Below are 140,986 nucleotides of genomic sequence, written 5' to 3' on the forward strand. Positions count from 1 at the left end.
CACCCCCATACACTGACGGCTCCCCCCACCCTTTCACAGGCCAGCAGCGCACCCCAGCCGCCCACCAGTACAAACCAGTGCTGCTGCCCCCCCTTACTGGGCTCCTACAGCACCTTAACGCCCCTTCCCTTGGGACACTAAGCGCCCCCCCAACAAGCCCCAGGACCCCATCCCAAACCCGATGCCCCCTCCCCAGCCCTGGCAGTGCCCAGCCCCTCACGCCCCCCACCCCAGGGGGCTGCCATCTTCTCCCCCCCCCGCTCCTTGTAGGGCGCCCCTCCCCTCAATTCTCGCCCCCCCCCCGGCTTTCCAACGTCCCTCAGTGTTCCCTCGGTGTCCACCTGGGCCTGTGATCCCCTCACTCGCCCCCCCAGAGCCCCGCTGCCCCCGGACCTCCCCCGGTTTCCCCAGGGCCCACCCCCCCCCCCCCCAAGGCCGGGCCGCGCCGCCCCTCACCTGCCCCCCCCCCCCCCCCACGGCCGCATCCCGTCGCCACGGCAACCGCTCCCCTCCAATCACGAGCGGAGGAGGGGAGGCTGAGCGCTCCGCGTTCCTCTACCTAGCAACCCAGCCCGGCGCTCTCTGATTGGCTCCCTCGCCTCGGCGGGGAGAAGGGAGGCGGGGCGGGGCGCGGCGGGGCGTGACGCCGCCCGGGGAGGGGCGGGGCCGGCGCTGCGGCGGGGGCGGGGGGAGGGGGCGCGGCCGGTGCCTCGCGCCGCCACCTGAGGGGGGAAGGAGCGGGGCGGCGGCGGCGGGAGCCGCGCTGAGGTAACGGCGGCGCTGGGGGCACGGAGGGGGGACAACGCGGGTCGGGTCCCCTCGGCGGTGCCCCTTCTGCCCCTTTGCGGCTCAGACGGGGGCAGGGACACCGGCTCCTGGAGGCGGCGTTGGAGGGGGGGGCGTCCTGTAAGGGGGGGGGTCCCTCATGTCCCCTCAAATCCCCTCATGATCCCCTTGGTGTTCTCTCATATCCCCTCAATTTCTCCTCGTATCCCCTCCTTTCCCCTCGTAAGCGTCCCCTCCCGCCGCCGCGGTGCCCGCTGCCCCCTCCCCGTTTTCCCCCTGCTGAGGGGGGTTCGGGGGGGGCGATGCCTGGCAGCGCCCTGAGGAGGAGGAGGAGGAGGATGAAGGAAGGTGGGGGGGGGCTGATGCTGGTCGTGCCTCTTTCCCTCCGCTCTCCCCCTTTCTTCTCCTCACGGCTGGCTCCCCCCCTGCTCCCGTCATGGAGAGGGTCTGGGGGGGGGGGCCTGAGGGGGGGTCCTGAGCGGTCTGGGGAGGGGCCTGGGGGGGATTCTGGGGGATGTGGAGGGGTCCTGAGGGGCCGGGGGGGTCCTGAGTGGTCTTGGGGGGATTCTGGGAGGGGGTTGGGGGGTGCCAGCCCCGTCCCTTTGCTGTATGGTGAAGCTGGGAGGCCAGGAGCTGTGTGCGCCCTTCCCTTCCCTTCCCTTCCCTTCCCTTCCCTTCCCTTCCCTTCCCTTCCCTTCCCTTCCCTTCCCTTCCCTTCCCTTCCCTTCCCTTCCCTTCCCTTCCCTTCGCTTCCCTTCCCTTCCCTTCCCTTCCCTTCCCCATGCAGCAGGACCCCTGGAGGATGCTGAGCCCAGTGTGAGCACATTGAGGGTCCAGGGGTAAATGGGGGGGGGGATGACTCGGGCATCCCCTGCCCGTTGCAAGGGGAGATCCCCTCCAGCTCCCTGAGCTCACCACGGGCTCAGATGGAGAGAGATGCTAGAGCTGTCCCTCTGGACGCACGGGCTCTCCAACAGGATCTCACGGAATGGCCGAGGTTGGAAGGGAGCTCTGGAGATCGTCTGGTCCAAACCCCTGCCAGCAGGGTCACCCCGAGCGTGTTACACAGGGTGGCACCAGGCAGGCTTCGGATATCTCCGGAGGAGACTCCGCAGCCTGAAGGAGGGCGAGCGGAGGAGCTGCTGTCCGTTTTTTTCCCCCCTCTGCCCTTGCAGCACAGCGGGGAGCAGCGTGAGCGTTGCGGGGCCGCTGCCGTGTGCCCTCCTTTCTCCCCGGAGCAGAGGACGTGGGGGTTACGCTGGGGTTCTCCCTTAGCCCGTAGCACAAGGGGAGTCCAGCGCTGGAGTTTCTTTCCCACTGACTAATTAAAATGGAGCGAGGAGAATAATGTATTCTCCTTTTGTGCCTCGGTGTGGGTGGGAAGGGGTTGGGGGAGCACTGCCGATGCGCGAGTTCCTTTTCTTCCCGCTCAGAGCTGGGTGGGGAACGACGAAGGTGACATTCTCCCCTCGTCCTCCCACTCGGACAGGGGGAGGCTGGTTTGTTGTGTTGCCTCCTGCCTCCGGGAGAGGTAACCCTGAATACATACAGCCACAGCCTCCTGCTAACAAATGTGTTGTTTTTTTTTTTTCCTCATTGCTCCCTTCCTACTGTAGTAGTAACTTAGAAATGTCTTTAAAAATGAAAATACTCCTGGGGTTCAACCTTTTCCTTTCATGATTTTCCATTCTTTATAATAATCTTCTCTGCATGTCTTAATTTATCCTTTGCAGCAGGCGTTGGATGGGCCTGTCTGATTATAAATAACGTATAAATGCATAACCACACTAACAAACTAGTTGCTTCCTACCCCTTTTGCCCGCAGTTTTTTTGCGGTGCCTTGGGGTGGATGGGGAGGCATCCCCTCCTCCTCTTTTATCCCCAGTGTCACCGAAAGTGTTGGGTTTTGTTTTTATGTACATATAAAAATAACCACAAAATTTCATATGTAGAGGCTTAACAAAGAGTACACAGAACTGGATCTGTGGTAAGAAGCTATCTTGACACTGAAGATTGCTTATTACAGCATTCGTCTGTCTACACCAATTAATAGGTCATCTATATGCTGGTTTGCGAAACTGCCGTCTCCTTTCGCAATGGTACGGTCGTGTTTTTTTTCTGAATTTCACCCAGATTTGTTTCTTTTTTTCCCATGAAAAGGCGCTGGATGACTGGGCTGCATAATTTGACGTTCTTTGTAGCTCCACTAAACTTTCTCTTCGTTTTCTTTACGGTGCTATATGGTGATAGGATCCCGAGCATAAAATGGAAAAATCCTGAATGGATGCGATGAATTTTTTTAAATTTTTTATGCAGTTAAAACTTTTCATGTCTTATTAAGTCTGAATGTATGCGTGCTTTTTTTTTTTTTCTTCAGTTTGAGGTTATGGGGATGGAAAAGGATGGGTGGATTTGTTTGGAGTCGGAATGTCATTAATCCGATGATTTGTGTGAAGTGTTCTTGGAGTTTTTCCCAAGGCTCTAGATCCTGACCCGGGTTTGCCCAGGGTCTGTGCTTCACACTTGGGCACGAGACCCGGTGGGAGTTCATTTTAGGTTGCTTCTGGACCTCTCTTAGGAAGCGTTAGCTACTGGTTGCTGCTGGAACAGCTTCTGAATTATAGGAACCGTGCTAAAAAGGCGATTGCTAATCCATGCTGCAAGCTCGCTTCTCTCAAGTAGTTTAATGGAGTCTTCCTGAGTTGGTGGCTGAAGTCTTAAAAAAATAATAAATAAATTAGAAGCAGGGATTTGGAGATGAGAACAAACTGTAAAGGTTTCTTTTCCCGACTCGGGGAACCGCTGTTAAAACCAAAGGGCTAGATTCGCGGGGGGTTAGGCAGCTCTTACAAAACGAGGTAGGATTTGGGTTTGTCTGACTGTAATTTGGGATTTTCTCATCAGGTGAGAATATGCAGAAACCTTCAGGATTAGGTAATGCCGCCTGGAAGGTGGAGCAGCTCATGCGGGTTTTGTTGGTTTTTTAGTTCTTTCTCTGAAAGAGGTACCAGGTTCTTGAAAAATAAGCCTGAGAAATTGCTTCCTTAGGCCAGAAGGACATAGATTATCAAGGCCATATGACTTTGAAATTGGGTGAAAATGAGGTGCGGTTAGATGTAGCACATCTTGACTATTTTGGCTGAGTTTGGTCTTTTAAATTCAGCGCGTTGACTGCTCTTCGCAGCCATGCTTCCTTGCTTCAGTATACGAGCAAGAGGCTTTGATTTGGTCTGTGTTGGCAGGTTCTACCTGAAGTTTAGACAGTTCCCTTTTCTGCTTTTTTTTTTTTGTCACTTTAGATGTCCTAGGTTTGGAACAACTTTATTCTTTGTGTTCTTTATGTACTTCAGTGCAGCTTCAGACATGGATTCCCCATCAGGAGCTACGAGAGAGGAGGCAGCCTGTGGAAGCAGGCTGTCAGAGATCCTAATTTCATGTGGTTGCGCTTAACATTTTGGTCTTTTTCCTGCTTGCCTGTTTGTTTTTACCAGCCTGTCTAGAGCAGCTACAGCCAAAACCATTGCTTCACATGATCTTAAAGAGAAGTGTGGAGTTGTTTAGGTTGGAAGGAACCTCTCAGGATTATCTAGTCCAACCCGCAAGGTGTATGAGGGTTTAGAGGTATACGGCGTTTAATTTTTTTTGACCATAAGATGGGCCTGTGTACACAAAAATACGCCTATAAAACTGTTGTGGTCAGCTGATAGCAGCAGAAGGCTGCCAGTTAATTCAAACTTAGTGATAGGTGTGACATAGTTAAGGAGAAAGGGGAAAACTTTTTCCCTCTCTGACTCGTAGAATTCAGTTCCCTTCCTGCATGTCGAAGAAAACCCGTTAATCTCTCGAGGTTAATGGAAGTCTGTTCAAATTTGTGATCGCCTCCTCTGGGGAATACTGATGGAGTACTTGGGGTTGTCTGGTTCGAGCAGTATTTCTCGTTTTCTGTTACCTTTCATTGCAAGCCATAATTGTTTTAAAAGCACTTGGCCAGAGACCGAAACGTGCAAACTCACTGCTGTAAAGCAAAATTGCCTTAACAAAAGGGCTTCCTTGTGGTCTTAAGGCTCTGTCAGCTTTTTCAACGCTTTAGCCACCAGTTGCAGTCTCTGTTCTGCAGCTGGGTGCAGTGTGCTGAGGTCCTGTTCTTCTCCAGCACCTTAGCACCAAGAAAACGCGGAGCCAGGCTGGGCAACGAGCGCTGTTTAGATCCTCTCTGTAGGCAAAATGGAGCCAGCAGGACCACGAGAGGTAGCACCCATATATTTTCCATCTTTTGGTGTGTGTGGAAAGCTCAGAGCAGGCTGTCCCCTGGCTTATCCGGAGCTCCTGGGATGGTTTCAGGAGCGCAAGGTGTGAAGTGAAAGGTGCAAGTGAAACGGGTGAGAGACGACCCAACGAGTTGCTTCCATATGGGCTAAAACTGCATATTTGGCCGCAGCTAGCCGAACCACGAGCGCAGCTGGTCGGGCAGAGCAGCTCCCTGCAGTCCTGCAAGCTGGGACTTGCGGGTTGGTGGTGGCGACTGTTTTGTTTTTGTTTGGTAATTATTCAGCAGAAGTTCTGTGGCCCTGCACCGAAAGATGCTATCGCTGGGAATGCACCGGCGGAGGGGCTGAGTCATAAACAGCTTGGTTTCAGCGTGGCCGACGACTTGTACTGCTCACACGGTGCAATGTAAAGCGTGGGGTTTTCCTAAAAGATATTTTCCTCGTTGTAAACACGTTTTTTTCCCCCCTTTTCAGGTAGAGTTTTACAGCACGCTGCTATTTTTTTTTCCCCCACCAGAAAAACTCTAAAACAAGGATTAAAAATTGCCAAGGGACCTTGTAGTCTTCTGCGTGAGAATTTGAAGCGATTTGCCTGACAGGCTGTTTACAGCTGAAATATTTTAATCAATGACAGGACTTGTAACATGTGCTGTTTGTTGTGTTTTCTTTTCGTCTTAGGGGACCTGACGAAAGAAGAATGTAACCTGGCTGCTGTTCTGTCAGGATGGGGTCAATCGTGTGGGAATGTGGTTAAACGTCTTAATTCCTTGACGTAATACGTGGTGTATAAGGCCGTGAAAAGGAAAGGCAAGATGCCTCGCTCAGTTGCATCGTCTTTGGGACCGAGCTAACAATGTTGTGCACAAAGAGAGTTCCGGTTTCGAAGAGCCTTAAACAAGGACTGCAAATACTGCTGTTGGAGTGAAATCGGGAGGCACAAGAAGAGTCGAAAAAGCTTTCTGACTGGGCTCAGTAACTGGCCCCATCCGCGGTGTGGAAGGATGGCTGGTAGCTGGATGCTCTGTTACCTCTGGCTTTTGGATGCCTTGGTGGGGCGCTCGAGAGGGCACAGTTTGTTTTCCTGCGAGCCCATCATCCTGCGGATGTGCCAGGATCTGCCTTACAACACCACCTTTATGCCTAATCTCCTGAATCATTATGACCAGCAAACAGCGGCGTTGGCGATGGAGGTAGGGCTACAGGCTTTTCATCACTTTGTATGGTTTGGGCCTTTAATCGCCAAATAGTTTTTAACAGAAGATAATAAGTTATCTATATTAGAAATAAAAATGAAAAAATCAGTATATTTAAGTATATAAAAAAGAAACAAGCACCACTTGGAAAAGATGTATTGTAATGCATACTAAAATATTCTATGACTACAAAATGAGCCTTTTTGGGTATAACTGAATGAAACACTCTGGATGTGTTTGTGTGTTAGTCTGTTACTTGAAATATTTAGACAGATCGAGAATGTATATTTGGAATGGTCTGGCGCTGAACTGAATGCCAGGAAAAGCATACTGAACAATGAAGAGAAGGCTTCCAGTTCTGAAGGCTGTGTTCTTTGGTGGTTTTGTAGCGTTTGGCTTTTTCATACTCCTTTAAAATTTGGTGTGGAGAAAATGAGAACAATGGGAGGTACCACGAAAATAATAGGATATTAAAATATTCTAAATATCATATCTAAATATCTAAATATTCTAAAAATCATTTCTGCTGGTGCTTGTCTAACCTATCTTTGGAGAACTCTCCTGATGGGGCTTCAGCCACATACTTGGTCTTTTCCTCTACAGTCTGGTTTATAGAAGACCTATGTTCACTGCAGTCAGTTCTCCGTCCTGTTGCATGTCCCGCCAATGGGGTTTATTGCTGGGTGTTCTGTGGTATGCCTAAAACTGGGGGAGAAATACAGAATATTGGGCACGTCTCACTTCCAGCCTGTTCCAATAGTTCCGTGAGAGATCTGTGCAAAACAAGCTTGTTTGTATTTTTGAAGTGCTGAGGAGTCCTTGCCGGTAGATACGCTGTGCTGAACAGAGAGAGAAGAAAGAGTAGTCGCGTTTTCATCTTTGAATGCTTTTCCTGACAATACCGAAACTTAATTTAATTGCTGCTGTTAAATAACATAAAGCCTCGGCTTTATATAATCTTTCCATGGAAGGGTTGTGAACCAGACTTAACAAGCTTTTTACTGCAAGAAGAAAATAGAGAATCTTCCATTTGCTTTGTCTGAAAGAACTATGGGCTTGCATTTCAGCTATTCATTTGGATGTGGCTAAGGATTCCAGTTGTACCAGGTACGTAGCAACAGGAGCAAAGGTGATTTTAGAAACGATGCAGGTAAATTCTGAGCGAGGACCTTTGAAAATCCTACCTGTAAGGAGGAAAATGGAGCCGAAGCAAGATTAATATGATAAAAATGTGAACAGCAAGTTGTGTGACGAAGTATTTATTGCCTCCTTGAGAAGTGGAACTTAGGATATTGAAGGAATCGGTGGAAACCCAGTGGGTTGAAGAGGTCTGGGATTTGCTCGCAGAGGTGCGGTGATGGTGAGTTTCTGTTGGTGAGGGTGGTAGGAGCAGGTGGTTAGCAGTGTGATGAGAGCCTCTTGATACTGTTGTGAATAACTTAAAGCTAAAGCCAAACCAGAATGAAGTATTATAGAGATCTTGGTTATATTTATGAGCCGCACTAAGCCATAAAATTCTGGAGGACAGTCAAAATAATAAATATTTTATGTGTTGGGGGGAATAATGCTCATCACATCAGTCGGGGTTAGCTTATTTTCTTGGACTTGTGATGGTTTGTCCTATTAAAATCTAACCTGGAAGCTTGACAAAGCAGTACGAAAGCGAAGAGGCAAATCAGACACTGGGAGTAATTAAGGAAAAGAATAAAGGCCAGCTGTTGTGGAGTTCTGCAGTGCCATGGTTCCCAAATAGCTGGAGCGCTGGGAAGTTCTGGGCTATCTCAACGACCGCGTTTGGACTGAAAGAGGTCCAGAGAAGAGGAGAATGGTGGCTTAGGGAACGTGTCTCCTGTGAGCAATGTTGGACTGTGGTGAGATGCTTTAGCCTGATTTTAAAGGAGAAGAAAACAGCTGCTGCCATCGTTAGTGGCAGGCAGAGCTTTGTGGGGGTTTACAGAGCTCTGTCTCCTCCAGCGCAGGAGCCAGGCTCCGTCAGACGAAGCTGCTGGAAGCTAAGTCAAACCAAAGATCCTTCAGGTGGTTGCAGAAGAGCTGTGAAACTCTTGAAGAATATTGTGGACGTAAAAGGTTGTGGGGACTGGACCAGAATTTGGCAGGGAATGCCAATGGTGGTGGCTAGGTAGAAAACCACATGTAATACTGACTTCCCCCTTCACTGAAAATCAAGAAGTGGTTATTCTCTAACTTGTTGTAAACCAGTTTCCTGCTCGTTTCATTCAGTACCCTTTTGTTCCAGTATTCTGCAGTTAACCCCCCTGCTGCACGTGTGATTTTGGAAACCTCAGTTTTACCCCCCGGGGCGCTTTTCCTCTCCAACTTGAATTCTTCCAGCTGTTTGGGCTTTCTTCTTGCAGCTCAGCTGCTTCCTTCCAGGCTCACTTCAGCTGCCCTTTTCCAGCTCGGTCCTTGCCGAGGCGCGGGGATGGGAATGGCACACTGCTCCACATGTGGGCACGCGAGGGATTTCCCCAGGAATAATGTCGTGCTCATTGCTGCAAATAACGTGCTGGTGATGGCCAACATTGTGTTGTGTTGTCTTTTCTTCTGGCTTTTGTTGCATGTTAAACGACTGATTTCAGAGAACTGTCAAAATATCCCGTTCACTTTCCCTAATAGCCTCTTTATGGCCGTTGTTGGAAGCAGAGCAGCAGGCTGTACAGACCCGCAGGCCGAGCAAGAAGAACTGCTGCAATTGTTCTTATCTTCATAAAATAGCTTTCTGTAGGGCGAGGGTATCAGTGGAGACGCAAATGTTACTGCTCTGCTCATCTTCACAGGGTGAATGAGCTGCGTGAAACGCCGTGGCTGCAGCTGGGGCAGCAGCTCAGTGCCAAAGCCACACTTAAACTTGGCGTGGGTGCGCTGGGGATACTTATAGCTCTCCCTTTGCCCATATGATTAGCGTGTAGGTTGTTTTTTCGTGCCTGGGGTGGGCTAGGGCTACGTCTGAGTGCCCCATGGGAAACAGGAGGGCTGGGCGAGGAAGCACGGCTGTCCTCGGGTGGCAGACACACAGACGCCCACACCGCCACTGGGCGATTTGCAGGGGTTGCTCAGGAAGAAGGATGGAAAGCTCCGGCTTTGCGTAAGTACACTTTGGCTTCTGTTAGCCTAGGCTGCCCCTTAAGTCCGTATTTAGCGGGAAGGAAGCTGATTTTTAGTTTTTGGCTTCTTAGATGTTACTTAATGTTCCAGTCGTATGGTTGGAGCGCTCGGAGCTGAATCGAGTCTATTCGAGCTGGCATTGTGATGCTGGCTGGCAAACAGCTCTCACTTCCGAGCCTCCTCTAACTGCTGGGAGCATGAAAGAACAAGGCAGCAGGACCCGTGTGATTCATCTTGTGTATTTATGAGGGGGGTTGCGCTTCTCGGCTTTTCAGGAGTGCTTTTCCACAGCAATTTCCAATAAAAACCGTCAGAGGAGTTCAGCTCATACTCTAGATTTCTTTCTTCTGGCTGTGAGAGTATACTGTGATGCCATTCTTGCTGTTTTGGTGACTACCAAATCAGCAGATAAATTAGAAGAAAATAGTCTAATTTTAGCTTTCAGTGCTAATGGGTGCTTTAAAATAACTCTCTTAAATTTTGTTTTAGTATTTAGGGTGTTAGTTTCTAGTGTTCCGTCAGTTGCTTTTTATAAGCTGAATTTGTAAGGGCTTCCACGACAAGAAAGAGTGAATGTGAAGTAGAAAAGAGAATTCCTGCAGCTGCTGTCTTGCCATCGGTACATTCATTGTACTTTTCTTCCCCTGCCATTGATTGCCTCACTGGAGGAACAGCTGAAACCTTACTCAGAATCATAGAATATAGGATAGAATCATAGAACCACAGAATCATTAAGGTTGGAAAAGGCTTCCAGGATCACCTGGTCCAACCACCCCCCTACCACCACCGTCACCCACTGCACCATGTCCCCAGGCACCACGTCCAACCTCTCCTTAAACACCCCCAGGGACGGAGACGCCACCACCTCCCTGGGCAACCCGTCCCAACGCCTGACTGCTCTTCCTGAGCAGAAATGTCTCCTCATTTCCAACCTAAACTTACCGATACTTCTCAAAAACTCCCCAAATCATCAAGTTGCCTTTTAAAGTCTTTATGCTAATCCAATTCCTCAATAATTATAAGAAAAGTGAATGAGTCATGCCATCGGTGTTTTGTTGCGTTCCAGCAATATTGGTACAAGATATCCCGATTAATCCCCGGAAAATAGCGTGTTACCCATTACTCCCTCTTATTACATGCTGGTTCATACCACGACCAGCTGCTGTGCCTTCCCTTACTCCTCACAAAGTCCAGGCCTTAACCTTGCTGCCGTGCTACACCCCCAAAGCCCGGCGAGCCTGGAGCGAGGGCTTTCTGCGCCCAGAGGCCCGCAGCACCCCGCTGTCTCAGAAGGGGACCAGCCGCCCTCCATCCTCCGATAACATCTGCTTGCCTCCTCTCCAGCCCAGATGGGAGCTGCTCCACGCCCGCTCCTTCTTTCTAAAGGAGCTGCTGGATGAGGCAGACCAGCGCCCCGCTCGCTACAGGGGCCAGGGCCGTGAGATGGTGCTCGCAGAGGCTTCACGGCGCCGGGAGCTGTCCTGCCCTGCAGTTCTGCACAGCTTGGCCGCCGCAGGGTTCCCCGTGCTTCGCGCTGCCTCAGGGTGTTCTCCAAATGATCCGTGATCTGTAAGCGGGTGGTTTCTTAGGGGGACCGTCTAATGGGGTCTGTCTGCTGTGCTGTGGGACTTCAGGTTCAGGGCGACAGTCTGATCTTAGAGTTCAGTACTAGTCGGTAATTTAAAACAAAATTTATGACAATTATTTTAGTATTTAGGGTGCTGGTCTTTACTGTTTTACTTCTGGTGCTCGTTTTTTATTGTTTTGTCAGCTGCTTCCGTTGTGTTACGCAGATCGCGTGCTGGACAAGGCCGTGGCAGCAGGGAAGTTAAATTAGCCCCGTTCCCCTGAGGAATCCCATCTTGCTTACTCACCCCTTGGATTATTATTGCTGTAACATGGAGAACTCTCTTCCCTCCCTTTTCCACTTAATGTTCATTTGGCCTTGAGGGATTTGCAGTGATTTTGGCTGCTGTAAGACAAGTTTTGTAATCAAATATATATATATTTTTTTATCAGAGAGCATGTAAATGTTGGTAGCTTGGAGATTGAGAGCACGTTATCAAAGCATTTCTTCCTGATGAAGAAAAGTGGTTTAACGTGATGATTGCCAGCCTCTTTGCAGTTCAGTACACCACCAGCACTTCCTTCTCCCCACCATGACATTTGTGGGACCTCCCAAATGAGACGAGGGATCAGGGGACAGGAAGCAGACAGAGATGAGGCCTGAATGGGTCCCTCTGGGTGCGTGCAGAAGCTTTCCCTTTGGGATCAAACCGGAGGTGAAACGCTCCAGAAAAGCGACGATACATTCACCGTGCGGACAGAGGAGGTAACGTGCTGCTGCTTGCTGCTGGCTCGCAACTTCCATTCCCCTTTTGCATATCAAAGCGGAGCAGTAGTGGGATAACTTCGGGGTGCACCATTTTAGGGTTGGCTGGTCTGTAGGTGGGAGATGCAAGGGGGGGAATGGCAAAGTAACGTTACCCACAGCTGGTTTTTCTGCGGTATGAGGGGGGCGGTCAGAAGGGCAGAGCAGCAACGCTGATCTGCTCCTCCTATGTCACTGCGGCAGGGTTCAGCAGCGTGGTTGTTGAGCTTTGAATATTTAGAAGCAAAGTCAGTGAATAGTTGATGGGTTTATCACGGAACAGACAACTACAGAAGTGAAGACACCTGATTGTTCATCCCCTTTTCCAGGCGTAGTGGTTTCTTGCTGTACGAATTCTTGCAGGTGATGTTATTGACCTGCTGCAGAACAGAGTACCTGCTACAACATTTGCATGCCCTTGCTGGCTGCATTTCTGATTTATTTTTTATGTGATGTGTGTGCATATATATCATAAACATTTTTATGATACATATGTATATCATTTTAAAAGATATTTTGTTTATATATATATATATATAAAAAAAAACACAGTTTTTTGTGGCAGTATATTTTCTTCTTCTTCTCTCCGTGGTGATCTTTGGAGTCTTAAAACTAGTTTATTTTTTTCTCTTCGAAGTGAAAAAGCATACCCAGACACGGCATCGACAGAAGATGTGGCTATCTTTGTTCTCACCCTGCTACCCTGCTCTTAGCACCTGGGGTAGGTGCTTTTGCTGGTACGTCAAGTTTCAAGTGGCTCCTGGCAGTGTTTCTCAAATAGCTTTTCCATCAGGCATATTACTACAGAATTGAGATACCAGGGTTTGGACTCACAGAAGCACAGAATTGAAGGGGTTGGAAGGGATCTCGAAAGACCATCGGGTCCAGCCCCCCTGCCAAAGCAGGTTCCCTAGAGCAGGCTGCCCAGGCAGGCGTCCAGACAGGCCTTGAATATCTCCAGAGAAGGAGACCCCACAACCTCCCTGGGCAGCCTGTCCCAGCGCTTCGTCACCCTCACCGGGAAGAAGTTCTTTTGCGTGTTGGTGCAGAACTGCCTGGGCTCCATTTTGTGGCCATTGCCCCTTGTCCTGTCCCCACAGAGCACTGAAAAGAGGTTGGCCAAATCCCTCTGTCTCCCACACTTAAGATATTTGTAAACATTGATGAGATCCCCTCTCAGTCTTCTCTTCTCCAGGCTGAACAGCCCCAGGTCTCTCAGCCTTTCCTCACAGGGGAGCTGCTCCAGGCCCCGTATCATCTTTGTGGCCCTCTGCTGGACTCTTTCCAGGAGATCCCTGTCTTTTTTGTACCCCAGAACTGGACACAGTACCTCCAGGTGAGGCCTGACCAGGGCAGAGCAGAGGGAGAGGATCACCTCCCTTGACCCGCTGGCCACGCTCCTTTTAATGCACGCCAGGATCCCGTTGGCCCTCTTGGCCACGAGGGCACACTGCTGGCTCATGGCCAACCTGTCGTCCACCAGGACCCCCAGGTCCTTCTCCTCAGAGCTCCTCTCCAGCAGGTCGTCCCCCAGCCTGTACTGCTACGTGCGGTTGTTCCTTCCCAGGCGGGCTCGGAGCAGACTACTCTCTCAGTCCTTGTTTTCTATAAGGACCAGGGAGAATGGTGCCGAATTCACTGATGTCGGCTCACGTGGTGAGGTTCCCACCTGCCCTGCGGTTAGTGCTGCCCCACTTCTCCTATTTCGGAGTGATTTCTTTTGAGACGTGGGAATTGACTTTATTTCCCGCTGAGCAGCAAGGGTGGGGAGAGTGTAGGGCGGTAGATCCTTAACTTCTTCCCCCCTAAATTCCATCTTTGTCCCTCAGTTTCTTTTGCCTTGCCCATGCTCTCTCCCCTTGTAAATCTCAGCAGTTTTCCTGGGCTCTTCGTATTCCTCAGTCCTGCATCCAAAACTTGTAGAAGCGTAAGAACGTAAAGCTGGTGGAAAAGTAGGTTTTAATTAGTTGGTGTTGTGTAAGCACCCTAATCTTAGACTTTAATTTGCAGCGAGGATTAATCTTCTCTTCAGTGTGTAAGATTATGGTGCCACAGAACAATGGAGCTGTACGTGATCATAAGAAAGCAAGCTGTGCGCCAGCTGATTAAAGCCTGCTCCTTCCTTTACTTTAGGCTTTCCTATCCCTACTCCAGATTTTTATCTTCGAAATCGCCATGTAAGTGTTTTAAATTATTTTATTGTTAAACCCAAATGTTGGTCTCAAAGCTGGCACTACAAAGGTGACTGCAGAGCGCAGGCAGAGCTAACGTTGCTGATAAAGTAGTGCTTAGAAGTTCTTGCTTTAGGAAATCTGAGGTTTGTCTGTTTGAAACCCATCCGTTTATGGCTTCGGTTTTGACCTGTAAAGGGCACGAGCATTGTGTGAAGGTGGTAGAAATCCCCAGTGGGCGAGACCTAGTTGGGAAGAACTAGAGCTGTTATGTTCCCAAGATGATGTACACAAAAAGTAGTACGCTCTGGCAGTTTGGCTCACAAAAGGAGGCTTCTGAGGAAGGCGGCTTTCACCTGAGGACCGTCAGTCCTTTTCGTCTCACACTAAGCTCCAGTGAACTTCCAGATAATCTGAATGAAGTGTTCAGCGAAGACGGAAGTGTTCAGTATCTTCAGACAGCAAGAGGAGCCACAAGCGAGAGAAGCTGAGGCACGGGCTGTGCCTATTTGCCTACTTGGAGGTTGCTAGAGGCTTAAATAAGGAAAAAAAAAGGGCTAGAGGCTCGTCTTGGGCTAGAAACCTTTGGAAGTCTTAAAGAAGTCCGAGTAGCACCCAGGAGGAGTTGCGTGCTTTGTTTTTCGGTGAGAGATGGAGTTTTAGGTGGCTGCCGTGTGGTGTGTTTGGGAGCGCGTTGCAGCTCTGACAGCTCCGAAATCCCGACTGAGGAAGGAGCGTGTTTGTGGATGCAGGGGTACCCAGATTGGGAACAGCAAACCAAAGGCATCGGGGAGCTTTCAGGTCCCCCAGCAGACCTAGAGCTTACTCAAGCATGTGGTCTGTCCTCGGACAACAACCAAAGGGGCTATAAACCACAACGTGCGTTTGAACACGAGCGGTCCCAGCGAGGAACCCCTGATCTTTTTCCCTCCAGGGGCCATATCCTTGCACCAGATAAAGGAATTTTAGTGTGGAGCAGCAGGAAAGACTGGAGTACCGAAGAGCACTTCTTTTAACCTAAGAGTTAAAACTTTTGTGTAGCTCATCAGTGCTCAAAGAGCAGAGCTGGCTGCAGGTGTTAGCAACCTGTTTGCTCTTCCCTTTGCCTGGCTACAGGCTTTCTCCGGAGAATAACTTCAGCAGTAGTGTTCCCTCATCTTTTATGTGCGCTAATGAGGACACAATGCCCCACGAATAGTTTCAAAATGCAGGCTAATAGTGAGAAAATGAAGAGTAGGTTTTTTCTGTTAAACCGCTGAACTCCTGCTTGCGCGTTGAAGATGAACTCTGTCACCGTGTTCCCGTTTTCTTAAAGGAAAGGAATTTTGAAGGATTGTTGGACTGGAGCTATGGAAATGAAGTTCAGCCTTAATAGTTCAGTGCGAGGGTTTTGAGTTTAAAGTGAACGATCTACATCTTAATCAACATTATTCACAGTGGGCTTGTTTTCAGGGTCATGCAGGCAGATGGCTCTGCGTTGGGGCTAATTCTGTAGCAGCTGGTGGAGGCTTAAAGAGGAGTTATTAGGAAAGGTGGGACACATTAATTTATTTTGCATAGTTAGATGATGATGTGCTTTGGTCAATTGTAGCTTTACAAGTGCAAGTATAAACTCTGAGGCAAGAGAATGTGGTGCCAGAGCATTGAGGGAATATCGGTCTTAATATTTACCTCCTCCCACAAGAGTAGTAACTCATTCCCATCTTTTTTTCTCTACCTTAATTAAAATCATCTTGTTCCACTGGGGCAGCTGCTGTGGGACGAGAGCCATGTTTGTGTGCTGTGGGTAGGGTTTGGAGCATCCCCCAGCAGCGAATCACCGCTTCCTCATAGCCCATCTCCCTACCGAGACCTTTCTCTCCCCCCGTTACGTTCTCCCGAGGTTATTTAGGTGTTTCAAGCCCAACTTGTTCGCTGATATACCAGCTTGAAAGCTCTTTAGTTTTCTGTCCTTTTGACTTAGCGTTCTTCCCGAGCGTGTTTCTCCCCGCGAGAAGTTGGCAGTGATGTAAATGACTGTGGACTTGTTTAAAGCCGTGAGGCTTGGCTAGCGTGGACTTCTCATTTTGCTGGCCACTTGGAAGTGGTGTTTCTTTCCTCGTTTTCTCTAGTGTGCGGTGATGCTTCCAATTACAGGATGGCTGGGTTCAAAAATAAAGCCACAGCAGGCCGACAGGGCGAGACTAAGTATAAAATAACTTAAACACCAAAGAGAAGTTGTCATAAATTTTACAGTTTGTCTTGCTGCTGTGGCTGCATTTTCCTCATTTGTTTTGGGAGAGATTTATAGGGAGTTTAAGAGAAAGTTAGGATGCCTTCCCTGGATTTGAATAATTTTTCTATCAGTGGGATGTTCCTGGGTGGCTGCAAAGCTGTTGTGTTCTGTGGCGTGAGAAGGATTTATCAAAGCAGGTTTTTAAAATTCAAAGCATAAATCTGCTTAAATTCACGAGTGTGCCAGCACCCGTGCTTCGTCCCATCCTGCAGATTTGTCGGTCGCCTTCCTCAACTTGTATGGCCCTTAAATTTCTTCAGCAGTCAGTGGCAAAGGAGTTAGCACGAGTCAAAGATGTTTCATCAGGAGCTGGCTGCCGCTGGGTTTTTCCTTTCCAACAGCCCACCCGCTGGTTTTGTGCCCTGCCTTTTTGTGCTGCAGATGCAGCGAGCAGGACCACGCTTTTCCTTTCAGTCTCACGTAGGGTTTTATAGACCGGCCTCATCCCTCATCCTCCTGTTGTCTCTTTTAGGGGGCACAAGAACAAAAGTGTGCCCGCCCTGTATTTTTATGTAGTGTGTGAGCATCGCGCCATGTTACTGTGGATAACCCCGCTCTTGCAGTAACCTCAAGGCCTGGGCTCGCTCCTCCACATCTCACAAGCCTTGCTGAAGACTGGTTACACGTGTGAAGCTCCTGGTTGATATCCGTGAAGCCGTGCTGCTCCCAGCTGTCCGGGAGGCCTCCGAGGGTGCCATCAGAGCCCGCTGACATCGCAGGGAGGATTCAGCATCTTTCCAGGAGAAGCACGAAACACTTGCGCTGCGTTTGAGAATCTGCTGATTTGAAGCAACGATGTCGGCTTAACGTCCAAGCGGTAGTGGAATTGTTTTCATCCGTGAGGCTTCGTTTCTCTTGGCTCTGAAACGGCCGCGTCTCGCCCCGGGTGGCCGCGGTCCCGTCGCCTCCGGTCCCCCCGGCCCCGCTCTGCGCGGGGCTCAGCAGCCAGGGGTTGCCCTGGTAACGGGGCAGGAAATTTGAAAAGAGAGGAGCTGAGAGCAGCGGCACAAAGGCTTGGCTGCTTGGAATTTGAACGAGGAAGGAAGGCTGCTCGTAGCTCAGCTGCACGCTGGAAATCCAAAATGTAGCTTTTAGGAGTTGCTGTCAATTGTGGGCTTGTTTGCGTTCCTCGATTTACGGAACAGAAGTTGTCGTGTTTGTGGCAGCGAGAAGCATCTTTAACTTGATGATCCCTGTGGGTCTCTCCCGACTCAGATGCTCTGTGATTCTGTGATTAAAATCCAGAAAGATAATTCTGACCAACCATTCACCCAGCTGTCTTCCCCTCTCCTGGCCCAAATCCATCATTCATATTTGAATGTGTTCTCTGAAAATGTCTTTGAATGTGCACTTCTTTGAATATGCAGTAAATCGATCGTACTGTCCTTTATCTGATGCCTCTGAATCCTTTTTTTTTTTTTTGTGAAGGAGAGAACAAACATGCAGCTCAGAATCCTTAGACCCCTTAGTGGAGCTCCTGCTGACGGGCATTCCTCGGGTCGCTCCTGGCACTGTTTTAGCACCGGTGTCTGACCCTGGCAGGTGCGGTGCGGAGACGTAACTGCAGGGCAGACTGAGACTGAAGCTTGGGCTTCCATTTCAGGCGTGATGCTTATTGTCAATAACAAAGAAGTGTCGAGAAAACAGCGTCACACAATAGTTAAGTGCCTTTGTGATGTTTTATCAGCATACGTGATTTATTATTGAACGAATCCATTTATACCAAACTTTAATTAAAGAACAATGACGTTCCTTTGTCTTCAGATTTTCCACGCTGGCTTTTCAAATGAACAAGTCCGTGGTCCTTAGAGGGAAATATATTTCCTCTACAAGAGGTAAAAACTCGCTTAAATGACTGGGTTTGAAAATTTGTCTTCCAACTGCACTTCTACAAAATCTGGCAACTAAAATGCTGAAAAATCTCGCTCTGAAGAGTATCACAGAATCACAGACGTTTTCCTTAGTTTTATTTGAAATCACAGGCAAATTATTCTTGTTGCTCAGAGTAACCTCAATTAAGCGGCATCACAAAAAGCCAACATAATGCTTCAGATCCATCAGTTACTTTTTTCCCTGACACAACAGGAGGCAGTTGCTTTTGTCTGCAAGGAGAGAGCTTCCAGGCTGCTAAAGCTCGGGCTTCGTTGCCCCCCCCTGCTCAGGTCTAGTTGTTAGGAGCCAGGGTCGTGGAGGGGACTCGAAAGGGGCGCTGAATTGAAGCCAGGGCTGTAAAAGATCTGCAGCTCCTACAGGGACAGCGGGTTCCTCTGACATAACCTGTGGCGCCCACCAGAGAGGAGTCAGCGTGGTGGATCTGAGGACACAATTCTGATCTGCGTCGTGTTGGTCCTCATCCGTGAGGCTGGAGGTCGCAGGAGGTAAGCGTGAGTGAAATCAGCAAAGGGCTACTGAGCAGAACTCATCATGAAACACTAACAAACACGTGCGTGCACTCCTATCCCCTGTCCTGCTCCTTGTGAGGCTGAAGAGACAAAGGGATCTGGGATCCCGGCTGTGCTCTGCGGGCTTCCTGGGGTCCTGCAGAGCAGGAGCACCCTCTGACAGGTCTCAAGGCAGCAGCCAGGTGAGCAGCGCTCACACCATGCTCTGCCTGCTCAGAGCCCTGTGCCTCGTCTTCATGTGATGCAATTTTCCTTCCCTTTAAATACAGACGGTTATAAAAGGGATTTTGCAGTGTCAGGCAATTATTCAAACAGGCAATCAATGTGAAAACACGCTTAGCCCCTCTTGTCTCTTGCATCAGCCTTGATTGCTTGCATCTCCCAGCAATTTAAAGCAGTCTTTCCCAGTTATCTGACCTTCTCTTCTATAGTTTGATCCCACTTACTCTGTTCTGCATATATTCCCTAGCTACAAACATCCCTGCAGTAGATTTTGTGCAGAACCTGACACGTTGAGTAAATTTACAGTGCTTGTGAGCATAGTTCTCCGTTTGAGATGCTTTTTGAAGATGTACTGCTGCACCAATAGATACTTGCTGATATTTGCTCCTCTTTATTCTGTCTTTCACTGGGTAAGAATTTGGGTGTACTCCCCGTGTTGGGGGCTCACCAAGTAGCCAGGCAATCCTTTTTTCTTCTAGTTCCCATCCAGCTGTGTCCCCTCTCTCCACCCACTGCCTTGTTAATCTTATTACTGTGTTATGTCTTGTCCTGCTTGGCCAGAGCGTTTCAAAGACACGCAGCGTACGCCGTGGGAGCAGTCCTTCCCAAAGCTGATGGTGGTACAGAGAACTAGGCACAACGGTACGGAGAAACTTCTGCACCTTTGAGGGCAAAATATTGCTTAATCTATTTTGAGAGAAGCAAGCGTGCTTTTAGGGTGCCGCAGAAACAAATAAGCAGAGGCACTGTGGGAATTCTGTCAAATATTTATCTTGTGAATTATTAACCAAAGAAAAATCAACTTGGGGAGCCTGGTTTGGTTCTTAATTTGACAGTTTTGTCCGGGCTTTCCGAATTGGGCCCTCCGATGCCTGTGCAGCAGATAGCAGCTTGCTGGCCAGCCCAAGTTTGCACAACTGCAGGTTTTTCCAATTCCCTTTCCCTGTCCTCCCCTGTAGGGCTCATTTGTGACCTCATTAACTTAGCGCTGAATGGGAGGGGTAGAGTCCCCCTATGAATCTCAAATTTTAATTTGCAGCTGCTATGCTCCGACATGTTTTTAAAAAGCAGTTAATTATTAAAATTAAAGTCACCAACTAATTATCTTCAAGCTTCTATTTGGACCAGAAATCGATTTTCATTTAATACGTTGGAGTAAATTGAGGGTTTCTCAGGCTGTTTCTACTCTTTATTACTGTCTGCTTAAGTAAAAGGCCCATTTAGTGCCCTCTTACTCCTCCCTAATTATGTGCAAGGTTGGGGTGGACAGTCTCTTTAAAAAGTTTAAAAATAATAATTAAAAAAATCCTAATAAATGGATTCAGTGCTTGATCAGAACATACAGAGTCACAGGGGTGATAATGACATACAGACTTGCTGTAGGCTTGCTGTAGCCTCGCTTGGAACACGCACGCTTGCTGCAGTGATGATAACGAAAGAAAAATGTGTTTTCAGACACCAAGACCTTCCAGAAATGCCACCCAGGTTTCCCAGTGTTCGAGTCCAGTTGCACAGATAGCACCCAAGAAGAATTTTGTGTGGAATACTAACGTGTAGAAAGCTGATCCAGACGTTCAGCTCGCTCGGTCACCTCCAGCTGTTGGCGTTGTACTCGTGGCCGTGCAGCCAGCGGCGCAGGAGAGCTGCACATAGAGCCCCTGGCAGGCACTGGGCAATGCACTGCTGTCACTGTTGGGGTTTTCTTTTTTTTAAAATTAAGTATTCAAGTAAATGCATCAGATTTCCTAAATAAAATCTAGATTTTATCTAGGTCATCATCCAATATCTCCCCAATTAATGCATGTGAAGACTACCACCTACTACAGCTTTACTTCTCTCCTGTTAAGAAACTGGCTGAAGTTATCACCAACACAGGTATGATCCCCGGAGAATCCTCCCAATCAAAGTACTGTGAACGTGTCGTTGGGGCACGAGAGAGGGATGGATGGTCATAAGATGAGGCAGAAGGAGCCGCCGAGCTGACGTGGAGGCAGCCCAGCCTGCTTCGGGCTGGATCCCGTTGTGATAAATGCAGGCAGGGCTGCGGAGCGTGACCCCGCCGCCGTGAGAACCGCCCCGCGCTGTTTGTGCGCGCGAAGCAGCCTGCTGGGCTTTAGAAGTAACGGCAGGGCAGAGCAGCCCCTGCCCTACACCGATAGCCTGGCCTTTCTGCAAATTAAGTGTGAGGAGAAGAAAAGCATTGCCGAGCTAGCAGACAGTACGTTTTAAATATTACTGTCTGAAATACCCTTAATTTTGAGGCCCAGAGATGTAAATGCCTGCTCTCCAACTGTTGATGTGTCTCCGTGTGCATGTATTTTTGCTGGTATGTAGATATAACAGATGGCTTGTAATGTTAGATTGAGACACAGCTGTTAAAATATTAGCATACATACAGATAGGTTTTGTTTGCTGTGCAGGATAGTTCTTACAGCATTAATCCAGCAGATTATGTTCTTATTTCGGTTTGCATCCTATTATTTATACGTAGCTGGATTGGATTGGTGTCATGCTCTGTTTCTTTCCAAGTTATATACCAAAAAACCCTCACGTTTCCATTTTTAAAGAGGCTTTCTTGTATTACCCGAGTGTTTTTTGACTTTCAATTTGGACAATAAATACTGGGCAGAGCCAAGAAGAGTTCCCACCATGGGCAGCCAAATGCATATGGAAATAAATCCCTTTGGCATCGCTAGTTGTGATGGGAACATGTTTGTTTGTTTTCCCGTAATAGTACATTGCAAATCGGTGAATAGTCTTAGTGGATATTGCAAGGTATTGGAAGAAGTATTTAGGTTAGATGTATTGTGAACCTTTATAGGAGTAAAGTTTAGTCATTTAACCTGTGATGGGATGCCGATCGCACGTGGGCAGGCAAGGCGTGAGAGGTTTGGAACGGCAATTCCTGCTTTCGTGTATGAAACCGGGTGTTTTGGCGGGTAGGGGGATTTTGTGGGAGGATGTTCACAGCAGCCTGGCGACCAGGGGAGTAGCAGATAACTTCCTGAATTCATCTGGTGTGTTTTTCCCCGTAGCCTCCTGCCTGAAGGCTGTGCTCCTGGGTTTTAACGGTGTCAGCACGCGCTCTCAGCCATAGCGAGAAGTCTTTGTCTTCTGTCTCATGGAGCTAATGATCTAAAACTCGGGGCTTTGCCTTAAACACATCCTTGTAACATCTTCTGTGTCCAGCTGGCTGCAGGGCACTTGAACTCTGTTACAGATGGCTACGAACACGCTGCGTGTCTTGAGCACCACAGCTCAGGGTGTGATGTTAACTGGCTGTAAGGTCAGCGTAGCTGTGCCCTGCTCTTCCTCCAGTAACGTCTCCATTTTTCACCTCCTGCATTGCTACTGGAGTTTCCCAAGCTCACTGTAAGGTTATTAAGGTGCTAAAGCAGCAAAAAACTGCCCTTAGAAAGCATGAATTGATCAACCCGAAATATATTGTAGAAAGTGCTGAGACTAGGGGAAGAATATTTAGACGCCAACACTCACAGGTCTCCTCATTGAGGACCTTATCCCGACTTTTCACACTACTGCTGGTCCAAGGGCAGCACGTGGGGCTTTGAGGTGAGTTTCATGGCCAGTTCATACCAATCTTAAACCCGGGGCAGCGCGAAGGAGGCTGGTGGCAGGGGAAAGGGCAGGGCTCGATTAACTTGGGCTTGCTGTGAAGCTGCACCCTGAGGCGCCCGAGGTGACAACTCGAATTTGTCCTCGTTTCACAGCCATGTAGGAGAGCGGTGATGGCAACTCCACAGTGCACGGTCACTTCTAGGGGAGTCGGCACGCCGTGGATTCCCCTCAGTAGTTTGTCAAGAAGCACTTCAGCCTGCGTGTTGGAATTAGGAAAACAGAAGTCTTCTCCCATTCACATCCCAGTGGAAAACATGCTAAGCTTCCTGGGGCTTGCATTGGCTTGAAATGTTGAGTTCTGAGATGTTGTGTTAGCTGTGTAAGAAACCACGGCTAGCAGAATCACACATGAAGTAGTAAAAAAACATCAAGCCTTTGAGAAAAGGAAGAACTTCTCTTGAATTAAGGAGTATTCAGCGCTGGTTACATTGTGTTTTAAAAGTCCAGCTTGCCGAATTTTATTCTGCAGGGTCTGTGGGGTTTGTCGTGTGGCAGACACTGTCGTTCTGGCAGTAAAAACAAAAAGGTGAAGCTACTCCGACTGGGTTTTTGAAGCTTGGCTATGCCTTTACTGTATCTCTTCTCGCGTTCCCTATTTTTAGAAATTCCCTTTTTATAATTTCTGAAGGACTTGATCTTGCTACCAAATCCATTGTGCGCTTTCGAGCTAGTGTCAAGTCTTCTAACAGATCTCGATACCAAATGTTTTCCCTCCTTCACTCAGCAAGATAAATTTTTGAGCACCGTGCCAACAGCGCGTTTTTATCCTCTTCACTCCTGTTACTCTTCAAGGAGACAGACCTCCCTGGAGCTGGCAGGAGGAGTCGCTGAGTCCCTGACATGCAGATCAGTCTGCAGTGGCAGAGATGAGAGAGAGAGAAGGTTGTTATCGCTAACACTCCACTTCTCATAATGGATATCCTTCTCCTTCCCACAGCGACAACAGCACTCGGAGCGTTTTTCGGCAAGCATCAAAGCATCGATCGCGCTCAGCTTGTACTTGGAAGGTTGTCTTTGCAACCACAGGATACAGAAATGTGTTATTTAAATTGAAATTATGGGTCTGTCAGGACTTAGAGCTCCTGCCGAATAGTCTCTTGCTTGTCTAGGCAAGTGTGCTTAACAGTATCTTGTCTTAATGGTGCCTAAAGCACTGGCCAAAGGGCTGTGTATTTATTTCTCTGTAATACTTTGGATTTCTCCCAAGCCCAGCACAGCAGGCATATGGAGAGGAAGGAGGAAGTCCGAGCAGTCTCAGCTGTCTTATAAAAACTAACACTTCTTGCAAATGGAAATTGTTTCCAGGGCCACCCATCTGCATTCGTCAGCTCCTAAACAGAAAGATCACATTTAGGAAAAGTGCAGCTTGGCAGATGGATGCCATCTTTCCAGTGTCTTCCAAAGGAACTTCAGAATTTAAAATGAAGCAGGAGACCTCTTTAAAAAACGAGAACAGATTGCCTTTTAGTCATGTAGACAGAGATTGATGTCATTTTTTGCCCTTTAACTACTTTCATCTACATCTTTTTTTTCCTGTAGCTGAGAAGCTAACCTCAGCTGTCTGTTTACAGACCAGGAAGCTTAGGGTGGTTTGCGTCATTGCTGCCCTCTCACAAGTAAGCCGGGTGAAATAATTGGACTTAGGTTTTGAAGTGAATAACGGGGTGATTGGTTTAGTCTATAACACGAGAAAAATATAATCTACAAGCATACTCATTGCTTGGCATTTTTATTGTTGGAATGACTCGATAGCTTATTTAATATGGGCATTTATTTTTAGTACTAAATTAAAACCGTCTTTTTTTTTACTTCCCAGTAACTGAAGTAATACCAAGTCAGTATAATCCTCATCGCAACCAGAGTTTTTCCAGCTCCCATCAAAGTACGTGAGGTGGGATATCAGGGGCTGTGGGTGAGGTGGTTCGTGACGGTTCACACAGAAAATACGAGAATATCCTTCATCCGTGCTGAACAGTGGCCAGAATTGTGACCCCGTTCTCCTTTTCATACCTGCATCGCTCTGTAAAGCTTAAAATAAAAAGTGCACTGAGTTTCTCCAGACAAGGAAGTTGATGGTGAGGTACGCTTTGAATGTACACGACGCTAAGTGTTCTACCCAAACTTTGTCTTGGCACTGTGCGTTAAAAGTAGGCTTTGGCAAATAAATGAGCCTGCTGCCCTTTGAACATATGATCTGTGGAATAAAGCTGCCCTTCCATAATTCCTTCAAGGTGAGCAGGCGTGGATTGTTTCTAAAAGAAATGAAGGGACTCTTACACACCTGGCTGCTCGTTTCAGGACCTTTCTGCATCCGTTTCTCACGTGGCAGCGTGGTGCTCTCTAGCTCAAGGCTAACCCGAGTGACAGCAGCTTTGTCACATCCTGCTGCGGCTTTCTGAAGAAGTCAGTGCCCAGCTCACTGCTCTTTCCTCCCTCCCATTTTTTAGGAAACACCACTTGGGTTAGGTCAGGACTCTGAAGTCCAGCCTCAGCAGCAGTTGAAGTGCTCCAGCAGCTGCTCAGCTCCTGGCACTGGCTTGCAACAAGTCACTGCTAGCATCCCTTCGCTGTGGGGTACAGGCTCCAGGACATCTGGTGAGATTCAGAGGAGCAGGCAGAGGTCGGAGCCATCAGAGAACAAACTGCCACTGCCCCAGGTAAACCAGTTATGCCCAAAACAGTCTCTGGAGAGCATTCACACGAGCTGCTCTGCTCTCAGAGCCCTTCAGTCGAATGAGAAGTGTGGATATCAAAGGGGAGGCAGGACCACGTTTGGGCTAGCCAGCGGTTGTCCAAAGAGTTAAATCCAGCTGGGGAGGCAGCCTGGGAAGCACTGCTGCCCGTGCCCTTTGAGATGCAATTCCAAGTTGTGTTCCAATGAATAGCAAGCTAAATTCAAACCCAGGGCAAGGCAGACAGAAGGAGCGGGGTGGATCCGGACAGAAGGAGCAGAGCGGATGCTATCCTGTGGCTGGCCTGAGACAGGATTTGCCCTGAGGCAGTTGCTGCCACCGGAGAATTGCAACAGCAATTGATAGTCAGAGCATCGCTCTTTTCCCGTGAGCCCGAGGGGAGGAAGCTTCCCTCCTTCCTTCTGTGAGTTTGTGAGGATGCTTCCCGGCTAGGTTTGTGTGAAGAGAAAGGAATACATAACCGAACAGGGTCGAGAAGGATCACCAAAATCTTGTTGTTTAAATTCTGCAGTTATGTCACTTCCCAAATAACAAGCCAGCTCAATGACTACTGCTGTACAAAATAAAGGGTGGAATGGTTTGTTATCTCGGTAATAACAGTTCCACACTGTCATTATAGCTAGAGTTACTGTTCTTGCTTTGTAATTGGCAGTGAGAATTTGCTATATATACAGGAGGAAGAACCTGCACGGATCTCTGTGGCTTTCCTTTCTCCTTCATCCCCTCCAGAAAACCAAAAGAACAAAGGCAAGCAGGCAATTTCTGCTCGCTGGCAGAAGACAGCCATTCAACCGTTGCCCAGGCTTTGTCTTTTCAGCAGACAGGAACTGTAGGGACAGAAGGACCCGGGGCCACGCTGCTGGGAGTGGGGAGATTTCTGAAAGGACCTATGCAAATGAATAAGAAGATTCTGGGGAAAAGGGGAAGAAGAGACTGATACGGTTGCATTGCAGGGTGGAGAGCTCAGAGAAAAGCAGCGATACGTTACCTGATACACAACACCTGCGTGGCAGGGCAGGGGAGGGATGCGAGGGGACTTATTCAGCCTGAAAGAAGTCAGGCTCGTAAGGCAGTTGCTGTCACTGGCCTTGAGGGAATTTGGATGGTCATAAAGATTTTTCTCAGAGGCAGAAGGACCAGGGGGCATACAACTTCAGATACATCACTCCGTTAGGTGATCTGGCTTATTTTAAGTACCTTCAGGAGCAACACAGGTGTTTATTTCTTCTTAAACATTTTTCTCTTCACTTTCATGGATCTCCCAGGACTTGGCCTGAGTCGTTGAAATTTGTTTGACTGTTGTGTCTCCTCTTGTCCTTGTTCTTTTCCCTTTTCCTCTGCATGTCGAGTTGTTCAACAGGCAGTCTTCAAAAGCACAACCCCCTCGAACAGAGAGCCTTTTGTTAGGAGCCAAAGTGGAGCTGGGGCTGAATGGGCTAAATGTCATCATTTGCGCTGCTTCCCTGGGCAAGATCGTAAAAAACTCTCAATCTCCCTGACTTCATTTTTAATAGTGAAAAACATGATCTGTAGATGGAAGTGACTTTTCATTTTAGGAGCTGCAAAGGAGGAGTAAGATAATTTTAGAGTTAGGCTGCTTACAGGCACGGTGCTGCTGTTACTGGTTGAAAAAAGCTTCTCTTCCTCAGTCTCACAAGGAGCGGTTGTCTAATTTTCTCATTTTCTGTTGTCCGGTGTAGCCTCTCCATGATTTTAAAATAAATGGACTTGATATAATTCATAAGAGAGTTTTTGTCTGCCTGCAGTTGCTATTTCAGGAGACAGAACGGTGTGAGAGAGGCCTGGAGCTGCTGAGAAGCAGAACAGCCAGCACTAGTGGAGCAGTCCTATTAAATTATTCCTATTTAAGTAGATTTCTTCTGTGTAGTTTGGGGTGAGTATGTCTGTACTCTCTTTTGAGGAGTACGCCAAGACCATACTCAAAAACAGACTTGCTCTTTGCAGGGATAAAGAACCTTAAGTGCAGCTAACGTGCCCTCTGGGGCACAAGGGACTTTGCCAGTGAAGATTCAATTACACCACTGTTACCTCAGATGTTCCGGCATCTTCATCCCAGCCCCAGCTGCCATGCCAGAAGGGGGTGAGTTTCTGCAGACCCTATGTCTGAGAGCGTTGTCCCAACACTTCTTGAGCTCCGGCAGCTCCGTGCCGTGACCGCTGCCCAGGGCAGCCTGTCCCAGTGCCCGACCACTCCTGGGTGCAGAACCTTTCCCTCACACCCAGCCTGACCCTCCCCTGTCCCAGCTCCATGCCGTTCCCTTGGGTCCTGGCGCTGTCCAGTAGACGGTGTCCAGAGACAGCATCGAAAGCTTTATTGAAATCCACAAAGATTACATCGACTGGCTTCCTTTGGTCAACCAGCTGGGTGATCTTGTAGAAGGAAATCAATTTTGTTAGGCGTGACCTTCCCCTAGTGAACCCATGTTGGCTCTGACCAATAACTGTGTTGTCCTTTAGGTGTTTTTCAATAACTCCCAGAATAATCTTCTCCATAATTTTATCAGGTACTAAAGTGAGCCTGACAGGCCTGTAATTGCCAGGATCTTCTTCCTTGCCCTTCTTGAATATTGGGACCACATTTGCCAGCTTCCAGTCAACGGGGACCTCTCCGGATTCCCAAGACCATTGAAAAATAATTGAGAGAGGTCCCGCGATGACACCAGCCAGCTCTCTGGGATGAATCCCATCAGGTCCCATGTATACATCCAGGTGGAGCAGCAAATCCCGCACAAGTTTGGGGCTGACTGGCCATTATGGCAGCCACCAGCCCAGAGCAGGGTGCAAGGAAGCGCTGGTGCCTTTGTGCTCCCTTGAGCCTGCCTCCCTGCTTTGTCCTTGCCCTGCGGTGGCTGTGTGCTGGAGCTGGCTTTGCCCCGCTTTCCGATGTGCACACCTTGAGGTAAGCTGGCACCTTCCTAAAGGAGGGAGCTTTGTGCAAACCAAACGCATCCTTAGTGAGGGTGAGCAGGAGAAGAGAAATTTCGGAAACATCTTCATGGAAAAGAGGAGTGCGGTGGAGCATTCAGCAGGACGACTTGCAATTTAAGGGTGGGTACGTGCGAGACTGCAGCAGCAGGAGGCAGGCCTTTGGGGGAACAAGCATTAGCCACTAGCTTACTTTTATAAAGAACTTACTTCGTTTTCTTATTTCCTAGGTCCTTTGAAAAGAAGGGAAGTTAAACCCTCCCCAAAATAAAAGCGGAGTTTTCTTTTTCATTTTCCATTTGCAGCAAATAAAGGATGACATTATTTTATGTCTTTGCCAGTCGCGTCAGGTGTCAAAACTATCCAGAAGCAATTTCATGGATCCTTGTTTCCAAACGCTAGGCTTATCTGTGTTATAGGCGATAACTTTAAAAATAAAAGCGTGCACGTCTGAAGTAAATATTTAGTCGAGTAGAAAGTTTTCCGTGGGTAACAATGAGCTTGTAAATGTAAATACTTTCCAACTGCTGGTTCCTTTTTCCTCCTCGATAGCTGCAGAGGTTTATACTGCCCCTCAGGTAAGCTATTGCCAAATAGTTACGGCTCTGTTGTTATGTGACGGCATTTCCAGAAATGTGCAGCACTGGGGAGAATTCAATCGGCTTGGTAAATACTAGTTATATTTTAAAACTTCAACAAAATCCCAACGTGGTTGTGTCTTGTATTCCCAAAATGAACCTCTTGCAAGGGCCATCTTAAGGAGGAGATAAGAAAGAACTGATATTTGAAGATTTGCCTTGCTATTTTTGGTAATTCTCACTTATATAGTCACAGAAGATGACCTCTTTCTTGGTGGTGGTCTGTTCTGCCCTGTAGTTTGGGAAAAGGAAACGTTGAATTGGTTTAAAATACTTTCCAGGAAACTGCTGCTAAAAATGTAATCTTTCTAGCTCTCGAAACAGCCTACTCTTCAGCTTCAGCAAGATTTAGGTTTTTCTATATATAGCGGGTCCATTTCTGCTTCTGCTGCTGCAGCAGACTGAAGATTAGATTTCTTGCTAATCTTGCCAGGCTGTGGAGAGGGGACTGGTTTCAATATAATGGGCTTGTTAGAAAAATGTATCTGGAAGAGAGTTCGTGTTAGCTTACCCTGCAGTATTGCCTTGACCAAGCAACTGTCAGCTTTTCCCTTCAAGCTTTATTTGAAATACAAGCCAAGGAAAAGAAGGGGCTTGCGAGAGGGCCACTGCTGGTTCTGCACTTTGGAGGTAGCAGAGTCATTGAACATTCATATAGTGCTTTGTTTCGTTCTAGTTTTTGTTTTAATCTTGTAAGTATGTATTTTGCTATTCTGTAGTTACTCTTAACAGAATGTAATTGATCTTAGGTTGATATCTAAAGATACGGTGAGGCTTTGGGCAGTGGTCAGTGGTAGGAATTACATATTGACTCCTGAAGAGCTGTAGGGCCATAAGAACAAAATGAATCCATGCTGGATAATAAGAAGATAACATGGATTATCAGCGTACACCAGTTTTCATGAAGTTACAAGTCTCTGTTCTATTTCTTTCCTTATTTCTCACCTTCAAAAATGTTTAAGAACAGCTACACGTTGGCTATTCGTGGTCGATTTTCCCTCAGAGTTTCCAAGTGCTTCTATCGCCATACCACCGTGACTTAAACCTGTTACAAGGCAACGAGTAGCACAAGACACCGGTTCTTTGTTTTCATTAATTTCCTTCAAGCTTTCATTTCACAGCACTTTCTGTTGGTTAGGCAGGAACAGGCATACCTGCTGTAACTTCGCTCTGCTTACAGCCCTGAGCTGGAAGCGAGGAAGTTTTGGGTCTGTGAGCCTGTGTGACTGTGGGTAGCGCGTATGGTGGGACTGTTTTCTATCTGCAGATAAACGGTGAGGACAGAACTGAGATTTTAACAGATTGGTCTCTTTGGTTGGACAAGATGCTGCGGGAAGAACGTAATGGAAAATGTCCCGTGTTTGTGTTTTGTCGAAACAATCAGAATGAAGAACCCAGCCCTGCTGAAAATATTTAAGAAATAGAGACAGGATTTATGGTTACTGTGTAGGGATCTGAAAATCGTATTTGAAAAAATCACAGTATGTTTTATTTCCATACTGTGAAGGAGTCTTACATTTTCTGATACTCCTCAGATTGTGGTCTGGTCAATTGAATGTGTTTTTTTTTTTTCATATTATCCCACTAAATAAGCACTTAGCGATTCATGACGTCCGTCATTTAAACAAGCAATGCAAAGAAGTTCATACGACATTTATTGGAGAGTGCGAGTCTGAGCCTGAATCCTCAAAGGTGTTTAGCTGTCTAATTCCCATCGATTTTGATGCAAATTGAGTACATAAATGTCCCTTGTGAGTCTTTGTCATTGTCCCCAGGCTTCTTACTTGCCTGCCTTCCTAAAATGCGTAAGTGCTGTATTACGATGATCGGTTCTTCCAGCAGGAAAAGTTCAGAAAAAGAAGGTTATGGTTGTGAAAGCCCTAACACCTCATTAGTCAAATTACAGCTTCCTGCTGAAATGTTCTACAAAGCTGCCGTTTGAAGCTTTTGAATTCTCCCTTTTCTTTTCCAGCCATTTCATCCGATGGTGAATTTGGAATGCTCCAGAGATTTTCGACCATTTCTGTGTGCCCTCTACGCTCCCGTGTGCATGGAGTACGGCCGTGTCACTCTGCCATGTCGCAGGCTCTGTCAAAGAGCATACAGCGAGTGCTCCAAACTCATGGAGATGTTTGGGGTCTCTTGGCCTGAGGATATGGAGTGTACCAGGTGAGCAAACCTGTCTTGTTTCTTTCGGAATCCCGGAGCAGTATTTCAGATCATAAAACATCCCAGATCATACTAAAACAGACAGCTGAAATGTGTTCCATTACAAGTGCCCTTATTTTCCCTTCCGTTTGTGTCACAGCTCGTTTCCTGGGGAGGAAGCTGAATTCATGTTTCTATCATCTGCCCAAGAGATGAGTTGAAAATTTCTGTAGGCAATTACTGTAAAATGTTATGTTAAAATGTTAATGCATATTGAATGAATGAATTTACCAATCTAGTTTTCCTCTTCTTTGTCATATATGCAGACCTGACTTTATTTGCTGTACCAAAGTAGAACAGATGATACTGCTCTAAATTCCTCTGAGAGTTATACAAAGTTACACGTGCTGGAGATTAATAGCCCCTTTTTCTGAAGGGGAAGCCGGCTGGTTTTGCAGAGCGTATAAAATCTCTGTTTTCAGAGATTCTACCTCTCGTTGAGCATGTATGGAAAGACATTTTCAGCTTTAAGTTACACAAATTCAGGCAAGTGGTCATGGCACCGAGCCTGCCTCAGTTCAAGAAGCATTTGGGCAACACTCTCAGACGTGTGGTTTGATTTTTGGGTGGTCCTGTGCGGAGCCAAGAGTTGGACTCAGTGATCCTGTGGGTCCCTTCCAGCTCAGGATGTTCTATAATTCTGTGATCCTTGTGAGTCCCTTCCAACTCAGGATATTCTTTGATTCTGTGAGATAACTTTATAACAAAGCATTCAGTGATGTTCTGATCTATTTGAAACACAATATACATGTAAATGAAAGCAATGTCTTCCTGCTTTTTTTTCCTAATAAGTGACTGTAACAGCTAATAAAGTACAGGAACACGATCAGGAAGAAATAGTTTCTCACAGTTGGATAGGAGAAAATGAAAAACAATCAAAAACTTATTTTAGCAAAAGAGTAAAGTCAGAGGATGCTTCCAGGTGCTGATAATCTGGGTCAAAGATTGCTCTTAGTCTGTGCTCCAAATAGGTGCCTGGGTCCTTCAGGTCCTCCTACGTACGGCCCACACCAGTAGTGAAATTTCAAACCCACAGATAAAGCTACCAAAGCTTTGCTGTGTTACTGTTAGAGTGACAGAAAATGAACTGCAGCAGAGGAACCTGCACGCTTAGCTTACGCTGTGCTTGCTGAGGAGATAACATCTGGCAGAGGGGGGAACCGGGCAGCTAGGTGTGGAATCCTTCCAGTCTCTCCTGGACTGCATCTCCAGCTGGCCTTAACCTGCCATCAGTTTGACCTAACTGCAGGAGTATCTTCATCATAATTTCATTTATTAATGACAGTAGCAGTGCTAGGCTGCATTTTTGGTCTAACTCGCTCACTGTCCTGTCTGATAGCTAGTGCAGTAGCGTAGGGAAATGGTTTAAAATGATAAAGTCATTCTTCCTTAGTCACATCAGTTTACACTAAACCTAAATTTAGAGACTTCCTGAGATGGATTTTGTATCCTCACCTTTATGCTTAAGGCTCCAGTAGGCACCTTGCCCATTTATTTCTCTATTTTTAAACCTATTGTACAGTTTCACCATCCACTGAAGTCTGGGAAAATAAGTTCTAGACTTTGTTTATATATAATGTGGTATTTCACTCATTACCCGTTATTTGGATTAATATTGTTTTCTCTCCAGTCCATGTGTCTAAAATCAGACAAATAAATGATGTTACTGGGCTTTGCAGAGTGTATTTCTTGTAAATAATTCTTTTCTTACTTTCTAGATTCCCGGATTGTGATGAGCCATATCCTCGCCTTGTTGACCTCAATTTAGGTGGGGAGCCCACAGAAGAGGCCCCAATGGCAGTGCAGAGGGATTATGGCTTTTGGTGTCCTCGAGAGTTGAAAATCGACCCTGATCTGGGTTACTCTTTCCTGAGGGTACGGGACTGTTCCCCTCCTTGCCCAAATATGTACTTTCGTCGTGAAGAGCTCTCCTTTGCTCGCTACTTCATCGGAGTGATCTCCATCGTCTGCCTTTCTGCTACCTTGTTTACTTTTTTAACTTTTCTGATCGATGTCACAAGATTTCGCTATCCAGAAAGACCGATAATATTTTATGCTGTCTGTTACATGATGGTGTCGTTAATTTTCTTCATTGGCTTTCTGCTTGAAGACCGAGTAGCGTGTAACGCATCGAGTCCTGCCCAGTACAAGGCTTCCACAGTGACCCAGGGCTCTCACAACAAAGCTTGTACCATGCTTTTCATGGTACTCTATTTCTTTACCATGGCTGGCAGTGTTTGGTGGGTCATTCTTACCATCACGTGGTTCTTGGCAGCCGTGCCAAAATGGGGCAGCGAAGCGATCGAGAAGAAAGCGTTGCTCTTCCACGCCAGTGCCTGGGGCATTCCAGGAACTCTAACCATCATCCTCTTAGCAATGAATAAAATTGAAGGTGACAATATTAGCGGCGTATGTTTTGTTGGCCTCTATGATGTGGATGCATTAAGATACTTTGTACTTGCACCCCTCTGCCTCTATGTTGTTGTCGGAGTTTCCCTTCTGCTAGCTGGCATTATCTCTCTCAATCGGGTTCGCATTGAAATCCCATTAGAAAAAGAGAACCAGGACAAGCTAGTGAAGTTCATGATCCGGATTGGCGTGTTCAGTGTTCTGTACCTCGTGCCACTGTTGGTTGTAATTGGCTGCTATTTCTATGAGCAGGCTTATCGAGGTGTGTGGGAGACGACGTGGATTCAAGAACGCTGCAGGGAATATCACATCCCGTGTCCCTACCAGGTGAGGAAATCAATATGACATGTTGAGGAGTGCAAAAACTGGATGTTGAGGGGTTATGCTAAGCCTTAATTGTCATCCCTAACTCAAAGTGCTGCTGTTCCTGCAAGGGAAGTTTCTTACCATTCTCAAGGTATTTGGATAATGTGTTGGGCCTTCTGGAAGACTAAGTATTGTTGGGAAATTGGAGGTTTGCATCAGCTGCGTGGTGCTTCTTTTTATAGCTAATAGCTTTGGAGTTTCTGGTCCATATGGAACCTACACAGGATATAAGACGCTATTTTAAACCGACTTCAAGAACACATCTTAATGAGTTTATTTTTGGCCTTTAGATATGTGATAGAAGTTCTGCTCTGAAGGAGTTTGGCATTTAAGCTCAGTTGTTGTCAGCCTCCTTACTGCTTTTTCGAGTGCTTGTTCTCCTGTAATGGTTTTGTTGCCTCGATCAGCCTACGGGTTCTGTGCTCATTTTAAAGCAATCTATGAATGTGTCAGAAACATAAAATCTTACTTGAAATGTCTGCTGAAGAAAACCAGAGGTTACAGCTCATCAGTGCTGTTGGTAAAGAAAATTACACGTACCTACTCTGTGTTTAACTGAGTTGTCACAGAACAGCAGACGGTAAGAGCGTTAGATACCAAACTGTCCCCAGTTTACGTCACTGTTACGCTGGTGCAGTTGCAAAGAAAGTATTTGTGTAAGTATCAATTCCTTGAATCCTGCTTGCCTTTTTTGAGCCAAAGTAGCGAATTGGTTTTGGAATGGTATTTCTTAAATGCTGTCAAATAAGATGCAGAAAATAACTTAATTTCAAGAGGATTGTACGGCAACCATTTATTACATAGCTGCACAAGCATTTAAAAAAAAAAGTATTTTTGCTCTAAAGCAGTTAAAACACCAGCTGGGTCATCAAAGCTCGCATTTTAATGCAATAAAATATCACTTAAGGTTTGGCTTAGTTTATGTAGCTTGATAATAATCCTTTTATTACCTTTAACCCTTTTTATTGTTTTCTCTGTTAAATTTTATTAGGCTGTGACTCTTCCATCCAATGTGTGAGCATTTTTATGGCAGGAAATATCTGTCAGTGGGTGTGTTCAGTTTCATTTGCTTGATTGACTCTTCATTGCTGCAGTTCTTAATATGTTAAATTGATTGATGTCTAAAAAGAGGGAAAGAGAGGGACAGAGTTTTCTCAGTTAATTCCAAATACCCACCCATATACCAGTCTAAAATGCATATTGCTTTCTCAGAACGTAGAACAAAGAGTATTTTAAACATTGAAACCTCTGCTGTCTGAGGACCAAAATCCTGGCTGGTGGAATAATGAAAACATGTAGTAAAATGCTACCCAAGTCTCTAGAAAACCGTTAACATAATGGCTCAGCAGGAGTCAAAAGAACAATAATGGTTTCATTCACGTCAAATTGGGTTGAAGGACCTGTAGAGCTGAGGGAGTGTTAGAAGGATTTTTCTTCTAACCCATCCAATTTTTTTTTGTGAGCTAAACGTGCTTCCCCAATTACACTACCCAGACTTATAATTAAAACAAATTTCCAAAGCAGTGGGGAAAAATCATTTTATGCTTAGTTCGTGCAAGTAAAATAAATTACTAAATGAGGGGAAAATTTAAAGCTTCCTAGAGAGTATCACTTGCTTGCAAAATAACACCATATTTTTTTTAAGCCTTGATGGTATTTAATTTTAAATATTTGAATTTTGGGTCCTGACATTAGAATATCAGCTTCTTCCATATTAGAAGAAGAAAAAAAACCCTAAATTGAGAGTAGCAGTTGATTTCACAGTGGGCGTATGTTTTATGTGCATGGCTTAGATGGAGTTGTGGTAGTTGGAATCCGCTGCTTGCATTGGCACACGTTTTCCAACACCTGGAACTAAATATTCCCCAAAATGGAGGAAGCGAAAAGATAGTTTTATGCTTTGACCTTGATTTCTGGCAGCCTGGATGCTTCCTGGGTTGACCTGGCCACGTATCACGGTGTCGGATCTGGGAGGCATCTGCCCTGTGAAATGTTTTGTTCTTCTGTCTAGCCTTACAGGATTAGATTCGTGCCATTCCTGCTGTTTCCGTTAATCTGACCAGTGTAAAGCTCGCCCATATAAATAAATCTTTATTTTTTTCCCCACAAAGACAGGAAATCGATATTCCCTCTCTTGGAGGAAGAGGTGCAGGGCAAACGGGAGCTGGTGTTACCCTGCCGTGCCCCTCCAAGGTGCTGGGGAAGACAAGGAAGGATGCGGAGGGTTTGTAAAAGCAAGCAGCAGCTCTCTCCCCATGAGCACACCCCAGTCCTCACATTTCTCTAGCATTTGCAGGTCAGGTAGGAGCTTGAATCTGCAGCCTGGGCAGCAAGTGCAGGTAAAAAAAAAAAGGCAGCTGTTGTCCCTCTCGTACCTGGCCTGTGAGGCTCAGGTGAGCTCCAAGATGACCCATCAGAAATCGAGCAGAGCGAATATTGTTTCCTCGAGTCTCCTTTAGCAAGGAAAAGCCAACTAGTACATTGAGGGGTTGGGTTTATTTACAGTACATTCAGTGTATCTAAGGATTAAGAAATTTAGTCGCACTTTGCCCACTGCAGGGTATATGCACCGTTTTTATGTCTAACGACTTAAACAGGTTTGGGAGAGCGAAGAACTCAGGGAGCCGAGTTTTGTGTCAGCCTGGGCAAATTCCTTAAATGAGTTTAAAATATCAAGGTTTCTGTGTTAGATCATCCATCTTTCAGTATGAATAACGGCAAATTGAGTAAGTAGTTACCAGAAATATTCATTTGTATGGCTTCTGATGCTAGGACTATTCAGAGTAATTGCAGTGATGTGCTCTGGTTGCAGTCAGTGTTACTCCTCTGTGAATTACCTGCTCACAGCAGCCTAAAAATGTCGTAGCCCGTCCCCTTCCAATCTCACCAAGGTCAGTACTTACATTTTCTTGAGGGGGAGGCAGTGCCTTTGTAATCTACTTTCAGCACAGTAATATTCAAGTGAAAGCTGACTTTTTTGTTGATATCCCACTTTTCACTCAGTGCCTTAAAAAAGAAATTCACGCTTGGCCTCAAAAAATGGATTTCTGTTTTTGCGGAATAAGAGTTTGTAGAACGTAAAATAAAATTAATTTTCACTAGCTATAGAACCTAGTACCCCCATCATAAACACGCAGCATTGTAGCTGGGCTGTGTGCCTTAAAATTCTGACCTGATCTCTCATATATTATTTTTTTCGTGAGTGTACAGTACAATTTGGTATTGAGATAACGTGCAGAAATCAGGGAAAAAAGCACGGAAGCATGACACAACCCAGTAACGAAATAATCCCGTCTAGTCATCTGTTTTGCTGCGATTACGTGCTTTTCTGCTGTTCCTGCTGCTTCTCTTTGTAACAGAGGTGGTTCTGCCGATGCCGTCATTCAGCCCCAGAGTCGAGCGCTGGATTTCCGTAACGTTGGGCTCGAGGTGATGTTCTGCGTGCTCCTAATGCAACGCAGAGTCAAGCTTTAAGCCTTTGTTATCACTAAGAAAATGTCCAACGTGACTATTTTTCATCATCTTGTCTTTGATAATTTTGACCATTCTTAGCAGGTTGTAGCTGTTGCCTTGGCTTTTTCATCTGAATCCTGACCCAAAGGTTAGCTGTTGGTTTTTCTTTCCTTTGTTACACTGCAATTTCCACTTTGTGGAGCGTGCTGTCTCGGTACCAAATTCGGGTGCTGGGCTGGGATGTGATTTTGGCCAGTCCCTTCGCAGAATTGCAGAATCCATTGGGTTGAAGAGGCTCTGGACGTCACCTCTTCCAACCCTGCTGCTCAGGCAGGGTCAACCCAGGACTGTGCCCAGTCGGGGTCTGAATTCCTGTTGATATAAAAGCTGGAAGTTCACCTTTGCATCAGAAATCTGTTCTCAGATATATCTGAGATAAGGTAAAAGGATTAAAAAAGGCTGAGGTGCATACAGGCACCGTTACATACGCTTGATCTCCAGGCACAGCAGCGTTTTGTTCTGTACAAGGAGACCGGCAGAGGTTTGTTCCTCTGGGCAATGACAAAGGCGATCAAACTGGGACACAACGACCTGCCCCAATCCATGGAAATACGTCTCTAAACTGAGATAAATTTGGCTACAAAAAAAAAGTGAAATAGCGACGTAAGGCTGTCTCCAAGGATGGTTGTAATGTACATTCCTCCTATGAAAAGTAGGAGTTCACGTGGTCGATACGGCCTGGCTCTCTTGGAGTGGCAGTTAATGGATGTTAAAAGCTTTTACCTCTTTTATTACTCGCATAATTGAACTGCCTAAGGTAGTTTAGGCCTGAAAAGGTTAATTGGACTGATCCGCAAAATCAGGTTTCAAGCAAAATAAAGAAGGTCTTGAGTTAAGGTACGTTTCTGTTCAATCCGAGTGTAAACAGACTCTCCGGAGCTTTCGCAAATGCCTCAGGGCTGGGCTAGGCACTGCGCTGGTGGGAAAGACGTCTCATTTAGATATTACAGAGAAGAAAGAAAGAAGATATTTCAAAGACATTCGCTACCCTACTGCGAGTCCTTGAGAAATGGAACAGGAATTATCTTTGCTTGTGACGTGATATGCATAACTTGCCCACCCATGGGGGCAAAAAGTTTCGTTGGGGTGAAACACCTTAGTGCTAACTAAGAGTAAACGTCGTGCTGCCTGCTTATCTTGTCGGTGGTATTTAGAAGTTTAGAAGATTGGAAGGAGATGTGGGTAGCACGTAGGATTTACTGTAGACGGGGAAGACCTGATAGCAGGATAAGTTCAGTTTTGTGTTGTAAACTCACTTTCTTTTTTTTATTTTTCATTAGGAGCTCGGTTCTGTGCTGGGTGCTGAATGTCCAGTCATTGTTGCAGTATATTCTGGGTAGATTCCTAAGCCCGGAACCAGAAGGAAAAGTAGTGACAAGAGAGCATGTAGAGATGGAAGGCTCTGAAATGCAGATATCCAGCTGTGGAGTCGGTTTCCGACAGACTTAACCTGTGAACAGCACTGGGCACGTGCACAACGTCTGCCCCGCTTTGTCATCTGTTTCGTTAGCTTTTGGGCTTGGCCTCATATAAAGCAGTGGAATTTCAGAAGAAAAATAATGGGGACCTGTCATTGATCCCCATGTATCTAATTTCAGATGTCTCCATCTGAGCCAGTCATCCTCGCTTCCTTTTCTACCTGAGGCAGAGGAATGGGCACTTTTGGAGTGATTCGTTGGATATTCAGATGAATTGTACCCTGCCTTAATTTATTGCTTGGTTGAAGAGGTCACATTTGCTCTTATTTAAATATATTTATGTTAGGAGTTTTGCTGGAAAATTCTAGGGCTATTTTTGGGGGCAGGGAGAGGAGAGGTTGGGATTTTGCTTTTTTTGTGTGTGTCCCTCCCTTTCCCTGGTTACTGTGCCTATCTCTACAAGCCTTTTCTATTTTCCTTGTGGTCTTAGCTTTAAAAAATTAAAACCTCCTTGATTTTTTTTTAGGGAGTTAACTAGTAAGAGCGATGCTTTAAGAAGATGTAATGCTGAATGTCATTTCTATCAGCAACAGAAACAGACGGTCAGTCCGGGCTCTTTTTTCCTCTCTGCTTTATCTGTTGCACTCAGAGACAAGGCTCCAGTCTCGCCATGCAGCGATGTCAAATGGGCTGCTCCCGACCATGGGAGTTCTCACCCACTCACTTGTGTTCATTGCTGGTGTCAGAGAGAAAAGAGAGGATTAATTGTGGTTACCTAAGATACCAGCAGCTTAAAAGGAAGGAATGTTTTCTTAATAGTGCCTCTTGTCTGTCAGTGGCAGTTATATGTATCTAGTACAGGCACAAAGGAAAACAAAGCTTGCTAATATATTTCTGTTAATGTTTAAGTTGAACCACGTTACAGATTATTTTAATGCATTGACAGTTAATATCAGAGAAATTGATTTTAATATTAGCATTAATCCCAGCTTCTGATGCTTTTAGGTTCAAGGATTTGTTGACTCCTTTTCCCATTTTCAAAAATGTTTTGATCTAATCAATTTTATTTTTTTTACTGTAAATTTTCGAGGTCATTTTAGACGTGTGGACATTAACACTTCAGATAAGTATCTCTCCATTTCAGCCTCTTGGATCACTGGCAATTAGAAATGGCTTTATCTGCTTGTTTTGCATCCTTCTCTAAAGGTTGCCCGCGTAACGGGGGTGGGGGAAACGCTTCCAAGTGAGCTTAATTTCCTCTTGGCGTGGGCTCGTCCTTCCTTTCCTTTCCGCCTGGTGCCCTGAACAAACACCGCAGGAACGTTACTGAAACCGGAGACTGCGCATAGCTTCTTGCAGAACCCTTTCAACACGGGGAAGCTTTCTTATGAACGGGTGCCAACTGTGAAGCGACCCCGGTGGTAAAGTACTGGTAGGCTGCGAGCCAGGTGTATGTATGGGAGCGTTTAGTCATCTGCTTTGCAGTTCCTTCCCTCCGCTCAGCCTTGCAGCTCGTGGTGCTGTCTTTGAAAGAAATTGCACAGCAGCAAAAGAGACCCAGAGATGTGCTGCTGAACTTTCCGGTCAGGTTTTGCAGCCTGTACTTGTATTTGGTTTTTATACGCGCAGAATAATCTTTTTTTTTTTCTTCCCCCAAAAAAATCTTGATAGGAATTTGAATTTACAGAAAGGATTTAAAATTTTGCAATGGCAAAGTTGACTCGCATGCACTTAAGAAATGCTCTTGTAGCAGCCTGTCTTTTCCCATGGCTGCCCTGCGAGTGAAGTGTAACCCCTGTTGACACAGGCTTTATTTTCATGCACAAATGCTTTAGAACAATTGCACACGCGGACCAAAGAGAAGAAAAGATGGGGCTTGCAAACATCTTGCCAAAAACAGTGACAAGAAGTAATTGTTGAGACGCAGAGCCTGCTTTTTGGGGTGCAAATTGCGTTGGGATGGAGTTTCCCCATTTTTCTTTGCAGCAATACGCTGCATTTTCTGGGTTTTGCAATTTTCTTCCCTAATCGGGGGTTTTACCGTGATCTTTTTAAATACAAAACGTCTCAGCTGTTTTACCATCTGCGTTACAGTGGGTCTTCAGAAACATGCGGGGGAGTGCTCTGAGCTGGATAAAGAAAAGAGGCTTTGTTGAGAAATGTCTTAGCACCATTTGTGTGTGGCACAGGCATAAAGAGAATATATTTGGAGATGTCTATAAACCTAGACTTCTCCTCCTCCCTCTTTTTTCATTAGTTATTGTTTAGAATTCCTCTTAGAAGAGGTAATGGATTTGCTTAAATCTGCCCTAAGGAGTTGCTTCTTGCTTGTTGAATGTAATTATTCTGTCCTCCAAAAAAAAAAAAAAGCGAGGTAAAAACATATTTTCCATATTGCTGTTTACTCAGAAGAGACTGAGCAAATCCGAATTACGAACTCAACTTCTTTCAAAAACAAAAGTAATGTCAGCTCAGCAAAAGAATAGTAATCACAGGATTACATCGTTTTCTAGGAGTGAGTCAGTTAATTTCTCCTGTTTTACAGACCTAGGAAAAAGAATATATTCCAGCTAATTTCTTAGCTTTATTTTTAGGCTTAGTAAAGCAGTGCGCGCTCCTTGCACATAGAGGACTGATAAATCCTGCAGAGGATGCAGTGTATTCTCTTATCTCACCTTGGCATGCATATGATTTCCAGTCAATTAACATACTGAGTGAAAGCAATCATTTCATTCACGTGAGTCATTTCTTTTTTTTTTTTTTAATTGGGTTGGCTGAATTAGAGACAAAGAAGCGTTGACTTCTCAGCCATTATCTTCAGACTGGCTGAGCTGGCCATGTCCCTGCTTGACTCCTCAAGGTCACCTTTTTTTTTTTTTTGTAGATTTTGTTTTTATTCGCTATTTTGCTGAAGGCTGCTTGCCCAAGGAGGTCAGATCTTGCTGCTTTTGAGTTTTCAATTTCACTCAAATTTCTTTATAATAAACATGTTATACGTCTATAGCAGCTTTTAATTCTGATTATTAGGGGAGCGCTCTTTTTCCACTGATGGTTTTCACAGCTATTAATAAGGCAGCAAAGCCATGAAGTCAGGAGCTCTGTTTTCTCTGGTTTTGAGGCACCAGTCGTTGGTAACAGAATTTAATGTTGCAGTACATGCATTAGCCACCTCAACAAAGATTTAGCTAAAAAATTAAAGGAAATCGCATATAATTTGTGTTGAAAATTCTAAAGAATGATGCGTTCAGTGATGATTATGACTCCCATCACTGGGTTTTGGAGTCGCGCTGAGATCTTGGACAGTGCTGTTGAAATAGCTGTAGACAAGCTTGCAGACAGATCTTTAGTTTGGCGTTGACTGTACATTTTGCCAAAATCTCAGCGAATCTAAGTGAGTTTCAGTCAGGTGGCTTTTGTTGCGCTCTCTGTAGCATCCCTTCACTACTGCAGGGCTCATCCTGCCAGCCCAGAGGCACGAGATTGTGCACCTCTGTGCGCTTAGTCCTGTCCCCATTTGGGTTTCCATCATCTCATTATTTGTTTTCAAAGAATTTCTAAAACTTCAGTCCTCGAAGGTGCTCACATTGCAATATCGTTGGTCCCAGGGCTAGCAGCTCTGACGGTTGTGCCACTAACAATAGTTTTTCTTCTGAAAGCTTCAGCTTTTCCGGAAGATGTAACTCCAGCCACCAACTCCATAGTGCCACGGGATTACGTGCGCAGCCAGCTCAGTTCCACCGTCAGGGTTGTTGAGAGGTTTGCTCAATGGTTTGGTGTAATCCAGTTCAGAATACTACCTGTAAGTAGAAAGATATTTAATAGAAAATAGAAAAATATTTATTCTCTCCATTTTTTTTCTAAGCCTGAAATCTTACTAGGACTGTACTTAAAAACAACAGATCTATTTTCATGGTGGAATGCAATTAGGTATGTAAATTAAGTTCACCTATAGGATTTGTCCAGATTTCTTGCCATGCTCTCTCTGTGCCTTGATCTTGTGACACACCCACTTGGCTTAGCCGTGGCGGGGCTAAATAGCGTGAAAATGCAGAGAAAAGGAAAAAGGCACTCGCACGTTTCAAGTTTGAGTTTTAAATTATTCATGTGAACAAACGGTGCTCCCCAGCATCATCCTTCTCCAATTACTGCTTCTCTGAATCGCTCTGATTCCCAGAAAAGTAAATGCAGCCAGAGGGTATGGTACCCAGTATCTCTTCCCAACATCTCTGAAGGCTTGCTTTCCACACCAGCTGAGCCTGCTCAAGAATCAGCTGCGGCTTCAAAATACAATTGAAGAACATAAGAATACTTTTTTTGTATAATCTTCTTATATAAATAAGACTATATTTGGGTTTCCTAAAAAAAACGTTTTATTCACATTTGCCATTCATGTTTTATATTCTTAGTAATACGGATTTTTACTTGTTTATGTATTATTTCCTTATTAATATGAAATTTATGAATTTAGTATATATTAATTTATGAAATTGGTATATATTAAGTCATGAAATTAGTATATATTATCTTTAACGTTGAGTTATGTTAAAATTACTGTGTTCTAAAAATGCCAAGACCAGGGCCATTTCACAACGTTTTCACCATAAGAGAGTTGAAGTACGAACCCCAAACTGGAAAGTGCCCAGACTGATAAGCAATATCAAAACTTAGGACGTGTGTCATCTGCCAGGAGCAGAACGCTCCCGAAACCAGTGGCAGGGCTCTGAGCAGACTGTGCTGCGGCTCCTGGTTGAAATTCGGGATTTGTCTCTCTAAAAATGCGTTATTGTATGTGTTTAACGGCTCAACTTGGATATCTGAAAGGCTTGCGTCTCTAATCCTGAAGCAGCTATTTTGGGAGAGAACTAAGAGGGGGTTTGTGTAGAAGGAGAGGTTGGACGTGGTGCTTGGGGACATGGTTAGTGGGTGACATTGGTGGTAGGGCGATGGTTGGACCAGATGAGCTTGGAGGGCTTTTCCAACCTTAATGATTCTGTGAAATAGGGCATTATGAGCTCTTTGTGTTGCACCTGAGAGTAGCTGAGGCTGGAAGGAGCTGCGGGTCTGTCGTGCCAAGCGCCCTGCTCATGTAAATGATCGTTAATATTCCATTCACACTATAATTTGGAAAAGACCTCCAGACTAACACACGCAGAGTTTCTGGCTGTGGAGAAAAAGGGAAATATTTTATAAAACCACGTGCGCTAAAAAAACTATTTGTTTCTGCTCCCCCAAACTTCTGTGCTTGTGCTTGAAGCTGTGGTTTGGCTAGTGTTTGTATCTTTGCAAAATTACACTAATCTGTTGCTTCTGGTTTCATCTGCAGCAATTTCACAGCGCAGCAATTACTCACTCAGCACCAGCATTGGAACAAATCGCGCCTCGTGTGCAGCGAGTTTCTTCCGGCACGGCATTATGTGGCTGACTGCATTGTGTTGGCTCCAAAAAGGCTGTAAAAAGAAAACAAGAAAATAAATGAAAAGTAATGAAAGGGTGCCAGAAAGACGGCTCTGTTAGAGCTTGTTTTGGAGGAGGAGGGTGCAAGAGTGTACGTAGCCGTGCAAAAGAAGGGATGCAGTTAGGGTTTTAGAAACCCAGATGGACAACGAAAAGAGCTACTGAGGTCAAATGGCAGTGCTGGCAGGGTGATACCGTGGTTGTGAATTAAATTTAATTGGAAAGGAGAGAATTAGGTGAGAAATTGGAGGCGGGGAGGAGCTCACAACTTCAGGATGGAGGTGGGTTACAGAATGGCTCGTGTGTCACTGCTGCCTGCTGGAGCTCAGGGCTTGGCCTGACCAAGGATCTTCCTTTCAGCCCGTCTTAATGCCAAGTGTCTCTGCTCAGGCAGGGGGATTTGGGAGTGGGGATGGGTTCCAAGCTTGGCTGTAGTTAAGGTTGCTGAATTTTGTCTTGCAAGAATTGAATAAGTTTAAGAAAGAGTCTATAATGCCAAAGATTTGAATCCAAATATCTTGTCAGCAGCTGTGTTGACAGAAATCAGGTTTTCTGGTTCATTAGGTTTCTGGTTTGTTCTGTTTTCCTGACTCACTGTTTAATTCTAAATTAAGTGCTAATATCTGAAGTGAGAATGCTGTTTGTTTTTCTGAATGGCAACGGTGAGCTTCCAGCCTCTCTGGCCACGGGACAAATTTGCCAAATGCAGACAAACCACCGCAGTGAGCCCTCGGTATCCCCGATCTGAGAGGTTTCCCAGTAATTTGGGTAGGCATCTCCTTCATCTTGCCTTAATCTTCAAGCTGTACGGAGCAGAGTGTGGTGGGTGCCAGTAAACCAGCATTTGCTGGTAAATCATTGTTTCAGCTCAAAATGCGTTGCCCCGTTTTAGCCCATGTCAACCACAACCTCTGTCTTCACATCGCTTTTTGGTGAACACCGAGATTTAAGAAAAAGATATTTGTTTCATCCTATGCGTTAGACACCTTTGGGTGAGTCGTGCCTCGACTCGAAGGGATACCTTGTCATTTTAATCCCTGCCTTAGCCACAGGTCTGCAAGGGGGAAAAAAAAAGGGTTCCTTGGAGGTGTTACATCAGCTACAGCTCCCAGGGTGCTCGGGAAAGGGTCTGAAATGACCCAGCGTGAGGAACACGCCCGGGAACTGCGACATGATTCTTTTATTCCAGTGGCAAGAGGAATAAAATGAATAATGAATTGTGCCGGGTGGGGAATTGTTGGATTGTTCTTCTCTCTGCAGAGCATGTCCAACTTCAGCTCATCCAACCACAGGAGAAGGAGAGAAGGGACAATTCTCTCATGGTGGTACACTCAAGTAGCCTTACTTTTCTGACCCTTAATGCCTGCCTTTAGTGCTAAGAAACTTGTGATAGCGGTTCCTCGCAAGGGTAAAAAGCAGAAGGCAGGTGCTTGGGCAATCTCTCTAATTACGAACCATAGCTAGCACTTAAAAAATTAGTTGCTGTGATTGAATGCTGTCTTCCGCTTCAAGATAAAGCCACAAACAACAAGACGTTCCTGATAGCGTTGCTGAGATTCAGCTTTCCCCAGATGGACGGGGTGCTCTCCCAGAAGCTGTTTCCTGGAGCCGCAGAACCAGCGTGTCCTGAGGTTGTTGTAAGACAGCAGCAAGACCTTCGCCGAGGTTGTAGCCTCCTGCATTCAAGTGAAATCCTTCTAAAATGCATTGCATTTTAGCTGTACAGTAGAGACAGTCTTCATAAGGATGCATTTTTGGGGCACTTAGATTGAATTCTTGAAAAAAAAGTGTTTTAGACGAGTTCAGCACGCTGATATGGATCTGCAGTGCCCGAGCTAACACCTAACTTCTGTGGTGAATAAATTCCCTCCAGAACAGCCGATAGCCCATTACGATGGTAATTTTGCAGCTTTTATTACAGTGCCTTATTTATTTATTTACTTTTAGCTTGCGTGAGGTTTCCGAGCTGTTACTGGCCCCACTCCTGTACAGGCTGATCGCTTTGCTTTCATTTCCACTCTGGTTGTACAGCCACTCGGTAGTTATTAAGTAATTCTGGAGAAGAGTTTGTAATGCTTTTTCGTAATTGTTCTAACCGTTTAATTGTTTTATTGTGAGCCAGTGGGCAAAGTAGATGGATGGCGCTTTCATGCCTCTGCAGCTGAGGAAAGCACGGTTGGGAGCAAGAAACAAGGGGCAGCAGTTTTCTCGTGTGATAGCAGCGACCTCGGAAATTCAGCACTCCAGGCCCTGAATGTTCATGTTTATTCTGCTCGGAATAGTCTAGATGCCATCTGAGCCATGTGGCTTTTGGTATTTAGAGCCGGAAAAGTTTCCTTTTGTTTCTTTCGGATGCAGGGATGTCTCCTGATCCTGGTGTGACTGCTTCACCCCGACTTGCACCATTCTGAAGCTGCTGAAGGATGTGCTGGCTTCCTCAGTAGCTCTTAAACGAGGGATAAATCAGCTTAGCCATTACTGTTTTACAGTTGCTTTTAGTTTCTCAATTCTCCTGCTTGTGTTGCCTTGCAGCCAGAATGGTTGCATGGATCCTCGTTTGCTTGTTGGGTAAAACAGGAGAGTTGCAAGATTTTAATAAACTGGGAAAATAGTTTTAGTTTGCAGAGAAAAATGCCGCTGCATTTTGCTGGGAAATGAGCAGCGTCAGTGTAATATTCTGAATTTCAAAGCAATGACAGTGATGGAAATGGTTATGAAAGCGAGACTGCTGGATCACGTTCCCTTTGGTCTTTCCCCCCACTTCTCCTATTCTCAACAAAAGGACGGGTTAATTTGAATTTCATTGCTTTTTATCCTTAGGGAAATATCGAATGATTGGTCTTATTGTGGAACCGTGCCCCAAAGGAGGGGGACAGGTGTTGGGTTTGTGCTTTCACTTCACATGTGCAGCAAGCTCATTAATTTGTGATTTCATACATTGCAGTGGGAAGAGGCCACTGGGCTCTGCCACTAAAAAGCAACCGTGATTGATCGTTCAGGGGCAGGAGGGGAAAATATTCAGAAATTAGTTATATAAGCATCTTAAACGAACAGTGCGCCTACAAAGCGGCATTGTTTTTCCCCGGAGGAATGCTGAAATTGATGTTTTTAACCTCCTTTCCGAACACCTGCTACTGGGAGCTTCGGCGGGGAAACAAAGCGTTGACACCGAGGTCTCGTGCGCACCGAGGGCAGCGCGCCGGCTCGCCGCGGGAGCGGGTCACGGAGCCTCACTATCGCCTGGGCGATCTCCGTACCTGGCAGAACTCGTTGGCTGCTCTTCGCTGGGCGAAACAGCGGTACCCGTGCTGCTTGCGGGACGTGTCTCAACACAGCAACCCCTCTTGCATCTGCATCTCACCGCCTGTTTTTTTTTCCTGTTAGCTGAAAGCCTTTGGAGACCTAGAGCTGCACAGCAAGGCAGGTTCAGCTTAGATCCCTACAATCCCGCGTTCACACGGGAACCCACGTGAAGCTTGTTGAGATTTTGTCATCGTGCCTGTGCAGCGGCTGCAGGCTCCGTGTGCAGGCTGCCACTGAAGGACGACGCCAGCCGAATCTTGCTGGCTCTGCCAAACACCGAGTTGCCTTGCTGGAGTGCGTGAGCCCCTCCTGTGAATGCAGGAGGGCGATCAGGTTCGAGGGAGGATGGAGCAGCACCACCAGAGTCATCTGTCCTCTTGGAGAGGTTCTCATCTCAAAAGCCATGGCCACTGGCTGCCACTGCTGTGATATCCCAAGGGAAGGCGGCTCCCAATGTCGAGCGTGCCTGCAGGGCAGGCCCTAACCTAGAAAGAAGGGTATTAGCACAGCTCCGTAAGGTCCAGAGGAGAGCTGTGTCTCTAGATTTGAGCCAGCTGAACCACAACAAGGTGTTCTGGAGGCCTCCTGAACGTGGTGAAGAGGAGAGCTCAGCTCAAAAGCGATCAACGCTGCCTACAATGCCAAGCGGCCAGCAACAGTGCCAAGTGGGAAACCGAAGAAACGACTGAATTAAAATCACTTGGTAGACCTTCAGTTGTTTCTGCTGATAACATGTTGTAGGCCTATCCAGTAGTATCACTTTGAGGTTTCTTCCTCTTTGGCTGCATCTGCAGCGGAGCTCAATCTGTAAATATTGAAGGGATCGCTTTTCTGAAGTGATTCATGCTTCTCCGTCTGTGCCAAAAAAAGTAGTATTTGAGAGCTGCTACACGGAGCAGTGTTTGTAGCTCAAATAGTCGCCCTCTATTTTTAGATGCACGGTGGAACCTTTTATTAGCTTTTCGCAACTTGGATTGCTTACAGAACAAGGCTGAGAGTTGAAGTTGATGCTTGTGCAGATCTGATTTTGAGGGAAATGAGTGTAATGCGTAATCTGTGGTTGACACTGAGCTCCTAAAATTAGGCAGCTAAGGTGAGCTGGATGGTGCTGCAGTTGCAAAGGGTATTTTGTGAGCAAGTACCCCCTTAGATACCTGCTTCAGAAGCTGAATAACTAAATCCCCTTCCACTGGGGAAGGGTGTGAGGATGTTCCCCGTCTCTGCCTGAAGGGTGGAGGGAAGTAGCATGTTACCATACGGAAATGACTGCAGTACATCAGCATCTTGTAACCCAAAAATGTAACAAAGGACACCTTCAACTCACCTTACTAAAATATTCTTAAATCTCTTCTTGATGCTTACAGCTGCAGTAAGTACATAGCATGCACTTAACAAAGCAGAGCCGAACGGCGACAGGCTGCCTTTGCTGGGCTGGTCAGCGTAGATATCCAGAGGGTAACTCTAGGTGTCTTTATTTGGGAAATATTTTGTGTACGAGTTCAGAATAACTATGCAGCAATTGTTTTTGAAGGAGTACCTTTAAACGTCGTGGACGTCCAGCTGGGTGTTTGGGAGGGTAAAATCAAGTTTCGCCAGGGAAGTTTCAAATAAGCTGTATGTTCACATTTTAATTCTCAAAAGCCGTGTTTCAGTTTCTTTCTCTCTGTTTAATTACACCAATAGTTTAGCTTTCAGGGATGTTTTTGGAATGAAGTTTGATGTTTGTAGCAAACAGTATCAGTGGTGTAGTTTTCGCCCATCTCATAGTTGTTCTCATAAAAGGACTCCCACATTTTCATTCACAACCTCTTACTAGAGAGAGATTTTCTCTGAGAATACAATTTTAAAAGAAAAACTTCTTATTCTTGCCATTTCTCAATTCCCAAACTATATATTCCACTAGACTCCAGCGTTGGTACTTTCAAAATTTCAACCCTTTTCCATTCTTAAGTTGAAATACTTCTAGAAGAAAGAACAACAAATATATAGTTTCTTTATATGTTTCCTAATTTCCTCACTCCTAAGGAGGCATATAAACCCAAGTAGTGCTTAAAGAAGTGTGCGTGTATTTAAGCTCAAAGACATTTGCTTATATCCTGATTTTTTTTTGAAATGCAGATTGAAAGTTCATTAAGTGCCGTATAGGCACCGTAGACCTGGGTGTCTCAGTTAATTTTCTTCATTTCACCCCAAATTTGGGTGACTTCTCTCTAGCCTCAAATTTGCCAAAGGATTTCTTCAGAGAATTGCCCAAGGTGAACTAACAGAAAGGTGAACTGGAGAAAAGGAGAACGTTATCATCTCTGCAGACAGGGAAGGGTCGTCGTCTGCAGCCCCTAGGACTGCACGACATATTATATATTCCCTTTATCATTTTTCTCCAAGAAGATAAAGAGAAACTGAGGATCTTGCCCAGTTTTCACTGTCGTCTTCGCACACGTAGAAGTTGTATGGCTTGTAAGGGAGGGCGAGACGTTTGGTGGTGCTGGAATTGCTGCCGCTGGTGCCTTGGCTCCGTGGTCCCAGGGACTTGGATGCTCTCAGCAGTCGTGCGGATTGCAAGAGGCAAGCTGAGCTTTGGAAGCTGAGCACATATGAAAAACGATTTTAAATTATAAGTGCTGCTGAAACAGTCTCAGCATTATACTCGCCGTCGGCTGGGATTTACTATAAATAAATACCCGTATTTCTACAACTCTCAGTGCTGTGGTTGGGCAGTAAAGCAGAGCAAGTTAGCAGATGCTTTTGGAGAATGTTCTGACCAAAGGAGTGGGTGAAGTTTGGATGTTCCAGGTCATATTATAATCTCATGTATCAGGAATATATGTAACCGTGTCAAAGTTGGTAATATTTGCATTGTAAGTTGTATTTTTGACTCTTCCCAGATAGCCATGCAGCACAGCAAAAGTGGGGATCCCCTGGGTTTCAGCGGGTGAACACGAGGGAGATCAGTGCAGTTTCTCTGCTGTTCAAAGCCGTGCAAACTGTTCTGTGTTTAATGAAAGAAAACGACAGTGTTTGGGGCTTGGAATGACATCAGGACTTCTTGGAAAGGGGCTCGGAGGCTTTGGGTTTAAGCACCTGATACTTACAGTTTTATATTCCTGGAGTAGTACTTTCAGCTTTGGTTTTTCCGATGTTAATAGCTGTAAATGTCTCATAATCCGCAGGTAGAGGTTGTTTAAAGCAGGTGCAGTCACTTCAGTTCTAATGATTTCTGAGTCTAATATGTGCCCCTACGTGAATTGCTGGCTTGGTGCAAAGAAGCTCATGGTCGAGAAACGTGCGCAGTGATGTTTAATAACGTGTTTTGCCAGAGAGCAGGATGTGCTTCCCTGCACCTGAAGGTATTTGTTGTATTTCTTTATTTCTGTTTTTGCCTGGAATTATTTGTAACACCCAGCACAAATATACCAGGCCAGAAGTTTTGACATCAATTGATTTAATACAATATTTTTGTGGGAATAATATATTTTACTTAGTGAAGTAGGGGCTTGTGCTATCTTCAGTATGAGCAGTACCGCACATCACAGCGCCTGATGGCTCTGGCACAATGCAGTCAGACTCCATCAAGAAATACAAATGCCCTTTCAGAGCACTGAGCAACTCTGAGTTTTAGTGCTAGAACTGCAATTTTATTCTTAATGCAAGAATTACAATTAAATTCACCTCAGGCAGGCAGGTATTTACGCTGGGGATGGCTTGGCCCAGCAGACAAGCATTATATGTAAATAAAAAAATTTACCTGAGCATTACCTAGATTAAGAAGTGATGGATTGCACCATTTATTCCACTTAACGCCACATTTGCACATTATGAAACGAGATAATAAGGTTAATTTTTGAGAGCTTAATTTTGGTGGGTAGTTTTATATTGGGTAATTGTTAATATCTTTTTCTTGGGTGAAACCTCACAGAACGACTACAAAACCACCTAGAAAACTCGTTTTGCACGGTTAAATGGACACAAGCACAGAAAGGTCTGTAGGTTGGCCAAAGATCTACAACTTCAGCATTTTTCCTGGGGTGTAGATTGCTGGAAAATGGATGGAGCAGTGCTGAGGAAGGAATTGACGTGGGGAGGGCCTTGATCCCACTTCACGCAAAGATGAGCTTGGTGAAATACCGTATAATAATGCTCGTGATGCTTCTAAATTAAATTTTGCACCTATTATGAAAGATTGGCATCTAGTTTCTGAAGACCAATATTGATGGTCCTGAATTCTGGTCGTGTTCTGTTCTGCCACGGTTGTGCTGTGTGATTTTGGGTAAGGCACTTAAATTCTCATCTACAATGGTGATGTTAGTCAAAAATGTGTAGTAACACAATGCGTTAGAGCAACGATTGCTGTATTTTTGCTGGCCCATTTTGCTGGCTGAGCAGTGAGGTGCTCTTGTGGTTGGAAACCCGTCACGCTCCAGTCTGCTTCTGGTAAACCATCCTGACACAGCGACTATCTAATAAGTTCAGACTTTCAGTTTGAGGGGGAAAAAAAAAGGTGATGGTATCGTTTTAGGAGCTTGTAGATGTGTTTCTACATCAAATATAGGCTCATAGGATCAGGGGGAAGCTCTGGCTGTCGCCATTAACCCCAACATCTTTTGTTAACTACTAACACTCACCCTAAAAAGAAGCCAGGCCCCACAGTTCCTGCTCAGAAGCCATTCCAAAATCCTGCTCCTGTACAGCTAGCATTTCTCCGAGGTTAATGCAGCTGTATTTATTTCCTACTGCTTTCCATTTCGTTGTTTCATGCTCTGCAGCAATAATTTTTCTCTCACCTTTGAGCCTTCATAGGCTCAACGTTGTTGCCAGACAGGCTGCCTGTCCCCTGATATCCTGCTGACCTATCCATGTATCTCCTTGGCTTTCAAGAAAGATGAACTCGAACTGAGTTTCCAGAAGCACACGAAGTATTTCAGTCTCACTCGTACCTTAAGGAGTGATGTTCTGGCTTGGAACAGCTTGTTTGGAATTGTTTTCCGTTTCAAGCAGGCCAGAACCTACCCAAATCGCTCATTTCTATCATCTGCGCCAGCATCAGTCTCAAAGCTGTTGCTTCAGGTACCTCTTGCTGCAAAGAAACCTGGTTTTGTGAGTGTCTCCCCATGATTAAACAGCCCCAGACCTTCCTGCCATACTAACCCTTGAGCCATCTGGGTACCTTACTTATCCTCTTATGTGCCTTCTGCGTTTCTGTTGCGATCAGAAGAATTTATGTGAAGAGCAGTTGAATTTCCACTCATTAAACATCTTTCCCAGCCAACGTTACGCATCGTAAAACCATTCTAGTGGGAACCTTGCGCTACCACCCATTTCTTCAGGCTCCTGCTCGCTGCGGGCAGTCGTGTTGCCCTGCCTGGCTGCTGCCTGTGCTGAGACTTTTGGCTGAAGCCTCGTCTAGGTTTTCTGGTCAGCACTCCCTCAGATGTGGCAAAAAGCAGGGAACCTCCTGCTAGGCCCCAAATCACTCAACAGCCAGCAGGCGTTTGAGCTCTAGAGGACCTTCCATGGGGAAAGTGTAAGTAAGTGTCCCGCAGAGGCTTACAAAGGGCTAAATTACACCAAAATAAGCCGTTAGTTCCTTCTACAGCCTTCTTTTAAGAAGACCGTGGTGTGTTTCAGGCATGCACTTTAGGTCTTCAAAATTTGTCCTTGAAGTCATTTTGGGGTTGGGTTGTTGACTCAAAAGAGTGCCTCGATGCCTGTTTGGATTAAAACGACTTACAGCCTTCCTAGAAAGAACGTCTTTGGATTTTTTCTTTCCCTTTTCCAAACAACTCATTTTTTAGATGGCTATTTGCAAAAATCTTCATCATGAGCTTTTTCAGGTTCAGTTGGTGCCGTCAAATAAAGGGGAGAGGCCGGAGGTTTGCCGGGTCAGTAGGAATCGTGCAGGAGTACTTTGCTGATGCCTCGAGTTCCCAAGGGGGGGAAGGCGAGGGTAAAACCCTCCGTTGAACGGTGAGGAATAAAGGGCCAGTGTTGAACATCCCATGAAGCCTTTCAGTGGGACTCTTTCCCAACAGCATACGTAGCACCTGGTTTTATATAGGTTAATTCTGTCAAAGAAACGAGTCTTTATATCTTGCAGACTAGAAAATATTTCACAAGTTATTCAGGGCGCAGACAAAAGACCAGAAGTACAAATAAAGGCCAAGACCTCCCAGCAGCTGAGTCTTTTGTTTCACTCCACAGTGGGCTGTACATCACGTTCGGTCATGCTCTCTAGGGCCACGAAACAAAGGAACCCTGTTGATGTTTACTTTGGCTCAAGGCAGAGACAGTTATTTTAAATGAGTTAATAAACGCAGTAGCGAACTATGATGGTCTGTGTAATGTTCTTTTCTCTCCTTTTCTCTCTGTAGGTCACTCAGATGAGTCGTCCAGATCTGATTCTCTTTCTCATGAAATATCTCATGGCTTTGGTAGTTGGGATACCCTCTGTCTTCTGGGTTGGAAGCAAAAAGACCTGTTTTGAGTGGGCTAGCTTCTTCCACGGACGCAGGAAAAAAGAGTGAGTATTGATATCTAATAGATAAACCAGCTGAGAATGGGCAAATAAACTCCTCTTCCCTCATTGTCCTGACGTAGTATTTTGATCAATCTTTTATGGAGGCAAGGACAGGAGCAGATAGGGTCAGCTTTCTTGGAAATCTGTCGTTATTTACAGCGGAGCAAGGAAGGACAGGACAAGAAACAGCTCCAAAAAAAACCTGAAGAACTGTCACACGTTTTGCCATGATTATTTTTTAGTCCCAGAAACCAATTTACATTGTTCTCTCTGTTTTCAAAGTATTTTTTAATGAGAGTTAGGTTTTGGTTAAATGTTACAGCTGCTCTGCCTTATGCTGAGGGGTGCAATTGAAAGTTTTCATTTGTGAAGGTACCTATCTGGCCAACTGAATCAGACCTTTAAATTGAAAGTAAACCTAAGTTATTTTCACCATGGTTGCAGTTAAAAGTAATTGTCTCTGCTTTTAATCTTCCCGTGTGCATTAGATGTTAGTGCCAAAGCAGTTTGATAAAATTACAGTGAGAATGTGTTATAGCTTCCTGAAGGCTGAAATTAACGTAGACTGAGGTATGGCATAAATTTAGGGACAATCCATTTGGTTACGTAATAGCTGTGAATAGCTATTCTCGTAATGGTAAATATTGTCTTGTAAGCAGCTGTTTCAAACGAGATCCACACGCAGAGCAAGCCTTCAAGTGGTGCAGGATCTGCTCCGTGACTTTGACTTGTCCATCCGTAGCAGAACTGGCCTTGCGCTGAGGTTAAAGGAAAAATACCTCCTGTAGAGTTGGAGCAGAGTTGTATTTATTCAGAAGATAACCCAGTAAGATATGCACGGGTTTAACAACAATTTAATAGGATTTTAAGACGTGTACATACATTTAGGTGAGGTTTACGTGGAGGTGACATACTCGTTTGGTGGACAGAGGACAGGAATAGAGTTAGCAAAGGCAGAGGAGGCTGTTTTAGAGCGCGGTCTTACCTTGGACCTGCAAGAAAATGAGGAGGAGAAGCGGGGCAGATGGAGGAAACTGGACGTGAAAGAGTAATATAGAGAACGCGGGATGAGAGGAAGAAACATCCCCATAAAAAAAAGAGGACTGCAGGTGTGGTAGCACCTCCTTCCACCACGCCGTGGTAGAGCAGCCGAGCACGTGTCCCTCCGCCACCCCTTCGCAGCAGGGGATTTCACAGCCGAGGGCTGTGGGACTGTAACCGCTGAGCCACGGGCTGCCAGCCAGTTGCTCCTGCCTTGTTATATATGTCGTGCTACATAGCTTGTATTCCAGCTGGTGTTCTCTTCCCGCTGCTGGTTTCAGTCCAGATGTAAAATGCTCACCCGAGGGAGGAAGCCGCTCCTCCTGTTCCTTGAGAGGCAGGTCCCCGGGGAATCGGAGCGTGCTGAGCGTCAGCGCTGTCCCGAGGAGATTCTTGTGACAGTTACGTGCGGGCTAAGGCCATAAGCAAACACCCCGCAATTACTCTGCGTGTCTAGGCTGGAGGATCAGATACAGGGAGTATGAAGGAGACAAGAACATGAACTTCAGTGAAATAGCCAAGTGCAGGGGCGCTTCGAAATTAGGTAAATAGAGCCATTATAATGTAAATAAGCGGTCTGACTTGCCAAGCTGTAAGATTTGACTTGTTCTGCTTGTAAAATGCTTCTAGTGCTGTTGCTGTGATCATTTTCATGCCTCTTATTGCAGCAATTAACATTAACTATTCAAATTGCACGTCTCGTACAGAGTTGTAAATGAGAGTCGTCAAGTGCTGCAAGAGCCGGATTTTGCTCAGTCTCTTCTGAGAGACCCAAATACCCCCATCATCCGCAAGTCCCGAGGCACTTCCACCCAGGGCACCTCCACCCACGCCTCCTCCACCCAGCTGGCGATGATGGACGACCAAAGGAGCAAAGCGGGCAGCGTCCACAGCAAAGTGAGCAGCTACCACGGCAGCCTGCACCGCTCGCGTGATGGCCGGTGCGTTTCCTTCTCTTTAAAGTCTTGTGGAAAGTTGGGCGAGCCCCTGCGAGCCGGGAGGTTGGCCACTGTGTTGCTAGAACTGGAAGTTCTGCTGGTGTTTACGGTCTCCGATCGCATCTCCTCTCCTTTTTAGCGTCTAGGTTAACAGATAGATCACCGTGGCGTTTTCGGAGTCTGTGTCAGTGCCAGTGAATTGTGCAGCCTGTGTTCAGCGATCTGTGCTGCACCAAGTGCATGGGAAAACAGAGCTGTCCCACCGTCAGTTTGGCACTTTTGTGTTTGGCTGCGTGTAAATGGCTTCGGTTTCTGCGAATAGTCATAGCCCTGCTGAAATAAACAGTACTAAGAGTTACCCACTCTAACTCGAGTAGCGAAGCGTTATAACACCATTTATCATCAAGTATTTACTCACCTAATTATCAATACTCCGCACAGCGCTGTGGCAAGAACCGAGCTGCACGAGGAGCTGGAACAACTTGCCTGAGGCTGTATGAGCTAAGCGATGGAGCAGGGAAACCTTTCTTCATAAAAGCCGAGGGTTCGTGTGCGTGCGCACGCATCGAGATTTATTTACATTCTCTCGTGCCTGCAGTGCTGCTAACAATTGTCCTCTGTTTTTCCAAATCAGGTACACTCCCTGCAGCTACAGAGGCGTAGAAGAAAGACTACCTCACGGCAGCATGTCACGACTGACTGATCATTCCAGGCACAGCAGTTCCCACCGGCTGAACGAGCAGTCGCGTCACAGCAGCATCAGGGACCTCAGCAGCAACCCAATGACACACATCACGCACGGCACCAGCATGAACCGCGTCATCGAAGAGGACGGGACCAGCGCTTGATCGGCTTTTCTGGGGAAGGAGGGCTCGCCGGGGCTGTACAGCTCGCAGTCCGTTCCTCGGCGGCGCGATAACGCTCAGTGGTACCGTGCCCCTCAGCGGGTGCTGATCTTTGCATCAGGAAGCCGAAACGGGCTTCTCCGATTTGAAGCCAGAGTTGTTGTAGTTGCGTCAGAGCTAGAGTGTTCAGCGAGTCTTGAATTACCGAGTAAAAAGCTGGTTGCCTCGTTTGAGCCTACCTGTAGGTAATTATTTATTTGATAACTATTTACCCAGCATACACCATTGCTGAATTCCTTATTCTTTGTTTAAAGAAAAACCTTCCCCTCCCTCCGATGCGTCTGCGTGTCAGTAGGTGTCACCCTTGAAATCTCCCTGACAGGGCCACGGCGAGAGCGTTCCTGGTGGGCGTAAGGAAGCTCTTGAATGCTGAAGGGATTCCTCCACGCAGCTCTTCGGTCCCTGGCCAGATAACAAACTGATCCGTGTTCTCATCGAGCCCAGGGGGAGGGCCCCGTATTAAACACTGTATAAAGGACACACAGCAGGCAGTTTTAAGTGGTTAACACTGGAAATGCGACAAAGGAATGAGCGCTTTGCAGAAGGAAATGAAACTGTGCCGAGGATCACCGGCTCCTCCCGGAGCTGCTTAGGCTCAGTTGTTGGGGTGGGGGTGGAGGGCGGGGGGAGGCAAGAGGCAGGGAAGAGTGATTTTTGTATAACTTGTATTGTCCTTGCTTTTTTACAAAATACTATTTAAATTTTCTACTTGTTTACAATTTATGTAGGAAAAGATGGATTTTAAAACCAGTTATCTAGATACTATTCAGCCAGTTATTTTTAGATGGATGTACAGAAGCTGAGATTGCCTGTTCCTATCTATTTAAAGAGAGACTAGAAAAGCTGGGATTGTCACCCGAACTGGGACGCGCGCAGCCCGTTCCTTACAAGCAGAACAAATCCTGTTTACAAATCCCGCAGTCCAGGTGAGGAGGGCTGGGGCCGAAACGGCCGCGAGGAGTTCGGTCAGGGACGGCTGCCCACCTTCCTTGCGCCACCCCGGCTGTTTCCTGGGGGTTGCTTTGCACCGAGCAGGGGGTTGGACACGGGGGACACAAATCGAGGCAGGAGCAGAGCCGGAGAGCCCTCTGCATCGCTGTCTCAAGGGGAAGACAGGTATCCACCACAACCTGCTGGCTCCTTCGAGCTCGCATTCACGATCAACCTCCGCTCTAGGTTATTTCCTTTTCATTCCCTCCTGTAGATTCACAGCAGAGAATTCGGTTTGGGCTTTCTTGGTGTGTAAATAGTTCGCTGGGGTCCAAGTCTTCACTGACACCGCAGGCAGAAGTCGAGGCATGGTTCGGGTGGCGCAGCGACCTCCTGAAGCATCTGCTGTAAGATTCGTGCAGCGCGAGGAAACGCTGACTGCGATTAAACCTACCTCAGTAATTACTGCAGATCATTGCTGGGAAGTGAATACCTGTTTTTTCATTGCCCTTACATAATTCCCTCTTTGACCTGCTTGAGGCGTGTTGAAAAGCCTTTGCACATGCCTAGATGGCACAACCTCGAGGGCAGAAATAGGGCAACAACCGCGATGCTGCGCACTTCAGAGGCTTTTTTGAGCGGCAGAAACTGAGCTGCGCTACAATTAGGCACGTTAATTGTAGCTGATGACACAACAGCAAAGCACGTAACCATGCAGCCTTTGAAATCAAAGGTTGCTCGGGGAGCCGTGGTGTCTTTTAGAGAGGTATTTACTGTAAATCATCTTTCTTGCTTCCACCAGGCTTTTGTTCCAAAGGAGAAGCGCAAACCAAAAGCAGCAACAAAAAAACAAAGCTCAGCGAGGGCTCTGCACCCTCGGGGGCGCTGCGCATCCCGGGCTTTGTGCTTGCCCCCAGCTCCCTGCCTGCTTGGGGAGCTGCCGCGGGGATCGTGCGCAGGGATCGCGCCCAGGTACGCCCGGTCACCTCCTCCAGGGCACGTGGGCATGCGAGCACTTTCCAGTGAGGTTTGCTGAAAACACGACAGTTCCCTGCAAGGCACAAAGGTGAACACCTCCCCTTCTGTTTCGCTCCCAAAATTCAGCTTCTACTGAGTGACGTACTGCTTCAAAGGGATGATAGTTTTAGGAATCTGAATCCGCAAAAGACGCCGGATTACAGGAGTTTTTTGTAAACGCTGCCACTGAACTAACGGAGGTCAAGTGGTTGCGTTGATCTTCCTGGCTAAACTTCCAGTACTGTGTTTTGGTAATGGGAGCCCGGCTTTGACGTGCTTAGAGTCAGGAGGGGAATGATGGAGGTCTGAAATACATCCTCCCAGAAATTTGCTAATTTGTGAGGTTGAATCCCCGCATTGTTCCAGGTGGGTGTGTTTAAGCTGTTCCTTGCTCGTACATCCCCCGCGTGAGCACAGAGCACTCCCACCACCCAGGGAGCTGATTAAAACGGAAAACTCAGTTCTGGGTGCATTTTTTTGCTATCCCTACCCCTGTAATCCCAACCCCTCTCTTTTATCTTCCAACCCTGAATCAGCGCGCTGCTCTGTGCTCCTGCACGGCATTCCTCCTCCCCGGGACTCAAAGCCCTTCACAAAAGCCTGTTTCAGGGGTGAGATTGCCCCGGCAGGGCTCGGGCTCCCAGATCTCACATCTGGGGGCTCGGGAGCCTCTCCGAGTGTGACTGCAGCCCAGGTGCTGTCTCTGCCCGCTGTACCTGGGCACGTTTTTGGGGTGCTTTCAGCACCCGCTGCTAGCGGGTGAGAAGCTCGGCCCAGACGCCTGCCTTCTGGGACTGGTACCAGTGTTTAAATCCCCCCCGCAGCCGAAAGCGGCTCCCCGAGCTGCAGCGTCGGCTGCCCCACGTACCTGTAACTGAGCACGTGTGCGGCGGGTCGAACAGCCGTGCTTTGTCCCTCCCTAGCAGATGCATGCTGCGGCCGGTGCACGAGAATACCGCTTTGCGCGATCGTGCTGCCAAAGCTTCCAGCAAAACCCACGGCTTCTTATTCCCAGGGAACCGAATCTTCGTTTTCTTCCCCGTTGCAAACCGTGCGCCCTTGCCCTGGCGAGGCGAGTGCCAAGAGCTCTCCGCTGGACAGCACCGTGGGCTTTGCTCGGGGTCAGCACTGCCCAGGGGCACAGGAGAGGGCTCAGAAATTGCAGGCATTGCCCCCCTCCCGCGACAGCAGAGTCCCCGAGGCCGTGATGCTCGCTCTGTCCTAACCCCTTTGTGGCTCCCGCCAGCCACCAAACCCCGCGAAGCGATGCTGTGGTCGCTGCACGGAAAAGGCTGGCTCCGCAGCACGGCATCCGCCTCCCTGCTGGCTTGGTAGCGCTCATCTTCTGCAAAGCCTCAAAGCCCAGCGGCAGCAAAAAGCCACGTTTTTATGTGAATTTGTTCCTCTGCTCGATTGCCTTGCGTTTTCTTGGCGCATAGAGCCCAGTTTAGCTGCAGAAGCTTTTCGCTGTCGGCCGTACGAAGCGCGTTCGATGCCTGCCAGATGTGGGCTGTGCGCCTGCGCCGCGGCTGGGAGCGGGGCATCCAGCACCGCTGCCAAATCGTCCCAGCGAGGAGGGGAAGGCAGCTTCTGCCACCGAAACCCCTTGGGGTCTGCAGGAGGAGCCTGGCGAGGAGCTTGGAGCGGGTCTGGGGGCTGAGGACCCCAACGAGCGAGCAAACGGGGCTGCGGAGCGGCGCGTCCCTGCGCGGGGGGCACGGCGGTTCAGCCCGAACGACCGAATGTAGACCTGAATGTGAAATTTCACTCCTACGCCGATGCACGCGTTTTGTAACAGATCGGGATTTATTCTCGTGAGCGGTGGGATGTTGCACGCGGATTTTTGCCTCGCGTCAACCGCCGGAGGGGCCACGTGCCGAGGGAAGGCGGCGCGTGCGACGGCGCTGCCGTCTCCGCGGGTGGCTGCTCTGGCACGTGTACGTGCCGTGACTTCGTTTCTGGGTGAGAAGAGGAAGCGTTCGTGTTCGTGAGACCCGTGCGTAGAGGGCACCCGACGTGAGCCGGTTCGACGCGCGCTCAGCTCCCGGTAGGCTTTGTTTACAGTAGTCCAGTGTCGGTTTCGTAACGTTTAATTTTTAGCACTTTACCTGTGAGTGTACAAACTGGTTACGTCGTAGTGGGTGTACGATTTTAATTTTAGCCCTTTGAAAGTTTTTAATAAAACCATGTAAAAATCCTAGTCTCGTCGTGAAAGCTCTCTGATACGTCAGACTACGTCCCCCTTAAAAGCCCCATTTCGGAGGCAGCTGTGGCGAAGGCAGCGTGAGGTTTGTGTTAGATTTCACTCCAGCAAGCAGCGCTCTGAATAAGAAACACCTCCTAGCCCTAATGTGCCTGTAGGATCTGTAGTCGCGGGTGCCGGGCGTCCTTCCACCATGAAGCAGGATCCGTCTCTGGTTTGTTTTACCCTCGCCGAGCAGCTGAGAGCTCCAAAACCAGCCCTGTGTGGGCAGCGAGCTAAGGAACAGCTCCAGGGCTGGGAGAGAACGGGGCTGTTCGGGGCTTTGGGCTTTCTTTTTTGGGGTTCGGTGCTGTGCTGTCTCTTGGTTTGTTCACAGCAAGGGCGATGGTTTCCCTCCGGGCTCCTGATCGTGGACCCGAATCCCTTCCTGCCAGGTCAGAAAGGCGTCGCGTGCCCTGGCTTTGGTGAGGAGCTGCTGGATGAGACCCAAACACGTCCCAGGAACCCACACAGGTCGCTGCTGCTTCCTCCCCTGTTAGGGACCAACCTGGCCTTTCTGCTGCAGGTTGCTTCTGTAAAACAAATCTTCATTCTTGGAGGAAAAGTAAAACCCAGGAGGAGTCCAGCTTCGCTTTTGGGTCTAGGGGAGGTGGGAAGATCCGCTCTGCTGCTTCCGGGCAGCATCTGAGGAAACATTTTTAGCGCTCGGCTTCAACTACTGACTTTATTTCTTGGTGTTTTGTCTTGGAACGCACAAAACATCCTTTTGTTTTCTTCCTGCGGGCTGTTAAATCCTCCTTGTTCGGTGCAGGCACATCCTGCGCTGCTGCTCCTGTGTGCTGGCCCAGCGATGGAGCGGAGGGCTCCCAGGCTTTGCAAAGCGTGCTGAAAAATCCCTCAAGGCCCTGAATTGCAACATAATCCAGCTACAAATCCCACCTGGAACCCGTCAGGAGCAACGAGCCCCGACATACCTCCGCTGCGCTCCTGCCATGCCTTCAAAGCCCGCTGCTCTCCCCCGTTTCAGCCCTGCGATCAGATAAGGCTCTGCCTCTGCCAAAAGACGCAAAACATCTGCTTGGCTGCAGAAAAATGGGATTAAATGAAAGCTAACTTTGCTCCTAATTTATTTTCTGGGTTTTTTTTTGGAAAGGCAGCCGCTCCTGCGCCAGTTCTCCCTTGCACAGGGTTTTGGGGCTTTCCCTGTGCTCCCCCAGGGGAGCCAAGCCCCTGGGGACAGCGGGATGTCGCCGGCCCCTCGGAGAGGCCACAAAACCCGGTGCTGGCCAAGTATTTGGGGCACATCCGAGCCGCGATGCCGGCTTTATGCCTTCCCAACCGCCCAAATTAAACCTTCCCAAACACCCGCCAGCCCAGGCTGCCCCCAGCCCCACCCAGCCTGGCCTTGGGCACTGCCGGGGATGGGACATCAAAATCCCAGAGAGAGAGATCCCAGTTAGAGCATCCCAGGAGAGAGACGCACGGGTGGCTTTCATGGGACTGTCTCCATTTCCCCCTGCTGCAGCAGCAGCAGCGAACCGAAGTCCCTACGGCTGATCAGGTCGGTCAGATTGCTCAGCACAGCGAGGGGATGCAGCGGGGACAGCGTGGGAGTGGACCCAGCAGCAGCTCCAGGCATCGCTGAGCCCCTCTCCTCGCCCTCCGCTCCTTCCCTGAACAGAGCCCCCGAAAATCACGGAGCGATTTTTTTCCCCAAGCGTGAACCCTCCTTAAGGGCCTTTCCTCCCTCCTGGGGCAGCACGGGGCTGGGGGGGGCTCTTAAAAGAGTTCTTAGAGCAAGCTGGGTGCGGGCGCATCCCAAAGGAGACGAGCTGCGGGCAATTACGAGGCCTCAGCCCGCAGGTGCTGAGCCACGGCGGCGCATCCGGGCAGCGTGCGCGGGGGCTTGGGGACCCCCATGGGGTTGGGGGGTCCCAGGGGAAGCCCAATCATCCCCCCCCCCCCCAAAAAAAAAAAGCACCATCCGCGGAGGCCCGGCGGGATTTCCGATGCAATAGTGCCACCCCGTGTGCCGTGCGAGCCGCGGGCTGCAGCCACGAGTGGCACCGGTGGCCCCAGTGGCCTTGGCGAGGGCGCGGGTGGGCGACACGGGGACCCCAACGCAGCGGGGCGGTGGCACCGGGGGGCCCGAAGTCCCCGGGGGGGGCGATGCGGCCATCGGGGGGGCGGCAGCAGAGGGGCAGGGGGTGACGGGGGCGTCCCCGTGGCATTCCCAAGCCCGTGGCCGCAGTGCCCGTGGCCTGCTCCGGCTGCCCGAAACGTCCGGGGGCTGCAGGGACGCCGCTAAAAGCAGAGAAACACCGAAAATGCAGAAACTGCATCAAATTCGGGACGTTTTCGGGCGGGAGGGTGTTTGGGGTGGGAGTAATTCCCCGTTTTTCTGCTCTTCCCTGGCTTGCCGGTGGCCGGCAAGCGGCTCCTGGACCACGCGGTCGCCTCCGCTGCTTTGTGTCCTGCTCTGGAGGGGTCAGTCCTGTGCTAAGACAGTGCAGGGGAAGTTAATTCCTCTTCCCGTTCTCCTAGACTCTTTTAAATACATAAATAATAATATTTTCTAAATTTTGGGTGCGTGCTTAAAGCCTAGCAGCCAGCTGCTGACCCAGCCCTCCAAACCGTGCACGTACTAGAAGGACTAGACAAGGAACCTTCCCTGAAATGGCCCCATTTAATAAATTTAATGAATTCCCAATAAATCGGCAATATGGGAAGCATCAGTGAAACCGAGAGATCTGCGCGGGCTGCGTAGCTGGGAATTCAGAGTCACTGTCCCTCGCGAAGGCAAGGCAGGGGTCGTGGGATTCGCTTCCTGCAGCCTGCTCCTGGGGAAAGATTTGAAATGTTTCTGGACCCTGCTACCACCTAACGCAGGTGCGAGCCCCCGGCAGAGGGGAAAACACTCACTGTGCGTTTCTGGAGGGGATGTGGGGGGAAAACGGCGATGCCACCCGCGAACCGAAGGGCCGCTTCTTCCAGGGGGGAGCGTGTGGGGCCCTTCGGGTCCGGTCGGGCGTCACGACGCACTCACCGGGCCGCTCCGGGGATTCAGGGGAAGGCGAGGAGCAGCCAACGCCGCACTGCAAGCCCGTGAACGCTCCCGAGTAACGGGGGGAGGATGGGTTTGGCACAAGGCAGCCACCAGGCCTGCGACGTGGTCACCGTCCTCTGCTCGGGGCAAGAGGCCGATCCCGCAGGAGCCACCGCTGTCGGCACTGACGAGCTGATTAAAATCGAAGGGGAGAGGTTGAAATCGAAGGGGAGAGGTTGAAATCGAAGGGGAGAGGTTGAAATCGAAGGGGAGAGGTTGAAATCGAAGGGAAAAGACTAAAATTGAAGGGGAGAGGTTAAAATCGAAGGGGAGAGGTTAAAATCGAAGGGAAAAGACTAAAATCGAAGGGGAGAGGTTAAAATCGAAGGGGAGAGGTTAAAATCGAAGGGGAGAGGTTAAAATCGAAGGGGAGAGGTTAAAATCGAAGGGAAAAGACTAAAATCAAAGGGAAAAGACTAAAATCGAAGGGAAAAGACTAAAATCGAAGGGAAAAGACTAAAATCGAAGGGAAAAGACTAAAATCGAAGGGAAAAGGTTAAAATCGAAGGGAAAAGGTTAAAATCGAAGGGAAAAGGTTAAAATCGAAGGGAAAAGGTTAAAATCGAAGGGAAAAGGTTAAAATCGAAGGGAAAAGGTTAAAATCGAAGGGAAAAGGTTAAACTCCCTGCCGGGTCCCCGGGAGCTGCCCCAGCGGCACGTGGCGGAGCGCAGCGGCTCCTCGCGGGCTTGGCTTCACCTATTATTTCACCCCCTTTCTCTTAGATTATGTCTCCCCAGCTGCATTAATTGCCCCCAGCTGCACTAATTGCCCCCCAGCTGCACTAATCACCTCTCCCCAGCTGCATTAGTCACCCTCCCAGCTGCACTAATTACCCCAGCTGCACTAATTGCCCCCAGCTGCACTAATTACCCCCCCAGCTGCACTAATTGCCCCCCAGCTGCTCTAATTTTCCCCCGTCACGTTAATTACCCACCCAGCTGTACTAATTGCCCTCAGCTGCACTAATTACACTGGCTGCACGAACTCACCCAGCTGCATTAATTGCCCCCAGATGCACCAATTCCCCTCCCCAGCTGCATTAATTACCCTCCAGCAGCATTAATTGCCCCCAGTTGCATTAATCACCCCCTCCAGCTGCATTATTTGCCCCACAGCTGCATTAATTACCCACCCCAGCTGCTCTAATTACCCCCAGTTGCATTAATTGCCCACCCCAGCTGCATTAATTACCTCTAGCTGCTCTAATTATCCCCCAGCTGCATTACTTAACCCAGCTGCATTAATTACCCACCCCAGCTGCATTAATCTCACCCCAGCTGTATTAATTGCCCCCAGCTACATCAATTCCCCAGATGTTTTAATTACCCACCCCAACTGCATTAATTGCCCCAGCTGCATTAATTACCCAGCTACACTACTTACCCCAATTGCATTAATTACCTCCCAGCTGCCCTAGTTACCCCAGAGCTGCATTAATTACCGTTAGATGCACTAGTTACCCCCAGCTGCACTAATTACCCTCCAGCTGCACTAAGTACCCCTCCCAGCTGCATTAATTACTTCCAGCTTCACTAATTACCCCCTCAGGTGCATTAGTTGCCCCCCCCGGCTGCACTAATTACCCCCCAGTTTCACTAATTACCCCCAGCTTCACTAAGTACCCCTTCCAGCTTCATTAATTACCTTCACCTTCACTAATTACCCCTCTCAGCTGCATTAGTTGCCCCCCAGCTGCATTAATTACCCCCCTACCAGCTTCATTAATTACCCTCAGCTTCACTAAGTACCCCTCTCATTTGCATTAACTGGCCCCCCCGGCTGCACTAATTACCCCCAGCTTCACTAACTACCCCTCCCAGCTGCATTAATTACCTCCAGCTTCACTAATTACCCCTTTCAGCTGCACCAGTTGCCCCCCGGCTGCCCCAATTACCCCCCAGCCTCACTAATTACCCCTCCTAGCTGCACTAATTACCCCCAGCTTCACTAATTACCCCTCCCAGCTGCATTAATTGCCCCCAGCTTCACGAAGTACCCCTCTCAGCTGCATTAATTGCCCCCGGGCTGCACTAATTACCTCTCAGCCTCACTGATTACCCCTCCTAGCTCCACTAATTACCCCCCCAGCTTCACGAATTACCCCTCCCAGTTGCACTAAATACCCCCCAACTGCACTAATCACCCCCCAGCTTTACTAATTGCCCCTCCCAGCTGCACCAATTACCCCCCAGCACCACTAATTACCCCCCGAGCACTAATTTCCGCCCCCGCCGCCATTTTGTCGTTCAGCCACCAGAGGGCGCTCGCGGCGCGGCCTCGCCGCCGCCGTCCCACAATGCAGCGGGACGGCCGCGGCTCCGCGCGCCTCCTGCGCTCGGCTGGGCTCGGAACCGCTCGGCTGGGCTCGGAACCGCTCGGCTGGGTTCGGAAGCGCTCGGCTGGGCTCGGCTCCGCTCGGAACCGCTCGGCTGGGTTCGGCTCCGCTCGGCGGGCCGCGGCCGCGGGGTGAGCGCGGAGCCCCGCGCAGCCCCCGCCCGCCCCAGGTAAGCGCGGCCCCGGCCCCGCTTTTATTTCTTTTTTTTTTTTTCTGAATCTTGTTGCGTCTATTTATTTATTTACCAATTTAGTTTTTAATTTGACCTTTTACTTTAATTCTTTTTTCCGCTTCTTGCGTGCTATTTGTTTGTTTACTCTACTTTCCCCACCTCACCTTTTTTGCCCGATTTTATTTATTTCACTGCATTTATCGGCAGTTCGCCTTCCTTAGTGTACTGCAGTTATTTCACCCCACTTCTCTTACCTTATTTCACCCATTTCCTCCTCCTTTATCTATTTCGCCCTCCTTTCTCTTACTTTATTTCACCCAATTTCTCTTGCTTTAATTATTTCACCCCATTTCTGTTGCCTTATTTCACCCAGCTTCTCTTACTTCATTTATTTCACCTCCTTTCTCTTACTTTATTTCACTCAATTTCTCTTTATTTCACCCGTTTTCTCTTACTTTGTCTATTTCACCCTCTTTTTCTTACCTGATTTCACCCCCCTTTCTCTTCCTTTATTCATTTCACCCCCTTTCTCTTCCTTTAATTATTTCACCCCCTTTCTCTTACCTTATTTCACCCATTTTCCTTTTCCTTTATCTATTTCACCCCCTTTATTTTACTTTATTTATTTGTTTCACCCCATTTCTCTTACTTCATCTATTTCACCCCCTTTCTCTTACCTTATTTCATCCCGTTTCTCTTCCTTTCTCTATTTCACCCCATTTCTCATGCTTTATTATCGGTCTCCCCCCACCCATCCCTTGGACATTTCCCCCTCCGTCCCCATCCCATCCCCGTCGATTTGGGTGCTCGCAGCCCCCCGCGGGGCGAGGGCTGGCGGCTGCTGCTCCTGGGATGGTTTTGGGTCAAAAACAAGCAAAGTTGGGGTTAACTCGTGCCTGGAGGTCCTGCTGCGTGTAGGCGTAGCAGTCGGGGTGAATGTTGCTGTGAATTTGGTGATTTGGGGAAAATCGGTTGCTTCTAAAGGGCTTCAGAGCCCCCTGTGAGCATCCCCCGGAGCGGAGGCTCGTGCCTCTGTGGGCTCCCCCAGGGTGAGGCTCCTCAGGAGCCCGTGGGTGCCCATTGCGGTGTTCCTGGTGTCTCACCGTGGTCTTGTTTTGCTTCCTCCTCACCCCAGGACGTCAGTCGGGAGGGTTTGGGGAGGCAGGAGGATTTGGGGAAGTGGGGAGGACCTGGCCTCCCCGGTACGGCCTCGCTCTGGTCTCTGCACCCGGTGCCCTTGCGCTGCCTCCCCGGGGCTGCTCAGGACTCGCCACCTCTCTCACGTTGCGCTTTGGGTTGGTTTCTTGTCTGAAAATCAGAGATTTGGATGACCCCCCCCTCTAAGGAAACATTTCTGTGCCAGGGACTCCGCAGCAGGGGGGCTGGAGGATGCTGTCCGTGGGGGAAGGCGGTGGAAGGCGTGCCCCTGGGAAGGGCGCCCATAAAAACACAAAAACCCTGAGATATTTTTCTCCCTGTCACCATCCCCACTTCTGTAGACCCGGGACCAGGAATTCCTGGGAATTCGGGCTGGAGGCACCGGTGCCATCGTTTGTAGGGTGCTGGAATGGTCCTGGTGGGTGGCAGAGAGCTGGGATACTGAGGGAAGTGGGGTTTCAGTGGGGAAAAACCAAAAACGCTGTGTCCTGCCCCAATGCGTGCTTCCAGGGGACGCAAGGGGGCACGAGGCCCCTGACCCCATCGTGATGGGACCTGCGGCTTCTGCACGCAGCGGTGCCAGCGCACAGCCCCTGGCTGAGGCTTTAAAGCGGCGTAATTCCTTAAGTGCAATCCAGTGTCCTCTCTGACACGTTTTTGGGTTCTTCGTGCCGGTCTGCGTGCTTTGGGGAAGGGGGAAGCGTCGTCATCCCTGCAGAAAAGTTTGACGTTTAGCAGCAGATGAAGGCGTTGCTCTGTTTTAGCTCCTGTCATTGCTTTTTTTTTCCACTTTCCTGCCCCCAAATCAGTCATATACGGCTGAAACATGAGCGTGGGGGACCCTCTGCTCCCGTGTCACCTCCATCCATGCTCGTGGCAGCGGTGATTCGGTCCCCGGGACAGCCAGAGCATCCCGAAAAGGGTTTTGTGGCCGTGGGGTGCGTTATGATTGAAGGCTCACGGTTGCTTCCTTAATCTCTTCTATTTCCCCGCTCTCCCTTGGGAAAGGGATTTCCAGCCCTGTGTCGGTGTTTGTCTTTATTACATCTCCTGTCACTCTTCCGTGGGTCCCGGGAGGTGATCGGCTGGGGGGGGAGGTTGATAATTTGCTGCCAATTAGCGGGACCAGGGCAGACCCGGTGCGCTCCGCGATGCAGCGCGGCCTCGGGATGCTTTTTACCTCCGCCGTGGGTTTGAACCTGCCCGGAGCTGCTGCGAAACCTTCAGCCGCCTGCGTGGGATGTTCCTCAAAAATAAAGGCGCTCCGGGAGCTGCTCTTTCCCCCCAAAACAGCGCTGAGACTCATGCTGGGTTGTGTTCCTGCCGGTTAGGGGGTAGCTCTCTTGTTAGTTGACGACATGTCTGCGGTAGGAAATTAATAGGAAAAGGCTTAAATTAATCAAGGGAGGTCGATAGGAGATGCTAACGAGCGCTTGCCCTTCCCTGGGGCTGCCGGGAGGCAGCTCCGCGCCCGGGCGGCCTCCGCGGGCGCCTTGACTGGAGGCCGGAGGTGCAGGGCAGGCGTAAACCCTGTGATTTGGGTGAGGAGAAAGCGATGAAATAATCGCAAAGCTGTTAAACAGCACCCTGAGGCGAAGGCGGCGGGCGCCGAACCCCGCTGCACCTTCCCAGCGCTCCGTTGTATTTGCATAAGCTCCCGATCGTGGTTCGTTGTGGTCCTGCAAAACCCTCTGATAAAAACGGTAAAATATATTAAAAAAAAATGCTTTTTTTGGGGACGCCTTGGGCTCTGCAGTCCCATGCCAGGCTCTCAGTGCCTCGTGGCTCTGCCATCACTTGAAATCCCGAGCGTGCGGCCTCGTGGCTCGCCACGTCGTTCCCCGGGCCCGGGGATTTGCAAGAGGTTTGCCGACGCTGGTATAAAAATGAGGAGATGTCAGCACGTTTGTGTTTTAAAATCGACCCCACAGAGGAATCCCGTGGGGACACACGTGCTGGCTGGGGTTGGGGGGAGTCCATGTGTGGGATCGGGGCCAATACTTAGCATTTCCATCACTCCCAGGATATTTTCTCGTACTTGGCTGGCATCGGAGCCACTTCTTTTAGCTGAAGATCAGAAAACTCTGGAAAAAAAGCACCCCCACCCCCCGAGCAGTTCGTTCTCCCCCAGCTTTCGTTTCACGGCTCATCTTTCTTTCTGGCTGTAAGGTCTGCTGGGGCTTCTGGCTTGCTAAAGAAAAGGTGGAAAAAAAAAGGAAAAAAAAAGAAGAAAGCAGGAGTTTAATAATAGATCAAAAAATGAGATTAAGCACTAAGTCAGCACTGCCCTGCACTCTCCCTTCCCCAAAAAGCAACCGAAAGAAATTGCAAATCGCCTGGAAAAGAGGGGAGTGGAAACGGCAAAGATGAAACCTGATGCGAAGGATGGATGAGGTGTTTATATTTTATTTAACAACCGTGTGCTGCCGCCCTCCCCTGGATTTCTGTCTGAGGTGAATAAAAGAGCAGGGCTGAACTGGGATGGGGAATCGAGCCCCGCAGGTGAACGCCCGGAGCTCTGCGTGCTCCTGGAGGTGGCCTCCAAAAACCACGAGGCCTTGCAAGGTGCAGTTTGCCTCCGATGGTGCTCGGACCACGTTCTCTCAGGGGTTATTAGTCACCGGCAAAACCAGAGAGGGCCTTTCGGCGTGTCTCGGCCTGGAAGGGCGTTGGATGGAGGCTCGCACCTGACGAGACACGAATCTCCTGGAAGGGAGGCTCAGGCCTGGCACCAGGCGCTGAGGCCGCCAACCCTGGGCTTGTTGGTGTTGGCTGCGAATCCTCCGGCTCCTCTGGCGCTCGGTTTTGGTGAGGCTGTTGTCGCAGGCCGGGCGGGATGGCCTCGGCTTCTTCGCCAGCCCATGGAAAAGTTTGGGAAATGGCGGTTCGCAGGGAGCTGCTGTCCTGCTGGCTCAGCCTGAAGGTCTCCAGAGCCAGCGTGGGCATCGGGTAGGGCTCAGGTGAGCCTCGCTGGGAGGGTTCCTACACGGTCTTGGCTGGAGACAGGATAGCAGGCCTTTAGTCTGACCCAACCTTGCTTTTCCTACCACCCACAGTGAATAAAATACTGAAAGGGACACGAGGCACAACCAGTCCCCTCCAGCATCATCCTTGTCCAACCTGGGTCATGCCGTGGGGATAAAGACCCAGCTGCAGGCTTTTTGGGGCTAAATAGGCGACTTCTAGGTGCACACAGTCTTCTAACCCCGTGCTCCTGGAGAAGGAGAGAGGCTGGGGAGCTTCGTCCATGTCAGCTGCGGGTGGTATGGACACGGCAGGAGGTGAATGCAAGCGGCAATCCCAGGCGGGGGGCTGGCACGTGGGGCTGGGGATGTTCGCTGTGGGCTGCCAGAGCAGGAGAAGAGGCAAAAGCTGCCTGCCTGCTGGAAAGCACCGCTCCCACGTGTTATTAGCAGCCTCTCAGGTCTTAATTTGTCTTCTTTGTCACCACCTTGGGCTCAGCTCGGTGCTTTAAGAGTTGGAGGAGAAGCTGTTTCATTGCCCGCTGGGCTGCTGCTCTTGTCTGTTCTCCAAAAGGAAGCAAACCAGATGTGCCAGAGCTTAAATTTAGGGGGAAGAAAATCCAGAGCTTGGCAACAGCCCCTTTTCTCAACAAGGAAGTGTTTTTGCCGTCCACCTTTTCCTGAGGCTGAATGGGTGTGAAGCGCAGGGAGAAGACGGGGCACGGTTGCCTTTGCTGTAATTTCAGTGTATTCCGCAAGCGGGGCAGTTGGGATTTCTTTTCAAGTTGCTTTGCCAACTTTGGGTGGAGAAAAAGAGCTGAAAACCTTGCCTTGGTGGATGTGGGATGGAGGCAGGGATTATTTTATTTACCTGTTTATACTGGTGACGCCCCGAGGCAAAACAGCGAAGCCGGGGCCGCGCTGCCCGCTGCGTAGGGCTTTGAAGAGCGCTCTCCCCCCCAGATCCTTTTTCCCGGCACCGACAAGATGAGCACCAAAGAGCCGTGACTGAGTCAGCAATGCAGATGCCATCAAACGGCTGCTTTATTCCAGCGCGTGAATCAGAGCACAGCCGTGGCAGAGTCTCATATCCTGCGTCTCCTGATAACAATGCGGTTACCTCCGAGGAAACAAAACGCGGAGAGATCCCAAAACGCAGAGAGATCCCATTGTCCTGCCTCTTTAGGGCACCTATAACTCATTGGCACCAGTGGTCCTTATTTTATTGCAACTCTTGCAATAGCGGGTGTGGGTTATTTTATTTTGTAAATCCTACGGCCTGGAGTTAAAATGTATTTTTTTAAATACTTGTGGAAGTGATCCAGCATGCGCATACGCACTCGGAGGTATAGGAGGGGATAAATAGGACTGTTTGCTGGAGCACAAGCAACTGGTGTTAACCCCTGTCCGACCAGTAAGAGCAGCGCGTGCCACCAGCATGGGTGCTGACTGCTCACCCTACAGGCCTTTTTAATGCTGCCTGCATCGTGTTCTTGGGGAGGAAGGGGGTTTAGCTTCATTTGGCCTCAAAATTATTCATTTGCCTCCAAACTCATCTTAATTTCCAGGCTTTTCTCCCCTTCGGTTCACTTGGAAAGTTGTATGCAGGGGTGAAGCCCTTTATCCCCAGACGTTTTCTGCTTCTCCCTCCCAAGGCTTTTCCATCCCCAAACACCGGTTTCGACGGCACGGACCGCAGCCAGAGCAGCGACAGCGTTTCCTTCTATTGTTCTGGTTCCCCCCACGACGTCCACGCACTGCCGCTGGCTTTTGCATCAGCAGCCTCCCTTCTGCTGCTCCCCGGGGCCCGTCTGTGTCCTGCTCCTCCTGTTGTCCCTCTTCTGCACCCGGCCGTGGTGGGACGGCCAGGCATGCGACGGCGCGGTTTATATCCCTCGAACCAGACGAAATGGTGACATTTCGCAAAGAGCTGGCTGGATTGTTCCCTAGTGGCAGAGAGGAATTGTTTAAAAGACAGTTCTGCTGCGGCGGTGGGGGTGGGAAAGGACAATTTCTCCCAAATCCCTCTTTTGGAGGAGCTTGCTCGTTCCTTGGGATTTTTTTAACCAGCGACTGCAGAATTTGGTGGGGGGTAAAAACCATTTCCGTGGTTCCCCGTCCGTAGATTTAAGGGAGAGCTAGTTCAAATGCTACATCAGAAATCGCGCGGCAGAACTGCGGAGACTAGACATTAAATAATTAGGAGATTGCACAATGAAGTGCTGGAAGGTTTCGCACATGCCACAACCTCTTTCGATCCAGCTGAAGCTCTGCAGAGATCTGTGTGAAAGTTCTGTGCAGCCAGGCTGGAGAAGGCTTTGCTCCCTTCTGAGCCTTTTTAAGGAAAAGAAAACGGGAAGGAAAACTCATGTTGCGTCCCCAAAGACTTTGTATTCTCTAAAGCTCAAGCGTCGGAGCTCCGAGGTTCCTCCTATTTTACAGTGTTTGTATGTGCTGGGAGCAAATGATCTAAATTAATTGTTATCTTTTCTCTGCTTCCCACGTCTTCAAAGCGCTGCCATCCAGCCAAGCTGCCTCCTATCAAATCGGAAACATGAAAAAAGAAAAAACCTTCCAGACTGTGACCGAAGATGAGAAATGTTGGTCCCCAGGGGTCCGCGTCCCTGAGGGCTGCATGGTACGAGCTTTGGGCCTTGAGATGATGAATGCAACTCCACAGTTGCTCATTCGTGCTCCAGCAAAGGTGTGCTTTGGGTGTAGGTGTGTCCAGCACTAGAGCTGAGCTCTCTCCAGCTCCTGTGTGAACGTCCTGCACTTTTTCTGCTGCAGTTAAAAACAATCGGAGGGCTGCTGGTGTTTTGAACAACCTTGCCCACCTAGGAAATTATGAGCTTGGATTTGTTCAATCGAATATTCCAAAGATTAAGAGTGAAAATAGCTGAGCTTGTCAGCCCCAAGGAATTGTGTTGCAGCCTGGGCTCAAATCCATCACCCGGAATCGGGAGGCTCTGGCAGGGTATTCTTCATCCCTCAGCAGAAGGCATCGCAGCGAGATCATTTAACTGTAATTCATCAATTTACCAAGCCACTTGATTAAGTGGGGGTTGGAAAGAGGCTGAAGGGAGCGCGTCTGCCTGTTGTAAGGCATCTCTGGCCACCTGAGGACTTTTTGGCTCGCGTGTCTGTTGCCTTTCAAGTCTCTGGGAAAGCCTGTCAGGAGGAGAGCCCAGCAAAACTTATTCACAGTGGTGGCGAAATGAGAGGAATTGAAGAAATAAAGGAATTCATGTGTTTGAGCTTTTCCTCTGCGTGCTACAGCCTCAGCACCCCTTAATCATAGTCTGGAGAGATCCTGGAGATGTTGGAGTGGACATCTGCAAAAAAAAGGGACTTAAGAAAGTTAGGGGGTTCTTTATAAATGTGGCATTTTGGAAATTTCCTTATTCCGTAGTACATCCGAGTACTGTTTTTTCTGGGTGCCCGTGCCGAAACCTGTAGGTTGTTTCCGTGGGTGATCTCTGCTCGGAGCCACGGCGGCACTCCCTTGTTTTGCCCTTATGATCAACATCCACGTTGTTTTCTTACCAGATTAGACTTGGCCTCATCCGAAGTTACCAGGCGTGTGCGTTTGCGCCACCCCGATAACTTCGGAGCCTGCCAGAGTATTTCAGTCAGCCCTGACGAAGAGATGCAGGTCTGCAAGGGTAATTAAGGCTGCACAAGATGATGGCAAACAGGCCCGAGGGGCAGCCCAGGTACCTGCGGAGCCTCGGGGAGAGGAGAAGCTCCAGCTTGCAAGAGCAGATCCCTGGCAGTGCCCACGAGGGACCATGGTGGGTCTGTACTGAGAGGAAAACACGTTCTTCGTTTAAATGTGGTGGTGGTTCGGGCAGAAGTGGCTCTGGAAGAAGCTGGCCGTGCCGGGGAGCTGTGCGGCTCTGCGGGATGCGTGGCTGCTCGCCCGCCTCCTGGGGAATCGCAGCGAAGGACTTCGGCCAGCCCGGGACGCGAGATGGCGAGCTGGGCTTCTTGCAAGTCCTATTGTTTCCTTTCAACAAAAGCGAGAGGAAAAATGAGAATTCATTTGATTTTAATAATAAAATACCTCCAAGGAGATGAAGCAGAAGAAACTGTTAACAAGAGGAATAGCTGGAGATTAAAAACAAATCGTCTCTCGCACGCATCCAGGCGCCTTCTCCTCACATAACATGGGAAAACTAAATTGAAAATGAGCCTCTACAAATTGTCAGGAAAGGGGGAGAAAAAAAAAAAAAGAGGATGAGTCAGCTCTAATCCTGCCTATCTGAGCCAAGGGGAAGGCTGCCTGGTGCTCATGACGGATTTTTGCAGAGAAGATAGCGCATCAGACTGATGACAGCCCGCAGGAAACACTGCGAGCGGCCCGAAAATTGCTGGTGGGTACTTGAATGTCACCGACTGCACCGAATGAATTGTAGGGCCGAGTCGCAACAATTTCCCTAAAGCTGTGCGTATTAGCATACAAATACCGAGGAAGCGCAATCTCTGAATTTTTTATCTGCTTTGGCTCGAGAGTCAAACAGGCGTATTACCGACGTGTCGCCCATTTGAATCAATTGTCAGCGGAGAGAATGCATCGGGGTTTATTGATAATGTTATTAAGGTGCTTAAAAACACGAGTGTGTCGGGTTTATTCTCCCTTCAGTAACATATTGCTGTTTCTAGCACTTTTAAAAAATATTTTTCCAGTTCTGGTCTCCTCCGGAGATCTCTGCTGAGCGGGGCGTTAGTAATGGAGATGCTCTGTACTTCCACGTTGCCTTTCCTCCCAGAGTTTGTTATAAGCCTGACCTCGTTCTGTAGTTTTCTTGAAAATTTTGAGGCAATTCCATTTGCTAGAGGAAAAACTGAGGTATGGAGCGATTCTGGGAATCTTCCCAGGGTGGTACCAAAGGTGGAGATGAGAGTTTTAGGACTGTGATTTACCGACGCTCTGATGAGTAGGTTCTGCTGTTCGTGCGCGTTGCTGTTGGGTTTCTTTTGCCCTGGTTAAACCACATCAGCTGAAATGCAAGTCAGTGGCCAAAACTTCCTGTTGATCTCCGTTGTACTATCACTGCATCCGCTTTGTTTCCTCTGCTGCTCTGCCCCACCGCTGCCTGTGCAGAGGAGATACAGCAGCAGTCTGACACCCACTTGAGAAGTAATTCTATAAATTAAGGGATTCGGGGTGTTGGGGGAAATATTTGAGGTAGTAGGTGTCTCCAGGAAATGCAAAGGAAATTCTGCCGTGTGATAGAGAGCAGTGACTGGGAGCCCAGCATTTCTGCCTTAGGCTCGTCGGTTTTTTAAAGTTCCCTTTTAGGAGCTGTGGCAGATGACTTTGGCATTTTGCCTCTCTTTCCATCTTTAAGCAGTTCCTGCACCTACGGAGGTGGTTGTGAGGATTAGTCACTGGTTTCACAGCCCTTTGAAGAAGGCGAGGGGTGTATAACAGCTCCGTGGCTATTAACAGTACGGCTTACTAGGAGAATTTTTTTACAGCTGAGCTTAGATACGCCAGGAGAGAGCCCCAGCAAGCTGAAACGGGCATCGCTTTGCTGTTCTCACCCCGGCCGCTCCATCCAGGTGATGGCACCGGGTTGTCTGCCCTCAATACCTGGCTTGTGGGCTGCGGCAGGAGCCCTCCCTCTCCTTGCTCCTGGTACACGTCCTCCCCTGGCCCCCGGCCACAGCGTCCGCCAAGTTGAAATCTGGCTCCGAGCTTTTGGCTCCCTTCCTTCTACGTGTTTTCAATTTTGTTGGCTTTAACAGATCCCGGTGGCATCTTTTTATGATGCGCTATATTCAGCTTCTTCTATTGCTTCTAGTACAGTAACGCTCCTGAAGTTCAACCTATTTTTTTAATTAAAAAAAGGACAAGATGTAGTATTGTTCTGTTACACTGGGAGAAAAGGATTTTGAGAGACGAAGCATTTTTCTTATCCCTGAGCTGGACTCGATGGTCCTTGTGGGTCCCTTCCAACTCGGAATACTTTATGATTCTGTGGTCTTTAAATTGGAATGACTTTAAAACTCCACACAGTGGTTTTGGTGGAACATTGCTGTAGCTGGAAGAGCAAATTACTGTTTTTTCTTGCCCTCCTGGGAGCCAGTATTGGTACTGATTAAACACGTGCGTTGCCACCTGTTGGACAATCTCAGAGTTTCTGATGAGCTCCTTGAGTGCCTTGCTCTTCAGACCTGAAAATTCAACTGCCCAGTGCTTACCAGAGTGCATCAGGTATGGTCTGCATCCTCTCTGATGCCGTGAGCGTGCTTCCACAGGCATTTTCGGCAGGACTGACATTGGCCGAAGCAGTCGTGTGCTCCCCTTCCACCTCTGCTCACTGGTGTTGCTCTTCCTTCCATCTGCTCACGACGCAGGTGGTGGGCAAATTGAGCTGTGGGAGCAATCTGGGTTAAAAGAAGACATTTAATGAAAGAGGTTTTGCCACATTCCTTTTACTTTAGGATCATCTTGTCCTTTGCATGAGAATAGAAATTAATTTCGTTTCAAGTTCTGAAAACCTGAAGACATGCTGAATAGATAAAATTGTTTCTATATATAGGCTGCAGAATTCCTTTGTGCAATGGAACAGTTTGTTTTCATTTAAACCATGTATTCAGCACATTTAGCTTAATTTTATTTAACTACAAATTTTACATGCCGTTTTCCTACACTCTAATTGTTTTTTTTTATTTGTGACATAAATCCTAAGTACAATTAAAAAGTCAGGCTAGTCATTAAGAAACTTCGTTTACCATTTTTAACACAAAACGTGTGAACTTGCATGCTTTATTAATTTATACAAATGCCCAGCTGAGAAAGTAGGACAGCTCTCCAGTTAGCCAAAGGCCTGATTTACAGAGAAATAGCCCTTTGTTGTTCTTTTCCAGCAAAAGGCAGCCTTTGGTAAGGAAAAAAAAAAAAAAGACTAAAAATACAAAGCAAGACAGTTTAAATCAGTCACTTAGAACTGAACTATTTTCTCTGGTTTGCATCAATAAATCCTGTAGTCACGGGAGAAAAGGTAGGGTGGTTGAAAAAGGGTTGTCGGGCAAGTTAGCAGCAGCGATCCTCAAGGTCTGGTCTCAAGACCGCTGTTAATTAATGTATCAACAAATGGAATAGCAGAAACTAATGGTATTTGAAGAGGTCATCGAAATAGGAAAAATGGGATCTAGCATAAAAAGAAGGAATGAGTTCAGGACTGTTTGTGTTAAGGGGACATAGCGCAAGCTCGGATGCAAAGTAGGGTTTCCTATATTGGAACTGGGCCGTATAGGATAGGAGAACTGTGATGTACCGGTGCCAAGGATACGTACCGGGATCACGTTTGTCATCCAAATTATTTCCATTAGGGATAATGAAATGTGAAGGCCACTGCAGAAGGTGTTAGTGAGGTATTGTTTAAAACGTACTCTGTGCTCCTTGGCTGCGCAGGGGAAGGGTGTCTGCTGGAAATGATCTGGAGAACAGAGCAGCTGCTTCACAACCCCATTAGGGGAGCTGGGATGGTAAGCCAGTGACAAAAAAAGGCAGAGAAAAATGATATTCCTTCTCTATAAATACACTCCCATAAACACCAGAGAGGGAGAAGAGTCATTTAAGTTAAATGACAATTCAGGCACAAGAACAAACAGCTCTGAATATGTTAAGGCTGGAAATGAGCAGAATGAGCCTCAAACCAAGTGAGGCTCTTGAATAGCCTTCTAATGGGAATTGTGTAACGGGCTAAAAACCTGATTGCTGTGAAGATGGAGCCTGATAAATGTATTAATGGCATTATGCAATGACGTTGACTTCAGCATTAAGGGATCAGGCTCAGGATTTCTGTCCCGCACTTTTGCAAATATACTTAAGGATCCTGCAGGTGAGAGGAAAAAAAGCTAGAAAGTTTTTGTTTAAAAAAAATATTTGCAAAATGATTCAGCTTTGAGTTGGTTTCTGCGTTTCTAATGCACTAATAATAGAACTGAGTGAGCTGTGGAAACAAGAAAGTATCCTTTCTGCCCTGCAAAAAAGCACAGTTGGCAACTGTTTCCCTATTTTAGTGGTCGATTTTTGGCAGCAGGCCTGTCGTGCTTAGATATATATATATAATGTATATTTTCCAATTTAAATCATTTTGGTACCTTATAGTAAATTTAGGCCTTGAAATAGATTGTGCTTAAAAAGATGACATTTATTATTATTTAACTTTGTAATGATGCTTTCTAAAAAACCTGCAGCACTTAGTGCTCGCTAGAGTTTCTTATTGATCTTGTCGTTCTCTTTATTGATCCCCATTTCCCCCCTCTACCAATAATTCCCCAGATTTCTTGCCGCTTTGCTAAAATCCCAATAAATAAGATCTAATGCCTTTTTGGCCAAAGAGCCCCGTTATTTTATCAAAAGGCAGGTGCCGAGTTATTTTAGCACAACGTAACTTTGATCTGGTGGCGCGTTTTATGCTCCGTATTTCCATGCCTTTTATGTTTCCATTCACACTCTGTCCTTGAGGCTTGTGTGCGGCTGATGCCATGGCTTCCCCGAGTGCTGCTTGCTCCAGTCCTTCGTCCCAAAACGGAGAAATCCTGCGTGGAGCCCTCTGCAATTTGCAAGGACTCCTGGCTGGAGGGGGCTGGCGTCGATGGTGTGCCGCGTTGTTACAGCTGAGAGCACCCAATGTGCACATGGGCACTCAAACGCAGGCTGGGGAGGTTCGTTCCAGCTTACAAAGATTTCTGAATTTTAGCTCAGGTGTTGCGCAGAGCTGGTTGACATGCTGCCGTCCTGTGCTGCCGTGGCTGAGCCGTGGTGCAGCTCATTTATTAAGGCTGGGGGCTTGAGCCCGTAATCGCCTGCGTGTTCTCCTGGCATCCCCATGCGTGCTTTTTATTCGGCTCCTCCATTCAGGATGCAAATGGCAGATGGTTTTTGTTCTTTGGTTTCAAGACCTCGTTGGAGCCTTTCAGCCGTGCAGCCCGGTCAGCTTCACAAACCAGTCAATTACCTCAACTTCCCTTTATGAATCCGAAAACCTCGCAGACCCGCTTTGATTTTGCTTAAACCGAACCAATTTGTGGAAAGGAGGCTTGAATTGAGTGATCACGAGCAGCTCTTATTATCACATCCTCGCTATTTGCCAAAAGTCCGCGGCAGCATCACCTCCTGTTTGTTCAGCGCCTATTTTGTGGGGAAGTCTGTCAGCTCTTATATCCAGGGCTCGCAGGGCCCCGCTGTTAGTATTTGTTCTTCCTTCTATACCTGGAATTTAAGGCTCCCTTATCAGCCAATTCCTAGGAGTATTTCTTTCTCGTCGTTTTAAAAGGCTCTCTGCACACATCCAAACGTGATGGTGGGGTCTCCAGCGGACCTCTAACACGATCCCGGTAGACAGCCTTTTGCAGCCTTTTCCCCAAGTGACTTTAATCCGGACTGATCGTTTCATGCGTGCTATCACTTTGGATTTCCAGCAAACCCAGCTGATTCACTTGGCTGCACAGCATTGTCCCAAAACGTTATTTAAGCTGCGTTTTGGGATCGCACGTTTTGGGTTACATGTGTAGCGTGCACACTCAGGTCTGGCTTTGCTTTGGGGTTTTGAGGTGTTTTTTGTGTTTTTCACCATGTGTATGTGTTTACTGGCCTTCCTCAACATATCCTGACTATAATTTCGAACAGATCTTTTTCTAACGGTCATGTAGGAAGTATTATCTCCAGTTTCCACTGTGGCAGCTGAACCCGGGGACAAATGAAGCAGCTGGCTTAAGCACGCGGGTCTGCGCCAGCGGAGTCTCAGTTCCCGGAGTTTTCTGTCTCTTGAAGCACTCTCGGCAATCTGGCAGGTTGTCAAAGCCCCTCGAATTGCACGGACTCGAGGGTGAGCTGAAGTGCTGGAAACTCGTGGCCTCGAGTCTGGTTGTTTGATGCAACAGAGCACACGCTTAAAATGATGCTTTTGTGCTTTACCGAGGAGGGGCTGAGCGGCTTGTTTTGCAGTCGCTTTTAATTTGAGTTTAAATACTGCTGAATGCTTAATTAAAAAAGTGCTTTTGGTAGACGAGGGCGTAATGCACAAGCTCCGCTGCAGTTCCAGCATGTAGGTGGTTAGGGATTCTGCTAGATACAAATGAAACGATTGCTTCTTGTTAACTCCTGTTTAAATATAGTTCAAATTACGGAATATTTAGTAGAACTGAATAAGCCGTGGCTTGCCAGCTTTTTCATACCAGTAGTTACCAGATGCTTCTGTATTTATAACCTCGCCATCTGTTCCAGGGTGGAGTTTGGGGGTAGTCTAGGTATTTGGATGTGTCTTCTTTCTTGGGTGTCTCTGGAAAACTTCAAAGCATCTGTTCCGAGATGAAGGGAAGCATGGTTAGCTGTAGCGGTTAAAGAATTCACGGGAATTCTACAGAAATGCGGCAGAGCCCTTGGCACAACAGGGCTCAGGCGCTGAAGGAGCTTTGACCAAGGGATTGTGTCACAATCGTAGCTGAGATCCAGTGTGGTCTTTGCTTGGCTGTCACCAGACCGGGTTGCTGCTTCCTGCTTCGAAGCCCATCTTTATTAATAGTCCCTGAAATTTCCAGGAGCATTGTGATACGAACATCTCTTAACGTGCTTTTTTAAAAATTTCTGCAGATAAATTTTATTTAGACACATCTTAGATATTTTTTTTTGATGCTGGGTGACTCATCTATTTCTTTTAGAGTGATAAGAGCTAAGTCTAGATAAGAAGAGAAACGAGCGTAGCATGTTCGGGCAAATTTGCTCTCCCCGCTGCACATCCCACAAGGGCCGAGGTGTGGATGGGAGAGGAATAACCCTTTGTAGGACGGATAAAGGAGCTCAGCAGGGTATTTAGTCTTGGAGTTATTTAGTACCAATTTAGTCTAGGAGTTATTCAGTACAAAAAACTCCTGTGCCATGAACCCACCTGTTTATTGGCTTGTGTGGAGCACCTTTCTTCTCTGGGTACCACCGTCACGCAGGCTGCTGGGAGTAACAACTTGCTGTTAATTCACCTGGTTAGGCTTGATTCACACACTCTGACTGAGTCGTGACTCTGAATGACTCAAAGCATTTCATTTTTTTAGGTAGCCGTAAAAAAGGCAAAGGAAATCAGGGCTAGGTCCACAAAATTGCTGTGGAATTGCTGTGAGTGGTTTATGGGCACGTGGGGCAGGAAGACAGCACCCTCCGCCTTCATCCTTGCACACCACTGAGCTCCACCAAAGCCTGGAGGGACTCGTCATACGGAATTTGGTTTGCCGGTGGTTTTGGGGACGGACAAACCCACGTTTTGGTCAATAAACTACTTGTGAAAAATACTCACCCAGTGCTAGTAACAGCTTTCAGTCGCTAATGATCTGGGACACGCTGTGGGAGGAGGGAAAGCTGCATGTCTCATTACCCATCCTCTGAGCCATCTGGTCTCTCACGGTTTGTTTGTAACCACCGTCCTAATCTCTCCTAACTTCATTGTTGCTGAAATATGAAAATTGCCCTTTTAGGCCCTGTGGTTCTCGTGAAGATAATAACATAGCGTGGTTATGTAGGGGTTTCTAAACAAAGCATAATGCAGTCATTTAATGAATTTATCTAGAATGTTTGCTCTTAATAAAATGTGTGGCGGTGCAACTCGACATACTCTGAGTGTGATCCATAATACTACGCCTTACAACAAAACCTTCTACCCCATTTCTTGCCTCGATTTTTCTTTCTTTCAAGTAGCTATGTAAAATGGGCCTTCAGTAACAAGGGCACGGACATTTCTTTTCCTGACACCTTTTTACTACCAGGCAGTGTCCTCTAGCACCCCAGCATCTTGCTGAAAGCTTTCCCTGCGTTTATAGACTTACTTTCTCCTGCCATCGTGATCCGCTTTCCCTGTGCAGGACGCTGAGAGCTCCTTGTCCTTGCTCTTCGGATTCCAGCTGGAGCTGTGCTGGGTCCAAGCCTGCATTAGTATTTGGGAGGAAAAAGTCTTTGCACTTTATGTCCATGTGTCCATTCTTATGCTAATTTTTCCCTTTTTTTATTGTTTATTATTACTATTCCAGTATTATTCGGGTTCTTGCTGAGTTTTCCTACATGCTCTAGCCCTTGCTTTGCTTTATGCCCAGCAGTAGTGTGTATTGTTGAAGTACTTCTTGTGTCCATGGGGTCTTCAATGTAACATGCTTTTATAAACGTTGCCTACCCCTGAAATGTAGCCACTTACACTGCAAAGCCTGGCAACTGCTTCAACAGCATAAGCAGGACCAGGCCACTACTTTTAGGACATAAAGTAAGGGGAAAAAAAAATCCATATCCACTAAAAACTGCAGGGGAGATTGTAAATCATCAGAATGTAACTACCTAAACTGGAATTTGGCAAGTATTCCAGATAAAGATTTCCTCTCTTGTGAAGTGTGCCGTGCGTTATCTGATGGACAAAAGCGGACAGAGGCTCAGCAGGCTTGAAAATTTAGGTTTGCCGTATAGGTGTAGTTGTTCCATAGGGGCTGAGAGATGTTTATTACCTGTTTAGCACCTACAGCACCCTGGGGGCTAACAAGTGACTGAATCCTATGAAATCTGATGGGAATGTCTGAGGTTAAGAGTGCAGTCCAAATCCACAAAACTCATGAAATCCACAGACGTTCAGGTTTTGGTGCCGCCTCCTGTGGAAGGGAGGAGAAAGAAGTTAAAAAAAAGGTTTACCAAAAGGCCCATAAGTAGGGAAAGGATGAAAGTTCAGGGTCCTCCCCTCCGACTGTTGTTCTCTTGAGGATCAACGGATGTTTTTCTGAGGTTTATTCCAGGCCATGGAAGCGTGCCATGGATCTGTGTGTTGGCTGGCTCTGAAACTCCTTAATACCTGCTTGAAATGACTCGATGTAATTTATAGCACAGAGGAAACATCGGTGTGTTGGATGCGAGAACCACGAGTGGGATGAGAGGGGGAATTTGGTGAAGGTGAGGGAAAGAGGTCAAGTGCGGACTATTGAAATAGAGGAAAAGAGGACACAAAGGAGTGGTGGCATCCACTGTATTAAATTGCAGCTGCCAACTGTAGAGCTACGTAAAAGGTAACACAAGGGAGATTGCCAGCATGAAATTATACACAGGTGTCTAAATAAGTTGTTCTGTGAGCAGAGGGAATAATGAAGCCAGTTTTTCTTAGATTTTGGCTTTACCCTATAGCTTCTGACGGACAGTATTTCTTCCCACTCCTGGGGTGCGTGCCAGCACAGACCCTCACCACACTTCCTCTGCTAGGAAAGGAGTCGTGCAACTTATATTTGTTTAAACTGTTACTCATCGCAGCTTAGAGACTGCCCATTAGGATCCATTTCTGAGGTAATACCTTACGTGTGCTCTTGGATATAGTGTATGAGCAGGCTGTAAGAAAACAAAAGCCCTGATAGCAGAAAGGGTGGGAAATGAGGATGTTTGAACACGATAATATTTCTGTTGGGATACACGTAAGGCAGCTGAGGAGTTTTAGCTCGATGGGAGGGAAACGGAAAACTCCCCTTTTATGCTGAGCTCCTATTGCATTGGAATAAGAAGGGGTCAGTACATGGAGAAGGGGTTTGAATCTGAAGCTGCCTACATCAATGTAATGTGTAGCAGCCTTGAGACTACTTTGAAAGAAGGATTTGCCATGCTGGCTGCTGTTCCTGAGAGCTTGTTTCCTTTTGGGAGCCGGGATAAGAATTGGTCTCTCGCCTTGTGTCCTGACATACAAGTTCTCCAACTGTATTTGTTCCTCAGCCAGGCCCTGAAGGGATTTATTGTCACCTCGCATCCTCAAGCAGAACTCCAGGTAGAGCAGGATGGACAGCGTCACCTCATGTCATGGCAGGTGTCGGTACACGAGTGTGCTGGGACAACAAGGCTGTGTCCAGCAGTTTGGGTGATAACCTTGCCTTTATACTGGGCAATGCCTTAATAATCTGTCTTCTTTTTCCTGGAATATATAAAATATTGTTTGTGAGATCCTTTGAACGTGCAGTACCTATGCCTGCCCTTTTGTACACGCGTTCCCTGTTTGTGAGATTTCCTTTTGTATTCTTTAACAACAGGTAGACCTGCTCTCCCCCTCACCCCCTACGGTTTTTTCATCTTAGTATAAAAGTTAGTTTCTTTACACATGTGTTAAATGACTGTTAAAAAGTGCAGAGCAGTGGAAAAGTGGTTTCTTGCAGCTTTCAAGTGCTCATGTTTTATTAAAGCTGAGATTCCTGGAGACACGCTACAGTTGCCACCCTACGCACTCCTATGGAGATAAAACCTCATTTCTTCTGTCACATTCTTTAGTCCCCCAAAAGTTGTCAATTTGGGTGCTTTGGGGTGAGACTTGATTCCAGTAGATAGGATTGCCTCTCAAGGGGCCCCAATATATATGCAAAATGAAAGTGCATAAAATAATAAAAAGTACTGAAGCTCCGTTTGGCTTGGCTTTCTTGTAAGATGATAACTGGCACCATCACTTGCCTTTTTTCTCCCCTGTATTTCCTCACTGATTTTTATTTTTTTTTTCTAAATCTTTTGTTTCAGTCACCATCTTTTGCTATGTTTGGTACTTGTCAGCCTACATTTTACATAGCTGCTCTTACTTAACAGCGTTAATGCTGTTGTCAGCGTAAATGCTGTTTAGTCAGAAAACAAAGGTTAAAACCACGAATGACGTTTTACACCGCTATAGTATTTAAACCTCTTTTGTCCAGATTGAGTCATAATTTGTGATATTAATACAAACTGTCCATATTGGACCTTGATGTAACTTGGTAATGAAAGGCAATCGGTGGTGATGGTGTAGTACCAGTAAGCAGGGTCTGTAATCACTTTTACATCTCTGTATCAGCATCCCAGCATATACTTATTTTCACAGGCCCTTTTACCAGAAACCACCTAAATATATCTCCAGGGGGTTGATGGCAACCTTTGCAGTCCCAGTGGAGTTTTGACCACAGAGCCGAGGGGTGACTGAGCTCCATGGGTGCACCTTCTGCCTCACAGGGGTGCTGGGGCACAACTGGGGGCTTGTGGGGCATGATCGGTGGCTGCTGGTGCGCAACTGGTGCCTACTGGGGCACAACTGGAGGTTTCTGGGGCACAACTGGTGGCTACTGGGGTACAATGGGTAGCTGCTGGGGCACAACCTGTGGCTGCTGGAGCATGACTGGGGGCTGCTTGGGGCATGATTGGTGGCTGGTGGCGCACAACTGCTGGCTATTGGGGTACAATCAGTGGCTGCTGGGGCACAACTGGGGGCTACTGGGACACAGTTGGTGGCTATTTGGGTACAGTGGGTGGCTGCTGGAGCACAACTGGGCATTACCAGGGCACAACTGGGGGCTGCTAGGGCACAGCTGGTGGCTTACTGGGGCACAACTGGTGTCTATTGGGGTACAGTGGGTGGCTGCTGGGGCACAATTGGGGGCTAGTGGGGCACAGCTGGTGGCTAGTGGAGCACAACTGTGGACTACTGGGTCACAGCTGGGGGCTGCTGGGTCACAGCTGGGGCCGCGGGGGCCATGCCAGGCACTGACAGGACCCCGTCCCCTCACGGCGTCCCCTCGCGCCCACCTTTAGGCGGGAAAAGCGCCTGGGCGCAGCGCGCATGCGCACTGGCCGGCGCCCACCTCAGGGGAGGGAGGGAGGCGCCGCTCCGCCCCCTCCACCATTTAAAGGGCCAGCGCTCCGCCTCGGCCGGCCGCCCCGCTCGGCGCCGGCAGCGGGCGGCTGTGGAGCGGCCGGGAGCTCTCCGGCCTCGGGCACTTCGCCTTGTGACGGAGCAGAGCCGGGGCGCTTCGGCAATTCTCGGTAGTTTCCGGAGCGGCCTCCTCCTTCGCGTTCCTTGCTCCCTAAAGCCCTTCGGCAAGTTCCGCCAGCGCTTCGGCTATCTCCGCCGGCCCTTCGGCTCAGCCCGTTAAGTTCCGCCGCCACTTCGGCAACTTCCGCCGGTCCGGTCGGAAATGGCCGAAGACGTGAGGGAGCCGGCGGTCTAAGGGGAGAAACCCGGCCGGCCGCTCGGAACGAACCAACTGCGCGCCGACGGCGGGGGGGGCCGGGGGGGGAGCGGGGCAGGGCAGGGCGGGGGCAAAGCGAGACAGGGGCCGCGGCTCCCCCCGCCCCCCGCCGGCCCCGCGGCTCCGCCGGGAGGGCGCAGCGAGGGCGCCGAGAGGTAGGCTGGACCGTACCACGTACCGGGGGGCGGGGGGGCGTTGATCCCCCCCCCATGGCGGGGCAGGGCGTGTGAGGGGAGTGGTACAGTCCGGGGGCACGGCCCCTGAGGGCTTTTGGGGGGGGGGGGGGGGGGGTATCCTTGGTTTTTGTTTTTTTTTTTTTTAGTTATTTTAAAATGTTATTTTTCCAGCTCTTCTCCCCTAAAATGTAGGGGTCTCTCCCTAATAAAAAATCCCGCTGAATAGTGGAATTAAACTAAATTAGTGGAATTAAACTACATTAATGTCGGTTAACGCGTTACCGCCGCCTGCGTGACACCCAGTTGTGCTGGTCCCCAAGGAAACAGTTTTGTCTGAAGGGGCCAGAAGTGGTTAAATTAGTATTAAATTAGTATTAAAGGTTCACTAAAGCACAGTGTCCTTCAGAGAGGTGCTGCTCCGCTGCCGCGTTGTCAAAATTCATAGCTCGTGTGGGCCGGTGGCCTCATGGGGTAGTTTGGCTTGAAAATTGCTGGTTTCTGTGCCGTGAGGCCATTTAATCTGTAAAAAAATGGAGATTAAATAAGTCTGTTTCCTGAAGTGGGTGTCACATGCAGGCAACTATCTGTTTTTGGGGAGAAATCTGCGTGTGTGAGGTGCCAGAGTCTGTCACAGGCGTGTTTTGATCGGTGTTTGTCATGTATCTGAGGTACTGTGTCACGTGGAATGTGTTTTGTACGTTGTCACGCTTCATCAAGCGATGAATAATCCTAAAACCTCTTTCTATTAATCACAAATGGGCTGCCGTGTGATTATGTGGGGGTGGGAGAAGTGTTTTCCCCTCACAAATCCCCTAACCTCACGTGCCACCCACGGGTCCTGGTGTTACGCGCGGCTTTACCCATGTTCAGATACGACTTTGCGATGTCTCTTTTCGGGTTTTTCTTTCCAGAAATCAGACTTTGCATCGGTTCAGTTCAGTGTTAAGAGATCCCGGAGCAGGGGTAATTGACTGCCTTCATTTGAGCCCGGTACAGCCAAATTCCTCTGGCAGCTCGGCTGTGGTACTGACAGCCCTCGAACTCCTCGCTGTCTTTTTGCAGAAGGGAAGTCCAAAATAGTTTTATGAAGTTCTCTAATTTTGCAAGCGGAGACTGTTAGCTCTCGTGTTTGTTTGCACGTGAGGACGGCTTTTGGCGGTTGGTAAATCAGAGCAAAAGCAGCAGATACAAAAAACAAGAGAAACGTGGTTGTTGGACTGCTGTGGTTTAGGCTGTTTCTCAGTGATAAACTGCAAAATTGGAAGGCTGTTCTTGTGCTGCTAAGGTGGGATGGGAGAGATCATTGTCTTCCGTGCAATGTTTGTAGCGTTGTTGTGGTTTAACCCGGCTGGCAGCTAAACACCACACAGCCGTTCGCTCACCCTCCCCCCTCCCTCTCTGGGATGGGGGGAGAGAAACGGGAAAGTGAAGCCTGTGAGTTGAGATAAAGACGGTTTATTAAGACAGGAAAATAATAATAACAATAATAATAATAATAGTGATAATGGTAATAGTATTAACAATAATAATGTGTAAGAAAACAAGTGATGCACAATGCAATTGCTCACCACCCGCTGACCGATGCCCAGCCTATTCCCGAGCAGCCGGCCCCCCCACCCCGGCCAGCCACCCCTATATATTGTTTAGCATGACGTCAGATGGTATGGAATACCCCTTTGGCCAGTTTGGGTCAGCTGTCCTGGGTCTGTCCCCTCCCAGCTCCTGCTGCACCCCCAGCCTGCTCGCTGGCAGGACAGAGCAAGAAGCCGAAAAGTCCTTGGCCTGGTGTAAACACTGCTCTGCAACAATTAAAACATCAGCATGTTATCAGCGCTCTTCTCATCCTAATCCAAAACATAGCACCCTACCAGCTACTATGAGCTACTTAACTCTGTCCTAACTGGAACCAGGACAAGCGTGGATCTCCGGGACTGTTCAGACAAGGATTTAAATGGTGTTGACGCGTTCCCAGGGCTTGCTTGCACGTGGGGAGCCAGGCACCATCTTGAGTCTGTTTTCCACAACTATTAAGCTTTGAAATCCCATGAAAATCTTACATTTTCTTTAGAGTTTGTCTCTTTTTCTTCTGGCTGTGTATTTGTTCTCCCCCCCCCCCCCTGCTGCCTGATTTTCCTCCTTGCTGTTTGACTGCTGTCACCCATCCCAGCTGCCTTGCCTGTTTTCCCAGGGCATTCCCTCTCCTTCCCACAACGATTTCACTGGGGTGGGAAGTGCAGCTAACCGCGCGTGCCGGCTGTTTGAAGGCAAGATCACAGCAGTCAAATGCGGGTTGGTTCCTAGTCCAGAGGCAACCTTTCTGCTTTGGAAACCCCCCAGGAAAACAGAAGTGGAAGGGACCTCGCAATCATTGGATCCAGTCTCAACAGCAGATTGGTTTTCCTGGTGCTTGTTGTCTCCCTTCCCTACCTGTTACCTGTGCTAAATTACCCCTCTTTGGCTCAGGAACAGACTGAACGTTGTGAAGCAGTTCCTAACGCTGAGATTTTAACCCAGGTTGGATTTTTTGCTGTTACTTTAACGTATTAATTCTAACCCAGGTTGGGATCCTTATGTCCTAACCACCTAGCAAGCAAAATACGTGTGGTTTTCATGTTTCCTTGAGAAAAAGACAGGTGGTATTCATATGCACGCTTAAGCATGTGACAATTTAAGGCAGGTAGGAGTCTCTCTGCTAGTATGCAGGGGTAGCATTCACGTGGGATTTGGGATACGCAGCTGGGATGTCCAGCTGTCTCATACAATCCATGCTGATGCTGGCTGGGCTGAGTACGCCTGCAGCGCTGTGGTTGCAATTTAGACGTTTCCTCAAAAGCGGAGCCCACGGTTCTTTCTCCTTGGAGAAGACTTTAAAGTACTGTTTACCGGTGATTGCCGTGGTTGAGTTGGCTCCTGCAGCGTAGACGTCTGATTCTCAGATGCAAATCAGGTGGATGTTGGTGGATGCTGCCTGCAAAGAGGTGCAAAGCCAATTTGAGGTTTTGGGGCTTGTTAGGAAGGATGAAGACAGAAGCATGTACGGCTCCGTGGCTTACAGCTCATCGATCCCTGCATTGCCCGGGTGTAGGAAGCCTTGAGTGCTGGCCAACCAGGTGAATTGATGTCAGTACACAGCAGTTGCAGGCCTGGTTTTGAAGGGCAAATCGAACTCCCCATTTTTCTCAGATCGTTGCTATTAGTTAATTAATGCCCATTACCAAGCGAGAGCAGTTTTAGAGGGCTGACTAATCTGTCACAAATGGGTTTTGAAAGCATGTTTTGTAGCTTGACTTGCTACAATTCTTGGACAATCCCTGCAAGATTATTCTAATTATAAAGAAAGTTCCAATATCTTTATATATTTATTTATTTATATATATATATATATATAAATATAAATAAATAAAGTGCATAGGTGTGCTGTGCTCCCTCTGCTGGCATTTGCCCCCCCATCTCGTGGTGACTGGCAGTAGGTTTCTCAAGGCTGTGTTGATACGTGCAGTTGAAACTGTGAAATGGCCTTTCTCTTGTTAACAAAACTGATTGAAATACAGAGAATTGAGACTCATAAATCAAGAAAATTAACGTTTTCTGCCCCTCTGGGGGGAGGGAACCCTAAGACTCCCACTAGGGACTAGAGATTATCTGTTGGTTTGATGTAAAAGCTCCCTGGGAAACTTGTGAAGTGGTTTTAATTAGTCTCAGGACTTCTGCCCATCCTACCGGTTTCTTTAAAGGTTGGGATCTCGTCGCATGGAGTCGGGTGTGGATGTTTTTTTTTTTTCTGCCTATCCCCTGCCCTTCCTTCCCCTTCCGTGAGTTTTGACGCATGAAGAAACCGGCCGTCATTTTTCTACAGGTGCAAACGACCGCCTGAAAGCAGGACGTGGGCTTAACCCATGAACGTAGGAAACCCTCGTAGGTTTCTTCTAATACGAAATCCTAAATAACCTTTCCCGCTGTGTAGGTAACGCTTCCTTCTTTTTTTTTCTGCAGAGTTTCCAGCTGGTTAGCCTTTTCCCTGCCTCGTTTCATAAAACGCTTCTCTTCCTGATTCAGGATACTTACAGGTGTCTTCCCATCCGACGCTCTTCTCGGGGATGCTGGCAGTGCAGGCAGCCTGCGGATTGATCCCGCTCCTGTCTCATCTTGGTAAGGGTGCTGCTGTGCTCACGAGCTGGTTCTGACACCTGGCTCTGTAGGATGAGCTTTGTGCCAGCCTTTTCGTGCTGCACGAAGGGATTGTGGAGCTACGTGTGTCATCTCAATTCCGTGCCAGCGTTTTGGTCATCTATGAACTCGTTTGAAAGTGAATTCGATTTATTTGAAAGCCGAAATGTCATTGAGCAGGAAATAAGTTGTTCCACGCATCTGTTGCCTTCCTTAGGGGACACTTTATCGCAGGTCGAGTACTTCCTAAGTCCAGTCAAACAGATGATGGGTTTGTCTGGCAACTTTTGGGTCTGTTCAGCCTGGAGAAGAGAAGCCTGAGAGGGGATCTTAGCAATGTTTATAAACACCTGAAGTGTGGGAGACAGAGGGATTTGGCCAACCTCTTTTCAGTGCTCTGTGGGGACAGGACAAGGGGCAATGGCCACAAAATGGAGCCCAGGCAGTTCCGCACCAACACGCAAAAGAACTTCTTCCCGGTGAGGGTGACGGAGCGCTGGGACAGGCTGCCCAGGGAGGTTGTGGGGTCTCCTTCTCTGGAGACATTCAAGGCCCGTCTGGACGCCTGCCTGGGCAGCCTGCTCTAGGGAACCTGCTTTGGCAGGGGGGTTGGACCCGATGTCTCTGGAGGTCCCTTCCAACCCCTACAACGCTGTGATTAGTGTAGAAATGGGGTCCTTTGCTTATATTAAGGCAATTAAAACCATCAACACCCTCCGCTATGTGGTCCCATCAACACGTCTCGGTTCTCCGGTGCGAAGGCGTGCTTTGCTTTACCCTGTCCTCGAGTGCCTCGGGATGAAATCCGTACGCGTCTTTCGGCGTTCCTATTCCGGGCAGGAGGAAGTCGTTGTATCATAGGCCTGCTCTGCAGGCACGCGGTGGGAAGCGCCGTGTTCGGGATCGTGTTGGCGGAGGGCTGCTGCCACGCGGATGACGCCCGGGAAAGGTTGGCGTGGAAGTGCTGGAGCTTGTGACGAGAAGAGCTGCCAAGCAAGTGGGGGAGCCTCGGAGCCTAAATTTGCGGAGCGGTGGCGTGAGCTGCTCCCTGGGTTTCTTTTAAGGGCTCGGTGATGTCTAAGCAGAGCTGGCCTGAACTCGCTAGGGAAACTCGCAAGGCTCTGTGCGTAAAGAGGCCGAAATCCTGTGGTATCGGCGAAGTAATAACATCAAAGCCGTGATGTGTAACCAGCAGGTGGGCAGGAGGCAGGGCAGCGTAATCCTTCTCTTCCTCATTTAGAGGGAAGCTGCTGGCCGGAGATAACACGCGAGGCGGGCGCCCACCGACTCCCAGAAATGCACCGAGCGTCTAACAGCGTAAGTCAGCGAGCGGGCTGACACCGTCCTCAGATTATTCATAAAGATAGCAGTCCCGCAGCAGATGGTTTAAAAAAACAAACACAAAGCTTAAAAAAAAACAACCCCAAACTGACCGTGCGTTGTTTTGGGAAGATATTTCTTCCCTTAGGCGTCTCTCCTGGGAAGAGCTCGGTAAATGAATCCGCCGCCTACCTGCCGCACCTTGATTTTCACGTGGGGCTCGAGGAGGAGCCAGCGATGGGCAAAGCAGCCCGAGATGGCTGCCCTGGGAGGCTGCCACTAATTACTGTGGCGGCTGACAATAATTAGCCGCTCTTAAGCCTTCCCTCGCGAGCTCTCAAACAAAAACAAGGACGCGGCGGGAGGGAAGAGCTGTCCTTGCGATGGTCTTGTGGAGAGGAGAAACTGAAGCTCCGGGTGGTGGATATCTTGGTGCTCCCGCGAGGAGTGGGGCGCGGCGCCGTGCTGGGGGAGCAGGTGGGGTTCGAGGCACCCCAGGAGCTCGGCTTTGTTGCTTCCGACGACCCCTCTCCGTGCAACAGGTCCCCACTTCGTGGAAAACCCCCGAGTCGGTACCGTGTGCCAAGTGGCGGCGGTGATGTGAATCTCAGAGCTGTTAACAAACGAGATTTAATGCTAATAAGTAATAAAAAGGTTGAAAGAACTCCTGCCTTTGGTTCCTCACGCTTGCCCCCGGGGTCTGCCGGCTTTGGTTTCACTCCGTGGCAGTGATGAACGGCGCCAAGGCTCCTGCAAGTGTCTCAGGGGTGCGGTTAGTTAGGAGCTGGAGCTGGCAGGTGTCTCAGGGCTTGGTCCACGAGCTAATTTTTCTCCTTGAGGAACCAGACCCGCTCCTCCTCCGCAAATAACTCTGAAAAATACGAGGACGATCTTGATTAGAAAGGCCGAGCTGCGCAATTACCTCTTCCTTGTCGAAGGAGGTGTCAGGGAAATGTTTTTGCGTCGTTCCTGAGCTCGCTTTTGGGGCGGCGTTACTCCCGCAGCAAGGCCCGGAGCGTCTTTCGGAGCCGTTTACCCAGGGACGAGGCGGGCTCTGCGCGGACTCGTGCCTTCGGATCGTTCCCTCGCCTTGGAGGAGCGGCGTGCGGTCTCGAGACAGATCCCGAGGCGGTTTCCGTACGCCTCTGCGATAACGCACGCGCCGATGTGGCGATCCCGCTGGGTCCTGACTCCGGGACAGAAAGTGGCCGCGGTTTGACAAAGGGAGCGGGGTTGGCTTTGTCAAAAGAGCGAGTTTCCTCTTCTCAAAACTGGAATTGCGAACGTTTCTTGCTGCTTTGCAGGGGTGTCTTGCTCCCTGCTGTGCTGGCCCTGGGCCTGTTCTTAGCCTGTTTCCTTCAATCTCCTGTGCGCGTATTGAGGGAGGGCTTGGACCAAACCCATCCCCTGGCTGCTGGAGGAGGTGGCCTCGGGCCCTGTCCCTCTCCCGGTCCCTGCCATTTCCGTGACGAGGAGACTCAGCGTTGCTAACCCAGCGGCAAACTGCTCCTGTTCTTTTTCTGTTTGCTTTTTCCTTCCCCTTTTAGGCCCCGGGGGGAGGTTGCTGGGCACCCTTCCCTGCCTTTTCTCACCGTCAGCTTGCTGTCTTAATTACCCCGCTGCAGGATATTCCTGTCTCCAGCCTAACCTGGCTCTCCGAAGACCTGAGATGCAAACGCTGGCGGTGCCGGAGGAGGAGACCGCTCGTTTGGGAGGATTTCTGTGTTTTTGACGCTCTGGCGTGCCGAGTTTCGCTGCCGCGAGGCCGTGCGGGATGGCTGCCTGGTAGGAGCCGGCCTGTTGCTGCTTCTCAAAAGAAGGAAGGTCACTGGAGTAGGAGGATGCTCCTTTTTCAGGCCCTGCGTGCTGCCGGGGGGCACGGGGCTGTGCTGCCACACGCAGTTCCTGTTAACAGGGACTGGAGTGGCACTAAAAGAAGAAAACGCCCCGTTTTGGAGGCCGCTTGGCAGAGGGACGAGCGGAAAGGCGCGTGGTGCCGGTGCGAATCTTCCGAGGTTTGGGCGCTTCTTCTCATTGCCTGGCTTCTTATCCCGACGCCTCCTGGCTCCGACTTTTGCTCTTCTGTGATGAGAAGTGAAATTAATAATCTCCCTTATTTCCCATACATGGCAAGGAATGTCTTCGTTCTGGCCCCAGTTTAACAGCAGATGAGATCTGCTTTGGGAACCAGCCTCGTGCAAAAGGAGAGGGAGAAGAAGAGGAAACGCGCAGCGGCGTAGCCTCCTGGCTTTAAAACACAGCTTTGATGGTTCCCTGGTAGCCGTATCCTTATTTAACTGGCTACGCGCTCCTTGATCTTGTTCCTTGATCCACGTAACAACCAGAGCTGTAAAGACACTTCGTTAGATTAAAAAAAAAGGGAAGGCGTGTGTTGCTTGCGGGATTGCATTTCGGTAATTGTTCGCAGTGACCTTTTGGAATCTCAGAGTGGAAATTTGTTTGCTTGACTGTCTCCCAGAGCAGCCCCTGGCTGAGTGCGTGTAGAAGGGAATGGAGCTGTTTTGTTGTTGGTTTCTTTTTTAATTACGTTCTGACAGCAAAGCCCGTTCCTCCGTGTTTATTGCAGCTCTGGCTATTGCAAAGAGCAAGCTATCTTTAACAGCACTTCCGCAGATGGCGTTTTTCTTAAACTTTGTTGGTTTTTTTCTCATGGAGATGCTTTTCTTGGAGCCCAAACTGCTTGTCCTTGCTTGCCCATTATTCAAAATATTGCTTTTTATTTTTTTTTCGATCTACGGAGAACATCCTCACTTCATTCTTGAATGTCTAGAGCTGTGACAATGAAAGAGCTCTGGGTTTTTGTCACTATATTTTGTTTTTAGCTTAAGTTGTAACATGATTAAGCTACAGAACCGTGCCAGGTTTAGGATCTGTTTATTTGTTTTGCAAGGCTTTAGCTAAAGCCTCGTAAAATCTCGTTCCTTGGATGCGCTGGGTTGTGGTCAGAGGCCACCGTGGGATCGGTATGTCTGAAAATGTCAAATGTTTTAGACCTTGCTTCACATGAACTGTGTGGCTGCAGAAAACCTGCCATTCCTGGGGACCAGCCCAATGGCTTCTTCTTTAACCCTTCTGAGGCATCTTGTCTGGTGTTCTTCCCCTTTCCTATCTAAAATCTGGCCCTTCTTGAGATCAGAGGGTCAACCGAGAGGTTTCACACAGCATTTGCCTGCTGCTCCTCGTTTCTCAAAGCTGTGTGGAGAGAGCCTGGTCCTTCGGGTGCACGAGAGGAAGCCCCGTGGAAACAGGTGTTGGAGAAGAGGTACAAAATTAGGGTTCTGCTAAATGTTGAGAAGCTATATTGCACCCACAGAGACCTGCCTGGCTCAGGTGAAAATGAGCCTACAAAGAACTGTCCCGGTGGAGCAGGAGGGCAGGCAGTGGAGATCAGAGTTGTAGGGGTTGGAAGGGACCTCCAGAGACATCGGGTCCAACCCCCCTGCCAAAGCAGGTTCCCTAGAGCAGGCTGCCCAGGCAGGCGTCCAGACGGGCCTTGAATATTTCCAGAGAAGGAGACCCCACAGCCTCCCTGGGCAGCCTGTCCCAGCGCTCTGTCACCCTCACCGGGAAGAAGTTCTTCCGCATGGTGGTGCGGAACTGCCTGGGCTCCATTTTGTGGCCGTTGCCCCTTGTCCTGTCCCCACAGAGCACTGAGAAGAGGTTGGCCAAATCCCTCTGTCTCCCACACCTCAGGTATTTATACACGTTGATGAGATCCCCTCTCGGGCTTCTCTTCTCCAGTCTGAACAGCCCCAGGTCTCTCAGCCTTTCCTCACAGGGGAGCTGCTCCAGGCCCCGTATCAGCTTTGTGGCCCTCCGCTGGACTCTTTCCAGGAGATCCCTGTCTTTTTTGTACCCCAGAACTGGACACAGTACCTCCAGGTGAGGCCTGACCAGGGCAGAGCAGAGGGGGAGGATCACCTCCCTTGACCCGCTGGCCACGCTCCTTTTAATGCACGCCAGGATCCCGTTGGCCTTCTTGGGCACCAGGGCACGCTGCTGGCCTGAACTTTTTGGCAAAAGTGGGCTTTTCATCCTTAAATCTGACTAGATTGACCTGAAGGGCGCTCTGAATTCCCTGCTAAACTCCAGACAAAAATCTAACGCTGTTGGAACTTGCAGAGCAGTTCGGGTGTGCGCTTCCTTGCTCGCAGGGCCCCTGCGAAGAGTTTGATCCGCCCCCCTTCGTTTTGCTGAGCCTCTTAGGAATAAGTGACGTTCCTCAAGCTGTGAACACGAGAACAGTTTAGCTTGGGAAAAAAAAAATAATCCCCTGCAAACAGACAAGGCAGTGCCCAAGCCGTGTTTAAACAGCAGCTAATGTGGCGTGGGGTGAACTGGATTAAATCTGTCAGGGGGTTAAATCTGTCAGGTTTTTAATTCCCAGGTTCAGTAGAGCTTTAGTTTTTTTTCTGCTTTCAATGAATTATACATACATATGTCTGCTCGTGGGGTGATTTCCTTCAGCTCCCATAACTATTGCATGTCCAGAGGTGCGACAAAAGTTCTGTTAATTAGCGCTAGAAACCTTTTCTATCTTTTTATGCAGCGACAGAATTAAACCCCCGACCACCTGAGCTGCGGGGCTGCTCCCGAGTTTGAATCTTGTCTTTGCGGGCACCTTCCTCTCGCCCAGCAAGGTGAGCTCCGTGCAAGGCCCCTGGTAGGAGGCTTCCGCCTGGCTGTAGCGTGAGCGGTGCCTTATTTTGATTTGTGCAATTGCTACTGGAAGCGTCAACCTCCTCTGCCCGTGAAATTCGGCTGAAATGGCCACTGACTTCCGAAGTTACCGAGAGCAGAGAGGCTGCAGTGCCTGGGTTGCTTTCCAAATGAAGCCGCTAACAAACAGCACAGAAAATCCAACCTCCTACAATTAACTCTTGCTCTGCTTCAGTTTTCTCCCCAGGTGTTTGTCCTTCTCCCTGCTGCCTTTGGGTCTCCTTTCCCAATTTTGTTCTGAGCCTGGGTTTGCTTCCTCTTTGTTTTCTTGGTGTTTGTCCTCTCCTCTCCCCCAGTTAAGAAGTAAACGAGGAGCATTTCGTGTTCACACATGTAGCTTTATTTCTCGTGTGCGCCCTTCTCTGCTGGTGGCACCTCTGACCCGAGCAGTTCTTCGGGTCCTCTCCATCAGGAGAGGGCTTCTGTGGCTGGTTATTTAAGAGGGAGGCTTGTTCAGCACTTGGTTTTCTTCCTTGGGATTTTTCAGTGACCTGTTCCTTCTAACCTTCAGTTTTGGCCCCGTTTCGCAGGGCTCGTGTAAGCAAAGGACTCTGCTAGGATGAACTAGCACATGCAGCAGGGTGAGCGAGATCCAGCAGCTCTCGCATCCCCCCGTGACCACGGAGGAAGAGGAGAAGATGCCATTGCTTCTGTTTCCTCTAGCTTTTTATATTGAAAGGGGGAAAAATGTTGGCGGTCTTCACGTGAAAGCTGACGCGATCTGGGGTCACCCTGTTTCTTTGCTGTGGCTGCGGCAGTTTTTATTCTTCTTGCCTGTGCCGGCACGAAACTCGGAGTCGCGCTGATGCTGCGCTTGGTCCGGGGACGTTTCTCTGGAAAACAAGCACTTGGGGAGAGATCACATCTGTGGAGAGCTGTTGCTGACTCACAGCATCGATATCTGCTGGCCTGTGCTCGTTGTAAGCAACTGGGTTTTGGAAGCTCGTAAAAACCGCAGAAAGGGACGCGAAGCTGAGCCTGGCCTGCAACTGACGGCTTCTTACTGATTTTTTTCCCTGTGGTTTCTGTCGAAAACCAGGAGTAAGAGGAGTAGGAGAGTTGCAGTTTATGGTGAAGTTGTGCCTGATGTGTTTTTAATTTATTATTTTATTTGTCATCCTCGCTGACTCGGCTTCCTCCTGTTTCCATCGCCTTCCCCCCTCTTTGGCCTTATTTTCGTAGAATTTCCCCTTTCTCTGAATTTTTCCAGTTCTCCGCCAGCTGCGGAGCGGCAGAGAAGACAGCAGAAGGTCCTGCTCGTCCCTCGCCCCTCTTTTGACGACAGGAGGTGCCCCGTTTGTCCCCAAACCCCGAGCAGCGTGTCCTGCCGGCTCGTCCTTTGCTGCATCCGCTCCTGTGGGCACGACGCGCTGAACTGAAATAAATTGCAGTCCTCGCGGAGTCAAATATCGGTCGGTGGCGCGAGCCGGCTTGGCTGAAATTTCGCGGTGGAGCAAACCCAGCTCGTTTCGCACGTGCGTGTAGGCAGCTTCGTCGTGGATGGGCGGTAGGGGAATGAAGATGTTGCCTTGAACCCTTCTCAGGGGGAAAGGAAGAGGAGCCCAAGCTTTCCGGTGGCAGTAAGGAGAGTGGGGGGTGGTTAGAAGAGGCGTTATTTGGGGATATGGTAAAAACTCTTGCTAACGAATGAGGTCGTAAGACAAACTTGAGGAGAAGCTGTTAATTGCGCGCTATTACGGATGTCTTGAAACGATCTCTCGTGCTCTGGTCCCTTGCCGTGCCCCTGGGATGTTCTTAATCTGTTGAAAGTGAGATCCAGAAAAAGAAAAAAGAGGCTGGCCGAGGTTTCTGCGGAGATCAGCAGACAGGACGCAGGGATCTGCTGGCGTCATTTCTTCCGTGGAAGCTTCACTCTGTGCACTCTGGAAAGACGCCGAGGACCTTCCTGTCCTACACGGGCGGCTCCAGGTGTTTTGGGAGGTGCTGCTGTGGAGATGCAAAGGGGTCCGAGGGATCTCAAGCTGTTCAAAAGGGCCTCGAAACAGTAAGGACGCAGCTTTAGGAGCGGTCCTGCTTGAGTGACTGCAGGGATCTCGTCGCTGCTGCTGTGAATCCCGTGGGAGCTGGTGTCAACGATGAGCTCTTGCCTGTCTTTAAGACACCTTTTTTCTTTTCTCCCCCCTTTTTCGAGCTGTCCCGGCCTTTTGGCGCCGTTTATGTTGTGGGTGATAAGATTTTCATTGTAGCCTTCACCCTCACGGAAGCTTTGTGCCCACAGCTCACCAGTTCTTCAGTAGCCCAGCAAGCAAATGCTTTATATGCTAAAATATTTATCATATTGCCATAAAGGTCACAGAGAGCAGTGAAGGCTCGGTACAATACAGCCCTGAATCTTCACAGAGATGCTCTGTCACCGCTCTCTTTGGAGAGCTGCGTCTTCCTAAAGTACCTGGGGTAACTCAGCCTTGGCACGTGGCTTTTGAGGCGTGTGCTTGGAGCCTCTGTGGGTCGGTCCGTAACTTACGCTGAAATTTAATGCGTTTAATTCTGTATTTAACTCTGGGTGTGCTCTGAGGCAGGCACGAAGGGTAGAGCAGAAAGGAAGACTTAACCTTGGACTTCTCTTGACCGATGTAAGTAATTTGCAGAGCTGTAGGACCAAATCTCTGCGATCTTATTTCCATTAAGGCTGCAGCAATCTAGACTCGTTGTTAATGCTGGAGGGCGTCGGTGCCCCTGCCCGAATGGCTCGCTGCGTAGCGCGAGTGGGAAAGAGAGCGATGGAGAGGCCGTGGCGTGGGCTGTGACCCGCCTTCCCCCGACCCACGACGTGAAGCTGAGCTCGGCACGGGGATGCCGGGCTGCGAGGAGCCTCTCAAACCATCCCCGCCGGTGTGTGGATGTCTGCGGGTGGTTGTGGTGCCTGGCTGGGTGTTAGCCAGCTGCTGCCCGGGTCTCTCTCACCACGCTGTGGCTCAGCTTAGATGGCCGAGGAGCGTTTCGGAGTCCGGCCTTGTAAGTACAGCTCGTTAACTGAAGCCACGCTTCTTGTCCAGGCTGCCTCTTTATTTTAAGTCCTGCTGCCTGTCCGGGAAATATTCAAGTCCCTCTGGCATCTCATCTACAAGCATCTGCCTCTGATCCCCCTTGTTAGATGGGGACGGTGCCGTTTGTGTCCCAGGCAGCGGCCGCTGGCACCTGCAGGCTCCTCCAGCTGCCGTGGGCTCTTCCCTCGTCTCACTCCTGGTGATACCTGCGTGTGTTTGGCATCCTTAATTCGAGTACATCCATTTTCGGAGCCTATCCTGAATTCCCGCCTGCTCTTTCGGACAGGGCAGGCAGCCGCTTGCATGCGTCGCGTGGACAGCCATCCTGCACCCAAGCAGGTGTTTGATTTTTTTTTTTTCAGGAGTGTTTCAGGCCAAGTTGAGGGATTTCACCGGGTCCAGGCACCTTGAAGCTCACGGTAAAAAAAAAAAGACAAAGGATGGGAGGCGCTGTTGCTGTACGCCTTAATTGTACAGGTAGGGTTTAAAAGGTTATCCCTACCTGAAGGCTCGTGTGTAGGGGGATAAAGGCTGGTGGCTGTCGTGGGGAGGCTGCGCCGGCGGTGCAGATGTTCGGGCAGGGCGCTGAGGCGTTTGTTTTCTCTTCTTGCCCACTTCTGGGTACGTAAGCTCCACGGGCTGGCAGGTAGGCAGGCGGTTAGGAAACGTTTTCGTAAACCCTTGAACGTGTCGTGAGCTGGAGAAAAGGGGCCGCGTGGTCTGTCGCTCCTGGCTGTGGGGCGCACCAGGTTGGGAAGTGATCGGATTGAGACCAATAAATAAAAAAAGCCGAGCTGTGACCTTGGTTTGCTGTGTGCTACGCCGTGCCTTCACGGGGACATGGGAGAGCAGAGATGGTGGTAGAGCAAGGAACTCCTGCGGCACATCGTGACATCACCATCTTGGTTTGAAGAGCTAAGAGCTAATGAACTTGTGGTATTAATCTTTATTTATTCATTTTTTTTAACCTGTTAGGGTGAGGCCAGCATTCGAGCAGGAGACGTTCAGGCTGGGAGTCCTTCGGACAGCTGTAGCTGCCTGTAACGAAGCCGTTTCTTTTCTTCCTTTATTTCCCTGAGCTCTGCTTTATAGCCGGTGGAGAACAACAGCCGTTTGTGCGGCACAATTCATCTCGTCCTAAGCAGACATCTTGAACCAATCAAGTTTTATGTGCCCTGGAAGTGCCTGCTGCTTTTCTCAGCTACAGGGAGAGCCGGATCCGCTGGTCGAGGTGCGGTGGTGATCGTTCAGGGCCAACCCCAACAGCTCTGGGAACGAGAAGTGGCTCGCACAAGGCCAGACCTCGGTGCTGGGCAGCTCGGGAGGCTGCACAAGCGAGCTCCTCGTAGGTGTAGCTTCCTCCTCAGAAGAAGAAGGAAGGGGTGATGTGACCTCTGGATTTGAGACGCCCGTTTGGTAGCAGGTCAGGGGTGGCGGCACATTTCTGGCCATTTGGGGGAGAGGTGTGGTGTGGTGGTGCAAATATCCACGCAGAAAGCTGAAGGGCTTTTTCCCAATCCCCTAACCCTGGAAAGATCAGCCGGTTCGTGCGGGTAGGACGGGGAGAAGTCTTGGTAACAACCTTGGAGGGGGATTTATCCCGCTATCCCGGGGAGGAATGGGGTAACATAAAGGCTTTCCCCAGTGATTTTTGTATCCCTGGTCAGATGTGCGTTGCTGGAGGAAATGGCGCTGAAAACGGCCGCAGAGCTTTTGGTTTTAACTCTCTAACTTGAGCCTGGGTCACACAAAGCAAACCCTCCAAGCCCGTGAAGGGGGTTTTGTGGAGGAATAAAGCTCATTGTCAGCTGCGGTGTTCAGACCCTTGGGAAATCGTGACCATTGTCTGGGCTATTATTGCTTAATAAAAGCTTCGCATTTCCTCATTCAGGGTCTTGAAAATCTGCTTCTGTGCTCTTAAAAATAACCCAGCGTGAGCCTGCGATCGGGAGCATTCAGGAGAAATTCTTCAGCCCTTTAAAACAAAGTGAAGGGAGGGGAGGAAAGCCCTCCTCGAAGTGCTTTGACTTGCTGGCAAAGAGCGATTGTGGCTACCCGGAGGAGGTGCGGTGGGGCTCGGCTCCCCTCCGACGAGGGTTTGTTCCCCCACAGCAGGTTTGGGGTGCAGCCGCGGCCCTTCGGGGAGCACCCCCAGGCAGGTGGGTGCATGGATGTTTGCCGCTGGCGTCTGCGTTTTGCTTTCTGGGGTCGTTTTGGGAAGGGTGACTTGTGCAGACCGAATTTCAGGCAGGGCAGCGCTCAGGGTGCTGCTCCTGCAGGCTCCCTGCTGGTTTTGGGGCGCTGCAGGATCTTTTGGGTGGCTGGTGGGGACGGAAATGGAGCCAGCAGACGTCACACTGAGGGACTTTGGGAACCAGGAGGAGCAGGATGGGTGCTGCAGGCTCGGGACGGTGAGCTGGGGGCTCTGCGGGGTGCTGGAGCCTCCGCTCTTCCTGACTCCTGCTGTGTGAGGTTATGGCCCTGCGCGGAAACCCTTGGACTATTTTGACAATCCATTTTTTTTAGTCCTGTTTCTTTCCTCCTGGGCGTTCTTCAGTTTTATTTTCCTTCTGCTTGTATGGGAATAATTACGCCGCTTGTTTCTTGCGCTCTTAACTATAAGGAAGAAATGTCTCCGGGTTTATTTTCTTTTCCTTCCGCATCAAGCGGTGCAGTTCGCGCTGTGAAAACATTCTGGGCAGCAGCCGCTGCCCACGTAGGGCACAGAAACGTGTGTTCAGTGGTTGAGCAGCGTGCTTGCTCGGGGCGTGCCGCCTTGTTTTGTTCAGCGCGAGTGTCCGCGCGCGGCCTTAGCCGTGGTTGATCATCGCTGCTGAGCTGGGGAGGTATCGCTTAGGGTAGTAATTTGTGCTTTGTGCAAGCCAGGGGACGCGAGCTAACGTTTGCGGGAGGCTTGGAAATAAGCGTGCTTTCGGAGCCGCAGGTTGCTGGCGGGACGGAGGCCGCAGCATGAGCGGGGAGCTCTCAGGATGATGCTGAGCCGCAGCAGGGCCGCGGAAGAGCCTTGCTAAGGCAGAGGCTGAGAGCTGGGGTGTTACTGGCCCAGTTTCACGGCCAAGATAAGAAATTCCTCCACGGGAAAAGGAATACAGTGGAATAAGGCACGGTCCTGCAGCAGGTAAGTCTCGCCTCACCTTTGTGTGGGTTGGTAGGAGCTGAAATTTTCCAGGTCCCCGTATGCACCGTGGAAACGATTTCTGTGCCTGCGTCGGGAGAATTTGCTGTGTTTTAGTTTATATCCGTGTGATTAACGAGGTCCGTACGTTAAGAATACGACTGCTTTTCTCCCTGTTTTATTATTTTTTTGCCACTAGGATCTAAACATACCTAATAAAAACGCAGACCGAGGCCTCTTCAGTGAGGCAATAAGTCATTCCTGCTTCCCTTCTGAAGACAAAACCACCTCACCCACTGGCTTGCTCTTTGTGCGGGCTTCTGCTTTGCATTTCCACGCGTCCATCGTGGCATGAAGGCCGCCACAAAAGGCGGCGGGAAGAGGATCAACGGGCCGTTGCGGTGTGCTTAACCCCGAACTCTTGCAGAGGGAAACCCTCAGCTTTCGTGGGGCCGGCTGTGGGGTTGTGATGACGGAAAGCGTTTGGGGAGAGAAAGTGAGTGCTGAGTAAGTTTAGCGCGGTGTTGAGCTTATATTTAAGAACAGGAGCCGCTAGGAAGCGCTTTAGAAGTGGAAACATTTCCAGTTTTGTTCCCCCCCCTTTGCCAGATGGCAGAATTAGGTGATTTTTGGGAGCCTCCACCACCTGGAGGGCAATCTGTGTCGCCAGCATCTTGCCCCTCGGCTGACGCTGCGCGCAGCCACGTGCACGCGGTGAACGGGGCGTGCAAAACGCTGCGGGAGGACGGGTATGTGGGGTCTGGTTTCGAACCTTGAGTTACGGGAGGAAATAGCTCTGCTACAGGAACAGCTCTGGTTTTCAGGCACGTTGCTGCAGCAGCGCGCTGTGGTTGTGGTTTCGCAGCCCGAGTTGGACTGCGAAATCAGATTACGCTTGCACGTGGCGGCCGCGTGCGAAATCCCGGGCGGCTGAGAGCCACGGTCACTGTGGGGCTGCACGATGGGGGTTTGGGGGCTGCAGGGGCCTCTCCCTGAGATCTTGTGCCTCAGCGTGGGTCTGTGTCCCAGTGCTGCCGCTCGCCGCTTCTGCCGGGACATCACGGCAGGGTTGGACTGCGAATTGCAGCGTTAGGGTGTCCGAACATGGGACGAGAAGCTGTGTGCTCGGTTTGGAAGGGCTTCTTTGTATCTCACAGGTTGACCTCGCATGTGGCTGGAGTGATGACAAGCTCTGAGATGGGGCCCCAGCCAGCTTTTGCCAGAGAACGACAGAGTTGTAGGGGTTGGAAGGGACCTCCAGAGACCACCGGGTCCAACCCCCCTGCCAAAGCAGTTCCCTAGAGCAGGCTGCCCAGGCAGGCGTCCAGATGGGCCTTGAATATCTCCAGAGAAGGAGACCCCACAGCCTCCCTGGGCAGCCTGTCCCATTGCTTTGTTACCCTCACCGGGAAGAAGTTCTTTCGCGTGTCGGTGCAGAACTGCCTGGGCTCCATTTGTGGCCGTTGCCCCTTGTCCTGTCCCCACAGAGCACTGAAAAGAGGTTGGCCAAATCCCTCTGTCTCCCACACCTCAGGTGTTTATAAACATTGCTAAGATCCCCTCTCAGTCTTCTCTTCTCCAGGCTGAACAGCCCCAGGTCTCGCAGCCTTTTCTCATAAGGAGAATGCTCCAGGCCCGTCGCGTGGCCGTGCTCGGACGCTCGCTGCACCAGGGCTTGGAAGAAGAGGAGGAGAAGCAGGGAGCCTTAGCGACTTGTGTTCAAGGACTGAAAGCCAGCGTTTTATTTCAATATATAAAACAGCTCTGTGAGTCAAAACAGCTGTGGGAATAGGAGTCAAGTGAGACTTCAGAAACGCCAGCCCTCGAAGAGCTTCTGGGGAAGGTAACCAGGGGCGTGCTGTTGTAATGCCCTCTTCTGATGGGCAGTCAGACCCTCGTAATCAGGTTTAGCCGGGCCACACATAATAAGTGGTACTTTATTTACAGACTTGTGCGTTCACTCGTGGGCACCGAGGCCCGAGGAGGAATTACTGAACCGCGGACACCCAAAGCAGCGAGCAATTCAGGCAGAACTCACAAAACCCAGCCCTCTGCAGCAGCGGTCCCTCGGTTAGTAACGTTAATTAGCGAGGTTCAGCTCGGTGAATATTCCCATAGCACGCTTTTCCAAAACATACAACGCCCTAAGCTCTTCACCCGTGTAACAAGCGTGTGTACAGCGATGTTAATTAGCTGCATCCCTCTGAGGATGCCCCCTCAGGGGGTGGTGGTCCTGGTGGGCACCTGCTGGTGGTAGGCAGGGGCAGCCCCTCTGAGACCCACGCCCGCACAGGTCTGCGAGCTCGGCTGTCACAGTTCTGCCCTTTGTTTTATTATCCTCTGTGCGTTCTGCTTAACAAGCGGCGCTGTTCCTAATAGGAGTTATTTCCAGGTTTGCCATTAGCGCCCCGTTTTAATCAGCGCCGACGAAGCGCCTCGTGTGATGTGTTCTCCAGGTGGGCGTCGTGATTCAAGGGTCCTTCAGAAAAGCTTTTAGGCCACGAGGACGGCTCTCCTTGTGCCGACAGCAGTTTGAAATCCCGGCCTCCTATCAGCCATCCCGCGGTACCACCTCCTTCGTCCGGCTTGCACAAATAACTCCGTGCCGAGGAGAAACTCCCCCCCCCTGAAAATGTGGAAGTGCCGCTTGTTCTGCAGAGCCAGCAGGGCTCTGACACTGCTCCGGTTCGATATCCGTGCTGATGGGATGTTCCTGGGGTGGGGGAAACAGCTGGGAGAGGCAGCAGCTCTTTACAGCTTGGTAAAAAATAAAATTAAATTAAAAAATTCCCCCTTGTATTAACACGGATGGGACGGAAGAGGATAGTGCTCTTTGTTTTATTTGTTTTATAATATATTTACAGATATTGTTATGTGAATAACATGGCTGCAAATGAGAACAGAGTTATCCTTTAATTTTTATATACGTTCACCTTTCATTTTTATATATGTTCAGGGTGAAAAAGCAGCCCGGGATCAGCAGGTCTCCTGCCCAAGAGGAGGGCCGTTCCCCCAGATACGTGTGCTCCGTCTCCAGTTGTAAATTTTTGGTATGGCCCAGAAAACTCCGGGTTTTGCCATTTGATGATAATTTGCATTTAGATTGGCTGCCCGAAGGGGAGTCGCCGGCGAGTCTGGCTCGAGCCTCGTGCAGATCCGCCTGCGAGTAATGGCATTTACATAAAAACTGTTAGCTCCGTTATTGATAAACGTGAAAGGCATCCGTTTCGTTTAATTTTCTGATGAGGAGCCTTTAATCTGAGCGCACAGTAAGGCTGCGGCAGTGCCATTCCTGCCCCCCGTCCCTCCCTGCTGACCCCTTGTTGTTCCTCGGGCCGGTTTCGTTGGGGTTTTTGGGCTGGGGGACATGGAGTCCTCGGTTCCGATTTCCTGAAGTAGCCAGCTGTCACGCTGCACGGTAGGGAATTATTTAATGCCCCTCTTAAGAGGTGTCTCTATTAATCGAAGGGGGATTTAATGTGTCCCTGAAGCGTAATCGGTCTGCGTGCGGCGTATATTGACGTGTCTAGTGATGGGTTTTGCTTCTCTTCGCATCGTAACTGTTCCGTAGGTAATTTTTTGCTTCATCAGAATGGGCTTCAGCACAAACTGAGTGGCTTCTTATTAAGGGGATAAAGTTAAAATTCTAAATTTGAAATCTATTGAAGGAATTTCCTTGGTGCGTGCAGGGTACAGCCACCTGAGCCTTCAGGACCGTGCCTAAGGAAGGGAATTCCTGTCTCGGCGGCCACCGAGGAAGCCTTTGTAACACGCTGAGCTCGTGTAATGGTGCCTTGGTGACCAGTGTGCCTCAGGAGGAGTGATTTGCCGTCCCTGTAGTAACTGCTTTTGTGGAGCTGTTGGTGCTATTCTTACGTAAATATCTTGCTTTTCTCTTGGTTTGGATCAGGTCTGACCTTCTGAGAGCCTCTGGAGGCCGCCAGTGCCGCAGCTGACTTCAGGCATCGCAGCGTTTTTTGGTTTAGGGCATTTCTGGTTTGATTTAGGGCATTTCTTGTTTAGGACGTGTTCCAAGCTTTACCAGCGTTCTCACTTCTCGACCTCGGTGTTGGGGGTGTCTGTTCTGCTTTCTTTCCTTAGCTGGCTTCTTGAACGTGTCACTTCGTCTATACTTACAGCTTTTCTTCTCCTCTAATAGGATCCAGACAAATGAGCGGGGAGTTGGGCACGGAGGAGAGGCAGATTCCGCTTGATCACCCTGTACAGTAAGTACCCTGACGTCTCAAGGATGAGATTTGCCGTGCTGCCTAATGTTGGCTTAAAACTTGGCTTCACGGGGGAGCAGCACTAAATCTGCGTACTTTGACAACACCGTCCTACAAATACCAGCTCCCTTGGCTTACCTCCTGTTTCGTTTCGAGGGAAGTGGAAGCTGACAGCTCCAGCTCCTTCCATCCGAAGGGGGTAAATCTGCCCGCATCCCACTTCCAGCGGTGTGCATGTTTCAGCAGAGCGCAGAACCAGTGCGGTTCTGCCTCGTACCTGCTTGAGGCATTGGGAAGGTGCACCGAAGGTGTTGCCACATAATTTAGCAACGTGTCATTTGGCTCCCTGTGCAGCAGAGCAGAGGAGGCTCGAGGGGCAGGAGAGCAAGGGCTCACCTGCCTTGTTAGAGGTGTTGAACTCAGTGGGGAGGGAGGCTGAGGGACCTGCCACAGCAAATATAGGAGTTCCTTGTAGAGGCGTACTGTAAAATTGGTTAAATGAGGCTTGGTTTTACTTGTGGGATGGAAAGGGTAAAGAAAAAAAAAGTAGTGGAAAGTGTTGCCTTAGTACGCGGTAAGGACGGCAGGCTTTTTCTGAAAGCGAAGGAGAAAATCCATATTTCACGGGGAATTTTTACACATTAAAATATCTCGCATGCATGCTAATGGGCTGTAATAACGAGCCTGTGCTTTATGAGGTGTCTACAAATGTTGTGCAACTTGCTACTGCGAGGGACTCGAGCTAATAAATACTGGTTAATTGGAACACGTTGGCCCTTCTGGTGCGTAGCCAGACTGAAATAGTTAACTGCCTACTCCCGGCCTCTGGAAGCTGAGAGGACGCTCCGCTTTTGGGTACAAAATGCTGGCACGGGCACAGCAGGTGAGTGTGGGAGCTGCTCTGACTGACCGAGGCGGCTGCACAATTAATTTCACTGTAACAATCCTGGCAGGCGACTCCCCTAAGGGTAACGCGGGATGATGAATCTTGAAGCTGAAGGTGCTCGTTAACAAAAGACAAGGACGAAATCACGCTCTTGGAAACCGGAGTGTGTCAGCAGGTTGGTGTAAATAAGTCCTGGGTGCAGGGCAGTCAATTCTGGTACCTCCTGTGCAGGAAGGGTTAAAAAATGAGGCTTTCTAATTTGTGGCTTCTTAACATCTCCTACGCCTGACCAGTGTAGCGTGGCACGCGAGATGTCCTTGGCTCAGGTGTTCTCCTCGTGCTTATTGCGGCATTGATTCAGCTCGTTTTACTTCTGGATCCAGGACCATCTTTCTGCCCTACTGCTGGGATGTGCCAAACGCGCTGGGGGCTCCCTTCTCAGCTGGCACGGGAGCTGCTGCACCAAACGTGGGGCTGAATACTGAAACTGAAAGTAGCAGAGAGGTCGCGCGAAGAGCGGACGCTGCCGCTATCGATCAGGGGTGCCGTCGTGCCGTGGCCTGAATCGACAGATCTAATCCCAGGGTGCGTTCAGAGTCAGATCTGCTGACTGCAGTAGCTAAAAGAAGTCAATACCATTGAATTCTCCTTCTCCTCGCCTAGCTTAAGGAGAACACAAAGTTGCAGCCTGACAGCCCCGCAATGTGCGGCATGCCCCAGAGCTGCGTGGGCTTCCCTGAGGGCATCGTTTGGCCTGCAGAGCATCTGTTACGGCTGGTGTCTTGTGTGGCAGGCTCAGCACTGACCTTCAGAACCCGCTACACGCTTGTGGGCCTGATGGCTGGAAGAACGAATGTTGGAGACGAGGATTTGAGGTTTGGAGGCCCTTTGTATGGCCGAAGGTTGTGATTAAAGCAAGAAGGCTGCGCGTATGAATTTAGGTCAGTAGGAGACAGCTGAGCGAAGGGATCTTGGCAGAGGGATGGAACAGAAGAGATGCTAGAAACAAGGTCTGTCTGTGGTTGCTGTAGAACAAAATGGAAAAATAACTGGTTTCAAGAGTCTTTAAGTCATTGTATACAAGCCTCTGTAGCACTAAGTATCTAGATAACTGGGCTGGGGGTGGAATATAAAAATACTTTCAACCCCGGCTAAGTACTGGGGAGGCTGCATTGCCGATCTTCCCAGAAGAAGCCACAGGCTTCTGCCTGCTTTATTAGAAACTCAAACCACAGCAAACGAACACCTGAGCCACAGGTCTGTCCTCTCTCCAGCAGTGGCTGGTGGAAATGGCCTTTCTCTCTCATTAACTGATTTAGCTGCTGTTTGAACCCACACGGGCTTTTGGCCTCTGTCCTGCTGCTGGACATGTCAACGTTCAATTATAACTGTGATCAACCATCTCCTTCTGGTAACTGAGCTGCTGCCAACTGGTTTAATGTACTAAGCTCCTGTACAGGGAATCGTTTGTGTGTTTGCCTCTTCCATGCTGTTCTGGGTTCCGTAGGTCCCTGCTATGCCCCTTGCCAGAGATCTCTTCCAGACAAAAGGATCCAAATCTACTCTGACTGGCCTCCTTACAGGTGGTGTGCCGTGTCTCTGACCATCTTCACTTCTCTTCCGCCCCCTCTCCTCGTGGCGCTGGCTTCTGGTCCTGGTGCACGTCTGGTTTTCCTCTCTCGAACGTTCTCGAAGTCGTCCTCGTTAGAAGCTTGAAAGAGCCATTAGATTTCTGAGGGCCCGTCCTTTTTGTTTCAGTTCTGTGTTTATCCTAGAAAAGAAGCCAGGAATTGTGTGTGTTCCACATAATAATGAGCCATAGATTTTTTTTTTTCCTTCTTCTAAAAAGCAGGAGTTTGTGTCTAATCTAAAGACTCTATCAGAAAAGCTATGAATAAACCTGATGCATTCCAGCGCACTGAGTCACTAGGACAATATAGTATTTAACAAAGAGTCCTGACAGACGTTGTGTGGCTTTGTGCTCAAGCTGTCAGCCAGGATATGAGCTGTATCTTCGTATCCTGCAGCAGTTTCGGGAAACGAAATGGCTGCTCGTGTGCGCCGCGTCTTCCAAATGGGGACAAGAAACGCTCTGGATGTTAAAGCTTCTCCTCCCGCTCCGTCGGTTAAGAGGTAAAAGGATGCCAAAAGAGTGAGTAGATACCAGAAGAGTGAGTAGCTCTTACTTAGATAAACATCAAGCAGTGTCAACAAGCAGGTACTGATTTTGCAAGGGAAGGGCATGCTCCTCCATCCCCTGTGCTTTGCGTAAGTCTTATTTTGTTAATCCTACTCTTTAGTAGGACTAACAAAATAAATAGTGGGACTAACAAGCTGCTGGTTTCTACTTTTGCCTTCCAAAAAGTAGAACTGAAATGGGGCACGATTAAAACTGTAACGCCCGGGGTTGTAGTCGCCCGGTCTGCAGATTGCCACGGCACTTCTGGGGCTGAGCCAGCTCTGTGGTTTTGTCTATCTGCCCTGACTCATGTCCCTGGCTTTTGTGCCGCCCGAAGGTGAATCACAGCTCCCACAAGCGTGGTTAAAGCCTTGCCCTGTGGTCAGCCTGAGAAACCTGGTCCTCGGTTCAGCCAGGGAACGTTTGGGTGGTTTTCTTCCTCAGCACGGCGCCAGGGCTCTGCAGACTATCGGAGCGGTGTTTCCCTGCCTTCTCCCAGCCTCACGGCTGTTCCTGCCTTTGGGCGTTTCTTCTTTCCCCTCCGCTGCCTTCCCCAACGCTCCTCTTCGTATCTGCTTTTAAAACCAAAGAGCCCAAGCGGTTGTTCAGGCTTGTCTGTGTTCTGCTGGTGGCTTTTTTTAAGAGAAGCCGTAGGGATCGGCTTCCCTCTGCCTCACCAGCCCCTTGTTTCAAGGGGTTTGCACCCATGCTGATTACCATTAGTAACCCTACTCAGGCTGTCCCAGGGGTGAACTGTTGGCCTGAGGTTTTTTTTCATTCTTTCCTTGCTCTCTTTATATATATACGGCTCTTTCTCGGTCTTCTTTTTACATGTGCTCACACGAAGCTGCACCCGGCCAGCCTGCCCCGCAGGCAACCTACAGTAACAATTTCAGGTACAGTTTATCAAGATAGGAAATCGAGAGTGATTTTAATATGGTTGGGATCAGAACAGCTGCGTTGGCTGCTTCTCTTGTTGATTTCGATGCTCATTTTGCTGGGCAGGGTGTAAATGCGCCAGACGTCGGTCCCTCTCCGAAAGAGGGATCGGCTCCTCCTGGGCAGCACTGGAACAGTTTATATTTTCTCTTCTAGTGCGTTGTCTGAATAATATCCTGCTCTGCCCAGGAAAAGCCCCTTGTCACGGAGAGGCTCCATGGGGGGGAAGCTGCATCTGTTGACTTGGAGCGAGGGAAGGTTTGGGGACCTCGCTAGGATCCCCGCTGGGATGCAGCGACGCTCGGAAGGCGCCGTGCTCTCCGTGGGGAGCTCCGAGAAGCCAACCAGCACCCGGGGGCTTTTTCTTTTAATGCGGCCATTGAGATCTGGACTTGAGGCTGCGTGGGACAATGCTGTAATGGCAGAGCTGTAACAGGCGGCCTTTGTGACCCGAGTACAAAGCCGGCAGTATTTGCGGAGTGCTCCCGCTTGCTGAGCCTGTAGTATCAGTCCGGGTTCTGTTCCCCTCCCTTCCCCTCCAGGAACTGGTTCACACTTAGGTAGAATAAGTCACTGTTTGTGTGTTTGCTTCTTTTCTGCTTCCAGTTCTTGTTGAATCCCATGGTTGGTCAGAGGAAGAGAGCTCAAGTGAGGCTGACATCAGCACGTCACGTACGAGATCCTCCATAACGCGTTGGTGCAGGTCTGCGGCTCTCCATCCATCTTGTCCACTTGGTGTTAGCTTTTTTTTTTTTTTTTCCAGCACTGAATCTCGAAGTTCAGCTGTCCCCTGTTGGGCTGTGGCTCCACAGTTCCCCTGCTGCTCTTCTCCGGGTTGTTTCCTGGGTTCATTCCCGAACCGTTCCTGGGAAGGTCTGCTTAATGTTATTTGCAGGATGAGTTAGAAAAGCTGGGTTAAGTGAACCTGTGCGATGACACGGGGTCTTCCCTGCAAACTAAAGGCTACCTTGGCTCTCGCCTGCGCCCTGGCCAGGTAAATAAGCCCGAGTTACATCCAGATTTGCCAAAAGGATGTCGTGTATGGATAGTAGATTAGCTTGAAAGCTGACCGCCTGTGCTCGTTAAAGGATTGCGCTGGAAGAACGGGCTTAGCAGCGTGGGGATCGGCCAGCTTTCTGTTTAATACCTTCTGGCCTCCCCCTGCTTCTCCCGAGTGCAATTTCATTCATTTATCCAAATCGGGGTGGTGGGAGCCCGTCGTGGTGGAAGCCATTTCTCTGTATCGACCTTGGCACCCGGGAACAGAACGGTGTCGCAGGCTCTTAGCGCGAATACTCCAGGGGCCAGCGCCTGAGGACAGCTTATAACTTGCTCGTGATAGGAAAACGTTCCAGCGATTATTTACCATAATAAAGCTATTTCAGAGCGGTTAAAGAAGTGTTAAAGGGACTCTCCGGGAGGTTTGCATTACTATAGTAACGATTAGGGAGCAGGGAACAAGTTAAGTAATGTTTGCCAGTAGCGCTAATTTGCTTCTGCGAGTAAAATCTACAGACAGCTGGAGGTAAACACTCTCTAGATAGCCTCGGACTCGCTAAAAGATTGAGCGGTGAAATTTTGGTTTGGATAAAAGTACCTCATCTCGTGTTGTCAGACGAAGCTTTTCCTCCGCTGAAGGTTTGGAGGAAGGCCCCTGGGGACGGCCGTGGGAAGCACGAGTGAGATCCTCCTCGCGTTTGTATGAGCCAGGAAGTTTCCGGTGCGATCGGATCACGGGAGGCCCTGATAGGAAAAGGGTTTACTTTGTGGGATTGCTCTGTCATCACTCAGCAGGATCATTGACTTCTGATTGGGAAGAAAATCTAGCCCGACGTTCGTGTTTGAGGCTCTAAAGCCCTCTTCAAAAGGCAGAGCTCTCACTTCAGCAGCGACTGCTCTGACAAGAAGGATGCTCGCGACTCCATCGTGCCGGTATTGATGGAACAGCTGCTGGTCAAACATCTTTCTTCTCCCTCCTGCATGCTCCTCCTTCCTCCTGCTGCAAATCAGAGGAAGAAGAGTGGGAATCAACGTTATCTCCCAAAAATAATAGCGAGGTTTTTGCGTTTTTCCCTTCTGGAAATGTTTTTGGCCCATGCTTCCTGTACTCGGTAGGGCTCAGACCTGCTGCTGGGGATGCCGATGGCTGGACAACGCTTGTTTCTTGCAGCCCCTTCTGCTGGTGCCACCTCCAAAGCGGCACACGAGCTAAAATCCGAGGCCAGCCTTTCTGTGGGATGTACCAGCCCTGGGGGTCATGGGCATCTCGCTGCGGGGATGCTGCTTGAAGTTTTGGAAGAGGAAATGTTGGTGCAGAGAGGTGAGCGGGGGGTCTGGCTTACCTCGCCGTGACAAGTACTGGGCAGAAGAGGTTTCCCTTCTGCTTCTACGAGCAGGCTTCAGCCTGGACCTCTTTTAGACAGGGGAACGTACCTGGAAACTTGAATCTTTAAGGATAATCTCCGAAGAGCCAGGATATTCTCTTGCCTGGTGGTGTTTCCACTTCTGAAAGCAAGAGCAGGGTGTGGGAGGCTGGCACGAAGTCGTCTGGATCTGGAATGAGTCTGGGGGCGTTGCACGGTGCCTCGACCCTCCCTACAAGCGTCTGGGGTAGCTGCAGCTCTGGATGGTTTAGGTCTTACAGGTGTAGTATGGGTCTTATAAGGCAGTTCCTGTGAAAAATATGAACTCATTGCTGCACTGAAACCCTCCCTGAGGCAAGGAGGATGCACTGCTTCCCTTTACCCCTCCTGCCCCACGTAGGGGATGCTCTGCCTCCTCCTGCCCGTCCAGATGCTGTCTTCCCCCGTGGACAGATTTAATGTCCTTTTCATTCTGCCTCGAGCGCTCACCGTGAGGCATCGCGGAGCTGACGCCTTTGAGGAGGAAAAGAAGCCTTCGTTCAGGTCTCCTGGGAGCTAATTTACGCTGATACTCTAGGGTTTGCCAGTCAAGTGTGTCTTTGTTCCTCTGCGCTTTTGCCTCTGGGATGTCAGGGTGTGATGGTTTGTCAGCTCTGCTGCTGGCTCGAACCACGGCTCCGAATCCTTTGCAGGATGGAGCTTGGGGGGGAGCTGCCAAAACATTTGGCCTGAAAGCGAACGTTTCAGCCTTTCCGGTCGGAGCTGGGGTTTGTTGATCTTTCTCAGCAGTTCTGGAATCTTTCAACTCGTAACCTTTTAGACTGAAAACATTTTTATGATTATTATTAGTTGAGTTTATCAGCAATACTGCCGTGAGATTATGAAGTGCGTGGGAACAGAGACCAACTTCACCCTTGCCATCCCTGATAGATGTCACTAGCGTATTATTGTCTGATGTTGTGTTTTATTTCAATACAGGAAGACATTCCTAAGTATTTAAAGAAGTGTGTGTTATAGCTACATAATTTTTCAAGCCATAATTAGGCAGAAAATAAAAAAAGGGGCAGAAGTTGGCTGCTGGCTATTGAACACCGAGTTCTGCATAATAGCCGGAATTGGAAGGTTTCCGTGTCTGCCTTCACGCGCTCCAGAAACTTGATAAAATGGAGCAAAACCTGAACGGGAGAAGCTTTGGAAAGGTCTGTTGGGAATCTCGGAACAGCAGGGGGTAGAGAGAAGTATCAACAGCCGCGTCTTCTGCCCTCGCAGCCCAGAGCTTGCGTTCAGAGAGGTTTTCCCCCTTGCAGAGGAGGTGGAAACGCACGGAAGGAGGCAGGGAAGGGAGCGGGGGAACCTGCTGGCATCGTGGCATCTCCTGCACGAAGGGAGACCTGTGTTTTTCTTTTTCCTCCTGGTCGTTTCATTCAGAGTAAGCGTTCCCATTAGGTCGTGTGTGCGTGAAAAGGACTTGGCTGCTGTCTGAGGTGGATAATAAGTGGGGAAGCCAAGAGCAGCATAATTTGTAACCTGTGAAGTGACTCTTCAGAGCTTCACCGAGCGATGAGCCAGGCGCAGGGAAGTCGTCTGCAGGTTTTTCCCCCTTTCCTCTTAAACCCGTGGTCATTCCCTCCCTGGGCAACCCGTCCTTCGCCGCCACCAGCTTTGCCTCAGCTTTTGTCTGCGCTCAAAAACGACGCCGCTTTAACCACGACTGGTGGCTGCTCCCCTAGGGCGGAGAGGGCGGTGGCGATACGAAAGCGTTTGTCACGATAACGGGACGGCTCACGCCCGGGGTGGAAGAGGAATAATGGATGGGAGGTGCGGCTTCGGAGGTGGAAAGCTGTCTAAATTTAGAGCGCGCTCCTGCGTCGCAGCTGAACCGGTACAACGTCAAACCGGCGCTGCGAGGGAAGGGTTCGCTCCCGCTGCTCTTTTTTGTGCTGATGTGCACCCGGTTCCTTCCTTCGCGCCCGAGGTGGTTTCCTTCCAGCTTAGCTCCCCGAGTCAGCTCCTTGGGGATGCAGGCTTGGAAGCAGGGCACGAACGAGATCTCTTTTCGGCAGCAAGAGGCCGTTAGATCAGCGGAGCTGCAGCGTGAAACCACCTCCTAGACGGAGTGCTGCCCACCAGCAGTACGTGTCGGTATTTCAACGGTGTCTGCAGATGTCCTGCTTGCTCCTGGGGTAAGTGATGCGTGGGGCAAGCCCTAAAAGCAGAGCTTTTGCATCGCATTGCTGTCCAAAGTCAAGCCACCTCTCCTGGAAATAGCTGCATTTGCTTGCAGCCACCTTGCTTCGAAAAAAAAAAAAAAGTGCAGAGAATTGTGGGCAGGTCGCTTATGCAGCATATGCTCTGTGATGTTCTCTGTGCTAGGGCCAACTTGAAGAGGAGGACAAAAAAAAACAAAACGTTTTGCTGTTTCTTGCTGGATGTTGTTGGATCCTTAATGGAGCTCGTTGGCAGCAAAGCGTTCCCTCCCCAGGGATGTTTCCAGAGTCATTAGGCTCGGTGAAGGATGATCTGGAAGGATCTGCCTGTAAGAAACTGCTGCTTCTCCCAAGTGTGAAACGTTTCCTGGGCACAGGAGCTGCGAAAGGGGCCCCGGCAGCCACCCCTGAGCAGCTGCAGAGTGGTAACGGGAGCGCTGGGGATGCTGAAGGGCGGGCAGGAAGGTTGGGAAATATCACTTAAATATTTACTGCCTGTGAATATGTAGTGCAGGCACCACAGAGGGGAAAAATCCCTTTGATTTTAAAGGGCAATGTCAGTCCCCAAATGGAAAACGGTGGCGTGAGGCCGCGTGTAAGTAGCAGCTGGGAGTTGGGAGAAGGCTTCCAGCCTCCTTCTGAAGTTTGGGTGGAAAAAAGGGGGTGAGTTAAACAGCTGGTGGGCTCTTTCTGAAACGGTTCGCTGCTTTCGACAGAGGGCTTTGAGCTGCTGTGCCTGGTCCCGAGCTGTCCCGTGCTCGTGTCCACGGGCTGGCAGGGTTCTCAAGGCTAGGGAGTGATGCATGCTCTGCGTTCATCTCCCGTGGGCGGGAGAGAGTGAGCAGAGGTGGGGGTTATCGGTCTGTAGGAATTCAGGAGGACAGCCTGCCAGCCTCTGCGAGGTGCCGCACCTGCAGCTGGAGCAGAACTTGCTGCTCTTCTGCCCTCTGAAAAGCAGCCCTTGCTCAGCAAGGTCTTTAATGCAATTTCTCGATGTTGCTGTGATAATATTTTTAATGCTGCGTTTCGAGGGAGAAACCTTTACCGAGTGTAACCTTGGGCAAGGTTTGTAAAAAAAACAAACAAGTGAAATAGGAAGCGATAAAGAGTTGGCAGTCACGCAACTATGGATTTGTGTGGGAAGGCCAAAAATGTGCCCTGCCCCTTATCGTAAAGGGTGAAATAACGTGGCCTGGCCCCTGCCCGCAGCGGGGTACCCACCCCTGCCAGCTCTCGTCCTCCTGCAGCCTGCGGTGCTGAGACTCAGCACAGGTAAGACGTGCGGTGTGTTGCTCGGTGCTGTGTCCTCCGAGGGCAGTGCATGTCCAAAACGAGACCAAAAGCCACGAGGTTATGTCAGGAGGACCCCGGAACAGCAGCCAGGTAGGGTCGGTGCAGCTGCCTCACGGGGCGGTGTGTTAAAACAGCACTTCTCATCTGGAACTGCCTGGATTCGGAGGCGTCGTCGAGATGTGGAGCGTGCTGCAAATGCATACACTTCTGCAGGAAGCACTCTGAGCGTAATGGTCACGTTTAAAAATGTTTCTGTATCTACCTCACCCTCTGCAGCCTTAATTTAACTAGAAGCCAAGGGCAGGGATGAAATTTCAAGCCAAAAAATGTGGACTCTTATCACTGAAAACTAACAGTGCAGTTGAGATGCGTTATTTTAACCCCTCTGTCACCTTCATCCCGAGCGAGCAGGTTGGAGGAGCAGCTGTGAGCAGCAAAGGAAGCGACTGGCTGCGTGGGAAGAGCCTGGGCTGGATGTGGCACACCAGGCAGGGTGGGGAGAGAGCTCCTGGGGGACCCCACAAGGGCAGGGGGTCAGAGAAGGGGTAACTAAACGCAGCGGCAAACACCTGCTGCCTACACCCCAAAACATTTCTGGCGTCTCCTGGCAGTGCCAGGTTGCAACAGCACACAAACACGGGAATTGCACAACGAGGTACCTGCTTCCCTGGCCAAGTTTCAGCTTTACTTGGGTCTTAGGTCTCAGCCTTGGATCAGCAGAGAGAAATCGGCAGTGCCCCGCACCGGTGGGCGCTAAGCTGACTTCTCAGCGGTGGTCCCGGTGTGCTGCAGCACCTAGCAGCCCGGTTTTGCGAACCGTGCCCTGTGCTGCGACTCTGCGAGCTCCCAGGAGAGGCCACCGAGGCAGAGGATTAGCGTAGGGAAAGCTTTCCAGCTCCTGGTCTGTGCGCTGGTTGGGCGAGATAATCTTGAAGGTCTTTTCCAGCCTTAGTGATTCCAGGGTTCTGTGGTCACCGTGCCCTGCTGGGAACCTAAAAGCGTAAACGGGATCCTAAAATCTCAGTATACGTGCATATGTGTGCGTATATGTGTGTTTATATACCTAAAACCTAGTTACACTATGGGTAGAAATACTGGGAGATGGGTTTTTAGCAAGGCAGGCTGGCCCAGGGGGCCGGTGAAGTGGGGTTAGGGAGCAGTTGGAGTTGGGATGGGCAGTTTGAAAACGGCCTCACCTCCTGTGCTGTAGGAAAAAATGGCTGGAATAACGTTGAATTTGGGTAAAATAGTCTAGACTGTGAGACTAGGTGGTTTGAATGGCAATTTGTATCCCCTGACTCGTATTTCTTGGCAAGTATTTTAGGCCAAAGAACGCTTTAACTCTGTACTCAGGATATAGGACACTGGTGGACCTGTAATTGCTACTGAGCTGGCATGTCCAGGGGAGCTGAGACGCTTGGCTGCACGTGGTTTTGCTTGGTTTTTTCCTCCTGGTTTTGCAGTATCAAGTGCAGGAGCTGTGTTTGTCCAGCTTCAAGGTTGGGAAGGACAACTCTTCACCTCTTCCGAGGTCCTCCTTCCATGTTCAGCAGTAGGGCAGAAGGGGATCTTCATCAAGTCCATGTTAGAGAAGAAATTAAAATGAGAATGAGGTTTTAAACCATCTATTTTACACCGTGTTCGCATCCAAGCTTCTCCTGGGCCGTGCATCTGTCGGAATGACATTTTTCACAAGTTGTAGATTTTCTGCCTTTTGCTGCTTTAAGTCTTTGGATGTGCTCCGCTTATTCTGAGGTTCCCTTTCCAATCACACCATTAGATGTATTTCCATATGAAATACGTAAATAATCAGCTGCCTTAAGGGCACCTTTAAAGAGGGAAAAACTCCAAATCTGCTTATTCTCCTGGTAAGATCTCAGCCGTTGTGGGTTTGGGCATTTTAGTTCACGTTTGTGTGTTTATACATATTCTTCCTGTCCTTGCAGATGTTCTCAGCTACTCTTCACAGATCCAACACACTGACCCTTCTCCTCTCAAACACAACATTTTCCATGTAATTTTGGCAAGTAATTGACTGCTTTTCTTTTGGGGATGAGATCTTTCCTGCAGTAAAACTGCCCCGCCAGCGCAGGTGTCTCAAATTCTTCGTGCCTCTTCTGCTTTTTTGGTAAATATTTCACTGCCCCTTTTTTTCTTTGTCTCCACTGGTTCTCCCTGCTGTAAGGCAGCCCGCTGGAATACATTTACACTAATAGTATTTTATTTTATCACGTCGGAGAGCGGTGCACTTCTATCCGTATATAGAACAGGAGGCTTGTTGGGAACAGTAGCAGTAGTTGCTGATGGCTGGGCATAAAGCTATTTCGAAATACTTCTGTGTGCTGATCTAATGTCTAATTAGAGGGAGGATGGATGAAACCTGGTTGTTCCTGGATTCGCAGGCGTTTGCCTCGGGCTCGGTGAGGAGGAACCGAGCCAAAGCTGAGGACTCGGGTCCTTAATTGGAGCATCGCGTGGGGGAGAGGCTGGAAATATTTCTCCTCTTACAGCAGAAGAGAGCTGGTGGTACAGCAGGCAGATCGCTGGGGGTAACGACGATGGGGTTTCCCCTGCCTGCAGGGGAGCTCTTGAAGTGGCAGCGTGAACGTAGGTGAGTGGCGCAGGAGCACGGGACGTTGCCCTGATTTGTGACTTCACAGGGGCGAGCGTCTATAAAGTGGTGTTGAAAAGCAGCAGTCCCACAAGGACTACCTGAAATGGGGAAGACATTTCACAGCCTGAAGCTCAGTCAGTCTCCAAATCACCTGTGATGAAGAAGAAAACCAGATGAAGAGCAGATGATGGATTTTTTTAGTTCATTTTTTTGCTACTCATAAAGGGACGGTGGTGTTTTAAAGCATTTTACAGTGCTCGTATTCACTTCTGCTGTTGATCTTCACAGCCAGAACTGGCTTGCTTTTCCTCTAGAGTCAAGATTTCTGTTGTGGCAGAGGGAAGGAAAAGGTATCTGCTCTGTCCTGGCTGTGCACTGGGGACAGCTCCTGGGCTGGAAAGGTTAATTTGTGCTTTAATGCCGTGTATATCTGTGGGGCACTTCGTAAGTAGAAAGAGTAGATACCTTATGTTGAAAGTGCCAGACATACTCATTCCTCTGTGCAAAATAAGGATAAATACTTCTTGATCTGCCAAAGGGGGCTATGTGGGTTTAATTAACGCTTGCAAAGTGCTTGCGGATAGCATCTTTCATCTGAGAACCTAAAGGCGAAATATATTCGAGGCATTCTCGCTCAGCTTTGCAATTATTCCTCCAGCTGTCGTGAGCTGTGCCAACAAAAACTACTCTCCTGTCATCAAGGGATTGTTGATGCCCTGTGACTTGTTTTGATTTTGATACTCTCTTCCCCCTACTCCTTTTCCACACTCGCTATGCAAAATATAGCACGCTCTCCAAATTTGGAGGGGAGAATAAAACCTGTTCTTTTCCATCACAAACTATTTGTGTCCCATGTTACATACCCTTGGTGGGGGCTCTCTTTTCCCTCTTTTATAATTATTTTTATATTGTCATCATTTATCAAATCCCAGTGCCTTTAGGCCCAGGTTGGGCAGCGTGCCGGTCACAAAGCAGGGAAATGAGTGAAAACACGGCCTGTCACTTTTTATTTTGAGGTGGATGTGAAATACCAGATGAATCCCTCCATCCCTTGGACTCGAGTTCCTGTGAGTTCATAGTGGCAGCATTTGGGTAGCTAAGACCTACAGCTTTGTTCTTCTAAATGCTGATTTTATTGCTAGAAGTACTTTGTGAAGGTCTCTTTAAAAATCTATACCACTCAAATTTAGTTTTAAAGGAAGGCTTGGGTATACACATAGTTTCTGAGAGAATAATATTAAGCCTAACAATTCTTAGACTCAAAAATTACAGGTTCAGCCCAGGTTCTGCTACAGCCTTTCTACAAGATCCTAAGCACATGTGTGTAAAATGGGAAGAGTATTTCCATTTTGAAATAAGTTCAATGTTGCTGATACTTGTAGTGGGACTGGGTCCTTGTGTGCTGCATCTGGCTGCCTTCATCCATCCCGGCGTGCCCTTGTAGATGGTGTTTGGCACAGCACAATTTTAGGTGAGTTTGTAGGTAGGCTGCTCACGGGCTGCCTACGAGGGAAGTACAGATGTAGGAAAGTGGGTTTTAGGAAAACTGGGTGCTCCAGAACACCCCCACAAGTCTACCACTTAAGAAAGTTTAACTATTGCTGTTATTCTTCTGAGGATTCATTAATCTTGACCTTAAAAGCGTATGAGACTTTCTTGATTTATTTATTTAGCTTGAAGGAAGTGGAACGTATCATTTGAAGTCGTTGAATGTTTAAGTTCATAATTATGTGTGGGAATTAAGGCTACAAAAACACTTCAAGAGCAGCTATGTACGGCCACTTTCATCAGCCCCCGTGCTGAAGCTCGGTCTGTTTGCTTTAGCACTTAAACCCTTGCTCCTGTTTGCTCTTCAATGTAATGCTGTGGGAGAGCAGGCTGGAGTCTGTCCCACCCCGTGCATCTCTGTTGGGCAGTGAGCTAGCTCTTAGTGACAAATTCTTGTCTTATTGGCAAGGATTTAAGAGCCAGAAAAATGAAATGCGGTGTGATAACTTGTTTTTTTTTTCCCCCCTCTTCAGATCCCAAGCCACACACTGCAGAGTACATGGCAGGATGTGATGTGCTTATTCTCTGCTGCCTGATGCTTCTGGCTCAAGGGATGTGATGCTCCAAATTGAATCGAGCATCCCTGGCTCCCGCTAGGGTGGGGGAGATGTGTGACTTCATGGAGATTTGTGTCCCTGTTTGCTAGTGTGAACTTCGTTATGGGAGCAGGCTTGTGTGACTCCCACATAACATGTAGAAAATTTTCTTCTCCCTAGAAGAGAATTCTGAATTCTGCCAAGCGTGTAGTTGTTTTTCAAGCAGTAAATCCCAGCGTGTTGCCTGCACTTCGCTCCTTACCAAAATCCGTGGTATTTGTTGTGTAGGGACAGCAATAGCTGCGATGCAGCCCGGCACTGCCGGCCTGTGCGTGACGCCTTCAGAGGGAATGGAAGAGCTCTGAGTCAAAAGTGACTTAACCAACAGGTCTGAGAACAAGAGATGAGCTCATCTGAGCATCCTAATAGTCATTTGTTCTTTACGCAACCGTGGAGGTTTGAGCTTAGGGCGCCGTGTTTCCAGCTGCCCTCAGGCTGCCTGTGATGTGCTGGGAGGGGTATTCCCAAAGCAGGCCTCAGCCGGAGGAGGCTTTCTCGTTATTTCTTGTGTTAAAGAGCTCGTGACGCTTATTTGAGAAATGTCAGGCACGATGCTTGTTTGAGAAATGTCAGGGAGAGTGTTGCCTGGTATTTGGAAACAAATTTTGCTTCACTGTCCTTTATATTTATGGTTATTGCCTCCTGCTAACCCCCTTTCCCAACCGAGGAGACTGTGCCCCGTTTCTGGCAGGGCACGCAGCTCTTGTGGCAATGGTCCTTCAGGACCAGCAGCCTTGGGTGGGGGAATAAAGGGTGGGTGGCTTCCAGCAGGGCCTTGTAAGAAGAAATGAAGCAAACTAGAGAAATTTCACACAAAGTTTGTTTCGCGTTGAGATGAGTAACGAGGGAGACCGTCGGCCTGAACCTTGCTCCCCTGTGCACCATCCTGGGCTTCTCTAGCTGAAAAATGGGACTCCTACTCCTGCTCTTAGGGGTCTTTTTGATCTTCCAGCAGAGCTTCATCTGAAGAGAGCTCAAAATTACGCCTCTGAAATTGCAGTTCTGTCATTCCAAGCACAGCCTTGTGTACCATTGACAGATAATTCCTCTCTCTTCAGATATGGGGAGCCATCGTACGTGTTGCGCTCTCCCAGCTGCGTATTAGCTACTTTTAGCTCTGGGGCTCTTCTGTGCCCGGATCAGAAGAGATCAACAAGTTTGTCATGATTTGTTTTCTTCTGTATGTCTTGAATATGGCACTTCTGAGGATTTTTTTTCCCCATCTCTATCTTGTTTACTTGAACTTGTTGTAGGCCTTTCCTTTGGGCCTGGATTTAGTTGTTGAATTGTGCCTCAGGAACTTGAGCTGGTATTCAGTCATCCCTCACTTTAAAAGCTCGCTGGAAGTCCATTCTTCATGCTTGACCTCTGCTGTCCGCCCGCCCCGGTGGCCTTTTCATTCTCCTAGCAGATCTGCTTTTCTGAAGCCGGCTGAGTTATTCCCCCTCACCGCCGTGTTGTTTTCCCTCAACTGGTGTGCTTAATTCAATTCATATCCTCTAAGCAGTCTTTTTTGCTTAACAGAGTTGATGCAGTGAAATGAACTTGGAAGATGAATTTGTTATTCCTTAATATTTTCCAATTCCCTAGTCTCCCGTTTTTTGATCAGAAACCTCCCGTTGAGCTCTTTTGTGAGAGCTTTGTGTCTCAACTTTTTCTCTTAACGGCTGGCTGCTGGGCTACGGCACTCAACGCGCAAGTATAATAGCCCTGAGCATCGTGTAATGCTTTCCATTTGCAGGATCTCGAAGCCCCAGACAGCTGTATGTTCACAGCTCTGCAGAAATACAGCCGTCCGGGAGGCACAGGGATGATCATCGACTGCAAGGCGGTCTAGAAGAAGCCCTTCCGGAGGAGGGCCTCAAAAAGGCTTAGAGGACTGCAGCACCTCTCCTGGGAAAAAAGGCTGAGGGCTGGGGTTGTTTGGGGGTACAAGGGGTAATGGTAAGCTAAAAGAGAGTAGATTTGGGTTAGATTTTAGGAAGAAGCTCTTCACGATGAAGGCGGCGAGGCCCTGGCAAAGGCTGCCCTGAGGAGCTGTGGGTGCCCCATCCCTGACAGGGCCCAAGGCCAGGCTGGATGGGACTGGGGGAAGCCTGGGCCCAAACAGGTCACCTAGTGGGGCCTCTTTGGGACCACATGGGCTTTAAGGTGTCGTAGAACCCTTAAGGTTGAAAAAGCCCTCCAAGCTCATCTGGTCCAACCATCCCCCTACCACCAATGTCACCCACTAAACCATGTCCCTAAGCACCACGTCCAACCTTGAACACCCCCAGGGACGGTGTTGCTGAGCCTTTGGTTTGGGAACAGAAAGCAGGGCTGAAGGTGCCATAGGATGTTTGGAAGAATTGAAGCCTTGAGGTTCACGGTCCATCTGCATATTCAAGCGCACTAATTTGAATTCAACTTGCCTGGTTCAATTGCTTGAAGTTTATGAAGTTTGGTTCTTACTCGGAATGAATTTGCCTGAAGGTTTGCCTTAATTTACTTCCAGAGTAAAAGTAAGCCAATTTGAAAGAGGTCGCTTCTGTAAATAGAGGTGTAGTATGGTCGAGCTAATTGTTTTTTTTTTATGAATACTTCTTTTAGAATAGCTTTCCCCAAATGACCTCATAGTGAGGTGAGCACTGGATTAGCACCCAGGGATTCTTGCTCTTGTCACAAGATGTTGGCTTGCTTTTATTCATGCCCTGTTTATTTGCCTTTGATGTGGGCATACTGACTGGGTACCGGGTGTTCTGTCTCACTTACCACGTTTGTGTTTGTTTTCGGGGTGCACAGCAAACCTACCACATCATCAGGAGGAATCTGCCTTTCCTGTCCCTCTACACAGTAAGATAACTTCAGTCTAGCAGAGCTGGATTAAATTTAAAGTAACTTTAAACCAAGTAATATTTTTGTTTCTTTGTGCCCTTTTTTTTTTTTATCCTGTAGAGCAATAAAGCAATAAATTAGAAAAACTGCTTCTATGCTTTTAGGAAATTGCAATTTTTGTTTATCCTTTTTCTGAAATCTTCGATGAGAAAGTTAATGTTTCTGTGAAATGTAAAGGTTTTAAAGATGCTCCAAAAATGGTCAGAAACAAAGGAAAGCTTGAGTAGCTCATGAATCTGTTTTCTCATGGATTTTTTTCTTTGTGGAGGTACTAAAGGCTGAATAATCTTGCTTAGAACTTGATTCTCAGATTTCAGGGCAAGCCTGCTTTGAACCTCTCGAATCCATGCACATAATTCATCCTTCCTGGCAAATGCTCTGATCCTGGTTTTCCTTGTAAAGTCAATACATGGAGATAAAGAAGAAAAGCAAGTGTTACGATCTTTGAGCGAAGGGCAAAGATGCTGCTTCTGCAGACATTTGGAAGCAATGAAATTTGAGTGATTTTCCTCCTCTCAAGCTGCTGTTCTTTTTGTGTATTCACGTTTAAAGTCGTGTTCATCCTCCAGTTTCTGCTAGGAGGGGAACACTTGGGCTCCAGCTGCACTCCGGCAGATGGCTGCTAGGTAGGTGTGTGAGCAGGAGTGAGAGACCCACAGTTCCTCTCAGGCATCACAGACTAAGTGCAATTTCTCTGTAAAAGCACCTCGATGTGCTTTTAAGGCTAGACCCCGTAATATTGCATCTTGAAGTCATCCTTTCTACTGAAACACGTCACAGAACTTTAACAAATTATGTAGTTTTGTTTCTGTTTGGTAGGCTGACGTTTTCTGTGCCTGTAATTCATCTGGGCAGCTTTTATTTGCATCAAGAATTAATGTCTCAGCGTTGGTTTGAGCCCATGAGTAAATACACGAAGCTTGTGTGAGTTGCGTGGCCCTTGTATGCGGTTATCAGCGGTCACAGGCATCGTGATAATGCTCCTTTGTTGGCATTAAAATCATACCGCTCCCCTCTAATGAATTCCTTATTTAATTATAGGTAAAGGATAGACGGGCTTATTAGATGGGGTTTAGTTAGCCTGACGATTCAGTTTGTTAACCCGCGTTTTCAATTTTAAATTTTTCTATTCTTTCAGTCCATTTTGCTGAGTTCACGAAGTGAATACAACTGGAAACCTTCGGGTACCCGTTTGCTTTTTGCCAGGAGCAGACACCAAAGCCAAGAGCCTTTTTTTAAAATAGGGACACTCAGAATGGTGGATGTGGGGACGGGCAGTGGACTGGTTCCTGGTGTTACGCGTTGGTTTCAGAGCACTTCAGGAAAGAAAAACATTAATGTGTATTTTTTTTTCTTTAAGCCAGGAATTTCTTCTCCCCGTAGGTCAAGTGTTTTCACCCCACAAGAGGACAGGGATTATCAGTCAGAAGCTGAAAGCTCTTGGGGTCAGGAGCGCTTGCTTCCTTCGAGCCGAGGTGTCCCAGTGGTCGTGCTGGAATATGCACCATAGAGAAGCCTTCAAGTGTCTCCTGAACTGCTCAGAGAACAGATTTTTCTCAAATCTTTCATTGCATAAAGTGTGTTTTAGTCATCGACGGTGGCCGGTTGGCAGGGACCTTTGCAGGGAACGCTTTCTTCTCTTCGTGATGGGATCAAACAGAGCGCGCGGGTCGCTGCAGGGCAGATGCTAAGTGCTAATCCCGCAGAGAGCAGCTCCTGCCCACCAGAGAGGATGTGAAGCAGCTCCGTGTGCTCTCTTACAGGGAGTTCACGCGTTTCTTTCCAGTATTAAGTGAGCAGACACTCAAAACGTTGATGTATTTGGAAGATTTACCCCCATGGAAGTGTTTGTCTCCTCCTCATCTAGCCCCAAGCACTTCCCCTGGTTGGTCAGGGTGCAGTGCTACTGAGGGTTTTAAGATGCTGCTGCTTTAAAAAAAAAATAACGCTTTAACATGTTGTGCATCTCTTGGGGAGGATGGGGATGGGGAAAGCCTTTTCCCTTTGCCTTTTTAGTGCACTCAGATTTTCCTGGAACTTCCCCCATCATCGTTTCTTACGGTGCTAAATCTGGACTCTTGGGTCATTCTGAAATGGGAGACTATTGCCAACAGTGGTGCAACTTCGGCGCGTTGAGACAGAGCCTTTTGGTGAGTAGGGCAAAGACTGTTGGAAACCTCAGCACTGGCTGGTGCCAGGACCCGTTCCCTGGCCTGAGCCCTCCTGGCACCAGCTGGACACAATCGCGTTGTTAAACAGCCTCCACGTGAGGACAGCCCTGACCCAGCTTCTTTTGGGAGAAGTCCCCAGCCTGTGCCACTTCCTGACCCTTACCTTGGGGCTGTTTGGGTCAGCTCAGGCATGATTTAACTTACTGCTGTAGGCACAGGCACTGCGTTTAGTCCTTGTTCCTATTATTTATCCGCTTGTGCATTTTTATTCTTGTCACCTCTCTGTGTAGGGGCTGAACTCTTCCAGATGAGGCACTCTTGCAAGATGGGACCGTGTTCTTGGGGCCATCTCTGGTCATGCTGCAGTGCTGCACAGCAGTGTCGTCCTTCAGCTTGCTGATAGCAGCTGGTCTTCCCATGGCAGGATTTGCCTCTCTTCTAGTTTTATTTAGTCCTTTCTGCCACCTCAAAACTCTGATTTTTGTGTTATTGCCTGTCACAAGACAGGTTCTGTGTCTGCATGTCTGCACCCTCAACTATTGATGTCAGTCTGCAAATATCGATGTCATCCTGGCAAATCCCCTTCCCTGCTCATGTGTTCAGTGCTTAATGTGGAGCGAAAACCTGGGGAAGCCAAGCAAAGTGTGTCACCAGAAAGTTTTATCTCCAAGTTCTGGACACGAGGCAGCCCTGGCCCAGGGCTGGGTGCGCAGTGCCGATGGAAACCCATTGTCTGTGCACCACCAGAGGGACCAGGCTGCCTCAGCACGCTGCTGGGGTGCTGGGAGCACTGGAGCCAAAAAGCAGAGGCAGGCGGGGGGTGTATTTCTCAAATTTAATCCATTAAATTGCTTCAAAAATGAAATCCCTCCTGTTTTAAGATTTTGAAGGCGAGGGACCGAGGCTGCTTGCTTGTTGTGAACAAAGGAGAAGTTAAAAAGCACCAGGTTGCCTTAGGTGATACCTTGTTAACTGGGTTTCTTCGTGCTGTGACCAGGACTTGAGGACTTGAATACTTGACAAAAAATGTTGGTGTTGTGGGGGCCTCGGTTTTTTGTTGCTTGTTTGTTTTGAGAAACACAAGATGAGTACCGAAACCTGTTTGAGGCACGTAAAACATCTTGTGTTAGCAGAACCAGATGCGGTTGAGGGTAATAGACAAAATGTGCTAAAAGCAGATATCTTTATTCCTGTGTACTGTCAGTAGGGATTTCCCATTCATGTCTAATAATTCAGTTCCCAGTTGCAAACAGAACTTCACCTCCTTATTAATCCAGATCCCTAAGATAACGCCGTACTTCCAGCATCCACGTGCACCTTTCCTGGATGGAGTTTGTTCCAGTGATACAGGACCCTGCAGCCTGATGAAAGCAAGTCACCGTTTTTTTACCCCCTGTAGTGCTTCTCCATCATTTTGGCAGGCCGGAGAGTTTGTCCTCGCAGAAGCTGAATAAAATCAAAAGGATATCTGAGACTTTGGTCTTGTGGTTCTCCGTTGCAGCAGCTGGGTACTTATCAGAGATGCGCACGGCAGAAGGGATGGCTCAGACGGTGAAGTTAAAAGCGACCAGCTTTTATCTGCGTGCCCAGCGCGCGGTGATTGCTCGAGGTATTGCAAGTTCCGAAGTTGTTATGTGAAATGACCAGGAAATTACCATTATTTAGGTCAGCCAGATATCTTTGAGTCGCCTTTCATGTATGCGCGTTTCTCGCTACACCCATACTTCAAAAAAAAAAAAAAACAACAACCAGGGCTGAAGGAGCAAGCTGCTGGGTGTCGATACAGCACTTCTGGTGTACCAGTACCCTCTGGGGTCGGCATATAAATGTGAGGGAATGAAGTACCTGTGCATAATATTATTATGTGAGTGTTACGTACAGGTGTTCAGGCTGTTCCGCTTAGCAGACCGTGTTGATCATCCCTGGAGATGCTGATATTTTAGAGAAAAACAACAACAACAAGCAATGGTTTGCAAAGAAGTCAAAGCACGAGGCTTAAGTCTGTTCACCAGGCATCAGCTTCTGCGTCTGGATGAAGCCTGGAGCCAGGTTTGTGGTCCCCAGGTGAAGACTTCGTTTGAGCCTACATTAATCTCACCCTGCCATCCGTAACATGATTGCCTCTCCCAAAATTTCTGTGCTTCCTAGCTTGGGTTTCTTCGATGGGAAGGCTTTGGACAAGCCTGCGCTGTACGAAATGCGTGGTGCAAAATGAAAGAAGCCCCAGAGCTTCCCTGTGCGGTACGAAATGGAGGCGCCGTAGTTGAAGACAGCTCTGTTAGATGCTACTGGCACGCAGCTGCTTGTCACCGCACATCTTCGTGGCGCATCGGAGCAGTTAAATGCCAGCTGCCGTGGAAGTCTGAGATCTTGGGACTGGGGGGAGCGGGGGCCCTGTCAACTTGCGACCACTGATTCATACGTGTGCTTTCTCCAGCGCTCTCATCCCCTAATTACGGCCCTGCTGCTGGTGCTGGGATGAATCAGAGCAGCTCGCTGGAGGACAAGATGTAGAAGAATCCGGGATGGAGCAACTGGATGAAGCTCTCGGGGCTCTGGTCATGCCTCTTTGCCTTGGTGCGATCCCCAGGAGCTGCTCGTCTAAAATCAGATCCACCGAGGGACGGGCTGCTGCGCGGGGAGCCTGAACAAATGGCTCATTTGCATGGTTCCTTCGTGTGTTTTTTTTTTTTGCAGAGTCTGTTTCATGCTGCGGAGCGCCAGGCTTCGCTTCTGACGAGCAGGTGTTTGGCAAGTGGAGACATCACACCACGGCTGGCCTACAGGAGGAATCTGCTGCCGGCGTCTTGATTCAAAGTCCTGGCTGCTGTTTGGGAAACTTCGGCTTGAAAAAGTTTATGAAGTTCTTTGCTTAAAAATGAAAGAAGGTCGGTCTGCTGGGCTTCCAGCCCCGTGCTTAAAAACGGGGCTGTGCAGCAGGATCTGGTCCTAGGAAGAGTTCGGTGACGTTGCCAACGGGGGAAGTCTGAGGAGTGGTGGGAACCCGGGGTTCTCTCGCCTTTCTGTGCCACTGCTACCCTGCAAATGTATCAGCCTCCTTGGCTCTCTGTTATTAGGGAGGGAGCATTTAGCCTGTTGCCCTTTGCAAACTCTAATTCAGTACTAGATTTCTGAATTTGACTCGAAATAAATCCATAAGCAGAAGTTTTACTCAAGTAGAGCCTTGGCTTCGACCACACACGGTGCTATAAACGTGGAGGCAGGCTTGGCAGGGATTTAGGCAACAACCGCGCTGTTTGCCCTGACTTTCTGTGGGGTGTGTGTGTGTGTGGATCGCTCGAGCAGAGGCTCTGGCTTGAGCAAGGTTGCTCTGCCGCAGCTCTACGTGCAGTGCCACGCACCGCACAGCCTGTTTCTCGTGACGGTTCCCGTGTACTTTGTGGGGTTTCCGTTTGGATTGGCTAGCCTGAACGATAACTTTTGGAAAAAATCCTGCAGACGAGAAAGCTTTCGCCCTGCGAAGTGAAGTCTGCCCTCTCATCCTGTAAAGAGCACAGAGATTTTAACCTTTGGTAGACATCAGCCGAGAGGTGTTGTAGGAAAGGCAAAAGTTGCATGGTGGGCGTTCCTAAGCCTCGCTCCGACCCTGCCCTCACCGGATCCAGCAGCAAAAATAGCAATTATTTTAGCGGAAGCTGGAGTGGTCTTGGAAAGCCCCACCCGTGCTCTATTCCGAACAGAGAATATTTTTGAAGAAATAATTTCTTTTTTCAGAGAGGTTTCAGAGCTGTAGGAGTTGCGTCCAGCGGGAGCCCAGGAGCAAAGTAGGCCAGCGCGACGGGGAGGTGCTCGTGACACTTCGCCCCCAAAAGCAAAGCCTCGCTGTTTGTCTGTTCTCTGTCCGCTTCGGCGCTGTGTGCTCTGCCTCGCCGCTGGCTGAAAGGAGCGCGAAGCGTTGCGGTGCCGCTGCCTTTCTTCTTCCAGGGAGCTGGCAAAGCCCCGAGCTGCGAACCCTTCAGCACAGACGCCAAGCGACTGGATCGCCGTGCTGCAGGTGGGGACGGGTACAGGAGACAAGGCGGTTGCACGCCCGATAACGGGTGCTGCTGCATCTTTTGCTGCCAGGTTACCCCCAAATTACTCTTCTGGCGCTGAAGCTACTCCGAGGAGTGAGTGCGTTGTCCCAGCAATTTGCCGTCGATGTGGTGCGAGAGTTTTGAACCGGAAGGTGCACAAGTTGGGTTGCTTTTGGTCATCTGATTGAGCATCTCCAAACATTTTACAAAGAAATACAACCCCCTGCAAAAAAAAAAAACTAGAAGACCCCAGCACTAGGATGCCTTCAGTTCGAGCAATCTTAAATCTTGAATTTCAGAGCTACGTTAGCGAGGTTTAAGGAATGAGCACCCCTTTCCTCCTTGCTTTTATTCTTTTGTTGTATTTAACCCGTTCTTCCCCGTGCCCTGACATCCCTCTCTTTTTATTTCTTCTCGGACCCTGCAGTTTGGGTCTGATTGAAGCAGAGGGGTCAGGAGGGTTCCGCGAAGATTTCTTGCATGCTCCTGGCACGGCTCGCTCCCACGCTCAGGTTTTATTTCAGAGGCAGACTTAGGCAATAATTTAAGCCAGACCAGCCAAGATGCTTTAATTTATTTATTTATTTTCCCTTCATGTCTCCCAAGATCATTGTTTGAGACCGTCTTAGGGAAATAAATCCTGAAATAAGGTTCCTGGGGGGCGTGGGGCTCTGGGCACGGCGTGGGTGTCCCCTTTCACCCCTGTAAAAGTGGGATGAAAAAAGGAACGGGCTAGATCAATTCGGTGTAAGGAAGTCCTTTGGTCTTGTTACAGGCGAATCTGTGAGACGCTTCGCATCCTATCGAACGGGAAGCCGCTCTCGATGATATTTCCAGCCTTGGTCGCTGTTCGTAACCCGTGAGGTCCCTCGTGGCTTACCGAGGAATGCTGCGAGCGGGGGAGCTGGAGCAGATGAAGCCAATCCCTCGAGGTTGCGCAGGAGGTCTGAGATGCAGCTGGGAATAAAACCCCAGTCATCCGACACCCCCCCCCCCCCCCTTTAACTGCCGTACAAGAATTTCCTCCTAGCGTGCTCCTGCTAGAAACCGCGGGGCCAAATTAAGCGGGCGGATGGCGATCGCCGCCGCCGAGCTGTCCCAGCTGGGGGATTGCTGCAGCCTTGCTCTGTTTGCTGCTAATTTGGGAAGTTTGCTGCCTCTTCCCCTCCGGCGCTCCGCCTTGCCGCGTTCCAGGCTCCGTGTCGTGGTGGGGGGGGAAGGAAAAAGAGTTCGGATGACCGTGAAGAGCCCAGATGTTGTGGCGCGGGGGGCAGGAAGCACGAGTCGGCTCCCCCCCGATGCGCAGAGCTAAAAATAGTGAGCGCGGATCTGCGCCTCCCCGCAGCTCGGAGGAGGCACGCGGAGCAGGGTGCGGGCAGGCGGCTTCGTGGCTTCGTTTCTCGGCGTTTTGGATTTCTTCTTTTCGTGTTTCCGGAGCCCCCGCAGGCCCCAGGGGAGCTCCGAGCCCCGTTAGGTCACTGGCCAGGCACGAAATGGATGCGTCGCGGGGGCCTCTCCAGGCCCTGTGGGTGAATTTAAGATTGACAGGGAGGAAGGCAGCAGCCGCGTGCCGTAAGGCAGCAATAAACAGCTTTACAAGGTTGACATTGTGCAAAGAGTTAGTTTATTAGCTGCCGCTAGCACAGTTAGTGCCCTCAGCTCGTCCTCAGCCAAAGCATCGCCGCCGTGCGCTCGCCTCGCTGGGAGCAGCGGTGGGCGGGTGGGCGGCCCGCTTCCAGGGGGTGCAGGTCCCTTGGGGGAGCCCCTCCTGGTGGCACAGGAGCTGGACGACCTCCTGAAGTCCCCTTGAGACTTTTTGGTGATTTCAGGTCCAGGCCAGTGAAGGGAAGAGCACCCACGGGCATCTGGGGGACGTTTTCTCGCCTCGCTGGGGTGTGGAGAAGGTAGGGAAGAAGAGGATCGAAGTGGCTGCCGTTCCCTGCGGCACGGAGTAATGTTGCTATGGCCACAAATCTCCCTCAAATTGCTGCAGCCAATTCATGAATTTCCTTTTTTTTATTACCTCCTAATGTCGAAAAACGAGCTGGGCTGCCAGAAACCTCTCCCAAGGAAATCTCTGCTGCCGGAGACGTGGAGAGCTGCACCGGGGGCTGGGTGCAGGTAATGAGCTGTACGAGGGGGATGCTGCAAGGAGCAGCTCTTGCTGCTACAATTCTGGGATGCTTTTGAGGCAGAAGTAATTAATTTAAACATCTAACTGCTCGCGTACATCCCGTGACTCTCTTTTAATTAATCACCCCAACTCCAGGGCGATTGGAGGTGGTCCCGCGGGGTTGTGTTAGGGCTTCGGGACCAGGCTGCGAGCAGGAGGCTCCTCAACACCCCTCATTCCTCTGTCGCTGCCTTCGGTGGCCCTGGGCAAATCGTTTAGCTCTTCTGTGCCTTAATTCGCCTAATTACCGCCTCCCAGCGTCTGCAGGTTCTTACAATCAGTGCTGCTGGCGGTACGGTGAGGAAGGTCTCTCACCTCGCACAGGGGAAATCTCCAGCACGTTTCCCTGGTAATCTGCAGCCAGGTGAACAGCAGAACTCCTCTGAAAACTCCTCTTCGCTGTTTTTGTTGTGACAGCTCACAGGCGACGGTGGCCGAGCCCGTAACACGAGGCTTGGCTGTCAGCGCGGGGTCGCTCGCCCCTTTCAGCGCGGGTGCCAGCAGGCGGTACCGGCGTGGCCCCGTTGACTGGAAATCAAACTTATTGTCATCCGTTTATCGACGTGACGCCCGCTGAAACGCCTCCTCGGTCCTCGCTGCCTTCAGAATCACGGGTTGGATTTCGCCACGGTTTGAAATGATGGAGCGAAAGCTTTAGAGCATAAAAAAAACTTTTAATTTTATTTTTTTGCATGTCTACAGTGCGTGATATTTGAGGATCTGTGAGGTTTATGGCTATCCAACGTGATGGAGCATCCCTGCCTGGGAGGGGAAAAGGCAGCGCCCTGCGAGCGTCCGGGTTAAGGGGTTTGAGCTTTTGATGTCTGTCCGCTTGTTCTCCTCGGGCTGTTTTGGTTTTGAGGGTGCTGTGGGTCTCTGTGCGGCGCCTTCAGCTTGGGGCCGGCCTCAGGACCAAGAAGCTTTCAGCACAGGGGCTGGGTTCAGCAGCCGGGTGACGGGCCGAGCCTCTGAGGCATCCCATTTGGGGCTGGAGGCAGGATCGGACCCACGGCAGAAGCTGCTTGCCGTGATCTCACCGCATTTTTTTCGTATTTGGCTTTTACTTCCTTCTCCCGCGACTTGCGCTCACCGTACTGACACTTTTAGTTAATTTCCGAGAAAAAAACCACCCCTGTTTCTGCAGCTTCAGAAGCAGGAAATCCTCGTTAACTGCAGCGTGGCTTTATCAGCCCGTTCTCACGCTGGCAGCCTGAGCTCTGCCGTCCCCAGATCCCCTTCCCATGGCCCAGCAGGCTTGGTGGGGCTTCTTGTAGCTCCGCGAGTGGCTGGAAACATCAAGGCCATGCTGAACAGGTTTGGGACGCAGAGAAATTTAGCAGAAATTTATGTCTGGGGAAAATCCTAAATTCCCCCTTTCCCCACAACTCGCTGTCCTAAATGACTTTTTCTTTTAACTCGTGACCTTTTTTCTCGCTGTTATATTAGGACGTGGGGTGGAAGCGTCCCAAATGTGTGCGAGGCTCCTTCCCAGCCTCTCTGGCTGCCTGTAGCAGAGGGCAGAGCACGGAGCCAACTGCGCACGGCTGCAGGTATTTCCCACCAGAGTTGGATCCTTACCTCTGGTACAAACAATTCTCTATTGTACACCTGGGTAGGGGAGGACCATGCTGCTTCTCACCCAGGACTCCAATTATTCCTTTCCTCGTTTGCTGCAGGACCGCCTCAGCACCTCCACTAAACCCTTGCCAGTGCCCAGGACTTGGTTCTGCTCCGTGTCTTTAATAAAAAGGCTCGGGTGCTGCTCTCAGATACAGATAATAAATACCAGCCGTCCTCCCTGTGGGTGTGGAGGTGCAGAAATGGGGCTGCTTTCTGGGGAAGGGCTCTGCGGGAATCGTTCCCAGCTCCCTTTCTGGGATCGGTGTGATCTTACCGCGTGCTCCAGCCCCATCGCCTTTAACTCGATTGTTCTGAGCTTACCTATCCGGAAGAGATGGAGGTTTATTAATTGGCTCTGAAAAGACCACATTAAATACCTGTAATCATTCTGGGCTTTCCAACAAGCAGAAATTGATGCTGAAACCTGTATTTTCTGGCTGAGCTGTGCCAGGGTGCCCAGAGCCCGCTCTGTGCCTCTCGGAGGATGAATTTTAGGAGGGACCAAGTGTGGAATAAGCTGGCCTTTGTGCTACTGACTGTGCTGCCTGAAGTTTTTAGAAAAGGGAGAACTTCTGCCAGCCCGGTGGGCCTTGCTCGTGTTGACAACACGATTTCCCCCCTGGTTTTGCGTTCCTGGTACAACCAAACCTTTTCTCTTCCTCTCCTGCCTCTCCATCACGGCCAGGAGGGTTATCTCCTCCAGCAGGCAGAGCTTTGGTGATGGTTTCTGACGCCGTCGCGGGCTTCGATGAGCTGACCTTTCCATCCCTGGGGTCCTGTAGGTCAAACCATTTCCACGTTTGTCCGTCCCACGTTATGCATACATAAAACCCCTTCAATACATGGAAGAAGCAAATAAAGCCAGGCGCTGACTGCACTCCTGCCCTCGTGCGCTGTCCCAAATAAGCAAAGATCCTGCTTTCGTCTCCCCTCTCTCTTCCCATCCTCTGCATTTTCAAGTATGAGTTTTCTTGGGGAAAATACTCGTTTTTTGTTCCCTCTCCAGCACCAGAACAAGCATGAAGGGCTGAGCCGGGCTGTCGTCTGCATTAGGCATCGCTGATGCAAACGTAAAGCTAAATTCAAGCTTTAGATGGTAAAAAGCTGTGGATTGGAAGAGTATTAGAGCCGTGTTACATCTATACGGGACACTTTAAATCATAAATACAATATATTTCACTGCTCTGCAGAAGAAAGCTGCTTAGAGTCAGTGGACTAGCGCACGGCGGGCAAGGGAATCCGTTCCCCACTCCAGCTGCTTCTGTGGATGCCTGGAGCTTTGTAAAGAAATTTTCCACAGTCTGCTGCACGCATTGTAGCAAGAAGGGCAAACTCCGCTGCCGCTAACTTCGCCTTATTATTCCAATCTTTCACCAAAAAAAATAAATAAATAAATCCCGAGGCTCGTTACGCCGTGCCTCCGAGCACGCAAACTGCCAGCCTTTCCGTGGGGCCAGATTTCCTGAAGCTTTGCATTTTAAATAAATTTAAAAAAAAAAAAAAGGAAAAAGAGAAGTGTTTTTAAGGTTGAGGTTGGAACGATACGGCTTCCATCTGGGAACTATTTTAGGTTTAATTTGCAAAAACATGCTCTAAAGCACACACGAAAACAGATTGTCCTTCCCCATGTGCAGTCTCTTAAGGCGTAGGTATTTTTTTTTTTTGGTAGGTTTATAGCAAGAGTTACTGGGGCTTTTGATAGAGGGTCACCCATAAATTCCCACTATGGATCATTTGGGGAAGATTAATACGGGGAATGTGTCGATAACAAAGAATTTGAAGCTCTCGCTGCGCCCAGGTAGCTCAGCGGCCGTAAAGTTGCTGGCTGGTCTCGCCTGGAAATGGGATGCGCTCGGAGAAATCCCTTATAAAAATCCCATATCACTTTGGGAATCGAGTGTGCACGCATGAGAGCACACGTGCTCCACCCTAAACACCCCAAGAATTTACCAGCTGGTCCCAGGTCAGGACGCCACCAGGTTTGTGCATCGTGGGATTTTGTGCAGTATGGGATTTTGCGCAGTATGGGATTTTGCGCAGCTTGGATTTGGGGAATAGCTGAAGGCAGCGGGTGATGCCAGGCAGCAAGGTGTCTGGGATTTTTACAGGGGCTCCTGGAGACTTTCGGAAGGAAAAAAATAGCTCGTGGATGATGCGAAACCCTGATTGTGGAAACGCCGCGTGTCACAACGAGCGCTTATCTTCGGCTCGCTCAGAAGCCCTGCTGCGAGCGGCCCGCGCAGGAACAGAAGGATGTTTAAAGAGAAGTTTGCTTAAAATGCGCTTGTTAGGGTGCCCGTGTGAAACGGGCACCTTAAAATCGATGTTTGTGTTCGCAAAGCGGCGCTGGTGCTGAGTAGCTTTTACGGATGGGTAAAGCGTTGAGGACTTCTTGCAAAGAGGCCTAAATAGTATAACAAAACAAAACAAAAACTGCAGGTAAAGGTGGGTAAGGGGAGGAAAAGAGAGGAAGAAACCTGGTTTCGGTCGCTTTTGTTTTGTCGTCCCAGCTAATTGTCTGCCAGGGGATGTGCTTCTGGGGAAGGCACCAGTGAAAACGGCTCAGCTGCTTTGGAGAACGAGGCTGAGAAAAGAGACGGCTCTAACGATTAAAAAGAAAAATAAAGAAGAAGAAAAAAAAAAAACAGAAAAAGAAAAGCGCGGTGACTGTTTCCCTTTAAAGCTCCCATGCCCCCACTCCTGGGAGCAATGATTTGACGTCTGGCAGATGTCTCCTCTGCAGTTCCCATGAAAATCCACCAAAGTGGAGCCAACTTGGAAACGTGGAGGGAGAAGGAGAAAAGGAGGAGGAGGAGGAGGAGGGAGAAAAGCTGCGTTGCTTAAGCATCGCTGAACACCTCCCTCGAGTTTGTGCGTGTTAAAATTAAAGTTGCCGGTGGTAGCAAAGACCTGCAGGAGTCCTGGATGGGAGGAGAAATGCGTGAGAGTCCTAGAAAGATGCGTTTGTCTTAAATTCGTAGGCTAATCCTTAAATTCGCCAGTTTTCCAAGTTATTTTCATCTGACGGTCAGCAGAGGAGCAGATGTATTTTTAAGGATGGCTTTTCCCACTTAATTCATTTTCTCTTGCCTGTAACGAAAGGAAATGGAGTGTGATGTCTTGCGTTAGAGGGGTGGGGTGGGCTCTTCGTGAGCTTGGGGGAATCGAACAAATTCAGTTTTGTGTCACTAGGCAGTGTCGGAGCTCTTGTGAAGGCAGCGTAAGCCCGCGTCTCTGCTCTTTTTTTCTTTTTTTTTTTTTTTTGGCAGCGTAGGAAATAAGTCACATAAAGGCCGCGATAAAGCTATGGACGTGATCGTGGTAGCTCGTAGCAGTAGCTGCATCCTCGCTCCTCGCGTGGCTTTCATCGAGTACGGAATTGGTGCCGAGCAAATCGCGGCGTTTCCCCCAAACCGCCGGAGTTAAAGGCGTTAGTGCAATACGATAAACGACCCGGGGTAAGCCAGACGACTTGTAAACTGCGCTCCCACGAATCGTACGTGAAACAACCCAGGACAAAGCTGCCCGCGGAGGAGCAAGCAGCGCGCACCGTGCCCGAGGAAGAGGGCATGCCCTGGAGATGCCGCGAGGAGCCGCGGGGGCTTGGGGCAGCCCAGCGAGCCCGCCCCGGTTCCCAGAACAATTCCCAGTTCCCGCTAGTGCAGGAGCCACTGGTGCCATCTGTGGACGCAGGGACTGGGAAACACAAACAAAGGATGTTTTCACTTCCAAAAACTGCTTGCGTGGAAATAGTAGTGGGCTAGCTTATTTAGCTCCGCTACCCGTATGTTAAAATAGACGTGGGAAAAGCTGCAGAAAATGCAGGAGGAGCAGCGGGGCAGTGTTTGGAGGGGGGGGGGAAATAGCTGGGCTTGAATTCTTTAAATCTCCCGCTGCCTTTGGTGGGTTGAGGGAGGACAAAACGCAAGTTCCTTGCAGGGAGACAGGGTGCAGGATGCTGCCGAGGCTATCGGAGGTGAAATTATGAGATAGGCACGTGCTGGCGTGGACCCCTGGAGGAAATGACCAGGAAGGGCTGGATTCTCTCTCTCTTTGGACAAGCCTTGATGCAGCTCTGGAAGCTGTCCTTTGGCTAAAAGCAGGTAACTGGGCTCACTGGGGGACACGTAACCGGGTATTTGCGCTTTGCAGAGGGAGTTTCCGTTCCCTTTTTTCTGAAAGCAGAATCCTGTAGGACCTTTTTTGCTGCGAAAGCAAAATGCCGAAAGAAAGAGTGGCTTTGCCCAGGAAAACGCTGGAAGCTTTTGCTTGGACTGCTTCCCTTGGAATGGATTCCCACCGCTTAGGAAATCTTCTAAAAGGGAAGCGTTGCTACCTTACGGAATATCCCAGGTTGGTAAGGGACCCACGAGGATCGTCGAGTCCCGCCTCTACGTGCTCTGCTGCGTTATCCGCCTGCAGAGCAGGGAAGGGCTGCTGTGCCGAGTCAGGCTGTGACGTGCCTCGCTTGGAAGCAGCTCATTTGCCCCTGCCGAGCATCCCTCTGCTCGCACGCTCGTTCTTCGTGCCACCCAAGTGCTCTGCTGTGAAAAGGGTTGGTAACATCTCCAGCGGGGGGCTGCATGACTCCAGGGAGCGCGGCACAAGCCAGCTGCGGAGGACCTTCATGTGGAGGTCCCATTTTTATCCCTCAATGTCATCCTGAGCACAAGCTGCATGTGCAAAACAGCTTCTTTGTGAAAGCTGTTTTCTGAGCTACACATGAAAGAATTTTTCCTCGCCGTTCCCTTCCTCAGAGGTAAGAGTAAGAGGTCCTGACACCTATTTTGTTACTCCTTGTTTGATAAACGCTGGGACTGACAGTGCCAGAACATGTCCTGTTGTCCTCATCCGCCCCCGCTTCTGCACCGAGCATCCCCTCGCTCCTTTTTTTACGCCAAGCCCCGCTCTCTCTATTTGAAGCCCTCCTTAGGCATCGTCCTGTCAGCTCAGTGGGCAGGCCAGAGCACGCGGAAGGAATTTAGGGAGTTTTAAAGGGGACCTCAGTCAGTTTGGGATTTCAGTAGTTGCTCTGTCTTGGAAGAGAGGACCTGCAAGGGACGCTGGAGCTCCTGAAGTGGGTGCTGGGGACACCCGGACCTTGCAGGTGAGCATCTCCAGCGTGTGAGCTACACAGTGCGTGGGCACAGTCCTGCTCGGCTGTAAGGGAATTATCAGCTTGAATCCCTTTTCTTTCCGCTGACTCAGCGAACGGGAGCAGCTCTTAGAGCATCTCGGAGCTGTTTGACCCCCTGCGGTGAGTCCGAGCCCGGACTGGAATAGCCTCTGGAGTTAAAGGGTAGGAGAACGCCGTAGGAGCTGATCCCCTGCTGGCAGGGTTGGGCTGGACTTTTGGGAATAAAAAAGTCATTTCCCAGCTCGTTGCTGGGAAGTGAATTGTTTTTGTTAGCTTGCATCAGAAACTGAGTTTAGCCCTGCTCTTCACAAACCTGCTTTAAGTGCACGGCACTAAATGGCGTTGGGGGATATTTGACTACACCAGTCTGCTCTTCTGATCTCCTCTCTTCCCTATTTTGCTAAATCTGCCCATTTTCTTTTACTGTCCCTTTCAGTGTCCACTGAAAAGCTTTTGCCTTCACCCCTTCGTACCAGAACCATCACAAGGTGCTTTCATCTCCCCCTCTCCGTACAATTACAAGTGCACAAACCTAAAATTCCATCCTTGCAGTGGGATCATGAAATCTTTGCCTCGCCCTCTGCGCTACAACAGGGTTTAATTTCACTTTTTTTTTTATGAGTTTCTTGCTAAATAGAAAGCTAGATGTAGACCTCAGGTTTTTTTTGTTTGTTTTTTTTTTTCCCCCCTGTGCCCGTCCTGCCCTATCCCACTGCAGTCAGCATCGTAACTCTGGCGTGCTCCTTCGTTTCCAGCTGTGCTTCGCATCTGCTTTTCCAGGGGATTAACGCGCCGGGCGGCCTCTGTACTCAAATGAGACGAACAATTCGGAGCTCTGCAGCAGGGGCAGTTCGTGGCCCCAGCTGGTTGTGTCGCCACGCGTCGCCTGCGTCAGCCTGGGA

The 140,986-nt window shown here is 49.1% G+C and overlaps 2 protein-coding genes across 15 annotated transcripts in view; both read left to right on the plus strand.

Moving 5' to 3' along the window:
- Positions 1-686: 686 nt before the first annotated feature.
- Positions 687-60,942, plus strand: FZD3 (frizzled class receptor 3). 6 transcript variants are annotated; one of them, XM_083827926.1, is made up of 8 exons: positions 687-768; positions 5,733-6,244; positions 30,700-30,896; positions 32,654-32,810; positions 33,597-33,671; positions 53,767-53,915; positions 55,661-55,894; positions 56,526-60,942. In XM_083827926.1, the coding sequence occupies exons 2-8, from the start codon at positions 6,056-6,058 to the stop codon at positions 56,737-56,739; spliced, it is 1,215 nt and encodes a 404-aa protein (XP_083684052.1). In that variant the 5' UTR covers positions 687-768; positions 5,733-6,055; the 3' UTR covers positions 56,740-60,942. The 6 variants fall into 6 exon arrangements, with proteins under 6 accessions (XP_083684052.1, XP_083684050.1, XP_083684053.1 ...); XM_083827924.1 differs by having other exon boundaries at positions 32,654-33,671; XM_083827927.1 differs by lacking the exon at positions 33,597-33,671.
- A 5,472-nt stretch (positions 60,943-66,414) lies between these two features.
- The window catches only part of EXTL3 (exostosin like glycosyltransferase 3), a 133,689-nt gene continuing 59,117 nt past the window's right edge, over positions 66,415-140,986 (plus strand). For 2 of the 9 annotated variants that reach the window (XM_083827913.1, XM_083827922.1), the window contains exons 1-2: positions 66,418-66,557; positions 107,381-107,447. The gene's annotated coding sequence lies outside the window, so the exon portion shown is untranslated. The other 7 variants (XM_083827918.1, XM_083827917.1, XM_083827919.1 and 4 more) reach the window with 7 other exon arrangements.

The sequence above is a fragment of the Anser anser genome (genome assembly GCF_964211835.1).
Source record: "Anser anser genome assembly, chromosome: 3".
Lineage (NCBI taxonomy): Eukaryota > Metazoa > Chordata > Aves > Anseriformes > Anatidae > Anser > Anser anser.

Coding starts and splice junctions, on each gene's coding strand:
- FZD3 (XM_083827924.1), top strand. CDS start 6,056: ATGGCTGGTAGCTGGATGCTCTGTTACCTCTGGCTTTTGGATGCCTTG. Junction 6,245..30,699: donor CAGCGGCGTTGGCGATGGAG/GTAGGGCTACAG, acceptor TTTCTTTTCCAG/CCATTTCATCCGATGGTGAA. Junction 30,897..32,653: donor GAGGATATGGAGTGTACCAG/GTGAGCAAACCT, acceptor CTTACTTTCTAG/ATTCCCGGATTGTGATGAGC.